Below are 130,198 nucleotides of genomic sequence, written 5' to 3' on the forward strand. Positions count from 1 at the left end.
TGAGCCACCCCTTTGAATACTTCTTTTACCCCTTACGCTAGCAGTAATTGTTCTATCCAAATGAAACATTTTTTGTATTGTTCTGATCTATAAATTAACCAAGTTTCATTTGGATAAAGCAATTACTGCTAGCGTAAGGGGTAAAAGAAGTATTCAAAGGGGTGGCTCACCCTTTAAAAATGAATTTTTTCTAAAAATTCCAAATGCATGTTTCATAATTCTTCATTCCCTACATTTTGACGGTTGTTTCATGAAAATCGGTCGAGTGCTTCTATATGAAACAGCTAACTCACCCCCTTGCACGGTCAACCTTGAAGCCTGATTTCACCCCCTCAAAGTGTTTATCCGCCGATAAAAAAAAATACGGGTCCCTTAGATTTTAGTCCTCTATAACATATTTAAAAATGAACAAAATCGGAGGGCGACACCTCAGGTACCTTCCTTGTTAGAAGATCTCAATTTCAAATTGTTTTCACAACCCGTAATGTGGTATGCTAACTCTTATGACGTCGTCGCAGAGTGGCCACATAAAATTGTAAGGTCATTGAAGCTAGCACCCCCACCATATCCAGAATTTTGAACTTCCGGTCTATATTTGTGAGCTATTTATGAGCTCTCAAAAGGCGACAGAAAAAAATTGTGAACTCTTACCGTTTACGAGAAAATGATTTTTTTTAGGTGGGGGTGTTTTAAAGCTTCCATTGAAGTTAACAGCCCCACCCCTAAAAAAATTGTCAAAATAAAAAATTAAGTATGTCAGATTTATGTGCTATTTATGAGCTCTACAACGAGTCCAAATACAACCCTCTCGCACCACCAGAAAGAGGTAAACCCCCCTCCCGTACTACCGGCACACATATCAATTCATAGAATGCAATTTTTTTCTAGAATATTGCAACGCAGGATTTGAGCTATTTATGAACTCTTCGTAGAGGTTAAACTCAAAAATCTCGCCCCCCCCGGAAGGGGTAAACAATCCCTTCAAAAAGTTCAACATATTGTTATTTCTGTCCGTTGAATGAGATATTTGTTGGGGATAATTATCATTTGTTAACGAATTTAAGTTAGCAAAACACGTGACGACTAAACAACCTGTCGATGAAATTTCCCGGGGGCAAAACGGCGAAACATTATAATTTCCATAAAAAATATCATCTTCCACGGACAGAAATAACAAAATGTTATACTTTCTCTAGAAAATTCCCGATGGAAACGTGCGGTGGCGGCGGCGGGGGGGAGGCAGACACCCCATGGAACTAACCTAACCTCCTCCCATTACTAATCTGGGTGGATATTATTTATAAAAATCGTGGCTTAATTCATATAGAAGGCATTTATTAGAAATTGATTTTCACATTAAAAAATTAATCATTTGATACAGTTTATACGTGGCATTGCTGTATTAATCACGAGGAGTAGCAAGACCAGCTACGAGATGAAGCAAAAAAATAGTGGACTGTTTCTTCTATGAATAGTTAATTAGTAATTATTTCTCATGTGAAGGACTTATTTAATTCTCGCCATTTCGGGAGGTCATGTTGCGGCGATATCATAAGGGTTGGCATACCGCAGTAAGGCTTGTATACAAAATTCGAAATTTGGTCCTCCTAGGAGTAATTAGTTAGCAATAATACCTGCTATGAAGGATCATCATTTACTCGCAATTTTCATGTCTCTATGCTGCTACTAGCACTAAGGGTGGTGGCATACCCACTTGGGGGTGAGTAAAAGAATCGATTTTGGCTTTTCTGTGAGTAATATCTATTAGCAATAAATTCTGGTGTATACGTTAATTATGAACATTTGCTTTATTATTATTCTTACAATGTGGTAATGCTAGCTTTACATAAAGCTGGCATCCTCACTATTTTTTGGAAGAGTATAAGAGCAAACAATTTTTTTCTTGCGCAATAACAAAAATAAATTAGCAATAAATTTTATGTAATTGTGCTGAAGTGACAACGTCAGGTTGGAGAACATAGATATTTATGTTATGTATTTGCACAGTAATAAATAGCAATAAATTGAGCAGCATAGTAAAACTATTAGATTTTCGGTCCCTTCTGTCTCGAGATCCACGGCTGAAGATTGTTTTAGGGTGAAAGGGGTGGGGTTTCGAATCTGGCTTTTGGGTATTCCTAGAGCATTTAAATAGCACCAAAATTCTGCGAGAAGAGTACTTGCAAAATGTTATTATTTCTACCTCTGCTTTCTGGGAGCCTTTACGATTGGGGGTAGTTTTGGGGTGAAAGGAGTGGTGTTTCGGATCTGGCGCTTCGGTATTTCTGGAGCACGAAAATAGCACCAAAATACCGCGTACTCGTTTTTGCGTTAATCTCTTCCTCAGTGAAGTATGCACTGTGGGGATGCTGAGTGAACGTTCACTCAGCACCACCTCCAATTTTCAGTACAAGGGGTGGAGCACTAAAATAGCGGTAAAAAAGCATTAAATTCTCCAATAGGTTTCATTCCATATTTCCGATGTGATGATGCCTACTGTACATACATCATATGTGACGGCTGGGAACGAGTTAAAAACCCGAACACAATTGATTACGAAATTTTAAAATGTATCCTGACAGTACCACGACTACGTGTATACTGTATCCTCTCAAAACACCTTCGGTATACAAACATTTAGCGAAATATATTTATCTTTATTCAATTAATTGCGACAATAGCTCAAATTGCTTCCTTCCCATGAAAAGCTCAAATCAACTATTTTTGCCAAATACAGTAGAACATTCATTCCAATAAAGTCTCAGCTAAAATCGTTTTGCCAAGTGTCAGAGTACATTTGGTTTCACGTATGTTGTATGTACAAGATTTTCTGTTTCCTCAAATCGAAGATAAATATTAAAAACTATATCGAAACAAATAAAAAAAATAGAAACCAAATTTGAAAACAATATTTTATTTGCCGAGCATCCGAAGTATACTCCTAGCATATGATCATTTTGGTGCTCGCCAAATAAAATATTGTTTTCAAATTCAGTTTCTTATTTTTTTTTTATTTATTTCGATATAGTTTTTAATATTTGTCTTCGGTTTGAGGAAGAAAAAATCTTGTACATACAACATACGTGAAACCAAATGTACTGTGACATTTGGCCAAAAGATTTTAACTGAGACGTGCATGGAATGTCTACTATAGTTCTACTATATTTCGCAAAAATAATAGATTTGAGTTTTTTTATGGGAAGGGAGCAATTTGAGCTATTTTTGCAATTAATTGAATAAAGATAATTGTATTTGGCTAAATTTTTGTACACTGAAGGTGTTTTGAGGGGATTTCACTCCTTTTTTTTAAATAATGTTTTTGTGTCTATTATTAATAATAAAATCGGCAAATGTATTTGATACATTCCTATAATATCAAAATATAATTACTACAAACATGTAATTTGATAAGAAGTTACTAAGAATATGTACATTTCGTCTACGCGGTATATATAAATATATTTTTTTTATATTAACACCCTCAACATTTTTAATGGCATCATAATTAATCCGTTAATATGAATTCTGAAATTCTTGTATCAAATTAGGATTTAGCGACAACAAAAACCGTGAGAAACCCAATTTTATAAAACTCCAACTATTTTTACATTTGTATCCGCCATATTAAATTAGCGATTTTCAATTATTAAATTCTGTTTCCAGAATTGGGTTCAGTAATCTCGTAGATGTTGGAAAACCCATTTTTTTAATAAAAAAATGCAACAATCTGGTAATTTCCTGTCCACTATTTTGAATTTCGGAATTTTGTTGGCAGATTTGGATTTAGCAGGCACGACTACCGCGAGAAACTAGTTTTGATAAAAATCCAACCAGTTTTACGTTTTTATCCGTCATATTGGATCCACCATTATAGATTTAAAAATTTTGTTTTCAGATTCAGAGTCAATGACCCTACAGATCTTGAGTAACAAATATTTTCGAACAAAAATTCAACCATTTTTAAATTTTGTATCCGCTATTTTGAGTTTTAAAATTCTGTTACCAGATTTGGATTTAGCGACTTCAAAAAACTGCAAAACTCCTTTTTTCTTATAAAAAATACAACCATTTTGTAATTTCGTGCTCGCCATTTGGAATTGCGAAATTGTGTTGTCAGCTTTGGATTCAGTGGGCACGAATACCGTGAGGAACTTATTTTTGTAAAAATTCAACCATTTAGATATTTTTTATCCGCCATCTGGAATATCAAAATTCTGTTACCAGTTTTGGATTAAGCGGCTATACAAACCACGCTAAATCGTTTTTTTATAATAATCCAATCAATTTTGGAATTATATTATTCGTCATATCCGGTCCACCATTATGAATTTTGAAATTCGCATTCTGCTGTCATATTCGAATTCAGTGATTCCAAGATTCCAGAGAAATCCTTTTTTCTGATAAAAATCAAATCATTATGAAATTTTTGTCCGCCATTTTGAATTTTGAAATTATAGTACCTGACTTGGCTTCAGCAATCTCCAAACATCAAGAAATCTTTTCTCTATAAAAATCCAATAATTTTAAAGCTAGGATGGGTATAGTTCCTTTTCGTTCCGCGCGAGGTGGTGTCGCATGCTGGCTACCCAAAAACTATATGAGAGTCTACCTATCATATCTGTGCAAAAAACTAGTCTGTAACTGGGGCGACGTCGATGATGATAACAGAACCACGATTCTGAGAGTCCTGAAAAATTTTAAGATGCTATATCTTCACGTAGGTACTAGCGATCGGAGCCGGGTAATTTTAAAAAATTTCTAATTTTTTACACGATTTTTTAGCTGATCAGATGTTCATTTCTTTTTCTATAGTAATGGAGAGAGCAGATTCCCATTTCCCCCACTCCTGAAATCTCGATCCTTGGCGTCTCGCTCGAGCTCAAGCGCGCAAGCGCGTATCTCTCACCATGCGACGCTGTGAGTTTCTCGCTCAAAATTGTATTTGGCTCGAAACTCTACCGAGTTTCTTGATTTTCAAAAGAGATATTTTGACATGGGGTGGATCGCAATAATGCAAACCAGAATGCCGTCGAAGCAGCAGATACGGTAACGGGCGACCGTAGCGCAACCGATAATGCACCGATTACTCCGCTCCGTGGAATTCAGACGGCGTCTCAAGGGATAGGATAGCCGGATTCGTGGCCTAATGATCCTGCCCACCTCTCCGACTGCATCCGTGGCGTAGGGGAACTGTCGTCTTCGGTGAACGTGGAAGCAAGCAAACCGTATCGTTGTCACGACGACGAGCAACTAATTCGCTAGAATTTCCGATGAGTTTAGGCTCGTTACTTCCCTGCGTTCTTTCAACACGCGGCCTTGGCGAGGAACCCTGCCCGCTCGCTTAAGTTTCCGCGGATTAACAAGTTAAAAGGAACGTTACGAACGGCTCGTTGAAAATTCCCGAGGCGATACGTTGCAAAGGGGAATCGTTAAGGCAGCTTACCGAGACAAGCGTGAAAGTTTCTCGCAGAGAAGCGTCGGAGATTGTTGCGTGGCTTGTTAATCGTTCTCGAAGAGGCGATTTCTTTGAAACTACAATTATAAAGTCGTTGTATTTCAAGACGGATATGGGTAGAACCCCGGCGCGAAGAATTATTGGATACGTCGCTTCAATAATTTCCGAACGTCGGGACGGATCGAGTCCCGTGGCGTTACTTAATCGGAAAAATGAGAAATCCTGCCTGGGACCGACCGTCCTACATGTTCGCGCAAAAGCCTGGACGTTCAGCTACGTGTTTCTCCGCTGCGTCAGCGGCGCGGTTAGTGTCGCGGTTACCGTCACGGTTACCGTCACGGTTAGTGTCAGCGCATGACGCAGGGACATACGGCTGAATCTCGGGACCCGTAAGCGGATGCAAAGTGGTCAGCCGTACTTTTCTCTCGTTTACCTAGCAAAACGCTCGTGGATTTTTATTCCGGGTAAATGGCGGAACCGCGATACGCGAATTCTTAAAATCATTGCAATTTCAGGACGCCCCGCAGCTTCATCTCGTCCCTTCTTAGGTCGGGGATCGTTTACTCGAGAGCGGCGATAGCGATTACCCGAGGATGTCGCTCGGACCGGGCCTCGTGGGTTTGTTTTTTTTTTTTTGGGGACTCGCTTCCAGATGGTTAAAGCCAGTCAAAGACCTCGTCGAGCAAAGTAACGAAGATACTTTATTTTCGATGCCTCTTGGTTTTACAGGAACGACTCGTAGACTCGGTCAAGTCAAGGGGCCTAGCGTTCGCCGAGAGTTACAGGTGCCTTGCACGCAGGTTACAGAATGGAGACAGTTCAAACTTCAATAGATCAGAGAGCGAGCCCTTCGGAGCGGGCCTTTTTATACTGACCTAGGATGTTCCTAGGCGCGGAGGAGGATGCTTATTGGTGGGTTTTTAAGATCGAGGAGGAAAATGTCTCATTGTGATTGGCTTGGGGACAGGTCGAAGGGGAAACAGGTGGAAAGTGTCTTTTTCTAGAGAATCTGAATGTTTGACGTTTCCCAGGGCTGTCATCTAGTTTGGGGTGCATAAGTACTCGGATAAACAAAGGGGAGATAAGAACAAGGGAGAGCATGTCTCCAGGAGCGTTTCGGAGCGCGAGACGCGTTGCTCAGTCTCTTTCTTAATATTACTTAAAATAAAATGTTAGGTAGGGACCTAACACCCTCTCCTTCGTCGCGAGGTCCTATCGCTTAACTTTTAATCGAATCCAGATATCGACTGAACCGGAATAAATCGCTTTAAGGTGGCGTAACCTTGCTTCCCTTTGACGAGGAGTACGGGCGTAAACGCCGCCCGAAGAATTTATGATTCTCCAGCATGATTTTATAGTGAATATGCAGTTCAGTTTCGGTATTACCTATACATCGCCTCGTCTCGGTGCGTTTTATTGGCCCGAGCTTAACAAAGACAGGGCGACATTCGCGGCACCGTCGTCCATTTCGGAATATTACCCGCAGCCCGTTATCACGCCGATCGCGTATACGATCTCGTCTCGCGATTGTCATCGCGATAGCGACTCCGCGAGGAGCGGGATTCGATCTCCCCGCCGGGCCGCGTCGCGATGCAGCGAGTATGCGCGACGACATTGTCCTAGTCTCGCATCCTTTATTTCGCTCGCGCGCAAATGCGCGCGTCCTGTCACCGTTCGCGTTTCGAGCCTTTCACTCGCTGGAATCTGTGGAATCGCTCGCGCGAGTCGTCTCCTCGCTCGGTATCCGCGACCACATGGGCAGTGCGTCATTCCAGAGCGCGTCAAAATATCAATACGCGAGATTCTCGATCGAACGAATCGACGTTTCTACGTAAGTCCAATTCCTTTGATTTCAAACGACCGTCGACTTTGAGCAAAGCTTTAGCGTTACGATTCAATCTTTTTTATTAATTTTTTAACCAGAAGGGTGGAAAATTAGGTCACTCCGTGTGCCGTGGAAGTCGTTCTCAATGGGGACGTACATTGAAAGGAGATAAAATCGCGGAGTAAAATGGACTCGAGCTTGTGTAGTTTCTCCCTGGGATACCAAATTAATTCCTGGATGCTTTTAGATTGCGGGAATGCTGAATGGCCCCAACGAGCTCGAGGAGTTTCGTTTCGGTAGCGATCGTTCGGTTCTTTTTTTCGTTTATTATCTGCTTATTATATCCACACGTTTTGATTTAAATCGCGGAGACGAGTTCGAAAAGTAGATTATTCGTTATGGTTATTTTCACCGTTTTGTGTCTTTTTAAAGGTGACTCTTTGGTTAACTTTTTTGTTTAATTCACATTCTCGTGCCTCGAGGTTTGATTTAAATGAAACGAAACTATCCCGGGCGTATTCAAAAGTAACAGGACGTTTTTCAACCTTCCCAAACAGCTTTCAACGTTTTATTTACTCGGCTAAAATAAATTACCACTACTGGCCGTCGGTCTTGGATTTCTACGCTGTGCGAGTTTTTCCATTAATTCATTATCGTGTTCCGCAACAAATATAGACTTTTTATAGAGTGCTTTTACCTTCCAGGCAGAGCATTCGGACCATAATTTCAGTTACGATCACGTTTTCTTTGAGCGTCATAGATATCAAAATATTTGGATATATACATGAAAATGTATTACACGGAATTATAGTTTCATTAGATTAATTAATGTCATCAAAAACATTACTATAAATTCCAAAATTATTGGTCAAATGGAGAGAATGTTCGATTTGTTTGTAAAACAGACCCTGGCTAAACAGAGTTTCAAATCGAGAGTCAAACCGATCGAAATAACTTATAGCCAGTAAAGATTAAAATTTTGTATACGCGTTTTGGCTGAAAACAAATCACCGATACCGTTGCGATTTCTGTGGAACGTTTCAGTTTAGTAAATTGCAAGTGCCAAACATTAATAAGTAATGGATTCTCTGTCGAATCGCCTTTGTGTATGTTAGAAGCTGTACCAAGAGGACTTGAAATTGACGTGGATTTTTATTTAAATTTTAAAATCATTGCCCCGGCGTATCTGGTCCAAAGATCCATTTGCCGATGAACGAAGTAACCGTCTAACAGAGCTGCAAGATTTTATAACAATTCGTGTTCTTGTTACCGTTTGTTGAATTGGATGCAATTCCCTAAATCGAAAAAGGACTCCTTTGGTCTAGGCGCTTATTCGTATATCAAAGTTACGGACGATTCTTTCCGCTAATTTCGAGAAATAGGGAGAACCTGTAATGTCAGTCTAGCTTACTAGGTAAAGAGTTACTTTTAGACCGCCTTAAAGCTGGGACAGAAAGGGACTTGAATACGTAGCTTTTGAAAAGCGCGTTAATCACGTTGAGTGTTTTAAACAAAACGTAGTGCACCCTTGTCAGGGCATAACGCCTTCTTTGTTTGTTACGATTTCGCTCAAGACGTCCGATTTACTCGGCGAGCTTTCAACGCTTAAAATGCTTTTCCGTGCTTACGAGAGCTTACCCCAATGTACGTGGCACCAGACTAAGCCCATATAGGAGATATTTAGGCGGTTAAAGCGTTTCAAACATCGAAAGCGGGTTGAGTGTTTTAAGAGGTCTTGAAACAATGTCAGACTTGACGGAAAGTGACGAGACGCTGCCCATATCTTTATTGTTTTACTTTTAACTCCGAAGTGCTCACGGTATTTTCCATTTTAAATGGCGTGTACGTTTATTTGTGTTCTTTGTAGCAGTAATGGAGGGCTAGAAGGGTAGGACGAGCAGAGAAGTAACTCGAGGATAATCGTTTAGCGAATGACGGACAAAGTTTCACGAATTTCGGCGCATTTACCTGCACGCTTCTGGACAATCATGTATACTGTTTATGGAATGAGCCAGCATATGAAAAGCGTATATATCCACTATATTTTCTATTACAATTGCTTCTTTATATGTCCTGCATTGAGAAAAAGTAATCGTGAAATAGGTACCAGTACCTAAAAGAGATATACAACTATAGAAAGAATTATTTTACAAACTGTAGTTATTGTATGCCATATCATTTTAAAAGTCTGGCGTCTATTTCACAGCTCGTGTGGTAATCTTTAATACTATTCTTTCTCAGGGTACGATCAGGATTATCGACATATTTTTTGAAGGTATCACCGAAACCATCGTTCTATTTATTCATCTTTTCCCTTAAAACCCAACTTATTGGTAACGAGTTAAGCCTTATAGTATTTATCATGACTTATTTGAGTACACTTTGGCCAGCGCGCTTCAATATGTCGCAAAACGAAATGGGAGATCTCTCCCAACGGTCGTGCAGCGGCATATCGCGAAATAGGGTGGAATCTCCCAGATCGGTCGGCAATGCAATAAGGATCGAATGCCGTAAGGCGTTCGATTACGGGGACGAGAGGAGCTGCACTTGTGAAAAAGAGTGGAAATAGGATAATTTAGGATACAAGAGGAAGATGTGAATTCACGTATGCCTTAGGTCGATTCTCTTTTAGAATTGATTAGGAAAGAAGTACAGGTAGAGACAAATTGGGTGTCAGTAATGCATATAAGTATTCAAAATTAGTACGCTCCGTCTTTCTCCGGAAGTCCAGGAGCGAGGATACACCTGAATTGCAAACATCATAGCTTAGAGTCCGGAATAGAGGAAAAAGAATAAATCGAGAAAAGAAAGAAGAAAGAAGTAGTGAGCGAAAGAGTAGGAATAGAATAAGGAACCGTTGAAGAGTATTCCACGAAAGGTTAAATTCAACGAAGTAGGACGTGCTCATGTAAATACCTGCGAGGACATTGCCTGATCTTTTCATAAGACTAATGGTATTGCACTTTCATACCTTCTATACGTTTCCTTTTGTTTCTTTTTTTTTTTAATCGGATGAAACGAAAATTACACAAATAGAAGGCAAGGTGCAGTTCTAATCCAACGTTTTAGATTAGAAAAAATTGTATAAAAATTAAAAATCGGTGCGTGGCAACCATGCGCGTTAGAAGGGAAACTTCAAAGTTAACGAGAATGATTACATATTAATAATTAATCTTGATTGCTCTTTCACGAAATGCCGTTAGTCGTTCGATACTAGTCCTTTCGGACATAATTATTCATTGTTTTCATTTATATTAATTTCATTTCACTTCAAAATATGCCAATAAGAGAATAACGCTCTATATTTTTAGGCGATTTTAATGTCAACTTCGCCGAGCCAAAAGTACAGCCACTGGTTAACTTTTTAGACAAATTGAAATTATGTGACACTAACGATAGCGTTTCTGCAAATTGTATTAATATTAAAACAAAGAGATGAATGTGAAATGTAATTATCTATAAAATAAAAGCGTTCCGAAAGGGGCGCTTTTCATAACCTGCGAACTTACACGTGTCACCGTGCCATAAGAAATTTCACCTTACAATACATTGCGACGTGTAGGGACCTCAAGATATTGCTTCTGTCCCTCGACACGTGTGCACCATTCGTGTGATAAAACACATTCGAGGTATCCCTTTACAGTAAAAATATCGCGATGCTCATTTTCCTTTAGTTTGACCTAAAACATAGTCAAAGCGACCATTAATTTCGGGAGTTTAAAGGGTGTTGTGGATTAATTAGCGTCGCGCGGATTTAGGGCGTTAAGACGAGAGCGGCATCGCAAAGCGGTCGAGATTTACCGCGTACTTTTTTCCTTAACGCTAAGCAGAGTGTAAAATACTGCCGAGGAGACGCGTTCTTTGCTAGTGGCGCTCAAGTTGAACGACACAGAGAAACGTACATACGTTTCGAACAAATCCGCGAAGAGGCGCGCAGAAACTCGACTCGGTCGGCTGCTCGCTTCCCGAGAAAAGCCTTCGTTCGAACGGACAATGGCGGCGCGCACTCGCGATTCCGTCGTTCGGGGAAGCGCGATTGTAACGAGCATCGTCATTAAATCATATCATTCCTCCCTGCATTTCGGAGACCAGGTTTTCCCCGAATCATGAATATTCGCGGCGTTGTTCGAATCGCAATCAATACATTACCGCGCTATACCGAATCTGCGATCGACCGACAGCACTTCTATAAATAGGAAACGGGGAAAATTCATTATTTCAAGTCGAGATGTTTGAGCAAAAAAAATACTGATTAGATCGATATAAAACGTCATTTGCAGTCTGGGCTTTTCCCTTTCCTCGTTGTAGACACCCAACTGTGCTTGACGGCACGCGAAAAACTGTTGAAACTTTCATACGTTTCGCGCATCCCAGATGGCCCTCCGACTCGGAAAGAGAAAGAGAGAGAGAGAGAGAGAGAGAGAGAGAGAGAGAGAGAGAGAGAGAGAGAGAGAGAGAGAGAGAGAGAGAGAGAGAGAGAGAGAGAGAGAGAGAGAGAGAGAGAGAGAGAGAGAGAGAGAGAGAGAGAGAGAGAGAGAGAGAGAGAGAGAGAGAGAGAGAGAGAGAGAGAGAGAGAGAGAGAGAGAGAGAGAGAGAGAGAGAGAGAGAGAGAGAGAGAGAGAGNTTTGGGAATGAATTTTTCTTCGTATCTCTGTTTGCCTTCGAATACCGGGACCATGCTGGCGAAACCTGTACGATGCAGTGTATTAAAACACTCGTGCAGATTTCGCAAATTTTGCGGAGAAACCAAAAGTCACCGAATCGAATTCTGATGTGAGAAGGGGTTAAGGGAAAAAGTTAATACAATTTAATGAAATAATTCAGACAAAAGCCTGCACTTTTTCAATGCACGTACATTTCGACATTCAAAATATTTCTAATAAAGTCGTAAACAAAATTAATATCATCACTTTCTATATGCGTCAAGAGATGAACATAAAACAAATATTCCGATTTTGCAACTAGACAAACAAGCAGAAATTTCAAATAACACGATAATCGTTATTGTTCTTATTTCCAAATAACTTAATTATGATCACTTTGAAATTTCATCTCCTTGATATATATCCAAATTGTTCATGGTATTCATTAAAGCACTTTCTATTGCATTTCCAGAATAGGATAATTATGGAAACATTGACGAGATAACGAATCGTTTCATCCAGCTGTGCGAACGAACCGAAACCGGTGAGATTATTATGTAAATTCCAGATTTTAAACAGTCCATTAATTATGCTTTTTTCCGATCAGGACAATCGTATGATATTTCTTGTCGACCGATAGTTGTGAAACATTCATCCTCGAAGAAGGAGCGGGGGTGAAATCGGCTTATCACCTTCGGAAAATATGGGATAATGATTTTTAATTTTTTTTTACTAACAGTTTATAACTAAAAGCACCTACTCTGTTATCGACATCGCCCCACTGATAACACGACGATTCTTTTGTCCGTTTTATTTACGGTAATCTGGAACATGTTTTCATATTATGTGATTTACTGGACAGATCCATCAGGACGCACAAGAAAATTGTACGTGTTTTTAGATGCTTTCCGAAGTAATAGAGAGTGAAGCAAATTCAAAGAGAATGCGTTTACGCAATCGCTTCGCCCTCTGGATTTTGTTTACAAAAAATGTAAACGTTAAGTTAGGTGGACATATTATAAGACCCATTTAATAAATTCTTTTGGATGTCATTGCAATATTTCGCTACTTTCCGCGGGTTGGGAAGAATATGACAACGCATTACGCGCGTGCGTCCCATGTAGCTTGCGAAGCAAAAGAGAAAAATAAATGTAAAGGCCATTAGAGTCAAAGCACCTCCGCGGTAATTATACTTTGTCTCTTCACAGGATGTTCCAACGATATTTACAGCCGGTTGAGGGCCGTCGAAGAATTATGCATTGAAGCGTGGGTGAATCGAGTTTGCCACTTTCGAAGGAAGGCGAACAGTTTCTCACTACTGACAGCGTAGCGTGAGCTACTTAACTATCAATAATAATAATAAGTAATTGGAGTACCGAAGAAGCCGCTTTTAAAATACTTTGGCGATTTAACGAGTAAATTTCTTTTAAGCCGTAAGAATTTTTTTCCTCAACTTCCTTTGTGATTTGGTGAATTAATATTAATAGTTTTTTTGTTCCTTAGATTTATTAAATATATCGTTAAACACGAGCATCGAATTCAAAGGAGATATTGCACGGTGATCATGACGATTCAATTCAAAAGAAGCATTGATAAAATGTTTACAATAAACGGTCTTCGAGGTAATCGACGGGGAAATTCACCAGCCACGAAACGCCACTGCTCCTGAGATATCTCTTCTCAATTCGTCGCGCCCAGGTAGATTACTTAACAGTTTTTATCACGTGGAAGTTTGCAGTGTCCAGGTTTAGAGTTTCTTCTGGAGTCACTCTATAGATTGTTCAATTTGTTACGCGACCGATCAATTGTTTCGTATCTCGAATATCCCTGAATATTTTAAAGAACATTAACACCGTCGAAATTTCTCTAAGGAAATTTTTTAAGCTTTATCGAGAACGCATCGATAGTAGAATATCGAGAAATGCTAAATTAGTCTAACACTTTTGTCGATATTTTAGCGCAGGTCGAGCGAACCCCTTTTCTCAGCGCGTTCATGCATTGTACAGTGAAGATAGAAAGTACACGGTCGCAAATTATACGACCATCGAAGTTAAAACGTGGTTGCCAGGATTATACACGATGGTTAGCAATAACGGTGCATTCGGGGATAAAGTAAGGGAAATCCTTCATGGGAAAAAGACTTGAAATCACAAAATAAAATATCCAGGTACGCATGAATTTTTACGTTTAAGAAATCCAATTTCGACAATAAATCAGATATGCGTGCATTTGATTAATTTCAAGACCTAGCCCAACGTAATAATTTGTATATCCCTTTAGGGCGATTTCATAGACATTCGTCTCAATTAAGTACGAGATCCATTATAAAAAAAAAAAATAAAAAAATAAAAAAAAACCGTGTAACGCTACAAATAAAAATCTTTCGATTTAGGTTTTTGGTCTTACGGGATAAAATGTGAATCAAATACTTGTGAGAGTTTTTTCTCAGGTTTTTTGGGGGACGAAAAAAAAAAAAGAAGGTTAAATTGAGTTAGGCAAATTCATAACCACAATGGCAAATGCCTGTCAAAGCGAACGCGAGAATCGAGACGGCGACTTTTGGAGTGATCCAAAAGACGATCGTTTCTCTCTGTTCTGAAAATGCGATATCTCCTTTCCCAGGATCCCTGTAGAGGCATCGTCCGAGGCCGGAATCACGCGTCTTAGTCCTCTCCGCCGCATACTGCGCGAAGAGACGGCGCGAAATGAACTGGCGTCGACGCGGAGTGCATCCGCAGTAATCCCGGTTGCCACGGAGAGATCGCAATTTCGAAATTACTCGCCGAGGGCAATCATCGCGTCCATCCTTCCGGGCCGTCTACATAGGTCGCGAAATCGGGAATCCTCGGCAGGCATAGTCGAAATCGCGAGTTCCCAGGGGAGATCTCTCTCCGCGACTCGGACAGCGCGTATCATCGAAACCATGGACATTTTCCCGGGCCGAAATCGGGACTTCGATTTCTGCCAAATTTATGCAAACGAACGTCGACGTTGATTTTTTTCGCAAATGAAGATTAGGCCGCTTGTACACGTACCAGCAAAACCGGCGTCGGCACCGACTTTTCCGCCGAAAACAATCTAACTTACATTTATTTACGTTATTACCATCGAAAAAAACCGGCACCATCACCGATTTTGCCGGTCGGGTGCAAACGGCCTTACAGCTTTAATACTCGCGATATTTTCATGAACGAAAATCGAGTACTCGATTGCGCGATATTTATGCATATATTTGGGAATTCGATTGGGCGTAGAGACGAGGGAATTGCAATTCGTCGAAACGGAGATCGGCCCTGGAGAAAGTTGCGGATTTGAGTGCGTTAATTTAATTGAATGGATAAACGTGGATATCGTTGCACTTTATTGTTCATTTGCCTGCAAGTAATACCGTATTCATCCTGGCTCGAAGATTCGAATTCAAACTGTTTGGTGGTAGATTTTAGTTCTTTTAAAATCATCTTTCTGTGTAACCTTCTGGTTCCAGCGATAATTGTGACCGACGCCGCTTATAACGTTTTGACACACGTATCGCTAGAAAGCTCTATCAAGTTTGACATGTGTAAATTTCCGGATGATATGTTCTTGAAAATATTCACGGTCAGCACTTCTTCGTGAACATCTAAATTTAGGACCGTTCAAACTTAAGGTGAAGTGAAACACGTCGAGGAACTTGATCAACGTCGATAAAGAAGATTTTTCTAAATGCCTACGTTGCCGACGTTCGTTTTTATATTGACAGCTGGGTCGAATTATATTGTGTATTGTATCAAATGGCATATTCCACCTGTCGTTTTCGTACAATAATTATAAAGAAATCGTAGTAAAACTCCAGAAATCCTCTGGATTCATGCCTTCTGGGGCCCTAATTGACTGCAGAGGGACTCCCTGCGCCATCTGTGATTTCCAGGTCAATTAAGTCTTCACTCCGAGACCTCGTATTCCCATCGTTTTGGCATACAAGCGCATACAACACTTTTTTTGCCTTTATCTCTTTCAAATACGAATTTATCGATTACCACAGTGTTCTAAATTGTCATAAAATTGTCCTGACCCTTTCGATTCTTATATCAGAGCCTTCGATAATTGTATATTGATCGAAATATGAGAACTCGACGCCATTTTGGTTCTGGTCTGGATTGAATTAAAAAAATTTGTTTGAAAAATCCAAGTTTTCAATGTGTCGGGACAATTCTTAGATGTGGAGTGATGTGTCAAAGTTTCGGACAGTTTGGTCTAATACCCTTAAAAAAAAGTGTTGTATTCGAATCGACTGATTTGAAGGATGTTTCACTTTACCTTAAGGTTTCCTTGATCGAAGGGAATATTCATAAAGGGACAAAGGCAAAATGACCCGAGATCCATTCCAGGGATCACGGGCAAAAAGACGTCGTTGTTGCCTAAACAACTGATAAGGCTGAACTAAGGCTGTCTCTACAACCAGCGGACAGAAAGAACACTTAACCCAGAAGCGAACAGTTGGATCTCTTCGATACGTTTCCTTGAGGCATACGGATATCGTTGTAGCAATAAATAGTTACCTGCGAGATCTACAGAAAATCTAGACTTGTCAATAGTAGAGTCGTCACACTAATTTTGCCTCCAACACGATGTTCGTTCACAACGCGGTAATAGGACGTGGATCGGTAAGCAAAGCCACGAAATTCGCCCGAAGTATTTCCATTCTTGTTTGTTTAACACTGACGGCCGGAAATTTTTTTCATTGACTGTTAGCTTCCGCATGGAATGGCAGGGCAGAACGGAATCACGTTTACGTGATGCCAGCTGGTAATCACTGGTTAGGCGAACTCGTGTATACATGATAGCGGCCATCAAAAGTTAAGTCAAGACCACATAATTACTTTGTGGAAACGTAATTCCTTTGTTGAACGACATAGCGAAATTTAAATCCCGATAAACCGCAAGCCTTATCGCCGACGTCGCAGGCCGCGTCAAAGGAGAGGAACTGATAAGGATCGTTTTTGAAACGATTCCGAATTTCTCTCTTCTTATCAAGGCCAGGCATTTACAGCAGCTCGGAGTTTCAAGAAAATCACGTTTCTTCGTGTCTCTTGTCCCGATCTAAAGTGATCGGGTCATGGTCATCTCTTCGGTTTCACTTCCTGTCTGACAAGGAAAGTATCCCACGTGTACTTCATCGATTTTGTTGGTTCTGACTTATGTTGCAGTACACCAAAAAATAAGACACGTATTTTTTTTTATACGTGCTAATGCGTAAGTTTAAAAGGGAAAGATCACTCCCTAACAAAACTTTGTGACGTTATCTCGAAAAAGGAATAATATTTCTCGACCGGGCCACCTGCAATCTATGGGTGGTTTTTCCTCCTTAAATGCGTGAATTCGAACGTACAAAAAAAGTACGTGTTTCTTATTTTTGGATGTACTTCTATAAATATTAGAAACAATAAAACCGGGTGTTATACCTGGAATATTTTCCTTGCGAGATTATCTTAATTTCACAACGCAGATTTCAAGAAATCATAGCCTACGCTTTTTATTTTCAGCGTTCACCCTGACCGTAGAAGCTACAATGATGTCCCACTACGAATTAATAAAATTCAACGCTAAGAATTGCTATACGCAAGCAAATCACCTTGGCACAGCACAAAAATTTAACCCTTTTCATACAAATGAAAATATATTAAGGGATCTTTTGTTGAAAACGTTTTTTAGATTCAAAATGAAGATAAATGTTTATTAAAAGAAACGATAGACGTCAAAAACTTAATAAAGGGAGCTGTACCCTGTTGAGCTATTCCTGCACGTAGACTAATTTTCATGTATGCTGACAGACGTGAATAATGCCTTTCCATCGTACGCTGGTGACATCAAATCCGCAGAGCAGGCATTCACGTCCGCAATTGTAAGTGCAATGATACTTATGATGTAGTTTGAATTAAAACCTTAAATTAAGAAAAATATAAATCTCTATAAGAATATTATAAGAGTATAGGAATTTCAACCAAAAATGTTTCTTTAAGAAGCCTCGCATGATGAAACAATGTAAACAAAAATAATGATATAAGTGCGCTAAATATTCGGTCGAAGGATTAGTCTGTATTTTTGCGTATGCTTGCTCGTTGTCTCGTAACTGGAAATTCGTTCATACTTTTGTCCGAACCTACGCACGCTTAGGCCAAAAATACAGTTGTCAGAGTCTACACGGAAAAGAAAACGCTGAAAGTGCCGAAACCGTTTTTAATAGCACGGTTAATACGTTATCGCGTGCACCTCAGTAATTCGTGGTTTACCATGTAATAACGAAATGGAAATATCGTCGATAGATGTATTATTGGTGAATAAATGCAATGACAAGGAATTCATTAGTTTTATATATCCGAGTGGTAAAATATTTTCTGGACAAAGGCATCCGTGGTCCGGACAGTCAGTAAATAATTGGTTGTTAGATAATGTACACACCCAATGTGCTATTACTATTTTGTTCCAGGTAGAAATCATTCGCTACATACAGTATCGGAGCATAGGATTGCAAAAGTGGATTATCGATCGATCGTGTCACTTCTCGTAACATGGAATACCGATCTAAAATTTGTAACAACAAATAAGTTTAAAGCGAATGCCGATACATTATTTCTTTGTTTACAGTATTTTACCAGATATGAATAATAATTTGTCCACAGCTGGCAATATTTGCATAATCATTGACCTCCAGAATTAGTCCCAAAAATAAATACTTTTGTGCCCCCAAAATCAATTAAGGCAATGTAAAAGTCAGCAAAAACATCCACACAACCGTGCCATTCGACGAGCACGTCATAACTAGATTTCCAATAGAAAAAAACCAGTCTTTTACCCTACAAAAGCTTTAAATAAATTTTTAAGCCGTAAACTCATTTCACAAATTTAAACGAATCTCGTTTTCTCTACATTGGCATCTAGCAAAATACTTTCACTCAGAATTTTAAAAACAATCATTCCATAGTTGACATATTTTTCAGATGACGGACGTGAAGTCGACGATTATCATTTCATTCAGTCGGCCGATTTTTCACATCGTTCCATCGCTAAACCACCCTAAAAACTTTACCTGGAACGTCCAGAAGAGGCAGTGTTGGTTTCCTGGCAACGACGTCCTGATTATGGAGAACCCGACAGAAGGAATTTTCGGGCGAGCGAGTGGGGGGTCGAGTCGAGCACGCGGATCCGGGACGAGGCAAGCCGAAGGGCACGTCGCCGTCTCCACCAGCTGCGACCGCTCCCTCGGCGGTTCCGACGACGAATGGGGCAGGTCGGTGCGTGGAACTCCGTGGAAACGTCAACGGCGGTACGAATTCAATTTCCAGTCCACGAGTCCGGATAGCCAGTCGGCCAGAAGAGTACCGGGAGGTACCGACGTCCTCGAGTCCACGGAAAGCCCGGGGAGACCGGCGAACTCGTAACGGCGGTTAAACCGGCACGAGTCGAGGAGACGTACCTATCTCGAGCCTAGCGACGTCCCGCGAAAGGACTCCTTCGGTCCGCTCTCGAGCGGGCCTCGCCTGGCGCTTTCGCGTCAACGGTTCACTCGCACCGCGCGACGCCAATTCCCGAGGTCTCGAGCGGCTCGGTCCGCGACTCGGCGACTGGTCGGTGGCTCGCAGAGACGAGAGGCCGCCTCGTCGCCGTGGATTCCATCGACGTACGTCCCTCCGACCGTCTCTGACCCAGTGGCGAGGTGGGACTCGCCGGACTCGCGAGTTGGCACAGGTGCACGTTTACCGCGGCGGTCTTCCGCGTCGCAGTGTGTCTGGATGAGCGCCGATGTGTGTCGCCGCGCGTTCTCTCGCTGATGTCGCCGCCACCGCCGCAGCCGCTCTACGCGCGGCCCTGCGAACGCGCAACTATCTGGGCCACGAACTACGGACGCGCGCTCAGGTGGGGACACCTGTTCGACGAGCGGGGCAACGCTCGACCCGTGTGACCAGCAGTCCGCAGCGTCACCATCGGGCGCAGGCTGAACGAGAGTTGCGACGACGGCCGGTAAAGTAGGTTGTCTTCGACCTCTTTGAAAACCCGCGGGATTGGTGACTAAAGTTCGAAAATATTCGGTAACATAAAATCGGTGAAGGTAACTGTCATACATACCGTAAGTTATCGAGAATATCGAGAATTTACGAGAACGTTTATTTTTTTTATTTATATACTTGACGTTTCTTTATTTAAGTAATATTTCTTTCTAATACCCTTCGAAGTTCAAGTTAAAGAGTAGTAAATATTATAACGAAATATTAATTATAGACTTTTATTTACTTCCAGCTAAAAATATTTACGTGTAACTTCCCGGGAATTCCATGTGATTTGGCCCAGAATAGGCCCGATATTTTATTAATCCGACGGCGTCATTGGACGAAGCAAATGAGAGGTTTTAATTGGTCGCAGCAAACGTACAACGGAAGTTCTCCCACCCCCGTGTTTCTCTGCAATCGATAGGAACTTCTCATTCCCTCCGTCGCAAATATTTAAATTTTCATAATGTCTCGGAAAATAAAGCTTTGGAGAAATTACCGATAGATTCTCAAGAATGTTTCATCGTTCTTGACGTTATTTATAGCGTTTAGAACTATACACGCGCTGTCATTCGCGACAGCGTCGAGAAACCTTTACGGAAAGAAAGAAACATCTTTCGTTTCAAGAATTATGATCTATAGATGAATAAATGACGTGAAATTAATGATCACAATATTCTTGGCGGACGTGTCGAGATAAGGAGCGATGCGTAGTGCGTAGGATATTATTGTAGGGAAGACGGGGAAATGAAAATGATTAAAGTGAGTCTGGTAGATAGCGCTGGTGGAGGAGGTAGTCCAGTTTGCGGAAGTTGCACAAACTCGTGCTTGGACGTTCCGTGGCACGAGTTGTTACGTTCGTTTACCGAGAGATGGCGCCTATTCAAAGCGCGAAAATCATGTACATTTGAACTTGGGTGGACTATTTCTCAACGCAATTGCGAGGTAAGTCTTAAAACGTAAATGTCTTATTTTTTGTCTTCGTAAGAATATTTTTATTCACGTTGTTCCATGTCATCAGTTCCAATGTTGATCAATAGATTCAACCGAGGGACGCGACAGAAATAACTTTCAAAATAATAATTTATTTATAGAGTTGATACATCGTAAATATACACGACGAAAGTACAATTAGTACAGTTCACTAATGTTATCGTAATCAACGCGAATAGGCACTGTGTCGTCCGTGTAAAGACGAACGGCGGTAAATACCGACTGAAATCCCGCTACACGTACGATACAGTTAGTTTATTGATGCAGGGGGATTCCATACTTATGACCGACCGGTTAAAATTCTTTAAGAACATAACGACGAGCGAAGGTCATTTGCGTCAACCGCTGATCGAGGAAGATATACCAGATGACATTGATACAAGTCACCGCTAAGTAAGTTAAAACCTAGAAAGATTACAAACGTACATATAAAAAAGTGAATGATCTTGCTTACATGGAAACATTGACGCTTCATTTTATGCAAATTCCGTGCGTATCACTGAGGTTTGAGAAATTCTTTTTCAATATTTCCAGTCAATACGTCCCTATATAATAACATAATTAACGTTTCCCCGTTTCATGTTGAATGAAATATTATTATATATAATCAACGTAGCTTGTAGACAAAAATCTCCGAACTGAGCAAATTGGCTCATAGATTATTTCCAATTTTAACCATCTCTCATGTACGGACAATATAGCAGTTTGTAAATTTACAGAGTTATCACAAGATTTATACGTACTATTCGTTTGTATGTAAGTTTTCAATGCCATAAAAACTTATTTGATTGAGAAACTTTTTCTCGAATAAATAGAAAAAATATTGTACACAAGTCCAGTACATTAGGATAGAATAAGAATTTGATTCTGGTGCGGAAGAAATAGTTAAGAAATAGATCCACGTTAATGGCGGATAAAGGCAAGATATGCACTGTTTCTTACCGTGATATCAAATAAGCCATACCTCTAAAATGTAGAGATATTTTACATGGTATCGGTAGCATTGTATTGCGAATTAACATTCTATTCGAGTTAAGTGAATTCGAGAGAGTAGTAACTAGTGATATATGTAATGGTCGCAGTAATAAATTGCAGATATAAGAGATTTGCTGAACATAAAAGATATAGCATCAGATATAACAAAAATCATTCAATAGGTTATATTAATGATCACTTTAACCACCAAACCACCCTGTGAAATAAAAAAAAATACGAAAGAAAATTAGAAAGTAAGTTGTTTTCTTTGATAGTTCGATAATAAGAGTTCTTATTTCATATATAAACAAACGAAATTCTGGTTTCGTCTCGCTTGACACCCTGAAAATGATAATTACATGAAACGGGATGAATTTTCAGAAGTTTATTAATCTTGTTTGTCTTGACCACCTCAAATGCAGTTTGAAATATTTAGGGCTACATAACAACGATACTAGCGTACAAATTTCATAGATTTATTTTTCTCACAAATTGTAGGTAAATTGGAGTTTTCTCCAGACAATACGTACGACGTACCTCCAAGATTATGCAAACATGAAAGATATCACAAAGTAGCAACGAGAGTTGTTGATATGGGATTCCAAAATATCATCAAAACATCTGCAGGCCAGGTAAAGAGGGTTATAATTAACTTCCCGACACCGTCTTATCATCAAAAGTTGAAAGGTGCAGCCAATCAACTTTGACGCCTTTGACGCCGGAAACTTGAGCCTTAATTAGACTGCTTATTGGTCCAGCTGTTGGCAGCACCTTGTCTACGGGTCTTTAAAAAGTATATTAATCCAAAATAAACTTGAGGAGTGACGGTAATATTAATTTTGAGTCAGAAGCTCTTAATCACAAGAGACTTTCGTTTACGTATGCATGTAAGGTGAGACATCAAGTAACGGGGTACGTGACATTCGAATGAATAAGGTACACGGCGAATCAAAGGTTGAAGCATCGCGAACGAGTCTCTAAGGGGTCGGGTAACTAATTGCTATAACTTAAGATATACCTCCTACCGCGAAAAACGCATTTAATCGCAATTAATGATAGATGTATGATTATAGGTTGATCCCGTGGTGGCGCAACCATGGGCTGCATTACGACCTAATCATTAATTGCATTCTAACATTGGTACGCGGTGGAGAACGCTTTTGGTCAAATTTGATACCTTCACGGTACGGGAGATTCCGTAAAGGTTTATCCTATCTGGTTTGCCTAATTTTACTCATTGTCATCGTAGTAGCCGCAATCGGTACTTTGTGAGTTATTAAATTTTAGTGATTGTGGTCGCGGGCAAGGCCCGTAAAGATATACGTATATAACAGATACAGGTACACTACAGCCTATAAACGATGCAGTCCCACTGTGTCGACGCCTTGATAAGCGCGATGCACGAACGAGTCTTCTTTTTCTCCGTATATATCTCTAACGATTAAAACGCCCAACATTTTCGAAAGCACGGGTTCGAACGACCAAGCCTTAACGTCTATATACAAAAACAATATACGTACGACGAGTGTGCGTCTTTGTCCGACAAAGAGATAATTGGACGATTGTCTCGTCGCACAACTAGCGACTTATTGCAACCTGTGTTACAATCCATGCATGCATGATTCGCTTCCGTCGCATTTAACGCAACTTCTCATTATGTTACCATTGTATTGTATTCCTAGTGCGATTGCAGTCGTTGCCCAGGGATTAAAAGTGACCGAAGATTTAGACTTTTGGCACGACACGGTTGCTGAATCTGCTTGCGATAATTCGAACTGTTTGGAAACGCAGCGGTAAGTAAATTTGCCCTAGCCCCAACATTTGTAATATATACTCTATTGTTCGTAGAGAAAGGAACACCGTGCGATAGCGATCTCGTATAGGTCCGTAAGTTTCACTTTCATTCTAATTCTCGGTTGTCCAATTTCAGATTCGAATCAACATTGGTACAGTTACGGTATGCAGTTGCAGGAACGATCAAACTTACGGGAAGCTAGTCCAGGAAGAACCACAGGCAAAACTAATTTCGTTTTACTTTGAAATTTCTATCAACGGAATAATATGTAATCAGGAACTTCGCCAGCGATAAAATTCGATTATTACCGGCAGGCCGGTACAATTTGTTTTTGCTTTTGGACTCTTCTCTATATCGTGTTTCAAACGGCCGTAAAGCGAGGCAGTCGCGTTGCAGAGCTGGCCGAAATTGTGCCTGTTTTCTAGAGCACGAAGCTCTTCAACTTTGCGCGCTTATAGTCAAAGTTCGTCTGGAAGTTGTGAACACGTTTATGCATCGGTGTGGTGATGAGAGAGCACTTTGCACTTGTGGCAAAGCGTTTGACGCTTTCCCACCGAGTGAACATTGGCCCTTTTCGCGAATTACGCTACCCTAAAATTACCGACGTGATCGAGGGCCGCGGAAAAACTTGAAAAAACGTTGTATAACGACGCCGGAGACCAGCTCCGAGTACGTATCTCCTATGCCTACGTAAAGAGGTAATAACGAAAGTTCGCACGTTCCTCGATATTTTAATGACGGTCCCACGAATATAAAGGACAGAGAAGGAATCGGTTGGCTGTTCGACGTTTTATAACGAAAAGATGGTACGCAATAAGGAGCAAACAATGTAACGAGGTGAACGAGGATGGGATAACAATGTCCGTGCAAACGCGGACGAATATCAGTCGATACAAGTTTTCCACGACAGACCAGCACCCCCTCTACGGTAACCTTATCGATACATTACGAACCTTAGAACGTGTCCGTTCAATCCGCGTTTTATCTTTACAACTAATTTCTACACGGTCAATACGAATTCGGTTAACCCGTTGAATTCTTTAGTTCCTCCTTCAAGTCAAGTCTTCTTTCTGCATCGCCGATTCAATCGTTACAAACGACTCTCACATCACACTGACGTCGAAGTTTGTTCTCGTTTTCTTCACATAACGAGTAAAACCGCGTTTCAATCACCGTTGAAACCATCCCGGTAATTGTCGTCACGGTGAATTTCAACGAAACTATATACGAGGTTCTGTAATCGCAACCTTCGAATAGATCAGGTTCAGGTACCTGACTCGTCAAAACGAGTTGAATGTTATGGAAGAGAAAGAGCACAGGCTTGCCCGCAGGGAACAGCGATTAAACGCTGGTCGTAATCTGTTCTATTACAGTGATGTCGCGATGACGACCTCGTCGGCCCCTGTAGGCGTCTTGGTGACCGAGGCCCTCGGGGACGCTTTTGCTCGGTCGCAGAGGTGTGTGGAATTGCGGTTGACAAAATTGTTCTCGGCTCCGTAGTCGCTCGGCTTCGCGCTCCTGGAAAGGCTCGTGGTTCACGTCCAATGGAACGTGGAGCGACTGTGATTTGGGCAACCGGGATCTGGGGGGTGGCGGACAAGCACAAGGTGGTGGTACGTGCCCGATGTTGGAAGGCTGCGATCCGATGATCATAGGAGATGTTGGCTGTCGGCCCCATCCGACCAGGAACAGTAGAGCAGCACCGCACAGGGGACTCAAAGTCGACGCATAATAACCGACCCGCGGGCTGCTGGCGTTAATGTAACCTAAACAAAAATTACCTTCGTTACGACGTCTCAATGGAAAAAGTAGGCGATGCTCTCTCTAGAGCTGCTGGCATTCGGCTTCCGGGATTCCGATTCTCCATCCTCGGGCATGACCGAACACCTGAGTCGAAAGAACTGGAAGCGATTACGAGATCTTTTTTCTCATTCACGGTGCTGTAATTTAAATATCGAGAGACCGGGGTCCGTTCGGTAGAAGCCATTGGATTTAAAATATAAACTCTTGGTGAAATCGATAGCGATGCTGTCAAGTTTTAGATCTCTCAAATCCTTTTTCGATATTTGGATGTTCCTTTCTTGGGGATGAGCGAGTACTTAACTCTGAAAAATTGGAAGCGGTTATCTTCTTTGTATGTCAGGTAGTGATATACATGTGTCGATGGACCAATATCGAACATATTAAAGATTATGGAATCGGGATTTGGATCATCGCTGAAGCGAGTATGCATGGATAGAAGCATTACCAATTGTGTTTGATGTGAGTCGTTCATTTTGAAAGTGGTCTAAGTCCACTTGTGGTAAGGTTAACAAATATTATTCACTTAATAATTGCTATTATTTTAATAGGAATTGTAAATTTAACTCTCTTAGATACACTTAAGCAGGGTGACACATTGGTATCTTATACGTATATTTTTAATTTTATTGAAAGGCAAACTTTTAAATATCTCAATTTAAATACAAATGAACTTAGGTCACTTCCAAAATAAACGGCTCACGTAGTTCGATCATGGGAGTACATTCATATATCAGAATGTCTCGTCGTGCACGGAAAGAAATTAGTTTTCTTTGACATCTTTAACACGTTGAATGCCGTGGGGGTCACCGGTGACCGGTAACCGTCTTGCGATGGTACACTCGTTATTTGTTTTGGCATTCAACGTGTCAACAGGTTTTTGTAGCTGGTGGTACATTGGTGGATATGAATTTCTTCGCTTCATACATAGCTGACACCCTATCTGCAGGAGACGCATTTATGTCCGCTAGGGTACACGATCGAATAGGTTTAGGAAAGCAAAGCTACTCGTGAGTGAAAGTAAGAAGTCACTTTTCTACATCTCTGAAGTTTCCCGAAGGTCGAAGAATTGATTGCGTTGAATTTTAATCTAATCATCCGATTAGGCAAAATTCTATAAATACATTTTAACAGGGAATTCAAATGCCGTGTCGCATACTTTCTAGAAGACGAAAATGGAGGGGAATTGAGATTCATTTCTCACACTACTTTCTCCCTGCTTTTTTCCTTTGCTTTGTTCAGTTAGCGTACAGCTTGGTACTTACGGTGAGAGCGCTTAGGCTAGCCCAATTTAACGATTGTCATCGTAATGATCGTAGGAAAGTTGCGAGTCGCGCTACCGTTAAGCACGTCGGAATTAAACTCTGCTCCTTCACGGTACAATGCCTCCGTTTCACGCTTACTGCGAACCGCAGTGAAATTACGATTCGACCAAGTAGTTTCATCAAATACTATGATCAGCGACTACATAATGATGCTCGCCACGTTGCTACGCGAGGAGTCTAAAGATCAGACGTTCAACTGCAAGGAAAGTAACCGCAATGATCCCAAGGTTGACATTTCATAACTCTTCGTCACCTGCTTTCGACCTCACGTTCTCACGAGGCATGCAGGTGTTTGAACTTAAAAGCCGCTTCTAACCCGTAAAACCGTAGGAGAGATCGGGACAAGTTGTCCCACGAGGTAAATTGACCAATGTTTAATGAAGTTTTTGTTTATTACTTAACACCATTCTTAATTTTATCATCCATTCCTAATTGTGTCCCACACTTTTGTCGGTACTCAACATAATTATTTTCAGCATCGCTTAGTTATAAAAAAATAAAACACAAAAACTATGATAGGAAGTAAATTTTTTCATCCCACCGTTTTTTTTCTTTTCTAGTATAATATATTGCTTTTTATCATTTTTAAAATATGGCATATGAAACGAGCATCTATTTAACTTTGCATCGCTGTGTATATATTTTTAAATAAAATTGTTTATCATTTGTCAATATGCTTTTGAATGTTAAAATGACGTTCGGGGCAAATTGATTTACGACAAGTAGGGCAAGCTGACCGACAAACTCTTGACGTCGCGTTGGCTGTTGGTTTTTTTGTCATCATCCGTGCTTAAGGTATATTCCGAATAATTATTTGTTAGTTCATTTAAAATAAAGAGCTAAGTTTGGTGTGCTCTAAACTTATTGCGAAATTTCTTTAATTGATTAGTCGATGTATCGTGTGTTTTCCTTGCGAATAATCGTAACTTAACCTCTTCCAATGACAACCTTCAACGTTTTGAGATTATCCACCAACAACAACGCAAAAAAATACGTCGAAAAAATGTTTACACCCATTATTAAAAATGTACTGTAAAGTAGAAAATAATTTTTACTAATATGNTTAAGGGTTTCAACTCTAGTATTAACGACGCGATAATTCATTGCGAGAAAATAATGTAATATAATTGTGTTTATTATTACTAGTCACCTCCATCATTCTAGCTTAGTCGATATGCAAACCAGGGTAGTATGGTGTACCAACCAGTAAGAGGAACTCCAAGAAGGATGGGCAGGGCCTCGGCAGCCTGCACGAGAGCCCACGACCTCGCGAAATGTTTCGCTCTCAGCCTTTCGAGGGCCAACATCTTCAGGGAATAAAGGGCACCACCGAGAGATGCACCGTAGAGACCAGAAGCTAGCACCAGGCCACGATAATCTTGCACACTGCCAAGGGCCACCTGAGCAATGGCTACAATTGGGGAAAAATATTTCAATTGTAAACGTGTCTTTCAGAGTTATGCACCTGGGGATAAGATTAGAAATATTTTCACAAAAACATTGCTTGTTCTATTATGACAGCTGAAACCGCTTTCCTATTTCTTGTCAAAAATGAAAGAAAGAAGAAGCCGGCTTAGGGGGATTACGCCGATAGAATATTTTACTGAATTCACCATAATTTATTCTGTAAATCGTATTGTAGATAATTTATGAGTATGGTCATGATGTCGCGCAAAACAGAAAGTTTTCTAGGGGGAAGTTTTCAAGCTTATCGTTGAAGGTGGCGAATAGCATAATTCATGAATAATGTAGAATGCGGAGTTCACAAGTTGATCAATTTCGTGGAGTTCTAAGGGTGTGAGTTATTAGCCATGTAATATTTCAAAACGAGGTCACCAACATGGTGACATTGTGAAACCGAAGTTCTATTTGCTACGCAATCTGCTCCACTAAGTTCTCTCCTGTTTTTGCTGTAACGCTTTAACGATTCCCTTTGTACAGATATCTTGACCCCGATTTTGTCTGATGTTACTCCCTAGTCTTTGGGTTACGAGATGTATCCCGTTCCTCCACGGACTCTTTTCATCGAATATTGAAGCTAAATGAAGGTAAAAGTTTATTTTCTCAAATATTTTTTATTTTTATATATTTGGGTCCATTTTTCTCTTACTACCGATGTCCGTGGGCCTTATTACCTACATATGCGGGAAACAAACTCGAGTAGAATTATACCACCCTTTTTTAATTACGTTTTTGTTTAGGATTGTATTTTATTTTAATAGTTTGTGATTGAAATATATATTGTTCACGTACACCTCGCTCATTGTCCCTTCCCAAATACTTTATTTTTTAGCTTTTATAAGTCAGTTATGGTGAACCTTATTACTCTCAGGTTCTTTATTTTTTATAGAGCTTAATCGACAATTGCAAGAGGTGAGCAAGGTCTTATTATATTTCTTTCCTTGAAGAGGAAAGACGATAAGACGGTCTTTTCGTAAAACGAAGCGCATTGCAACTTCAAAGAAACAGCCAAGTGCACCTCAAATACCTCTCGTATTTACAACCGAAAGGAATATGAATGTCTTCATATTTATATTCAGTTTCTTATGTACATTAAGTCAAACCATGTAAGCATGTTAAACATGCACATGTCTCATATTCATGCTCTCATGTGGTAGTAAGTCGAATTAAGTATTTGTATAAACAATGCTCTCTCAATTTATCTTCTTACCGTATAAATTAAAAAAACTAAAATGGATTTTTATATGATTTATGTGAATTTTAATAGCAATTATTATATTTTCTTCGTATTTACGGTTTCATCCTATTCTTTGTACGTACCATAAATTATGCAATTTAATATGACGTATTTTTTCATCGGGGTGATGTGGAACTCGCCCGAACTGCGGAATTTAAGGTAATTTTGAAATGTTAAAGAAATCACAACTTTGACACGATCACGTTAAAATTAACGAATTCCATCTTTCGTTCTTCTATCAGTACATAACAAGGCGTACTTGAGGAAGAAATCCGTCTAGAGCATTAAGCCCCTTAAGCAACACTAATTTAGAAAGTGTGAAAATTAATCCTGAGCAATTTAAGCGAATTCTAATTTATTAGTTCCGGCGTGTTCACATCAAAGTATGTCATTCTGTAAAGTCATTTAAAGGCTGTATCGATCAATAATTTAATGTCTAACTGCGTGCCTTGAGTAAAATTAGTACACCAAAATCTTACGAAAATTCAAATGAGACATGAGTCAGTCCATTGGTTGATGAAAACGTTTAATTATATTTTAACCGATATAATAACGGAAATAAAATGAATTTCCGTGCACAGACTGTGATTAAACAACGCGCATCGATACAAGTTTGAAAACTTTTATCGAGGTTAAATCTGTTAATTTTTGAAAATTGATGATTTTTGTTTATTGCAAGTTTGGATCAATCCATCTGCGGAAAATCAGTGGAATTAAAAACAACGCGTTAAAATTGCACATGTATATTTACAAACGATAGATCGTGGAAAAGTGACGCCCTCGAATTTTCACTGTGTCGCGCTACGCCGGGCTTGCAATAAAAAATGCAATGGCAATTTGAGAAATATCGAAACGAATTTTTTATTCACGTAGAGAGATGAAGTGCGAAGCAATACTTATTCCTCAGCGGGTGTTGGATGCAAAATGATGGTATTTTCACGAATCCGGTGGTAAACTAGTGAGCGAGGAAGCAAGTGTTAGACTTCGAGAGCGTAGCTCACATTTTTCAGCACGGCTTGCACGAAGCCCGTGGACTCTCCTCAACGTTCTCACCTCTTTTGAAGTCGCACTCTTCGAGTGTTACTTGCACATGCTTCGCTTTGCATTTTATGTTACCCTCGGTCGTTCGCGGCACAAAGTATTTCCATTCTACCCCTTTTAGCGAAATGGTCGAATGTCGCGGCTCGCCAACTAAATCGTTAATGTGAGCCGGTCTGGCTAAAGAGACCGCATTTAGACAATCGACCGACACCTACCATTTTGGCACCAATTCGTTGCTCTTTTCCAATTTTAAATTAGGATTATTTGTGACAATCTGAGAGAAATTGATAGCTTCTGTCTCTCAAGACATTTTGTTCGAACCAGTTGTTAATTTCGGGTCGATAACTAGATTTCAATTCAAGTTCAAAGGGAACAAAATTTTGACCATTTAAAAGTTTATGGAAAACGATCTGGTGTACTAGGAATTTCTTGTTAAAATATATCATTATTTAATAGGATTGAAAATTGCTATATTTGTTGTATAAATCGTAACGTTTATTTGTTGTAACATGTATTGTTTATTTGTTATTTATTATAAACATAGAATTGGTATTGTGGTTATTGGTACTGTAGCTTTGGTATTTTGACTTTCCACTATATCTACAAGAATCGTGTGTTTTGTTGCTTTTATCTTTATCAAACAGTTGTTGGCATTGCTTTTAAGTTTCTAGCGACACGCTCGTTGCGTTAATAATAGGATTTTACTTGTTAGATTCACCTGCCATTGACTGCTAATTATTACATGTTTGAGATAAATAACGGTATTCAATTATTATGACGTTCAGTTTACATATTTAATTGGACAATGTTACCCATAATCGTTCACGGATAAAAACATTACGAGCAAGAATGTTAGTTAATTTATTAAATATCATAAAGAAAATATTTACTATACAACAAATATGTAATATTTCCAAAGATAAAAAACTAATGCAACATGTAAATATGTTTACAATCTGCGGTCGAGTGTTATCGACGTGCGCGTTAGGTTAGGTCGAGGACACTGATAACGTGAAATTGGACACCGGGGTCATATATATAGCTAATTAAATTCTGAAGTACCGGGACCTATACCCCGAGCGAATTGAAGTACGGGTGGCTCTGCACCTCCTGTTGCGAAGTCACCTCTTTCGTTGAATATGCATAAAGGCTTCTCCGATATTCATTTTGTAAACATGTAGATCTTTGTTCAATGTTGATATTCAATTATTCACCAATTGCTTCTAGATTAAGTACCTGCTACGTTGCGCCCTGGCTTATTGAATTTTTATTTACGATTTAAAACGATGGCGTCGTTAACTACGGTGGAAAACAGGAGCACTCATTTGTATTTCAGACAGGTTGAAGTTATTTATATAATTCAAAACGAAATGGCGCGGGTAAGTACAAGATTTTGTTGGATTTTGCATCTTAAAGTGCCTGAAATTTTATTCTCTGATCGTTCAGTTTATGTTTGACGAAGGAGGGATTTTTGCGCATTCGAACATCTAATTCCAGATACGATTCACGATCGTCCTCGAAAATAAACGTAGGAGGAATAAAGGCGAACGATAAAGCTCACGTGCGCCCTGCTTCCTAAGCGTTTCTCTCAAGGGAAAGAGCAAGGAACTCTCGGCAATGCTGAAACAAAAGTTGCGAAAAGTCGACAACTCGACGGTTTCGTGACGGCAATTTCATTTTTCAAACCGCGGAGAGTGCCTGTATGGGTTGTCATATTTCGCAGAACTTGAACCAAATTGTTCCCTTAAATTCTTGCCTTCCCGATTTTCAGTATCTCGAGGGTGGAACTTTAAGATCTCTGGCTTGAAGTGTTTCCATCGATCGTGCTTGTTACATTTACCGCATTCCGTGAACGAATCGCTCCATTATCTCTCTAAAGCTATTCCGCACCCTATTCAGAATTAAAAGATACTTATTCAAGAATCATTAGTCAAACTTCCTTCTCACAGTGAACAAACAACAATGCCGATTATCCACAAAGCATTGATCAGTTCCCGATCAATCATAATCCGAGGTATTAATAACTACTTCACTAATTAATCTGCAATGTAACACTTGATAATTCGCACGCCGCGATTACAAAAGCTCCACTCATCAAGCACATATTCATTGCAAGCAAACTGATTTTTCATTGCTTTCGATATCTCGTTTCATTCGCATTATAAAATGTCGTTTCGCGCTCACTCAGGCAACCGATATTCTGATATCTCTTTTATTTATTGATATCTAAATTCTTTATTAATGTGGAATAATAGATGAATAAATTGCAGGCAAATTTGTCGCCGAATTTTGGAACTTCGAATAATCGAGATAGGTCAAGCCTCAAGATCGTTCTTCAAAGTGGATTTCGCGATTCATGAAAAACATGGTAGTATAAATTTCACAGGAAGTCAGACTCATGGTCACCTGCGTAAAGAATCTTTATTGCTCCTCGACGCATCTTCAACGACGCAGCTTCACCCTCTAACTATTCGGAAGGCGTTCGTACAGTTTATGGGAAGTTTTCGGATTCACGCCCGTCCGCCTTCTCGCCCATGGAAGCCAGATCGGAGCGTCCATATCGCGGCATGGGCGAAGAGGCGTTCCGAGGACCAGTTACAACAATGCATACTGACCAACTCCGAGAAGAGCTACTTGGCAGAGGTATTGTCTGGATACCAAACACTGGGCGGATGGTCTGGCGGTAACAACGCCCCAAGCTGCGCACCCGAGAGCCGCTGCCAACCCCAAACAAGTTTGCAACAGCACCAGGGCACTGGCCTCCAAACCATCCTGACTTCCTTGCAGAGCCTGGAAAATACGACCGGGTATTTAGTATTTTCAAATTGCGAGTATTAACAAGAATACCGAATGGTAAGCATATAAAGGTTTGTAAATGCATAGAGGAGTGAAAATATCATGTACGTCTGTTCCAACCAGCAGGACTATAGGGTACCTACATTACGTCTTGTTTTCCGTTTTTTGCCACTTTTTGTTATCGTGATGCGTAAAGGAAGAGATTAGATGAATGGTAAAGTAACTGACATCTTAATTACGTTTATCTACCCTGATGAAGAACATCGTGATCGATCTTTAGAGTTGATACTGACAATGAGAAGTAATTGATTACGGAGCTGAAATCATTGAAGGGTGTTAACGCAAATTATTAGCATGTATTATGAAAGGACACTCGGTGGGTTATATTCCTGTAACATACAAACAGTATGTATCAAATTTAAATTATATTTTAAATTGAATAATAGATTATTGTAATGTAGAAGAAAATTAGTGGATGTAAAGGTATGGAACACTGTGTTGCGAATAATGTACTTTTAAAAAATGTTGCAAACGTGTAATAGAATTTATTTTGGGTTTCAAAGGTCATTTTCAAATTAAGAAAAGTTTCGTTACAGAAATATAGGGCTTATAACAGATTGATGTTGTTTAGATTTTTTTGAAGTCCGCCGTTCATACAATTTTGTACTCAATCCGCGTGCGATATTTCCAGCTGAAAGTTGAAATGGCGTTAAACAATAGAACCTTTAATAGTTTTGAAGAATCTCAGAATTCCTGGCGAGTTTACGTCATAGGTGAATTCGCAATTCTGCGAAATGAGAACGCAGCGTCGGTGCACTAAATTCTGTCTTACTCTCTGTGCTCTTGACATCATTGCGATTATTCCCGTTAAAGGAATTTTCACATTAACGTACTTTCCGGGAAGATAATTGCTAGCGCAGCTTTAAATCTGGACTGCAATCGATTTTAATTGGAACTGATGAGCAGAGATGCGTCTCGGACTTCACGGGAATGGAATAAAGCACTAATTATTGGCTTTGCATCGTTATCCTAATACCGGAATTCTGCCACCTGCCAGTCCCCAACATATTGCGTTGTTTCAATTCATTAATCGATAGTACTGACTAGGCATTCCTTCAATTAGTCAACCAGATTCAAGCCAGCTACATGGGTTTACAAGAATGATGTTTAAATAAATCCCATTAATAAGTTGCCGGTTGTAGGTAATCAGATTTAGTCCAGATTACCAGAAGTAAATCTCTCAGACGTAAACTTAGTTTTTGCCAATATGCAATAACGTCGCGACACTTGTAAGCTATAAACTGTTTCAAGTGCACGGGTGGGAAATTAAAGAGTAATTCTTTGTGTACGGTTTATTTAAATAGGTATACGTGTCAATGAACATAATTGAGTCTCGTTATTGGCAGTGTAGGCGGGTCATTAAATTATTCATAATGGTAATTCCGGATTTACGATAACCCATCGAAGATTCTCTCATTACGTTATTAAGCTTCGACCTGGTTCCATCGGTGTAGGTATCGGTAACAACTTTAAGCTGGGTACAAGCAATTATAAAGGCGACGTTTAATTATTTTAATTTACAGATACCGATTATGTCTATAATCTTGATGCAAATCGCAAAGAAGCCAGAATTTAGAAAGGGAATTGATTCAGATCAAACAGGTAATCCTGATGAGCCAGGGGGTTAAAGGATTCGAGCGGTTATTGTCATTACGCGTAATTGGGGATCGTCCTATCCTTGGATTCACAGTAAGTGGTCTAGACGAGATTATCATAGGTAGGGAAGCTCATTAGGGGGTAAATCAGCTTATTAGCACGATATAACGATGCGGTACATATACATATTTATATACGTATACGCGGTAAACGATTGCAAATATACGTGGATGGAATGGAACAATGATTTTTAATATCTAACCGCCCTGGGGGGGGGGGGGGCGCAGTACACTTAAATGGCACATGTGTTAACAGACGCACACATTCGTCAAAGCCCAAAGCATAATTATCGGTATAGCTTTCGCGGTAATAATACGGAATTCACGGAACTGCGTCGAAGGGATTCGTTAGCTAGTGATACACGGATCTGCTTGATTTGGTGGATGACTGGTAGGTCGGATCCTGGCACGAGGGCTTACAAAAGGGACGTTTAACTAGACTGGTTAACAGATGCCGTTTGCGCCTATAATCCTATCACGACTTGCAAGGGTAGGCAGAACTTAGAAAGGGAATTAATTTGGATTAAATCCGCAGTCCGATCTGTCAGTAGATCAAGGGATTAACGCGATTGCGGCCGATCCGTGACCGCCGGGTTTCTGTGTTCCTATCGGATCGCGTTAATTCATCTAACCGAGATTATCTCCATCGGGGCAAATTCCCGTAGAATGAATTTATTCGTTGTAGAACATGAAAAATGAGTTTATTTCTTCCCCTGCGTTCCTTCTAGCATAAGGATGGTGCAGGGACGTAAGTTTGAAAGATGGTGGAAAATGTTTTTCTTGATTTAATATTTTATAGGCATGACCGGCGCCTCAGAGGTTTTTTTGACATAATGAGGTTCGAGTTCGTTCAATCAGGTTTTCTAATTTGTCGCCTCTGAAATTTGCGAAGGCAAGCGTCGATTAAGCTCGTTTCGCTACGAGGTAGTGTCTGGTCGAGAAGCCCAAAAGAGCTCGATTCAATCAGGCCTTCCCGGGGTTTGCGATCAACCTGAATGCGAGGTGCCGCAACGCTGCCATAATTATTATGCTTACGGCAGAATCGATCGGGCTTGGGTAAACATTCTGCCAAATTACGATAGAGCTGGTGCGTCGAGAACATTTATTTCCTATATTAGAACATAAGCGAATTCAATTTTTTACAGATGGGCAGTTTAGTGATTCTTCATCCGGGTATATATAAGATCTAGTCATTGTAAATGAGTACTCGTGACCAGAAGATTGACTGAGCCGTATTGTTAAAAATCTTTGGAAACCAACAATATTTTTTTTTCACTGACGCGATTAGTGCCACACAGTTGTATTTTCGACACACCGTTTCAACCTTTTAAATGAGGTTTTTAAATTGTTACGTTTCAAATGTTTCAAAAGAAGCGTTGATTCGAGCTCGTTTCGCTATGGTGTAACGTCCAGTCAGAAATACGTAGTGCTCAACCCGATCAAATTTTCCTGTGATTCGCAGCCGGGTGGAATGCGGAGTACCATAATAGTGCTGCAATTATTATGCTCGCGGCAGGATCGATCGAGCGTAAATATCTGTGGAATCACGATACTGTCGACGTGTAGAGAAAATTCAATTCCCGGATAAATTTAAATACACGTCCGTCCTACTTCGGTAATGTTCCATTCGCTTATATATAATCAATGGTTGATACTCGAATACGCGACGTAAATTTCATTTGGTTCCATGGATGAACAGCGAAAACGGTGAAAAATCTTCTAATCACCTTATCGATTCTTTTAAGTTAATCTCGCTGGCGATCTAATTGTTGCTAGGCATTAGTTCCGTTTCACCCCCGAGGGTGTCTAATGGTAAGTATTATTTCAAGATGATTTCCCGACTCGATCAACCGGGGAATGTGAAATATTCGGCCCAATCAGGTTTACTAGGGATTTGCGATCGGGCAGGACGTAAAGGAGCGCAACGGTATCACCATTATGGTACCTATGACGGGATCGATCGGACACGCGTACATATTAACTCACGATATAGAAGGCTGGCGTGTAGAGTCCGAAGCCTGCAGCCCCCGATGCCAGCATGAGCATTCGGACAGGTCGGCTTCCCAGTGGACTCAGATCCAGGAAAGGCTCCTTAGAACTCCTCGAGCTCGACTTCTTCTCCTTGACCTTGTTCCTTTGGTTCTTTAGGTGGACGATGGCTCGGCGTTGAGGATGATAGATGGAGGCATTCCTGTAGATCAGGCCTAGGAAGAACGCCACGCACAGGGCACCCGTTACGCACTGCAGGCCGTATCTCCAGCCAAGTTTCCTGAAACGATGGTTCTATCAAAAACGAAGTGGTAATTCCATACTTCAAAATGATCTCGAGCACATTCCGAGGAGTTCAAGGATGGTCGCGCGACGCCGCAATGTAAACGATAGCTTGGTTTTTTAATCGTTTTTAGAGACTGGTAAAAGAAACTTCGAGGATTTCGTATTTAGGTAAAAGAGACTAATTTTTTGACGACATAGTGCTAACTTTGGTGGAAATTTTAAATCTTATTTAATGACTAAAGTTTATGACGTGTGATTAAGTGTGATATTTTATTGAAATCGTAAAAAATATTGTTGTCGATGTTTCTATGTGAAGTCCACAGAAATGTAAAATCCGAGGTCTTTCACTTTGCGAATGATTTTGAAAACATTTGGATATTTGTATTGAAATGTGTGAAACTGACCGATCTCGGTAATTATTGCAATGGTTTCGATTGAACATTTTAAGCGGAGATCCCTGGGGGATTGGAAGTTACTTAACATTCATCAAGCATGATTATCATATTTGGAACCGTCGATCCTCATTGCGAGGAAAAAATAATCGTAAACCCAAACAGGCTTTTTCGGCGGGCGAGAAGTCAAAAGGAATAAGCAATATTATTCAATGCGGCCATTACCGTCATCGCTCTTCGATACTTTATGGAATATCATTCACAGGGACAAAATTAGAATATTTGAAACAAGTTGATAGAGGCATCATTTGTCGGTCTCTATAATGAAAATGTTCAATTTAACGTATAAAATGAGAAATTCTATTATGTTAAAGGATTTCTCAAGGATTTAAAAACCTGTGTAACATTTTGAAAACATTTATCCCTAAAGAAGGGTGATTTTCGATGTATCTAATCAATAACGGAGATTTTAACGCTTGTAGAACGCAGAATTATTGCAGATTGATACGGGAGAAAGAAGAAACCGGTTGAGTGAAATTTTGTCATGGATTGCAGCTTTTATAAAGAATGGTCTTCATAAAGATACGTCTTCTGTTGGTAAGGCGAACCTCTCCTGTTTTCCCGTGCATTCTGCAGTCGGACATTATATAGAGTCGATCCTTTCAAGCAAGACTTCTATCCGTGGAGCGATTTTCTATCCCATAACCAAGGGGATCACGTTCCATCGGGCGATTCAATTTTTCCGGAGACCACCTACGCACCTTCTGCCAAGAGCTGAAGTAAATAGGACAAGCGTCCGTGCTTGCAAAAATGAACTTTCGTATAAGGCTCCGCTGGAGGTCGCGCACACAAGGTTCATCGCCTTTGCTTCTCATAATATATGTATTTAATTATTTCATCAAGGAACACATGATCATCTTAACAAAATGTATCAGATAAACAAATCGATCTTGTTGAATTTTAACAGCTTTGGGAAGGACATACGAGACACTTTTAACTTACAGAGAATTCTCACCTACTATTGTGTGCAATTTTAAAATCTTATAGGGCGGCCATTTTTATTCATTATATATAAATATATTCCTTCAAAATGAGTATTATTACCGTCTCAAATCAAATGACTAAAACAATATATCACATTTAATAAGAGAACAAGATTATTTTGTCAATAAAACTTCCTTCTATCTAGGTATAGGGATCCCATTTTCACCTTTTGCACAGGGCAACCATCGTTCTTTCGGACATCTTGCTCCGGGTGATCTTTTATCCCGTAACCAACGGATTTCACGTCTAAGACAGTGCAATTTCTCCAGAGACCACCAATGCATCTTCTGTCTACTGATAAAGCAGAGGGGACAATCGTTTGTTCTTTTGAGCTTGAACTTTCGAGCGATTTTTACCTGTAAGCTCGTGTAAGCTCGGTATTCGTGTCGGTGCTTTTCTCGATGTGAGATCAAACCTTTTCTTAGATGCAATTTGGCGTGTGTTAGATCTTACACGTATCTACACCCAAATCGAAGGTGCCCGGTTGAAACGAGCGTGTATGGCGATTCAATTTCGTTCAGCAGCCGGTTACACGGGAAAGAGGTTTCCCAGGTTTCGCCAAAGTCAACGGCTATGTGAGCGTATACACACAAAGATCCGCATCTCGCTGGGGTGAATTTAAAATGTTCCACTTAAGGTTAACGTGGTATTTTTCGCAACGTTTTCCTCGAGATATCAAATAGAGGCTTTTACCCGTTCGCGTTTGCAAGTCTTGGAAGATGCACGTTTCTTATACACGGGGTATTGTTTTACTTCTTTTCGGGTAAAGTCATACACGTGTGGGTAAAGTCACCCTGTAGTGGTAATTCTTAATGTATCTAGATAATAAAGTAATATAGAAATAGAGAGAGATGGAGGGAGAAATAGGGAGGGATGAAGAGAGAGGGAACCAAGAGGCTCAGAGGTGTTCCGTTTACGAGATAGAAGTTGGCTGCTTTTGTCAAAGGCCGTTGCCAGAAATTTGAGGAACTCTATTCCGATCGTGGACGCACGATCTGGCCAGACATTATAACGTTCCTCCTGCAAAGCCTGACGAAGTAATATTAATTGGAGTAAAATCGTCGGATTGCTAAAAAGGCAATCCCTTCTACTGCCGCACTGACGATCCCTCGTACAACTCCAGAAAAATAAGCCTCTCTCTCTCTCTCTAACATTGTTACTTAGTTGATGCGTCTCGTTCTCGTCATATTTGTCTTTGTAATTCGCCTTTCTGTTTATTTATCTTTTTATTCCTGCGTAGCGTTTTATTTTTAAATTAGTTGTTCTTCTATCGTTATCTTTTCCGTTAGCGCGATTATTTTGTTATTTATTCTTTTAAGTTCGTTTCTGTATTGGTCTCGGTCTCTTTTTATTCTATTTATAATTTGCGCAATTTTTTACTTTATTTATTTATTTATTTGTCTATTCTTGTTTGATTAATATAGAGACCTTTTAGACTTCCCCGTTTATTCTCATTGGTTTGTCTCCTAGTTTTTTTAGAAGTCCCTCTCTCAGGGAAATCTCCAACCGTTACAACCCAAATACATCTAGTACGTCAAGTCGCATTTATGTTCTCATAGATAACATTTTCGCTTCCATGATCTTTCCCCTTTTTTCACCGTGAGCAGAATAGACCATTTATTTCATTCTCTGATTCGAACTCAACTCTGATAGATTTTACGAACACGTCTCTATGCGGTTAAGGTTTGTAGGAATGATTCTCAAGTCGGCTTATTTCTTTCTTTTTTTCTTTAGATCGGGAAGGAGAGTACGAGGAAAGATGAATGAACGCAGAGTGAGAGATGGAATTTCGCGAAGGCAAGTTACACATTTTTGCCGCAATGCAGAAAGGGGCTAGGTCCGACGAGAGCGCTATATCGAAATGCTGCTGAAACTTGTAGAGCTGGCTGCGCAACGCGAAATGAAAGCAGTCACATGTTGCTTCGAACTAACGAGACTTTTTGGAATAGGACGCCAGTTTGCGAATTCAACGACCAGCTCGTCTTTCAATATCGAGTAAAAGTCATACGTGGAAACGCAACATCGAATTATAAATTCTAAAAATTGGTACGTTTAACCACAAATTTTTCTTACAGCAGCCAGTCCGGTTCTTGTCAACTTCAATGTTTTTCGTGCGCGGCTCTCAAATTCAGTATTTACTGAATAATGTAAAATATCATGAAAATCGTAAAAAATGTTTCCGTTAACAATAGAAAGAATTATGTTTACTCGTTGTTATTCACACATTTTCTCTTTTTTTGCATGATCCTGTGTCAGAAAATTTGTCTCATATTTGTTTCCGCGTTCCCTGAAGTCTCGCAAAACTCGACAGCGCAATTTCCTTAATTATTCGTGGATAATCTTTAATGAAATTTGCATGAATTTTCGATTGAATTTCTTAATAAATTCCGGTGGCTAATGACTGCTCGGCTTGCCCCTGTTAACTACGGGCCTCCATTCCATACTTTTCTGATAAACCCGGATTTCCCGGCCACGGCCGAGGGTGTCTAGTATCTCATTGTTTTATCATCGACCCTTTCGCTTTCTTTATTTTCGGAACTTAATCCGCACGAATCGCGAAATTTGATTAGATCTAGCAATTGTAATGCTGAGAACAGATTTTTGTCTCATTTCGATACAAGCGAGAATTAGGACTGATATGTTTCATTTTCCTATTTTACTGTTCACCTTTATATTTTTCATCCTTTACCTTGTACCGTCTATTATTTAAGTTGTCCATTTGGGCCCGAAAGTTGCCGATGTTTTATTGAGTTTTTATATTTTCTTTTTTGACATTTCTTTCTTTCAAGTGATATTGTCTAATTTGAATTATTTGGTTAAATTACAATTTTTATTAGATATATTAAGTAATTATTAGTATTGAATATGATCTCTTATTTTCCTATTTTAATTTCTCATTCTGTCTTTTGTAACGGTTTTTGTCTTCCAGTTTTCTTTGTTGTTCTCCGTAGATACTGTTCGATACTTATTACTCTGCACTTTTTTTCAGCTCTTAAACTGTAGTTAATTACTATCGTCCCGCTGCTTTTCCCGTTCTTCTTTTTTGTTGCGCCGAATAATTCAAGCGCTTAATTCAGATACGGAAATTATGTACATCTAATCGTGAGCTGGCTCCAATTTTCCTATGAGTAGGTATTATGGTTCATTTTTATCGCGACGTTGCCGTTATCCTGCTTTTCTTATTGCAGTGAATTTCAGTCAATTCAGCCGATTCAGGTAAATTTGTTATAAAGTCAGTTATGAACTCTACTTTCTTTTGTTATTACCAGTACCGGTATAAGATGTTTATATTTTACGTAAAATTTATTAACTCCATAAATATTGTTATTGCGTTTTCGGCACAAACAAAACATTGTATTTCGGTGAAAATCAACTTTAATTACGATAGAAAAGATTCATAGGTACATTATTTTCTGCACAAGTTAACAAATTAACCTTGGGGTTATCTAGATGTACAAAGTATTTCGTATATTCAAAAATCTACCCGCTGTTAAGGAGACTAGGCATCGGAAAATCTCGAATTTTTTCGTTTTTTTTTGTATTCTGTTACTACAATCGCTTCCACACATTTCGACGCAAAGGAAACTGAAAAATTTACAAAATTGAGCTCAGGAGAGCAATCAAATTCCAATACTCCGCTGAGGGTTCGATTAGTTTGCTGGATGTTATGATGACCAGGTTACGTGACCAGGAGCGCTTGTTAGATGCAGACAAAAGATCGCAAGCATCGACAAAAGAAGCACAGAAAAAGCTGAACTCAAGAAGTCCTTCTACAGCGCCGGCAATTTTTAACGTACGTAAGTTTCAATCTTTTGGCCGTAGTACTGCGCCAGAATTTAAACGCGTTTTTCTATATCTTAATATATATAAATAGCATTTTGTACTAGTTTTGCCGCGATAACACAAGAACAATTGAAGATATCGCCATGATTTTATGTTAAAATGATGATATCAACTTTCTCTACAAAATGAACCGTAAAATATATGAAATCAATTGATTATTATCGATATTACAACAAATAACATCCGTTTTTCGATGTTTTTCACATTTTTGCCGCTATTTCTTTAATTTTTATAGTTTCTCAAAAATTGTAGGTTCAGTCTGTGGAGGAACATCCCCTGAAGAGAATGGTGTTTGGGAATTGCCGAAAACTTCAACCGGTCACTCAGAATCGTGGCAATGAAAGAACAGGGCATGAGATGCATGGTCTTCTTTATCCGCCCATATCTCTTTTAAATATTAATATTTTTGGAACCTCAATCACTGAATTTAGTAGCCAAAACTCCAATAAAAACGTTGTAAAAAAAGAAAATGTATGTATGTTGTTTCGGTTCTTCACAAATGCGATTTGAATTTTATTCCATTTTCGGCATATTTTCACTGCCTGGCCCCCTTAAGCCATATTCATTTTAATTCATCAACCATCTCACTTGGGGGTCAAAAAAGGGCGCATCAACCGACCAAGATTAGTGTACATTTACCTGCAGAATATCTCGGTTTTTCTGGATTTCGTTCTCAGCGCGGGGTAACGTAATGGCTGGACGGAATCCCGAGAATGGATAAATCCGGGATTTCGGAGCGCATGGGATTAAAACGGATGAAAGTCGCGAGAGGCGTTATTACTGCCGCAGGCTTTAAGTCCGTAGGCATCATTAGTCGGCAATTTGCGGAGCTACGAAGCCGATTGTTCTCTCGCATGCCGGAAGGTAAGCTCCATTTCGATATTGGCCGACCACGACGTGCGATTCCCCCCGGCTGCATGCGGAAGTAATACCACGGCTGTCGTCCGGAAACCTCGCCGACGAGTCCCAGAAAATGCCTGCGATTTACGGCAATCGTCTCGGCCTGGTTCGGCTCCTGAATTCCCGGCTCCTCCGGAATATTCCTCCCTTTTTCTTTTCAAGATATTTATGCATCCCCCGCGTTTCACTTTCGTTGCGGTATAGTCAATTAAGCGACCCTTGCGAATATTTTGGCAGCGAGGTACAATATACGAAGCACGGTTGATGGTAATTTAATTTAGCACAGCTGTTATTTAAAAGATTGTGAAACCTGCCGTGGTATTTTTTAAAAGTGCACCGTTCGATAAAAATTCAAAAGATACGTGTTGTGCCACCAGTTTCAAGTTTTTAGCCCAGATATTATTTTTTTCCAGCTTCGATTACATTTCAACTGATTTCGAGTGGTTGACCGAAAGTACCATTTGCGATTTCGCCAAAATACATCCTCATTAATATAAGTCGCTACCTTCAATTTCACCGAGTTTCCTTGAATCTATTCCTTCGAAATCGATATGAAGTTAGTAACACTCAGAAATGCGGAATTATATTGAATAAATGAATTTTAAAGCGACCGTGACCTACCCAGAAATCGATGGTGGTTCTACCTCGGCGTGGCCTTCTTTCCTTCTTTTTAAGAATAAAACGAAGACGTTGATCGAATTGAATTATAGGAGAGAAAGGGCTTTGAGATGTCGGCATCGCAAATGGAGATATTACGGTGTCCGGACCGTTCCATTGGGGGTGAAAACCACCTGTGTACCCCCTCGCGCTGTCTCCCATGGTAGACCTTTATAATATTGGTTTCTGATGGAAAGCTCTTAGCGGATTTTGGTGTTCAACTTTAAGTCCGCTTCCGCGCGTTAATCCTTCCCTTGGGATAAAACATCCTGATACATTTCAAAATGGTCTGCAGGATAAATAAAAAATAGTTTTTATCTGACACGCAAAAATAGGCTGATAAGTAATACTGCACACATTAAAGTCTCACCACTTGGCTGTGGTCCTGACTGCCATAGGTGATACCAAAAAATTAAAATAATACACATCAAATTATATCGTTAACCAGAATAATTTTATTACTGCAAGTTATAAACAGATTCTCTTCCCTCGCTGTATCGAAGGGTAGTTTGCAAGGTTCTCGTTGTTGGATCGGGAATGTTCAATAGGTGTTTCTCATAGAGGGTATCTTAACGACCGCGGTCCCTTCTGGAAGTATCCTGGCAAAAGCCTTTTTATGTTCCGTGTGAGACGTCGCTTCCAGGCACGAGTACATTTTTATTTCTTTCCCTTGCGGCACCTCTGAGTCTTTCTTATGGAATCGTGTAATAGCACGATGAGATTGTGAAGTCTACGCCCCCGAGTTAAGAGTGAGCAAGCACAATCCAGGCTGTGATATAGGTTCGTGAATTCTTTCAAAAGGATATTATACTTAACACTTTACCGACCGGCGAATTTGGAAGTAAATGGCGATCACGGGTATCGCAAAACCGATTAATAGGCTTCCGGTCGGTAAAGTGTGATAGCATCTTTTGAAATCGGTCTAAAATTGTTCACAGTACGGCAATTTTTTTTCCATAACTCGGGAGAAAGAAATGTCTTCGGTAAAAGACTTCCAATTTTTATGGAAAAGAAATAACAACGGAAAACTTAGGTTGGTAAAATTTAAATATTTAGTAGGATAACTTATCTCGTTAATTTATTCATTTTGCCTATTATTTGTAACATTTATTGTAATCAGAGCGCCATTCGAAGCACTCTGTAGGTACACTGTAGAATAAAGCCTCGAGTTGATTTCTTATTGTATTTATTTGATAACGGGAGGCCAATAAAATGAAGAAAGAAGAAAAGAAAGACTGCCTTAATTGTTTGCACTCGCGTTTTATGGTTGACAGGTATGTAACGCGCACATGTTGTCAGCAGTGATTAACCAGAAATGGTTCTCACAGCTTTATGGTAAGACAGACATTTAGGTGCGTAATGAGCAATTTTTTTAGTAGTGATCACCCAAGAGTGGTTCTTACCATGTTTAGTAACCTTTTTATTACGGACCCAGGTACACTTTCCTTAAATTCATCCTGTATAGTATGCTGCGCGGAGATTTATCCGTATCAATCGAGTGAATTTGGTAAGCGTGGATATGAGAAAAATAGTGAGTTATACTGTAGGTGATAAGTACCGTTCTTGATTGGCCTCCGTTGAAAATGTGTTTCGGCTAAATACAGGCAGGTACGCTAACTAAAGAGCATGAACACAATTGAACAGGGCGGCCATATTTTCCCCATCACGCGTAACGAGCACTCCATTGTCAAAAAAATACATTTAGAAATAATGTTCCTTCTCACAATCTTCTTGTTGATTTTCATTTGAAATGTTGGAATATGAAATGTTATGAACTACTACCTAAATATTGAACACGTTGCATTGCGCAGAATAAAAATAGTTACGTCATACGTAGCTTCTATTTAAGATTTATTTTCACGAAGTCTAAGGCGTTCAGACTTCACGCAATTTCATAAATCTGTTTCTTTCGGTTCAATAAAAAACAAAGACTGAAATATCGAAACGCATTACAAGAGCCTTAAAGAGTCTTTCAATTCCTACTTAGAGCCAAGCACTCTAGAAACCACAATCTTGCGTTGCTGGAAATATTTGCATTCCATGAGCAAAATTTGGTTTACAGATTGGAGTTATGATTTGAGAGAATCAACAGATGTAACGGTATCACGAGGAGGAAACGTCGACGGGAGGTGATTTTCTCGATATGACTCGGACCCGTAATTGAACATTCCTATTGGATCCATTGCATGCCTGGGCTCGGTAATAAGTAGTAACTTACCCCACGGCCTCCTGATAGAAGACACTGAAGAGAGCTATTCCCACCCCCGTGCCGGCTTGCACCACCATTTCAACGAACTCCCTCCGTTTCCTGAAGTAATGGCCCAGCACCAGGCCGGCAGTTTCCCGCACCATCCCGGCGGCTGCGCCCAGGACCAGACCGTAGCTGTTGCATTTTGCAAAGGTAAATCACGTGGCCGCGCACACCCGGCTTGGAGAGCTTGCGCTCTTGTTTAAGGGAAAGTAAGGAGACTTCCCCGTCTTCAGCGAGCCAAGTGCACCCACGAGGGTGCACGAGTCCTCTTACGTCGATTCGACCTTCTAACTTTAACCCCCGGGACATTCGGACTCGCGCACGGTCTCCCCTTTCGGGGTTTTCAGATATAGCTTTGACTTGACACGGTGACACGGGTATGTGAGAATTTAAGGTGATGGGAGTGATCCCCCAGGCGTCAAATGATTTATAAAATTATTCTCCGATCCGATTGCACCGAATCGTTTGAAACTACTAACGATTCGGTGCACGGTGAACGTGAATAAGGAAAGTCTTGACATCCAAGATATTTCACTGAAAAAATTTGTATTTTTTTGCAACTAGAACTAAGGTGGGGTTGTCAACACATATTTTTGATATTTTATTCTTTTTCAAAGCTCAGAATAGAAAACGATGACTTTCAGGACCTAGGTATAGCAATTTAGAATACTAGAGTAATCGAGCATTACAGATTCATACGGGAAATGTCCCGAAAAGTTATATACATACTAGGGAAAATTCCGGTTATCCCATTACGAACACGCGTTCTGTAAGAGCTCGAGGACTAAAAATTTAGTTGCCACTGGTTGCAACAGATGGCGCCGTAATGGATTTAAGTATCAAAAATCATAAATTCAGGGGATTTCTTGAGTTTTACTTCGATTTCTGTATAATTATTTTATTGAAACGACACATGGAGTGTGCCATTCCATACGTTACTCAACTTAGTACAACATAGCTGTATATATAAATGTAAATGTCAGGAAAGTGATGCGTTACTTTAAAAATAATTTGGTAGCTAAATTCTTATCGTTGATCGGTTCACATTTTATTTCTTTTTTGAGAGAAAATAAAGAACGACTTCTCGAGTTTCTCGGAGCGAGGAAGAGAAAATTCCTTCAGGATGACTCCGAATCTTCGAACGCGACAAAGAAGTGAGAGATCCAGATACCATACCTTCCTGGTTCTCTGGGAACCTCTGAAGGTCCTTTGCTTAACGAGATATCTCTTCTTGCGACCTCCATCATACTATGGTCTTTCTGGCTCAGAAGTCTAAGAGGGATCCACAAATGAATCACGGGACTCGAACGCGCGAATTCAGTCTTGCATAAAAAAAATGCAAAAATCACATCCATGTATATAGGAAAATCTTGAACCCTTCCCATCAGTTGCGCCATTAAGAATATCTCTTTCCTCTCTCCAGGAAGCTTCTCGTGTTCGTTGTATTTTGACCTTTTTCGGTTTAACGGTACACCTTGAAACTTCGTCTCAGAATAATTTTGAAATAAAAATGATCGTTTTTGTACAGTTTTTCTTTTAAATTAAAGAGAGTAAATTCTTAAACAACTATCTAGTACTTTTGATAATCCAAATATTAATCACCATTACTATCCTGAATTACACAGAATCGCGTTTCTCCGCGCGGTTAAGGATCTCAATATTGATTACTTTAAAAAATAACGTCTGATCGTTTGAACGGAATATTGAAACAAATACCTCAATGATTTGCCCCTAGAGTCCCAGGGCCATTGCTTTGGCGTGCACTCCATTTAACCAAAAACAATTATCCCGAGACTGTAACAGTCAACAGCCAGACATGAATCAAATATTCGGACATCTTTTGCCCTCTCATGAGTGAACATATATACGTGAGTCAATTCGGTTCGCTGAATTTGGGGCGCTCGTTTAGATGTGGTGAATTTATAAACAAGTAAATATTAACCTTTGGGATGAAAAGTGAAACATTGGAAAATGGCTGTTCGTGTCTATATCCTTACATCCTTTTCACGAGGATTGGGTCAATAGGGTCTCCCTTGAGATGCGCAAAGTCCTATAGGTCAGCACGAGTGAATCCAAGGATTGCGGCCTTGACGGAAAACGTGATCGATTCTCGTCCGGAGTAAACGTACCTGAAGACGACCTGGTGCATCTGCACGGAGAAGGAGGTGAAGAGGGATGCGAGTGCCAGAAAGAGGCCACCGAACACGGCGACGAGTCTGGTGCTCGCCAAGTGACACACCCCGACGACGAAGGGAGCCAGCCCACGTGAGACCGCTGCACTTAATGCACCCACCCATGCTGAAACATTAATTTCGTCATTACTTTTGCGACATCCGAGTGACCTCGATTCTCTTCTCGAGAATTCCCGCGACTCTTGAGATTCGGTCGAATCTGCAAGATATTAATCTCGAATTATAAAATAAATGATAAAATAATAACTACATATTTTATGTTGATATATTTTAAAGATATCATTCTCTTAGTACAGATGACCTGGTAATTTTGGTCAGTCAATTTTGCACATGTGTATATTACTAATTTTTTTTTTAATTAATCATTGTTTCAAAAGAAGCAACAGTTACGATATTTTTTTTACATAACTGATAATAGTTTCTTTCAGATTTGACTATACGTACTATTACAAAAAATATTCCCTGTTGAGATTCTAGTCGAAGCGAAATTATTGATTCTTTATTTGGAAATAGAATCATTGTTCATCTCTTTCATAATATTGCTAGGAAAACGAGGGAATAAAACGCGGCAATATTGTGTGCGCGAAGTATGAGTCTATATGGTGTTATAACGTGTTTAAAGGAGGAGTATCGAATTATAGCCTTCTGTATCGAGTATGACGTTTTTGGACCTTCTTATATATAGGCTTCTTTCGATGTTATTCTTTCGTTGAGGATGTTTCTTGTACTATTGTATATATTAATAGGCGTAGTTTATTGAGAAAGCAGATGCTTGCTTAGAAACTATATATTAAAAACCAATTTATTTACCTATGATTATAATCTATGTTTATAATAAATTTTTAGGCGTTCCAAACGATTGTTACACCTTGGATAGGTTCGTTCGCAGATAATACTTAGATTTCCGCGGGCAGTTCACCCTTTGAAGAAGACGCGACAGTCGCGGTACAGAGAGAGGGAGATTAATGGAGAGAGCGTTTAATGTCGACTTTCAAAGCACCAGTGGCATCGCCCGACGGTGCTCTTAATTTCTCAAAGAGTGTATTCGGCGATTGCGAGCGACCTGGAGCTCGCGTCGATCATTTCTGCGAAATTTCCTCGTAGCTCCGAGGAGTTGCGAAGAAAAGATCCGAAAAGCGCCCAAGGCGACGGGGGACGACGAGAGCGCATACGTGACGAGAACGGCTTCGTCCTACCTTTGCAATAAACCAGCTTATAATTATAGTCTACGAGTGGCAGCACCCATACCACGTACTCGAGCGAATACTTGCTGTCGTATGTCCCATACGATTACACGTAGATCAGGCAATCTATTCTTCCGCACATAGCAAAGATTCTTTCGTTCTTCGCCTACGGAATATCGAGAACGAGATAGCACTATTTTTTTAGTAATCCTTCTGAACACAATGATAATGAATCACGTTGTCACCGTTAAGAATGGCTTCGACTATAAGAGACGAAAGGAGAATAAAATACAGGTAAAAATCAACAGGTAAGACTACTGCTAAAGATACAGCGCGGGGGTGGTCACGTCGACTTTCTTCTTTTTTAGTTGCCAAACGGGTAATAAAAAAATCGTTTTTTTTTTGTTACACGTCGGTTAACCCAGAACATTTTTCAAAACCAGCAAAGGGTATTTCTGGTACAGTGGTTGACGCGTCAGGACCCTATCGTTGCTATGCCCTAACCTTGAAAACAAGCGGGAAGTCAAACTGCTGAAGAACTCACCCGACGACGCCAACTTTCCAATCCTCTTAAAAATTCAATCGATATTTTCTGTACAAACACCAATGCGTTAAAGTTAGGATTCGATGACCGTACATTATTGAAATGTACCAATACTGGAACGCTTGTTACAGCTATTCGCCCACAATCAAACTGTAACCAAGAGAGATGGAAAACGATGGCACTCTATTCTTTTTGAATCCGGTTCTATAAGCATATATGTGCTGCAGATAGGGGAAGAAAGCGCTCCGATTCTCTTCCACCACCGGAGAAAATATGGCTGTACTTGTTTAATTGGCACGCACGTATTGCTCCTCCCGTTCGGTGGAATAGTTAATTATTATATATATAATAATTAATAATAATATAACTATCATACGTATTGCCGTACCGAGGTTACTTCTTAACGGGGAAAAAATGTGGAACATGACCGTACATCGAGTGGGAGGGACATCAAGGTTGGCTACTCTGGTAAGTGATCCAGTTTCAATCTTAAACCATATATATGTAGACCTCGCAATGGACCTTCCACTCCCAGATTTTCAGTAAGCAGAATGGCTTTAACTGTGCGGGTCAGTCGTCGGGACACGTGGTACATTCCTTTACCCCTTCCAGTGCAAAGCGGTCTACATAAATGTATGGTCTAAATTCTGATTGGGTCCGAGCGCCGTCGGTACCCAGGGTCCATGTGGTATTCGAGTTTACCCTTTCCATTGCCATGGGAGGTCTAGATATTTATGGTCTAAGGTTTCATTACATTTCGGTGCTGCACGGCAACTTCGAAAACCTCCGGAATGCCAAGCCGCTAGGAGGACCACGTGACATGGCGCCAAGTTTGAAGCCTCTTAAGGAGTCTGCCCGCGTGTCCCGTCTGCGGATGGATGCACGCGTCTCCGCATGCGTGCACGGCCGCTGTTATCGGGAGGCAACGAGGCGGGATTATTGTTATTTTCGTTGGCTGTTCGATTCGGCCGAATTCTCGAGACAGGGTATTATCCGCACGAGATGCGGTAGCGTAAAAGGGGGAGGAGGCAGGAGGGAGGGAAGTTATGCGTGACACGCGGACTGCATTATTCATCGCGAGAGCCGGAGATATTATGCGCGTATATCGGGTAATATATATATCGACCAAGTCCGTCCCGAGCCGTGCGAGATTTAACTGGTCGAGCTCGCGAAAGGGATGGAGATGGGCCGTGCTGGATCGAGCACGCGAGTCACGATAATTCGGCGGTAGGACGTTAAAGGGTGTCTCATATATCTTCATCGGTTTTTCATTAAGGAGCCATCGCTTTAATTTTAAATCCGACCCAGCGTGGCCGCCAACTCCGATTACAGGTCGTGCAAAGGTAAATCGTAACCGCGTTATCGAGTCCGGTACGACCGGCACGATTAAAATTTATGCCGTCTCCTCGTGTGAATGCGAGCGATCGATTTCAAGTAAAGTGTAACGAACGTGTAATGTTTTACTTGTTTTGATTAATTATTTAAACGTTGGAAGGATTTCTTCCACGGTACTCGTGGAAGCGTTGATATCCCTACTCCTCCGCCTCTCCTGGAAAATGGAATAGCGTCTCGCTCGAGCTCAGGTGCGCAGAGCGCGTTTCTGTCATTACATAACACTAGGAGATTCTCTCAAATGTTTTTGTCTCGAAACCTTCACGAGTTTTTTGATATGTAAAAGGGATTTAATCTTCCTTAAGGAAACTCGGACATCTTACCTCCTGCGAAGTTATTTAGGTCGGAATTGATTGAACGGAATGGCGACCGATCCGATCGATCGATGGATCGAATAGCTGAAATAAGTACACGCTCGTTGCAAGAAACGCGACGCCAGACGCCTTGAGCCGACATAAGAAGCTTTCGCAGTCATCAATTTCCTCAATCGGTTTGCGGAAACTCGGTATTTTAAATTTTCACCGTCCTTCCCATATCTTCGACGATAAAACCGCTTAAAAGGTAGGAAACGTGTTACGACTGCGTCCGTTAACGATAACGATTCGATTTTTCAGCTCCGATATTCTCAACAAATTCTGTTAGTTTTATATTCCAATGAGTCGGCTTATACGACTACCTTCCACTGGAAATTATTGAGTTAAATGAAACGATAATTGTCACAAGTATTGAAAGATCAAACTGATATTGGCATTTTTCGCATCGACGAATCTACGCAGACGGTTCCATTTTTTTCGAAAATCTTACAAAATACTGGAATACAATTTTAATAATACCGTTTACACGGTCATTTTGTACATTTCATGCCTGTAAATATTATTGTTCAAAGATATTTCAAGGCATTAAAAAAGTGTAAAAATAATCCCTGGAGAACGCACAGACGTCCACATACAACATAGGTTTGTTCCCATAGTTCAGTTAATTCGACGGCTGGAAACGTTACGTGGGATTTGACCAGTTTCCATCAACGTCCCTCGGCATCGCATCGGTCGGATTTTATTTGCATCTCGATGGATCGTCACAATGGCGCATTGCTCGAAAACGTCGAAACGAACTCTAACGAAGCACCAATTATCCTTACCGTGGATATACTAGACGGAACTAGGCTTATGAAATCAATAGACTTCGTCGCCTGACTCTACTTTTGCGTCTACTTCACACGTACAGGTATACGATAAAAACAATTTGGCGTGTTTGATTGACATCACTCATTGATTGCTGTCGTTTTTCCGCGCGTCAAGAACGCCGATATACGTTGAAATAACCGCGAAATTATTTTTAGAGACGATACACGCGTTTGGAATTGATGCCTGGACGTTTCTATTATACTACAGGAAATATGGCGCCGAGATCGACCAGCGTCCATCGGCATCCTTTGGCATCGTTGAGATTTTATTTGCACTCCGATGGATCGTCACGCTGGCACGTTACTCAAACACGCCGAAACAAACTCTAACGAAGCACCAATTATCACCACCTCGAACGGGCCAGGATGAAATTCACTTTTTTCAAATCGATTACTTCCGGTCCTCTTATTCAGTCACATACGCAGTAAAAATCATTTCTTGCGAGGGTGATTCGCATTTTATAATGACTTACGTTCATTCGTGAGTTAAGAACGTATACTTACGTTAAACAAACTGGTAATATTTTCCGGAGGACAAACGGGAGTCTAGAGCAGATTGCATATTTGGACGTGCATTTCGACGGCAGGAAACTCGGACATTGCGATTGACCAGCTCCTATTAAAGTCCATCAACATTATTCGAATTTTATTCGCATTTCGGTGAATCGTCGTTGGTACGTTATTCGGAATCGCCGGCAGGTGATTTCAAACGAAGAAACAATATCGTTACAACCGACAGGTTGAAATTGACGTTTATGAAATTGCTTATCGCCGATCTAATTGTTTCCTTCATGTGTTTAGTAAACATAATTTGCAGCATGTTTAATTAATACAAATCAATAATCGTGGCTTTATTTTGTGTGCAAAAGCACTTGTTCCGTAGACATCTTTATCAAGGACACTCGTATGCATTAAGGGCGCTCACCACTCTAGCGATTTTGCAGGGCCTCACGGGGACAACGATTCCGAACGTATTTCTAAACCGATCGAGCTTAACGAGTGCTCACATCGAAGATGAAATGTTGACCTGTGTTTATATGGGAACAATTTTCGATAAGTGGTCATTTTCATATAAAAAAGTGCAACGACATAATTTGAATGTCCTTTTACCTAGGAAGGAGGTGCTCGATCGAAAATCGCTCCCACATAAACATACGTCAACATTTTATCTTTGAAACGAGCACTCGTTGAGCTCAATCGGTTGAGAAATACGCTCAAAATCGTTGTCCCCGTGGAGCACCTTTTTCAGGATTTTCGAGTTTCTCGCGAGGAATTTGGGCATTCCTTAGCAACCGTTGCCGACTCTAGGCGGAGCGTCCAACTTGCGTGTGCGTGCGGCCGAGTGTCACACACGTTTCGGCGCCTAGTCCAGAGGCGTCTAGCCGTTGTGTGAGTTGTATACGTGCAAAATACGCACACATTTTTCGCCCGTTGCTAAACACTGCCCATTATGCGTCGCGTCTCCCTCATCCGAGCGAGAAAGTACGTTTTGGTTACCTCCCACCGAATTCGATGCTAATGCCATCTAGCGGTGGAAGTCATCGTCCCCACTTTGGTGGTGAACGCCGTTAAAACAACCTAGATACGATTTTTTATACGATATCTTGTTTGGAGTGGATGTTTGTGTATCGGGATGGCAGGAACCGTGGTGGCGAGACTGACCAGCCTCCATGGACGTCCTTCGGGATCGGTTGGATTTCATTTGCATCCCGATGGTCGCCTCATTGGCGCGCTATTGGAAAACTCCGAGTCGAACTCTAACGAAGCACCAATTACCGTGACGACAGGCGGAGGCCAGGTCGGGGCTGGCGAGGAGACAGTCGCGTGGATTGTAAAAGGCATTGATTGGCAATGCCGCAGGTTGCGAGGACAGCCGGAAGTAGGACGTGTCGAGGGGAGTTTTTACAGGGTTCGAATAAAATGAGGAACGGTCCTTGTCGCGGACGTCGTCCCGGGGATGGATGTCGAAATAAAACCTGCAAAGTGGGATCCCCGTCCTGGACGATGGCTGGATGGTCGCAGTATCTGTTGGTAAATAGAAGGCAAAATGTCCCGGGGGACATGTCTAGCATTTCCAGTACGGACCAACATCGGAACGGTTGGCTTGATGGACGTTTCGGTGTTATTTAAAATTTTCTTTAGTTCCGCCAGCAGCGACTAAGTTGGACGATACGAGTCGTATCGTTGACTGCCCGGATTGTCTTTCACGATGCACCTTTTTATTTTGCCTTTCCGAGGGGCTCTCACAGGAATACAATTGGACGAGGACAAGTCTCATTGATCACTTATGTTTTCTTGCTGAAGGCCGGACAGAGGAAGTTATCATGTTAAGTTTTTAAAATCTTGGTTTCTAAGGAACTGTGGAAATTGATTTAATGACTAGTAATTAAGAAAATAACTCGGTGACGAGAAATAAAATCTTGTAAAATCTCTTTACAGATATGTTTACATTGGTACGTTTAAGGTGATGTGAAACACGTCGAGGAACTTGGTCGACGTCGATAAAGAAGATTTTTCTAAATGCCTACGTTGTCGACGTTCGTTTTTATATTGACAGCTGTGTCGAATTATATTGGGTATTGTACCAAATGGCATACTCCACCTGTCGTTTGCGTACAATAATTATAAAGAAATCGAAGTAAAACTCCAGAAATCCTCTGGATTCGTGCTTTCTGGGGCCCTAATTGACTGCAGAGGGACCTCCTGCGCCATCTGTGATTTTCAGGTCAATTAAATTTTCACTCCGAGACCTCGTATTACCGTCGTTTTGGCATACAAGCGCATACAACATTTTTTTGCCTTTATTCCGTTCAAATGCAAGTTTATCGATTACTAGAGTGTTCTAAATTGTCGTAAAATTGTCCTGACCCTTTCGATTCTCATATCAGAGCCTTCGATAATTGTATATTGATCGAAATATGAAAGCTCGACGCCATTTTGATTCTGGTCTGGGCTGAGTTAAAAAATTGTGTTAAAAAATCCAAATTTTGAATGTGTCAGGACAATTCTTAGATGATCAGGAGTGATGTGTTAAAGTTTTGGACAGTTTGGTCTAATGCCCTTAAAAAAAGTGTTGTATTCGAATCGACTGATTTGAAGGGGGTTTCACTTCACCATAAATCTTGAGAATCGATTAGAATTATACACAAAAAACGCGTAATCATTGATAATGTTGTTAACACGAAGAATAACGTACACGTGATCAAACAATGATACAATACCAGGCAATTTTTTCCCGAGTTTTTTCTCAAGTTGAATGTTGTTTATTGATTTAGTTTTTTAATAATTCTTAATAAAGTTTGGAAAAGCTGGTGATCTTCCGTCGATGTTCCAATTTGACTAATTTTCGGTTGTTAGAGCCTTTCGTTCACGGTAATTTGTGCGTTTAATTACCGAACGTGGTAAGCACGATGAATATATAACGACGCTCAACTCGTCGAGATAGTACATATTATATTTCATCTGGAACGTGGACACGGGAAAATATAATCGATACGTGTTATGATTCGTTCTATAAATGGGCCAAATGCCCGTGAAAGCGGTTTAATTTCGCATTGCCAGTCTGATACGCAATTAAGCCTAATTGAAACTGAATGGATTGATACTTGGACAATTGCAAGTTATGCACATTTTGTTTTAATCTTGTTACTTCTTTTGGCAATGAGAAGAACGAAAATTATCGCGATATATGCGAGATGAAATTGCAGGCTATAAATTGCTCCGATGAAAAGTGAACGTGGTAATCGAATATTATTTGGAAAACAATTATTTCGAAGTCATCAACATTTAAGTTTATGCCGCGCTCAAATATGAGGTGTATCAAAAGTGATTCATTACGTTTCAAGTCTATTACGCATTTCCAGATAGAAATTGTTTAATTCATCATTGATATAATTATTGTATAGCTACTTTAATTTAAATAACTACCGGAATCAGAAATATAAAATATTAATAAAAAACGGGAGCTGAGTTACAACGAAGGGGGTTCTATACTAACATTTCATCAGGTGAGTTTATTCATACCTTAAGGTTTATTTTTCAAAATCTTTTAACAAGCACTTAACTAAAAGAGAGAAGTCAGCTAAATAAGCAAATAAGTAAGTACTTAATCATTAAGTAGAAGAGCAAAACGTTATATCTGTATTCAGGTTATCAGATATATCTTACCGATTGTAATGACGTTTTCTTTTTTTTCTTTTATGCACGAAGAATAACATCTTTATCAAATTGAATTGTTACCATTTTCCAGATTGAACAAATGGACTCTTTTGCTTAGATATTCGCATATTAAAGTTTCACATAAGTCAATACACTGATTTTTAAAAATAAGGAGTTTCTAAAACTTAGGTTACCTAATATAAATTGAAATACTAATGATAATTTGATTTTAAAAAAAAGTATAGAAAATCTTGTTGGGAAGAGCTATCTTTGATAGGTATCATTTCATCGATGGTGCTTTGCGGTATTTGAAATATTTAAATGATTAGCTTCTTGGGAGGGAGGTTGGCGTGCCGGAGGCGAACGGATCGGTTTTGTAATTGATAGTAATTATAAGAAAAGCCATTGTTACGATCGCATCGTAAGACCAGGCTATCCGACAGAGAAGAGCCAGGAGGACGAGAATCGATAAGCAGTAACAGCTGAGATACCATCTCGCCGATCTTCGGAGCTCTTTTAAGATGCGCATGGCGAAGGGAAATTCCTGCGAAGCGATATCGACAAGAAACCATTAATCGGACCTCAGGGGCTTCTTCGATGGAATTACAAATGCCACCTTTCTTTAACGTCCTCCTCCCGTGCGATCCTCGATATCTCCTATACAGGAACATTTTCGTTGATGAACTCATACGAGCAAAATGGAGCTCGCTAATACAGTTCAAGACTAGACTTTTTGAAAATAAAACGGTTACCGAGAACCAGATCTTATGTGAAATGATTTTTTTGGGGTACCGATATTTTATCCATTCCATCTTAATCTCTTATATACATACATATGTATAATATGTACGTAAACATATATTTATATTTATACTTATGCAGCATTGTATAATTACTTATTGTTAGTCCGCTGGTCTTTTGTAGATAGGTATATCCTTCTGAGATATAATGTCACGATGTAGTGATTTACTATTGTATATACAGTTCATGTATTTTTTCCATTTATAACTTTTCAAACGACCATATTTTATTATATTATATTAATCGTCCAAATCTCTAAAAGAATATGTTTTGATAGCAGAGAGATTGACTCTTATAAGAAATCTCTGACAAAAGAAAAAATAAATCAAAAGAATCGGAGTTCTCAATAAATCCACAGTTTCGAGAGAAGTGTACAACTTTGTTATCTGAATTGAATTCGAATTTCGCGCCCCTACCCTCGGCGAATTCGTCCGCGGTGGAATCTTTTCCAAAGTCCTGTCGAGAAGAAAACAGTTCGAGCACGTGTTTGGGATTCACAAGTGGTTCGGAGAAGATCGTCGGGGAATGTTGTTGATGGCGTTGACGATAATTGTTCGTCGGGCGATCAAGATTTGGGCCAGAGCGCGAGATAAGGATCGATGAACGACGGTAGCCGAATGAATATTCATACAGAATCCCCCGCAATCGCGTTTGCCGATCGCGAATCTCGAGGATCCCGGACAGGTCGAGTTCGTTTGAGAAAACCTATCGCGACGAGAGACATGGGACATCCCAGGGATAAGCCGCGATATTTCTATCGCTATTCAGTTTTTTCCAGGAGCTCGAATGCACCCAGGTATTATCCTGTCAGTTAGGGTTTCGACGGGAAATGGAAAACAGAAACAACAGGACGACGATCACGACGTTCGCGCGATCAACGTTATTCGCGGATGCGTACACGAATTCGGTGGAAATTGCCTCGAGTATCTATAGCATGTTACGACGTACTAGTCTACAAGGAAATATGAATTCATATGCGCGAGGGTGTACTGCATGTATGGTGAACCATGCAGGGTGTGTATTCGCTCTGGGAGGAGGGAGGAAAAATAAAATTTTTACCCGGCACGGGTGGTGCCACTCTAGTTACGTTTTTTCATTTTTTTTTTTTTAACTACCTTTGAGATATTCCGTCGAGGTGGTTGTGTTCGTTCGGTGTACTGACATATTTACCTAATTTGTCTATCAACTGGCGTGAAACGTTCAATTTTATGGATAAAAAATGCACACGGAACTACGACAAATGTCAACATTTTTGGTTTTGAAATGTCGTTTTTTTCACCCAATTTGATGTTTAAATTGAAATAATATTGCAAGACTAACTATTGTGGGCGACTAAGGCATAATTTTATTTGTAACGAGGTGTAATTATGGAAATGAAAACATATAATTCGTTGATGCTTAAGAAAAATTGTCTGGACGTCGTGATATTTGTGCTCTGGGCGAGCAGAATTTAGGTAGACTAAATATTGAATTCTGTGAGTGAAGCAAAAAGTATTTTCTTAAATATTAGTAAGTCATTCGCAATGGATTTCGATTATGCTCGAGTTTCTAATATATGTTTAACTCTTAGTTTATAATTAGTCCAAAAATATTTATTAAAAATGGGGTGGAAAGCTGATTCTTACTATACATTTTCAACGATATTGCTTGACAATGGCAGCTTAGATACATTTTATTTGTGTATCTTTTATTAAGTGCCATTATTTCATAATGAATATTACAAAACACAACAATGTGAACATATAATTTTATACGAATGAGCGCTAGCGTTGAAGACACCTATTAAGCGCGATGGATATGCGATACATCGGCCTGTATCTCATCTCGGTTATTGTTAATTAAATGAGAGACCAAAGACCGGTTTCAAATGTACTAGGTAGTTATCGGCACGCGAGGCCGAACACTGTTTCGCGCCATTAATCGAGTAATTTTCTCATTTCCAACAAATTGGACAGTAGCGTGATGCCGCAATGCACGTCATGATGTAGCCTTCTAAATATCGGCTGTCATCGTGCATGCAAAGTGCACTTCGTCCGAAGCATAGTTGTTTTTAAGAGAGAGTCGTGTACTGTAGCCATATTTTTTAATTATCTATATCTCTCTCTCTCTTTTAAATCTATATTTACGGTTCTTTTAGACTGAATCTATACTTCGGTATAATTGGATAATAATATATTTATCTTATAATTAGAATTAATATGAAACAAAACAAAAAATAGGGAGGCGAACAGAAATTTTGGATGTATAAGGTCTAGAAAGCCTAACTTAAACGATAAATGTACATTTTTCTCATAAACTAACAATAATATAGGACAATATTTTAATTCATTTTATTTCAATGAATCGAAACGACAAATCAAAAACTATGTGATGCCCACATTTACCTATACAGATGGCAGATGTTTATTTATGTTTATTTATTATTGATCCAATACAATATTTTATCCGAAATAATTTTCATTAATGTGTTCAGTACTCGAGACTGATTTTTTACATAAAATTCTTTTCGCAAAATCATTTCTAGTTGATAATAACTTGCTATTATTTGGAGAGCAACACTGATGATTCTTAAAAAATCAATCACCTTTCACTTTTACCAATACCATTTTCTGATATCTCATCGGAGTCAACACATTTTTTTGAGCAAAATGTATAGATTGCAGCAGATAATAAATTTCGCCTAGAAAGTAAATTTTTCGCTCAGTGCATGAGAAACGAAAAATGTACACCAGTATAGTTTAGGGCTTCACATAGATATATCTTTTATTGTGTCTTGATGAAACTAGTAAGTATATTGTTAAATTGAACTATATTTATTTTAATGTAGTGCTCTAGTTGTCCATCGAATCATACGTCGAAAATGACGCAGTCGTAGTTGCATTTGAAAAAAAGAATACATTATCCCGAAATCGTGGATTTTCCATTTTCTGTGTTCTCTCTCAAGTAGGAAAGAATACGTTCCAGCTAGATAGAGCAGCGTATTCCATTAAATATTATTACAGTGGCGCGAAGGAAATGACTTCGGTATATCTTTTGCCGTTTTATGTACGAAGAATGAAAACAAACCGTTGAACGTAACGTAGCGTCCCTGCGAGCGTAAATTTCAATATTATGTTACGTAGTTTATAGAGCGATTATTTCGACGATCGTGGAACCGCCTTAGCGGCGTAATGTTCTTTCGTTTTGATTTAGATCTCGCTGTTTCATAAAGCGTCGTTGAGTCTGGCCTTTTCCCTCTCGTGAATTCCTCATAGGGTTGGCTTGCACCGTTTCAGCAAGCAATTCTTGTGCTTTACGAGCACCCTTTCCTCGTCTGGGCTCGCACCTCGTTCCAGAGTAAATTTCGAAATCTGTAAGGCTGGTTTAAATTTCGCGGCACAATCTGCATTCCACTCCTGCAGGAACGGTAAGAACTCCGGAGTACTCGACGTATATACTGCAAATTGTTTTTGACATACGATTTAGATTCTTGATTTTCCGCATAACCGCGTTTTTCGATGTATTTACTGCTATTTTGGTCACCCTGATATTTTTAACGATACGTCCGTTATCTTTCATTATTTTTAATTTCTAAAATTACTTAAGTTAAATCCTAATGTCAGGAAAAATGTGATGCAATGCATTTCAACTCTTATTTTTTATGACTTCTTTTAAGAAGAATTGACGCCATTGAAGTCACTTAGTCGGAATTGATACCTATGTTTAATTCAATGATGGTCGATTACTTATGTCCTATCTTTGCATACAAAAAATTTGTTATTTCAAGGACAAGGACAGAATAATCTGCGACTCCTTGTCCAGCTCTAATTGTAAAAAAGTCCTAGTATCAAGTACTATTATCCCCTCATATCACATATTTTTCCGTCCTGTGTTCTGATGAATTTTTTTGTAAACATATAAAAAGCTAATAACCGCGATACTGTAGGAAAAGTATGATGTTTCGCTTGTAAGGGTAAGGTCGCTTGCACGCCCACCGGCAAAACCAGCGCTGGCACCGGCGTTTTTTTTTGGATGCAATGTAAATAAATGGGAGCTTGCACGCGTAATCCGGTAATCTCTGGCCCGGCTCGATTGCCGGTCCGGTCGTCCAGCGCGCCGGCGTTGAACTTGGCAAGTCGGATGCCGGAACAATGACCGACATGCCGATTCTAATGTAATCTTATGTGAGCACTCCTGTCGAAACTCGCCGCCGTTGGTGAGCTGTTCATTGCTTTTTCGGATACCTAGTTATTCATCGGAGCAAGCGCCAACTCCGATTTTGCCCGTGCATGTAAGAACGATCATGCCCGGTGCCGGTGCCGGGACCGGCTTTGGTTTTGCCGATGCAAGCGGCCTAAGTCCCAAGAACCGTCCTCGATACGTAAAGACAAAATACGAATTCTTGTATCAACTAAAGAGCAAAAACTATATTCACTTGTTCCAGATAATAATGAAATTTTTCATATTTCTATGTCAACCGGTAAAAAACAATTCACCCCTTGGAAAATCCACAAGTAAGGTAAATTTTGATCCCGCCGACATCCATTCACGCTCCGTCCTTGCACTCGTTTCCTCGGGTAGGGCCAAATTGCACGGGAGGTGCGGCGTTCCGAAACGAAGGACGGATCTCTAAAGCTCGGATCAAGCCCAAGGAGACTTCGAGGCCGGACTAAAAGGGGAAAGAGAGCGCTCGTCTTTAAGCGTCCAGGAAGGAGACGAAGGATCGCGGATATTAAGGATAAAAGCGATAACGGGGGCGGAGTAATGAATATCCATTGTCTCGAGGAATTACGGATATCCAAGGACAATGACAAGCCGAAGTCGATTCTCGGGGCGCTTTCGCCTCGCCGTTATCCGAGAAACAAACGAGAGGATCACCGCGTGTGGCCCGACGTTCGGTGGGATTATCGGTAAATTGTCTTTTCCGGTCACGCGGAAAAGGTCCTAGCTCCTTCGAGCCCAGCTTTCCGTTCGATCTTCGCGTCTTCGCGTCTTCGCGTTTTCGCGGCGAGACCCATCGGAGAATTCCGCGCTCCACTGATATCGTTCGTTTATCGGTACACGCACGGATGCACTCGGGCGTGATCTTTCGCATAAATCGAATCTCGATAATTGAGACGCGACGCGCCGCGATCACCCTCGATATCGATCGCATATACAAGCATCGGCGATATCGGTTGATGTATCTGCTCTCCACGCGTTATCCGATGCGACGAAATGATCGCGATCTCATCTCGATCGAGCATATTAACGATGTGCGGAAGAGATGAAATTTCGATCGAATCTTCGGGATCGGCCGTTGATCTTTATCGGTCGCCTTTTCGGCTTCTTCGGCCCTTTGGGGAAACTTGCTCGTTGAATGCCCTGACGAGCGTATATTATTCAATTCCAGTTATTTTAATATGTAATTTTGTCCCTCGTACCTCGTTTTAATAAACGAAGTTACCCTGACATTTTTTACTTTTCTCGGGCCCCGCGGGAAAACTTTCACATCGAACACGTAATACTTGTTGATCGTATGCCGTAGATTTCGAATCATTTTATTATCTTATGATGTGTTTTAATAATGATGTCGCTGTGAATGTAATTTAAACGTGGGGTAAGGCGACGTATAATTTGATATCTACTTCATCTTTCGATAAGTTTTTCGATAGAGAATGAATCTTTACGTATTTTAGCGAAGCGGCCCTTAATTTCTTCTCCCATTGGATAAACTATAGGCATTGATGATCCATGCAATTTCTTATATACAAGATTGTACGTAAATGTACCGTATGTTCAAACGTTTACATTATTAGGTCACGTAGAGGCGAAACGTTTACTGATTTCTGAAACATGAATGGTACACATGCATCAATTATGAATTAATGGAAACGGAAGCATCGTGAACGCGGTTGTGCATATCCGTTACGTACAAGGGAGGACGGAAGGATTTACTCAATGAGTGCCACAATTTCAATGCAATGGACATTGAATAACTGTCAACAACCACTATATTCTCCTGTCATCTCCCTCGATAGCTGCGTTCAGCACGAGAAAAATCTCGAGGACGAATCTGCAACCGCAGCTCTTTCCCGACCGAAACTTTTTGAGATCTTTCCTAGGTGACAAAATGTCGCATTTTGATCAAGTTTTTCGTACCGCTTTGCCTGACCGTTTCACTCTAGGACGATTTACTTGAAATTGAATGAATTACGGCGAAATAAATTTGAAATTTTATTCCACGATATATAAAAATCGTATCGCGTGGAAAAATGTTCCATTACGTTTTTTCGAGAATAACTTGACCTTGAAGTACAGCTCAGGTAATCTTTGAAAATATATCTACTTAAGGTGAAGTGAAACACGTCGAGGAACTTGATCGACGTCGATAAAGAAGATCTTTCTAAATGCCTACGTTGCCGACGTTCGTTTTTATATTGACAGCTGGGTCGAATTATATTGGGTATTGTACCAAATGGCATATTCCACCTGTCGTTTTCGTACAATAATTATAAAGGAATCGAAGTAAAACTCCAGAAATCCTCTGGATTCATGCTTTCTGGGGCCCTAATTGACTGTAGAGGGACCTTCTACGCCATCTGTGATTTCCAGGTCAATTAAATTTTCACTCCGAGACCTCGTATTACCATCGTTTTAGCATAGAAGCGTATACAACACTTTTTTTGCCTTTATCCCGTTCAAATGCGAGTTTATCGATTACCAGAGTGTCCTAAATTGTCGTAAAATTGTCCTGACCCTTTCGATTCTCATATCAGAGCCTTCGATAATTGTATGTCGATCGAAATATGAGGGCTCGACGCCATTTTGTTTCTGGTCTAGGCTGAGTAAAAAAATTTGTTGGAAAAATCCAAATTTTAAATGTGTCAGGATAATTCTTAGATGATCAGGAGTGATGTGTCAAAGTTTCGGACAGTTTGGTCTAATACCCTTAAAAAAAGCGTTGTATTCTAATCGACTGATTTGAAGGGGGTTTCACTTGACCTTAACTCGTTTCATAGACATGTCTGTACCGCAGAGGTAAAGGATAGTAAGTCTGTTCCGTGTGCGACAGTAACGTATTTTAAATTTCTCGTGGCTTTAGAAATATCGAAGACAAATTTCCAGAAAGGGACTTATTGCCTGCTTGGGCCAAAGGAGCCATAAAACAATTTAGCAATGTCCTCACTCCGAAATCTGTTCGTAAATTTTATTTTTTTACGATACGGCTATATTGCCCCGTACGTCCCATCGCGGAGTTTTAAGGTTCCTTAACATTTTCGCGGGTTGACCGTCCCTATTCTTTGTCGTACCTTTTTAACTTTAACACGTGCGTGCAGCATGCACACGTACATACAGCATGTTTTTCCATTTCCACGGCAATCAGAAATTTTCCGTTTTTACCCAACCATATTGGACAGCCGTCGACTAATCACGAGGTCAACTTCTCAATTCGAATCGCCCTTCTAAAATTTAGTCAACCAATCGGTATGCAAGAAATATGCTACCTCCTCCTGAAAAATGTAATGCGACGAGAGGAGGAATCGTATACTTTTTCTGTAAAACAGTCTCTTGTCAGCCTTTACACTCGCTTCTGCTCCGTTACTGGTATTCACGCGAAAAGAACTGACAGAATTCACCAAGTCTCACTTCATTTCGGGTACATTTCTTCTTCCCGTGAGCAGTCGTATGAAGGTCCCATTTTTCAATTCTATTTGCAAGAACAATCGGGATTCATACAACTGCCTGACAAACTAGACGGGCAGAACAAAGTTCATTTTTTAAAACTTTTAGAAAACGTTTATCACATGATCAAATTGAAATCAACCAAGAAATAATAATAACTTCATATTGACAAAAGCTCGATTTAAGACAGATACTGGTAAACATATATACATATCGGTTAATACTCTTAGGTTAAAATTGTCGCTATAATATCTGCGCTAAGAACGTATTGCACCCGATTCGACGAGTGCTCCGTTTGAAAATTCCTGTTTCTTGGGGAAATAATCGAAATGGGGGGTTAGCCAGTGACGGCAACGTCAACGTTTGGATTTGTTGTCAGGAGCCGTGCCGTTAGACTTCCATTAACGTCTAGCTGTGTCAGCTGGGGCGATCCTTCCAAACGATCCTTTAAGGTGAAGTGAAACCCCCTTCAACTCAGTCGATTCGAATGCAACACTTTTTTTTAAGGGTATTAGACCAAATTGTCCGAAACTTTGACACATCTCTCCTGATCATCTAAGAATTGTCCTGACACGTTCAAAATTTGGATTAAAAAAAAAATTTTTTTAACTGAGCCTAGACCAGAACCAAAATGGCGTCGAGCTCTCATATTTCCATCAATATACAATTATCGAAGGCTCTGATATGAGAACCGGAAGGGTCAGGACAATTTTTCGACAATTTAGAACACTCTGGTAGTCGATAAACTCGCCTTTGAACGGGATAAAGGCAAAAAAAGTGTTGTATGCTCTTCTATGCTAAAACGATGGGAATACGAGGTCTCGGAGTGAAAATTTAATTCATCTGGAAATCACAGATGGCGCAGGGGGTCCCTCTGCAGTCAATTAGGGCCCCAGAAAGTACGAATCCAGAGGATTTCTGGAGTTTTACTTCGATTTCTTTATAATTATTGTACGAAAACGACAGGTGGAGTATGACATTTGGTACAGTACCCAATGTAATTCGACCCAGGTGTCAATATAAAAATGAACGTCGGCAACGTAGGCATTTAGAAAAATCTTCTTTATCGACGTCGATCAAGTTCCTAGACGTATTTCACTTCACCTTAACCCGGCGGTTCTTTCCTTCCGGGCCGCCTTTATTACCTGGGAGGTTTTATTTATCAAAGCGTTATTCTAATTGGGCAAACTGCTGCTGCGTAGGCACTAACGTAATCGACTTACTTCCTTTTAATGCGAGTGGCGCACTCGCGCGCAATAAGAGAATATTTAGTGAGTCAAATCTTAAAATAAACTCACTTAGGCTCACTTTCCGAGAATCGTAATGGCACTTTGCACATCCAACCGCTATTCCAACCCTCGAGTGTAATTGCTGACCACTTGAAACTTTTCTGAATATTTTCAGTTTGCTCCCGCGTTAAGCTTCGACGTTTTGGCTCGGTGTTTCATAAAAGAGGTTGGGAATTAACGAGGGGAAACGAAGCTGCGGAATTTCTTGGATTTTCTTCAATTGACCAGACGACACGTTTCGGTAATTAAGCTCTTATTTAGGTTGATTGCTCGATGCCACTTGGATTTATCGAGGACAAATGCTCGAAACGCGATAACGAATAAATTAGCGTAATTATAAAACCGAATGTTACGCGAAGTTTGAAAAGTGGTTGGCCCTGGCGTGGAGGGCAGTCCAGCCGGGCTTGCTCATTGATTAAAACTTTCGTTGTACCCTCTATAATTTATGATCTAAGCTGTCTGTAATTGAACAATCTGCACTTGGCGTTTATGACCGGGATGGCTTTGTGCTCAATGAATGATTGTAGCTAACGATTTGGAACGTTCCTCATGTTTTTCCATTGTGAAATAAACGTCTCTTTTGTACGTAATAACGCGTTATTACTGTCATATCATTTTACCGTATTACTGTCATGCAATTTCAGTTTATACATTATAATTATTTTATTATACGGCAATAAAACGTTAAATTCCGATATTATAGGAAGAAAATCCAATTGATGATTTAAATCTCTAAAAATGAACAGGATACTTTTAATTCCCAGTGAATTACTTACTTCAATGACATACATTACGTTTTCCTTGATGGAAAATTCCAATAATTATTCATCTTGATTTTACTAAGTTCTATTATCGCCAATAAAATGACTCGTAAAACGTAAATTGTGATATTTATCTCGACGACTGAATTACTTTTTCCGTGAAATGGATCGCGTTATCAAATATAAAAAGTTATTCACGCGAGCATTAGCATGAAATAGCCAACCACCAACGTCTTTGCGAAATAAGACAATTTGTCTCAAGGGCAAAATACGAGCAAGGAGTAAATGAAATAACCGAGTTGTGCATTTTCCAGCAAGTTGTACCGAGGATGTTGCAGAAAGAACACCTCTGAGATTTCGATTCCTCTATACCTATATGCGGTATCACTCGTAGAACGTTCATTTCTGGCAAAAGATAAATAACTACTAGCTGAACGTCCCCGGGGGCTTTAAAAAGGCCTAAAAGAAAATCAACGAGCGGGATCCTGTCGGGGATGGGAGAAATTTCGAAGCTCCCAGGAAAATCTCAGCCCCATTCGTGATATTCATCAGCTCGGCTGCTACGTGCCGCTCTCTCGGTGGCGTTTCCGTATAATCGATAAAGCACTTCGGTGCTTCCTTTAAAGACGTGTTCACCTACTTTCATTGAAGCGTGCACTGCCGTCTCAATAAAGTCGACCAACGTGTGCCGATACAACGCCGATGCATTGTTTCGCCTGCAACGTTTCCTTTAAGCGCGAACGCCAAGCGAATTTCCTCTTTTCAAGAGGAAACTAGGTTTCTCTGAGTTATTCCCAAAAGTTAGTCGAACCTGTTGATTTCCAACGATTTCAGTTTTATGTTTATGAAATATGATCCTCTCCGCTTACTTACAACTTGTAATGAATCCTAATTTATTAATTGGCATACTTACAAGAACACCGTTAAAAAGATTTATATACTTTCGGTACATAAGGTTGTAGTGGAGTTATAAATTTGATGTCTTAATAGTGAACGAGTAGACGTTTATTATGACATTCTAAATAAACATAATTTTATAACATCGAGATATAATTTTGCGAAATTGTGTAGGAAAATTATAAATTTTAAATATGATCAAAAACTTTCAATAAAATGTATTTACGGTATACCTTCTGAACAGGACAACATGCCCAGTACACATAAGAAATTTATAAACAGAATGAAACATTAAAGAAATCAGATTGACATTTTCCGTTCAACTTATATATTGGTTACAAGACTGACAAATTTAATATTTATATCTAGATGAATCCTAAATAAATATAGCCGTTGGTGCTTTTATGTATTTATCAAATTATACCTTTTATTTTAAAACATTCAATCATTTTTCCAAATTATTAAGAATCGTTATATTTGCCCCGACAAGTGTTACAGTCACACCATGAATCCTGCACCCTGCACCGATAGCAATTATAACAAATATATTACGAAAAGTATAAGTACGAAAAATCAAATTGTCGACTTTTCGTACATTTTTAAGGCAACAATTCGTAAACCCTCTTTTAGTGCAAGATTCAATTAATATATTTGCCCAGTTTCGATCGCGAAAACTCGTTACAGTCGATTGTATGATCAAAACGAGAAAATTCTTACAATTGACCGCGACCTCCCCTACGTACATTACGTAAAGTGTTAAGGTGAAGTGAAACACGTCAAGGAACTTGGTCGACGTCGATAAAGAAGATTTTTCTAAATGTCTACGTTGCCGACGTTCGTTTTTATATTGACAGCTGTGTCGAATTATATTGGGTATTGTACCAAATGGCATACTCCACCTGTCGTTTGCGTACAATAATTATAAAGAAATCGAAGTAAAACTCCAGAAATCCTCTGGATTCATGCTTTCTGGGGCCCTAATTGACTGCAGTGGTACCTCCTGCGCCATCTGTGATTTTCAGGTCAATTAAATTTTCACTCCGAGACCTCGTATTACCGTCGTTTTGGCATACAAGCGCATACAACATTTTTTTGCCATTATTCCTTTCAAATGCGAGTTTATCGATTACCAGAGTGTTCTAAATTGTCGTAAAATGGTCCTGACCCTTTCGATTCTCATGACAGAACCGTCGATAATTGTATATTGATCGAAATATGAGAGCTCGACACCATTTTGGTTCTGATCTGGGCTGAGTTAACAAATTTTTTTGAAAAATCCAAATTTTTAATGTGTCAGGATAATTCTTAGATGATCAGGAGCGAGGTGTCAAAGTTTCGGACAGTTTGATTTAATACCCTTAAAAAAAGGTGTTGTATTCAAATCGACTGATTTGTAGTGTTTCACTTCACCTTAAGGGCGCTCACCACTCCAGCGATTTTGCAGGGCCTTACCGGGACAACGATTTTGAACGTATTCGAAACCGATCGAGCTCAATGAGTGCTCATATTAAAGATGAAACGTTGACCTGTGTTTATATGGGAGCGATTTTGTGGTCATTTTCATATAAAAAAGTGCTACGACATACCATGAATGCTCTTTTAACTAGGAATGAGTTGCGTTATCGAGAATCGCTCCCATATGAACACACGTGAACGTTTTATCTTTAAAACGAGCACTCGTTGAGCTCGATCGGTTGAGAAATACGCTCAAAATCGTTGTCCTCGTGGAGCACATTTTTCGTGATTTTCGGGTTCCACGCGAGGAATTTGGGCTCTCCTTGACAACCGTTGCCAAATCTAGGCGGAGCATCCAATTGGCGTGTGTGTGCGTCGGGTGACACCCGCGCTTCAACGCCAAGTCAGAGTCGTCCAGCCGTTACGTGAGTCCTCTACGCGTCAGGTATGTACATATTTTTCGATCGTCGCTAAACACCGCCCATGCTGCGTCGCGTTTTACTTATCCGAGCGAGAAAGTACGTTTTGGGTACCTCCCACCGAATACGATGCCAATGCCATCCAGCGGTGGAAGTCATCGTCCCCACTTTGGTGATGAACGCCGTTAAGGTGAAATGAAACCCCCTTCAAATCAGTCGATTCGAATACAACACTTTTCTTTAACGGTATTACACCAAACTGTCCGAAACTTTGACACATCACTCCTGATGATCTAAGAATTGTTCTGACACATTAAAAATTTGGATTTTTCAAAAAAATGTTTTAACTCAGTCCAGACCAGAACCAAAATGGCGTCGAGATCTCATATTTCAATTAATATACAATTATCGAAGGCTCTGATATGAGAATCGAAAGGGTCAGGACAATTTTACGACAATTTAGAACATTCTGGTAATCGATAAACTCGCCTTTGAACGGGATATAGGCAAAAAAAGTGTTGTATGCGCTTCTATGCTAAAACGACGGGAATACGAGGTTTCGAAGTGAAAATTTAATTGACCTGGAAATCACAGATGGCGCAGGGGGTCCCTCTGCAGTCAATTAGGGCCCCAGAAAGCATGAATCCAGAGGATTTCTGGAGTTTTACTTCGATTTCTTTATAATTATTGTACGAAAACGACAGGTGGAATATGCCATTTGGTACAATACCCATTATAATTCGACCCAGCTGTCAATATAAAAACGGACGTCGGCAACGTAGACATTTAGAAAAATCTTTATCGACGTCGACCAAGTTCCTCGACGTGTTTCACTTCATCTTAAGGTGAGTCCAGACGTGGATATTTTTCCGCGACAAGCAGCACAAATGTATACATTTTCTCGTTCTCTGAAAATTGCTCTTCGTACGCAAGCCCTGTTAGTGCGCGCAACAATGCTCATGTCTGGACCCACCTTGACACGGCAGGACGTTACGCGGCATTATGCGACGTTACACAACCTTACGCGACCTTACACGACCTTACACGGTATTACACGCTGTTAGTCGGGAGTCCTTCGCAAATTGGCTTTCACCTTTCGAGCCTTCCGGGGAGGGCAGTGGAGTGCAGCCGATAACGAAACCCGCCTCGGTGGTGCATCCACGTGGCAATGGCAGGTCAGCGTGTGCGTACCCGTGTATAGGATCGAAGGTGCGCGAAAATCCTTGAAGCTCCGACCTTCTTCCTGGAGCTGTATTACAAGCTCCGCAGGAAGTGCAAGCCGCAACAGGTCAAAAGTCAGACCCCGTAGACCGATACTATATCAACGACGGTGAATTACCGGGCTGGGATGACGTTGGCTAAAATAACTGGCGCGACTTCGTCTTAGCGGGGAAAAAGTAGTAAAAGGAAGGCTTCCCTTTTTCGAGAAAACCACGAGGGAGCGGAGACAGGTTCGAGCCTTGCATTCCATTCCGGAACAAAAAGCGATCGTATATATCGTCGAACGCAAGAGAGAAATTCCGGTCGCGATATATCGTGCTTGGCGCTTGAAATGTTCTTTGGCCGAATTTCGAGAAGCTTCCCTTTCCGTTCGGAAGAGTTAGGTGCTCGTTTTGTAACGGAGAGTATTGGGTACTAATATTAATTGCGGTAAAATTTCATGACGAGGATACTGGTATTAACGCTATGCGGCACTACAACATGACAATGACTTTTATTATCCCAGGGAAACATTTCACGGATGCATCGAGAGTTTGGAGTACATTTTTCGCGGTCTAATCTATAAAAGTACCGGGTAAAAAATGCTGAATCGACGATCATATGCCCGATAGGATGTACCTTCAACTTTTCCAAGTACATTTCTCAAATGATTTATTTATTTATTTCCGAACTCGGGAAAACAGCTGCTCAAAATTCCGAGAATGCCATAAAACGCGGAAAGCGCTTCGCATTAATTTCGAATTCCAGTGCCGGACATTCCGTCTGCTCGGTTTCTTTTCCACCGGAAGTTTCCGGATTTTACCGTGCCGTCAAGAAGAACTCGTTCAATTCTAAGCAAGCGGTGAAACTTGGTTCGTTAACGAGACGTTGCGCTTGGATGTACTTTTCAGATTTCCGGAGCAAATCCGGTGGGGCTCCAATCCACGTTGCGATAGGCGAGAAGAAGTGGGTGGACGAACTTTTTCGAAATTCCGATGCGAGGGCAAGATACATCGAGGCCGATCCGCTCGAATGGCGGAGGAACTTGAAAGCTCCGGTTCCGGGAACTTGCGATTCGCCCTGGTCGGGTTCTCTCGCTCGTGCTCTTCGAAGTTCGGTAACGCAAATTAATGGATGGGCCATGGAGGCTGGAAGTAATTCCCGGAAAACCGAAGCCGGACCGCTTTCGCGTCCTTTCTCGGCTCTTTAAACGCGGGGCCCTTCTACGTGATTCCAAGGACGAGGCCCCGCTGTATATCAGGGAGAAGATCCCCAAAGCTTCCGGTCTTCCGGCGTTACCGTTCTTCATGCTTACCGCCCTGTCAACCCGGATGTGGTGCCCCGCCCCGCGGCTTCCCCGAGCGACGTGTACGCTCCCGCGAATTATGTTTTCCTTCCACGAAATGCCCCGGGATATGTAGCTAGCGGTGTAAGGTGCATTAGGCAGGCCGTGTAAAAAATCAGGGATAAACGCGGCTGTCGCTTCTCACCTGCGGATTGGAAAATCTGCTTCCTCGGGCAAGATATTTTGTGGACGAGGACCGAACGCGGAAACGTCTTGGCATCTCCGATTAAATACCGCGCGTTGGTTCCTTTCCCTGATTCCTCACACTTTTATTTACACTTTTTCAACGTTAACGGCGTTCACCACCAAAGTGGGGACGATGACTTCCACCGCTAGATGGCATTGGCATCGAATTCGGTGGGAGGTACCCAAAACGTACTTTTTCGCTCGGATAAGTAAGGCGCGACGCAGCATGGGCGGTGTTTAGCGACTGTCGAAAAATATGTACATGCCTTATGCGTATAGGACTCACGCAATGGCTGGTCGACTCTGACTTGGTGTCGAAGCGGGGGTGTCACCCGGCCGCACGTACACGCCGGTTGGACGCTCCGCCTAGATTTGGCAACGGTTGTCAAGGAGAGCTCAAATTCCTCGCGTGAACCCCGAAAATCACAAAAAAGGTGCTCCACTAGGATGATTTTGAGCATATTTCTCAACCAATCGAGCTCAACGAATGCTCTTTTCAAAGATAAAACGTTCACGTGTGTTTATATGGGAGCGATTCTCGATAACGCAACTCGTCCCTAGTTAAAAGAGCATTCAAAGTATGTCGTAGCACTTTTTTATATGAAAATGACCACAAAATCGCTCCCATATAAACGCAGGTCAACATTTCATCTTTAATATGAGCACTCGTTGAGCTCGATCGGTTTGGAAATACGCTCAAAATCGTTGTCCCGGTAAGGCTCTGCAAAATCACTGGGGTGGTGAGGTACCCTTAACGTTGCTAATTTTAAAATAATTTAAAAAGATTGCACCGTCGATTAGGATATGCAGATTCTCTCCATAGCTATTCCTTGTTTCGTACATATGTACTCTCGTAATTAATGTTGTTCATCCACGAAACATAGTGAAATACGTAGTCGGGAGGGTAAGATGTATCAGATACATGGTACAAAGATAAACAATGAAGATTTTAATTTTTTACCCGAGCGTCGGAGATCTGCTTCTAGGCAGCGATATACCATCGAGAGTGCCCGAACGTCATGTGGTATGCATTGATATCTTCAATTATGCATTTATGGCGTCCGTAAAATACAGGCACCTCTAATTAATAGACTTTCGGCACTAATATTCCTAATATTTCCCACACTGTCAACTTGGATGCGTCACTCCGATGTGACATTATCCGTTCTTGCAACCCAGGAATGTAAGGTCAGTTAAATCGATTATTCTACAAATATTGAAACAAATATCGTAGGTTGGATCATTTAACATTGTAAAATATACATAAATTGTTCGAAGGTTAACTTGTTAGAAAATATAAATGGTAATACGTCTACTTATAAATAATACACCAAATAAATACATACACGTATATACGTATCTGAAATTGCTTTATAGGAAAACAATAAACCGTGCATCTCTCGGGAGTAATCTTCGTTCGCAATATAATCATGATTGTTTTGAATTAGTTCTTCAATAAGCAAGGATTACCTTTCGAGGAATCATCCATATTAGACTCGCAAAAACACTTTGCGTACGACACAATGGCCGTTTTTCAATTACAAGCTTCCCGAGCCGGCCCCGATTAAATGCTATAATTTCGAGATCTTCATCATGGATGGACACGTTTCCAGGCTAGAGACGGTGTACTCGAATGTCCAATGACTCCAGGGTCCAATGACGTTCATTTATGGCGATATCTCTCGTCCCGGGATTCCCCTTTGGGTCCAACGCAATATCACTTTAAGCTACTGCATAATAGACCCGTGGTACACCGGAGACTGCAACGCAGGGTTGCACCTCGCTATGACACTCTCTCGTAAATTTTCTTCTCATTTGTTAAGAGTCAACCGTGTACGTTTGTCCAAATTTATCAGCGAGAAACCATTTTTTCTCAATTCACTAAACAATAATATTAGGCCCCTGAAATCGATGGGATTAAAACATCAAGATGCTATAACAAAAATAGCGAAATTAGTTAACTTTATTTCCTTCGGATACTTGTTTCAGCAATCTGCCCTAGATTTAAAGATTCTTTTATCATACGATTCATTCATTCGTAAGACTCGGAGATTTCGCGGTTTCAGAAGTGAACAACTTTGAATTCAGTTAATAATTGAGTTATGGTCTCCTGGCGACATCGTGGAAGTTGAAGCAAAGTTACCAACAAGTAAGTACACTAATTTGTTGCAAAATGAATATTATCCGTTAGCTATTTCGTTGTACATAGGCAATCGCTGCCGTTCCTGTATTAATATTCAAAGGTGCTTCCTTCCATATCTACACCTCTTCGGATACGTCCCCGTTTGTTTGCGAACTTGGCCATTCCTGTACCACTGCATAACAATAACCGATCGGAATAAATATTCCAGTGCAATACCCATTTAATGTCTGACACTTTCAGCTGTGAGCAGCATTTGGACAGATGAGCTCTCTGTAGAGATACACGAGTGTCATGTTCACGTTGGATTATGTACAATGGACCATCACGTCCGATTGGGGGTACTCTGAGATCAATAAGGGTAATCGAAGCGGCCAGGCATCTTTATATTCAAACCGAGTACGTTCGGACGTATTAATTGAATTTAATGATTTGGATAATTTAGGATCAATTTTCCTTCCCTTGGAAATGAAGAATGTAATGCGCTTTGTGACGCCGGATAGCTATAACTCCTGAGCCGTGCGTTCAACATCGAGTTTCTCTAGAGACTCCTCCACCTCAGACGACCTATAATGGACCGTTAGCTTAGATGTAGAGGTTTACGCTTCGTACTTTGATGCACATTGACCGTTATATGCTTCGTATAATTAACAGCAGGACGTGTCGTTCCTGACATAAAACTCGGCCGCTTGACCAAGTTTGCTCGATGATTAAATTATTATGTGAAATCCTGATATTCCCTCGGCTCGTTACGCAAGTTGCGAGCATCCTATCTCCATTAAAGTTACTTCGTTATACAGCCGGTGTGAGAGAAAAATAGACGAATATCCCGTAATGATGAAAAACGACAGCGGCTAGATCGAGAATTAAATCATCCACAAACTCGGTGGAGCTTCGGCGTCGAGCACGTTTTGTTAAATTCTAAAGCCTTCGATGTCATGTATCTGGGTGTATACTATTAAAAATGATCGGTGTCCCCGAATGAACATTGAAGATACTGGAAAAATTGTCCAACGTCGATTGGTGGATATTCGTTCGGCGGACATTCGATTTTGATCTTTGTTCCCGATATCAACGTAAGGATGTGTGATACTATTAGGTGCATCTATGAGATAATCATTGTTCTTTATTTACTCGTTTATACGATTAAAGGGAACACTTTTTTAATTAGGTCGATAACGAGCGATGTTTATTTTTCGATAAGCTCGTGAATAAGTCTCATTTAGAAGACGTAGTAAAATAGATTTTTATTAGATTCATGACATCAACTTGGAGGCCAGCACTGTCAATATAGTACTACATTAAATGATATTCTTGGAAGCCGTAAATAATTGGAGCTGTCCTTCTATACGACCCATAAAGAACCTACGCCGTTAAGTACCATATAAAGTGTAGAACGATCAGCATCCAACCGCGAATCTTCCTTTAACTTTCCTTCCACTCGAAGTAATTCACAGTGGGTACTACATTTTCTCATGGAACTAAAAGTACTTCAAAGCATTACATTTACACGCAGAACGAGGATTTGCAATGCTTGAGATTAATAGCGTGATAAGAACTCCACCTTTTCTTTACTAGCAACGAGTGGACGAATTTTTTCTCCCTGATACAGGTACATTTCAGTTGGTCTTATAATTACTTTCAACTAATAACAGTAACTATTCTAGAAATGTAAGAAATTATTTCTGTTAAACTGAACTTGCTCTGTATATGTGTTAAGTAGAAGGGCACAGATATCTAAAGGTACTGTAATTTTTACGTATTTACAAGAATTTACTGTGTCGAATACACATTTTAAACGACTGGTTTGGACATCAAAGGCTGAACTTCCGAAAGGATTGAACGTTGTAAAAAGAGGGATTACGGCTTGCAATCTGTCAAGCGAGCAGTTTGCAAAACCAGAAATCGTCGACGTTGTGGTTCGGTAAAATTTCAAAGCATCCCCTGTCAAGCTCTTTGCGCTGCTTTACTCCGATTGACAGAAATATGGAAATACAGAGGAAATGTAACTTTTCCCTCGAAATAATCGTTCAGCGTTACCGACACAAGAAAGGAGCTTTCAGGAAGAATGTCTAGTCCCGAATATGCTGTTCCACTCTCTGAGAAAACTTACTTCCATCGTACCACCTTTCTCCTGGATTTGAGTGTAAAGTTTAGCAGAATCTCTACTTTCATTTCTCTTTATGCTTTTTCACGTACGAAGGCCTCGCAAAATTTTATTCGCGCGTTAGAAACTTGTCAAGTGTTTCTTTCTTCTATTATATGGTCCAGTGCCTTTATCGGTCATTTATTCAAGAGACAAGATAAGTAAACGGTGCGGATATAATTTATACTTGTCAGAATAGTCCAAGGTGTATTTAATTTTTTTAATTGCAACACGAATTTTTGACGATTATTTAATTATAAAAGATCAATCTTTTATTCTCAATGCGCTGAATTAATTGGGACAATAGTTTTTTAAAGAAACTTATTTTGATAACGACTTCATTAACACACAGTAGTACGTGATAATGAACCCTATACTTTTCACAGAACTTTCTCAATTTGAAAAATAATTAAGTAATAAAATTGTGAAAAATATTTACGTATTATGGTTAATCTGGAATGAAATAAAAGATTAATTGACTTCATTTGCTTAGATTGCGTATTACCTGAACTCGGTATGCTAATGCTCATGAATATTTTAGGCCTGAAAAGATTAGGGGAACAATTAGGGATTCTAATTTCCGTAAGTGAACTTAGGGGAATCTTCGGAAATGTTTCATTATTTATGAACCAAATTTTCAACGTTACCATCACCCACATATGCGACTCCTGAATACAATTACTTGTCGGCAAATTCATCATCGTGTCCTACTATTAATTGCGTTAATAAAATATGAGAAAAGTATCCGTCTTATAAAAGTTTGCCCGATAAATGAAGAACTTCGTTTTGTCAAAAATATATTATTAGCATCCCCTCTTCGCGACTTTACTCGCGATACAATTTATTGCAACTTATTGATCAAACATCATAACTTCACTAGTGACAGAGACTCAACTCGTCATCGCCACCAAGCGTATACGCTGCTATTTACAAAACCAGTGTTTGTACAATTAATGATACCAGAAATAATAAGCAAGAAACTTTTAATCTGAAAATTCAACCAGACTTGAGTAATCAGAATTTTCTAGTTGTGCCGATCAGATTTTCTCATCAATCATAACGAGAATTCTTTTAATCAGGCGCATCTAATCATCTTAATCTGAACTTTTTTTGAGTATGCAGCAGTATACCGATTGCAGAGCTCGAAAATTCGTCCTAAAGCCCAAACCGAATAGAATTAAAGGGCAGGCCGCGTTTTAATTTCAGTAAAAAGCTAAATAAGTCGGACGCTTTTGTTCGACGTAAAAGTGCCTCTAGCAGAACTTCGCTAATTGGATGTCGAAGACTCGGCAGGCCATCTTCCTACTCTTCCGCTCTCTCTTTCTTGTCGATAATATAAATTCCTGCTGATATCTCTCCCGAACCTCATTGTCGATCCAAGGAAAATGGATCGAGAGATCAGGTCACGAGACACGAATTCTTCTCTTCGACTCCGTCCCTTCTCTCTTTTCATTTATTTCTTTTTCCTCCACGTTGGTTTCAATAATGCTTCCAATGTAGCACTTAACCAGCTGTTAATATTTAAGCTATCCCTATTATACTAGTATATTATGACGATCCAATATATAAGTTTGAATATTTTTTCTTAAAGCAACCTTTTATATTAAGAGATCATACGAGAAGTTATCACCTTCAATAGAGATTTTTAAATAGAAAGGCGAGAATTGGGATAAAATGATAGAAATGTATCAATATTCCCTCGTCAATTCAATTTCAACATTTTTATACGTTTTTCCACAAGGATAACATTATTATATAATTTTCAGCCCCCAATTTAAGGCATCTCTTTTACCGTGGTATCGTTACCGTAATCATGTTACGTAAAGGTTTATCGAAATCCGTATCGCTGTACTTTGTAGTAATCGTATAAAATATACCGACTCATGCATTGCGTGTATTTTCTGCTCATGGAAATATTGAGTTTTATGTTCGAACACGTACGTGGTAACGTCATGCTGTAACCGAGCGGTGATTCGAAATTCTAATACGTATTCGTTTGTTTTTACTCTATGAACGCTGAGCGAGAACTCGTAAAACTCGGGGAATGTAATTTTCTCGTTCGAAGCATTGTAGTTAAAATATGGTTTATTCGGCAAGGGCAGAATATTCAATAGGCTCGTATCAATACAGAGAATACGGGACGAGCGATAAAGGTATATTCAACGACGTGGATTGGGAAACAGTCCTATTCCGAACCGGAGTTTATAAATTATTGTCGCACGGTCCAGATTGTATTTTAAATAATAATTACATTCCGACCATGAAGTTCTACCTCGGTGTCGATTTGCACCTTTGCATTTAGGGTTGCTGATCGCGGTCACGGGTGTGCTACCCTCCTCGTAGCGAAATACGACAGGAGGCGAAAGAAAAATGTGCACTCAGCAAGAAATATGTGGTCGAAAAGCTGAAACCCGACCTTGCGACTGATCCGAGAACGATGGTGATTCGGTAATCTCGAGAGTAGCAGAGAGAGCTTTCAAGTGCTTGGAAGGAACTTACCGATGTCCATGAGGTGGTGCTTCCCAAGTTGTCGGACTGCATGGACATGAAGGAGGCCAAAAGCGAGCTGCATCCCAGTGGTAAGCAACAGGGCAAGGAAGCCCGCCGCGCAGACCAGCCAACCCCATCCGCCTTCGGGGTAGAAGTGCGTCCTCATGCTCGCAACGTCTATCCCTGCCACCCACACCAGAAATGTCAAAACCCCGCGGAATAAATTCTTAAAGGGGTCCGACCACCTGCCCCAGCACGTCTGTCGTTGCTCTCATGGACCAAATGGAAATCTTTACGAGCTTAAGTAGGCATCGGGTTCCCAAATGATTCGCGTCTCTAAAACTAGGTGGAATTCCATAGCAGCACTTCAAGATAGTGGAGTGATATTTGTCAAATTATTTCTCTTCGATAGCTGATATTATTCCATCCGGTCGCAAAAAATGTACCGAGGAATTGTAAATAAATATGTGAGAGAAATATTAAAAAATTTCTTTAGATTTGAAACTTTTTTGCCCGCTGACTTATATCTTATTTTAATTATGTAGATTCTGAAATCAGTGAATATTAGACCGCAACAAATTTCTCATTTTCAATAGGCATTTTTCGTTTGCGAAAAGAGAGTGTTACGTATTTGAGGAAATTTTAATGAGTTCCAGACTGGTCGCGACGGTCGAAGAGGTGAACGAACAGCGTTTTTCTGTCGGTTTGTATCCATCGGTCTTCTTCAGTCGGTTTTGGGATAAAAATGTTCCGTTACACGTGTGAGGGTGATTTCTCTTAGATAAAATTGTTAATGTTAAAATGTTTGTAACCTTGCACATTTAAGTCTCAAACGAAACACAAGTGGTAACACTTGTAAAATATCTTTATTCAAATATTTCGAAATTGCATCACCATTGCTATCGATTCAATGTAGTTATAATATGACCGTAATTATTATTCATTTGAACATTTGACCAGAAAAATATACAGAATGGATAAATATTAATGATGTTAATAAATAATGTACCCGTTTCTGAAATCAAAAGACTCAAAGCACCGATAGGCTTCCTACCTGAAACGAAAATTATTTTGCGTGAAATTCCATTGAAAATCTCACACTTTTGTTGGTCCGTGATAGCCCTTTGGTCACATTTTATTCTTCGTATGAGAGACGTCAATTTCAATAGCTGAAAATCGTTAACGAGGAGCGTTTCCGGAATTCGGGGAGCCGAAATCTGGCACGCGTGAAGGAACGCACGTGCGAACGTATGTGCGACGTATGTACATACGTGCATATTCTCCGTAAATCGATAACTCGGCCTCGGGGCTTTGGAGAGCAGAAAGGTGAAAAAAGTGCTAATTCAATAGAGCTATCGACGGCGGTGAGTGCGATAATAGCTACAAATTCCGTAAAAACTGCCCCGATAAAGCAAGGCTCACGGGGGGTAACGCGAAAAGAATTCACCGTACGGCTGCTCTCGAGTTCCCGTTCTTCCTTTTTCCTGAATTCCGGAAATTGAAAGAGGCCAGCTTTCCTAGAGGCTTTTCTCATTGGCGCGAGGAGCTCCTCGCTTATGAATTATTGTTACCCTTACGCCTGAGATGCTTCTCTGCTTCGAGAGAAAACTCTGGGGTCTTCGGTTCCCTTTTTCTTCCTTTTCTTTTTTTTATCTGAAATACGGCACAATCACGACTGCTCCGCGCTATTTCTTCCGGCTCTCTCTCTGCATCATGGGTTCATAGCGCATATTTACCACGGCAAAAAGTTAACGCGAGGATCGACAAGAGATGGAATGAAACAAAAATTAGCATAGAACGGCAATTCTTTTCATCGGGGTAACTATTCAAAGCCTTGAGAAGATTTCTTTGTGAAGCTTGCAATAGCTTTTTGCGTGTCTACTTTCAATGGGAAGTATTCTAATTAAAAGCTGTACTAATGAGTGCTCTTATCCTACGTGAGCAGATGTTTAACTTTCTGTTTACAAGAAAAAAATTGTCTTTATGGTTATAGATTTATTGGACCTTTACACCCTGAAAAAGAACCTGCAATAGTTTTCCAGAGGGAAACCAGAAACGGACACCCGTGTCAGAAAAGCAAACTCGAATCAACTGTTGAGGTAAAAATCTTTCTAAATAGGTTTATATATGTGTTAAATACATATATTTATATACATCTTCTGCTGCCTAAGAGTGAGGTTGATATCAGTGTATTTTTACATGCATTTTGAGAAACTTTTTTGTAAAAGTAGTTTCATGTTTTACCTGGTCGACGTAGAGCCGGTACGCAACGATGGAGACTCCTAAGATCTCCCAGGACCCAATTTGTATTTCCAGCTATACTTTCATCCATATCCACATATCGAACTCGAGGATCTGAAACATAATTTCAATACAAACACATCATTTCAGTGTGGAATAGAACTTCACAATTTATGCATTTTATAGAATTCTGCATTTCGAACCTCTGAATAACGGAATGCACCGAGATGGAAATTGTGGAATAACCATGGAGTCTTTTAAAAACATCAAATACGGTTACGTTTAATTTGCTCAAAACCCAATAATAAACGTACTATACAATGAAATTCTCTCAAAACACGTTCGGTGTACAAAAATTTACCCAAATACATTTATCTTTATGTAGGATCAAATTTCAAGTGTCAGGATTAACATGAACGGTTGATTTATTAATAAAAAATTAATATAAAGAAATTGAATACATTGAAGAGTATGTCTTAAAGATCTCAGAAAAAGGGACTTGATTTTCCCTCCGACTTCGCTCGAGGTCTCCTCAGTTAGAACTAACTCTCATTCGATCATTCTCATCCAGCCTCACTCTAATTTCTTTCTCACTCAATTCATATTCCTCACTCTCTCATTCCCACCCTCATCAATACATTTCTTTGTGCGTCAAAATTCTCACTCACTGAGTCATACGGCCGCTCGCACATCACGAACTCCCAACCACGCATAAACAGTATCACCTATCGAGCTGTCATTTAATCTAAATACTTCTCACTTCACCTCACAATCATACAAACATTACATTTCACTCTAACTTCTATTTAATCTTATTCTTAATCTTTATTGCCTTATTGGCGACACAACTGTTCGTATAGCTAAACGCGTTCATCTTTTTTTTTTATTCTATTAACTATATTGGACCGCACAGGGCCCTGACACTACATTTATTCAGATAATTGTAAAAATAGCTCAACTTGGTCCCTTCCCATGAAAAGCTCGAATCATCTATTTTTGCCAAATACAGTAGAATATTCATTCCATTAGTTTCAGCTAAAATCTTTTTGCCAAATGTCACCGTACATTTGGTTCACATATGTTGTATGTACAAGATTTTCTGCTTCTTCAAACCGAAGACAAATATTAAAAACTATATCGAAACAAATAAAAAAATTAGAAATTAAATTTGAAAACAATATTTTATTTGGCGAGCACCCGAGGTATACTGCTAGCATATGATCATTTTGGTGCTCGCCAAATAAAATATTGTTTTCAAATTTAGTTTCTAATTTTTTTATTTGTTTCGATATAGTTTTTAATATTTGTCTTCCATTTCAGGCCGCAGAAAATCTTGTATATACAACATACGGGAAATCACATGTTCAGTGACATTTGGCAAAAAAGATTTTAGCTGAAACTGTAATGGAATGAATGTTTTATTATATTTAGCAAAAACAGATGATTTGAGCTATTTTTGCAATTATTTGAATAAAGATAAATGTATTTAGTTAAATATTTGTACACTGAAGGTGTTTTGAGAGGACTTTACTTCTTTTTTTTAAAAGAAAAATGTTAATGTCTCTATTACTAATAATAAAATCAGCAAATGTAACTGATACCTTCTTGTAATATTAAAATATAATTACTACAAACATATAATTTGATAAAAAGTTACTAAAAATATGTATATTTCGTACACGCAGTATATATAAATATATTTTTTTTATATTAACACCCTCAACATTTTGAATGGCAGCATAATTTATCTGCCAATGTACATTTTGAAATTCTAATATCAAATTTGGATTTAGCGACCACAAAAACCCTGAGAAACCCATTTTTATAAAAATCCAACCATTTTTACATTTTTATCCGCCATATTGAATCTACCATTAAGCATTTTAAAATGTTGTGTACATATTTGAAAGCAATGACCCTAAAGATCTGGAGAAATCATTCTTTCGAACCAAATTTGAACCGTTTAAAATTTGTTTAGCCACCATTTTGCGTTTTAATCTTTTGTTGCCAGATTTGGATTCAGCGATCTCAAAAATTTAATAACCTCTTTTTTTCGTATAAAAATGCTACCATTTTGTAATTTCCTGTTCGCCATTTTGAATTTCGGAATTTTCCTGCTAGATTTGGATTCAGCGGGCACGACTACCATGAGAAACTCATTTTTATAATAATCCAACCATTTTTACATTTTTATCCGCCACATTGGATCAGCCATCTTGAATATCAAAATTCTATTACCAGATTTGGATTAAGCGGTTATAAAAACCACGCTAAACCGTGTTTTATAATAATCCAATCATTTTGAAATTATATTATTCGCCATATTAGGTCTGCCATTTAAATTTTGAAATTATATTATTTGACTTGGCTTCAGCGATCTCAAAAACATCAAGAAACCTTTTTTCTATCAAAATTCAATCATTTTAAAGCTGGGATGGGTATAGTTCCTTTTCGTTCCGCGCGAGGCGCTGTCGCTGTCCAAAAACCATATGACAGTCCACCTATCATGTGAGTGTGAAAATGATAGTCCGTGACTGGAGGGACGTTGATGACGATATGAGAACAACGGTTCTGAGAGTGCCGAAAACTTTACCGTCCCACATCTTTATGTAGATAGCAGCAATCAGAGTCGGGTAAATTTAAAAAAATTCCTGACTTGTTGCTTGACTTGTTTAGTTGATCAGACGTTCATTTCTTTTTCTATAACAACGAAGAGAGTAGATTCCCATTTCCCCCACTCCTGAAATCTCGACCCTTGGCGTATAGAACTCTGTAGCGTCTCGCTTGAGCTCAAGCGCGCAAGGCGCATTTCTCTCAGCACGTGACGTTGTGAGTTTCTCGCTCAAAAATGTATTTGGCTCGAAACTCTGCCGCATTTCTTGATCATTTCTTTGATCACGATGATATATTGTGATTTAATTGGAAGAGTGGATACAGGGGCTTTGCATACCCTTTTTAGTTTTGCCTCAGTTGTTAAATGGAATCTTGTACTTGACGCTTCAGTTAATGGAAAGCACTTTAATGTTTCCGCTAGGCATTCTTCGTAAAAGGCGGAGTAAATTTGCCAAGTAAAACTGTCTCGGTCGTAACACTTGTGAGAAAAGGTTCTTAGCAAAACCATTACGGCTTGTATAAAATACGTTTAACAAAAAATACGTTATTAAATGCAATTGTAATTTACGATGTACGCACTTTATATGCATCAATTAAAACTCAATACCTGCAGATGGCACCTTTCATTAGTACCTATATTAAGGGAATCGATGTTGCATATAGCAATGTTAATAAGAATGATGTTTAATGTTTGTGATAATTCGGAATTGAGTTTAGAGATACACTACATTTTCCATTCACTTTCAATTGCATTTGACCATTATGAACGACATTGTGCAATTTGTAAACTCCGCGTAAAATACCTCACATAAGGATTTCAGGAGTACAAAATGAAAGTACCAAGTTTCCAATATTAATGTATTTTTCTTGTGAGTTGTTATTAAAATCGAATTATACAAAACTGTTGAGGAATCGTGCAAATGAAAGTATTGAGGTAATATTTTTGACGATGCGTCGTTATAAATGTACAGCTACTGAGATTGGAAGTGAAGAAAGTGCGCAATTCGTTATTTCCATCACATGGGATAAAGTTTGACGACTCAATGGGTTTCTCTCTCGAATAGAGTTCCAGAGGAGTTCAATACAAAGTTCAAACGAGACCCGTGCGTAAAGAGAAAACTTGGCTGACTCGGAAATACCTCGTGCAAAGAGCTAGTAGTAAAAGTTTCGCTGTTGGTCAGCCAGTTTGTGTAAGTAATCGAATGTGGACCAAAGTTGGACAATTTGCCTGCCAAATGACGGAACAATTATAAACTTTTAATTCTTGCACTTTGTTGCCTCATTAATTAGATTAAATAGGTACAACCATATTTATATAAACAGTCCATCCGTCCTCTATATTTAATGACATTTCTACCAACAAGCCATCGCTTTCAATAATTACATAATATTCCAAGCGAGTTGTCATACATTTCTAATAGGGACGCAATATTGCTATTTGCCAATACCACGCTTATGCATAAACGATAATATTGCTTAATTTTATCAGGCGTAAATTAGCATCTTCCCTTTGATCTCTCCGACTCAAAGTTTTAACAATATCAATATTACTGAACGTGGATGAAGGAGAACGAATAAGTCTCGAGTACACTATGTTTGAAAATATGGATACCTTATAAAAATGTATCTATACATACTAGATTCCTTATTTCAAATTAATTAAGGAAATTGGAGGATCTACGGAGATTCTCGGAAAAAGAATCCCCTTTCTGTGGGATTCATTTTACAAGTGGAGTAGGTCGGGCAAATTGTGGCAGGTCCAGGCAGAAGACAAAGGCGTTGAAAAGCTGACAAGGTTCCTCCAAAAACGTCTTTCAAATATCTATACCAAATCACGTCAGATTTTTGCAGACAGGGTCATTGAACGCCGAAAGGTAGGGTTTCGTCTGTAACGCGGCTATTAGACATTTGTCTTGACAGTGATAGGTGAATCTCGGCTTAAACTGTTCATTTCTGCTAATAGTGAATAATTTTTAATATGGGCAACTAAAGTGCGTGCAGCAATTAGGTATCGTGAGAGAGTATGGCTTGTTATTAATATTATTTGCAACCTTAAAATGATTAAAAATCATTTTTATTTATATCAATACCAGATTATACTAATAACTCATAATCCTTTACCGATGCCAAATAGGCTTAACATCGACAGCTTTAGTTTGGTTCTTAATTAATATCGTCCATTTAAACTGAAACTTTTCTTAAATTTCTCTTAGTGTAAAGTAAAATTAACATTTTTTTTTTTTTAGAATAACCTATTTACAACCTATTTTGACTCGCAGAATCATGACGGGGATGGTACTCCGATAATTGCGCTCCGATTGGTCGCGAGTCATCCTATGGTTATCTAAATAGAACATATTAGTAGGATTCAATGTAGTGTCAGTGTCCTGTGCGATCCAATAAAGTTAATAGAATAGAAAAAAATAAAAGCGTTTAGCTATACGAATAGTTGTGTCGCCAATAAGGCAATAAAGATTAAGAATTAGACTAAATAGAAGTTAGAGTGAAATGTAATGTTTGTATGATTGTGGGGTGAAGTGAGAAGTATTTAGATTAAATGACAGCTCGATAGGCGATACCGTTTAAGCGTGGTTGAGAGTTCGTGAAGTGCGAGCGGCCGTATGACTCAGTGAGTGAGAATTTTGACTGATGAGGGTGGGAATGAGAGAGTGAGGAATATGAATTGAGTGAGAAAGAAATTAGAGTGAGGCTGGATGAGAATGATCGAATGAGAGTTAGTTCTAACTGAGGAGAGCTCGAGCGAAGTCGGAAGGAAAGTCAAGTCCCTTTTTCTGAGATCTTTAAGACGTACTCTTCAATGTATTCGATTTCTTTATATTAATTTTTTTTATTAAAAAACCAACCGTTCATGTTAATCCTGACACTTGAAATTTGATCCTACACCAATGACAGGGGGATGGGTTTACCAACGAACCCCCTTCTCACCTAGCAACCTATGTTAGAGAGAAAATTTACGCACTACAGCTACCAACTTCAAATGCGTTCTGGGTATGAAGGGAAATCTTGTCCACTCACTGGTTGACAAAACACGACATACCCGCCTGAACTGCCTCTTCTCTGTAACCGACCATTGATGAGCGTGCAATGACACTAACAATAAGGGAAATAACGCACGAAGTGTCCGCCCCAAACACTGGTCTCATGTTTGTGGGTGCGGAAGGGAAATCTTGTCCACCCACTGGTGGACAATTCACGGTCGCAGTTCACCTGGTACTCAAGGGGCCAGGTGAACTGGAAGGTCATGACCCTTCCCAGTCAAGATTCTATAGAGCTCAATATATAAAAATTGTACGTACGAAACACAAGCTGTATCTTATAATCCTTCTTCTAGGCACGCCACTCAGATTCGTCACACAATCAACTCACTCGTCGCAATTAAAATGCAAAACTCAACTAAACTCTTTCTTGGACTTCTTTATGAAACGGTCATGTTCCAAAGAGGGGGAAGTGACCCCCGCAGACCTTAAGCTCTCAATTGAGCCCCCTCCAAAGGATCCCCGGCCAATCATCACCGTGAAATGTCTCACACTAGATTATATGAATAATTCATATTTTTCTATCGGTAGATTCAAGCAGGACGCAAATACATAAATGGACGATGAAAACGTATGTTTTCCTTTACCGATGCTTTTAAGATTTCCATTCCTCATAATTCGAGAAACTAAAAATTATGTTCCTCCATCGTTAAAACATATTGGCAGGAGTGAAAAATCATTATTTTGTTGGTTACTTATCAAGAGCCCGGATCCACCGGCGCAGAAGGATAGAACCCGAGATTCGCGATAGGTTCGAACCAAGGATGAAGAATGCGGCGAGGGCTGGGGGGTCCAGACAGACCGAGAGATTCTCTTCAAAACGGAGCTGGACGACTCGGGGGATGAGGCCTGGTCCAGAGAAAAGCGGTCTCAGACTTCAGGCTCTTTGAAAAGAATGCCAAATAATACAGAGAAAAGACAACTACGAAAATGAGAGATCGAAGTATCGATAGATACCTACTTTTCGACGAAATCCGAAACCAAGACCCGCGAGGTTGCGTCCTTGGATCGGAAACTTAAGATACGATGCCCGGGTCGAATGGCGGACCGGCCACGCTCCGATTAAACGGAACTGCGGTTAATTCAAGACAGACGATCCGCCCGACACGATACCCTGGAACTTCGGTTCGCTCGACTTTCCATTGAGTCCCTTAAAGAGGATACCGAATTTCGGAATCCCAGTTCGAGTCCCGAGCTGCGCCTGCCGTGGATTAATTCCGGGTTCGGGCCGAACCGGGAGTACCGGAGAAGAGCATTGTAAAAGCCCCAACAAACGACCGAGTCCCGGGGGAGAAAACAGGGAGTGAAAAGCCCGTAAAGGGAAGGAAAAGGGCAGCGGGCCACGAGGGCGAGCCTCGACGAAACTCTTCTCCCGAGGGAGACGGACTTGGCCCTCGGAGGACGTGAAAAGGGATCGATGATCGTAAAACGGGGGTGCGACCGCGTTCGCTCGCGGGAATCACGAGTTTCATTGAAATTTAAAACGTCGTAAAGCGATCCCTGATTGCCGGCCGTGGAAACGCACCGAGGGTCACCCCCGTTCCCAGGATGCCGGCTAATGGAGCACCTAGCCGGCGCACTCGCCGTAATTAGACCTCGTGTGTGATCCAGAGCGGCGTAACGCACCTCTAGGTGCGTCCTCTTTCATCGACCGAACGAGACTCTCGGGCGTACTCCTCGCGAATGCGAGAACAAACACAACCGAGCAACAAGTATGTCTCGCAGGGAAATGTATAAAGCCGATATTACTATACACCCTCTGCTGCAATTATACCTGATTCAATATTTATGGGAATATTATGGACTCCGTTGCGGAAAATGCAGGGTTCAAGGCACCGAGTCCACTTGCCACGGGATTAAGGTGAAGTGAAACCCCCTTCAAATTAGTCGATTCGAATACAACACTTTTTTTTAAGGGTATTAGACCAAACTGTCTGAAACTTTGACACGTTACTCCTGATCATCTAAAAAGTGTCCTGACATATTCAAAATTTGGATTTTTGGAAAAAATTTTTAACTTACCCCAGACCAGAACCAAAATGGCGTCGAGGTCTCATATTTCAGTCAGTATACAATTATCGAAGGCTCTGATATCAGAAACGAAAGGGTCAGGACAATTTTACGACAATTTAGAACACTCTGGTAATCGATACACTCGCATTTCAACGGGATAAAGGCAAAAAGTGTTGTATGTGCTTCTGTGCTAAAACGATGGGAATACGAGGTCTCGGAGTGAAAATTTAATTGACCTGGAGATCACAGATGGCGCAGGGTGTCCCTCTGCAGTGAATTAGGGCCCCAGAAAGCATGAATTCAGAGGATTTCTGGACATTTCCTTCGATTTCTTGATATTTATTGTACGAAAACTACAGGTGGAGTATGCCATTTGGTACAATATCCAATATAATTCGATACAGCTGTCAATATAAAAACGAACGTCGGCAACGTTGGCATTTAGAAAGATCTTCTTTATCGACGTCGACCAAGTTCCTCGATGTGTTTCACTTCACCTTAAGGGGTTGTGAATGTGGCATCAAAGAGGCTTTGTTTATGAAACTTTTCTCCGAACTAGGTTCACCAAATCGTTTTTAACTTTACAATGTGAATATGGAAACTACAATGCAGGTCCTGACATTCATGAAATATCAATTTTTTTTAAATTTGTTTATAGGTATTTTTTAAATGTCGTGTAAGAAATAACATTTCATTAGTGTCAGAACCTTCTTTACAAACTCCATATTCACGTTATAAAATTTGAAACGATCGGTACACCCAGTTCAGCGAAAAGTTTCATGAATGATCGACTCCTCTGTTGCCACTTTCACATCCGCGTAGTGGCGACAATAGGGACAGCGATGGAGTTCATGCTATAAATCTACTGTAGTAGATTCGATGCAACGACTTTTGTACTTAGAATACTAAATTGAGAAAAGGATATTAGAACTATTTTTTAAATTTTCTACACATTCACCGTGGTTTCTTGCGCGGTGAATCTTGTGCCAATAAAGTAAGTCGGGTTGGTCTCAAAATCATGATTCTTAAAATGTTCTAATTCATATTAAGTGGCTTACCGATTTTCCAGACAATCAGGTAAGGATGTATGAAAATATTCAAGCTGATTTGATAATGAATAAATCTGTTGTAGTGTGATGTTATTGTGAGAAGTGCTTTTACAAAGTGGTGATTTTCGGTAAAAATGGACTAACGGTTTAACGTTGCGCCATATTCCGTACGTTCATGGTCTCGAATAACTGGAGTTACATTATCTCGAGCAGAATGACGCAACGTACCTCCACGATTGCGAGATTTTAAGACGCTCGGTCTGACGCGAATGAAAGAAAGGGCGAAACAAAGCAATCGGCCTATTTTCAGCTTTAAAGAAACTCACGCGCGGCAGGAAATATATCGACGACGTAGAAATAATACGTGCGTGGCTAAAGACTGTACTGAAACTAACAAAGAAGGTACCTGAGGTGTCCCCTTCCGATTTTGTTCATTTTTAAATATGTTATAGAGGACTAAAATCTAAGGGACCCGTGTTTTTTTTTTTATCGGCGGATAAACACTTTTAGAGGGTGAAATCAGGCTTCAAAGTTGGCCGTGAACGGGGGTGAGTTTGCTATTTCATATAGAAGCACTCGACCGATTTTCATGGACCAACCGTCAAAATGTAGGGAATGGAGAATTATGAAACATACATTTGGAATTTATCAAAAAAATTCATTTTTAAGGGGTGAGCCATCCCTTTGAATAATTCTTTTACCCCTTACGCGAGTCGTAATTGCTCTATTCAAATGAAATTTGGTTAATTTATAGACCAGACCAATACAAAAAACATATTTTGGTTTTTTTCGTAAAACGAATTTTAAGGGTTGTAACAACCCTTTAATAAAATGATGTATAATCTCGTTTTAAAACCAGCTTTATACGACTTTCTTGGACTTAAAGGACTTTAACGATTAAAATGAATAAAAGAATACGATCAGGTACCATCCGATACATTCGAAGGGTAAATTACTCCTTGGGTTCAAAGGAACGTAATTCGTAGAATATAAGACAGTGGAGTTAGCTGTCCTCGCAACTAGTGCGTAGCCGAGTGGTAACGCCGCGCAAGCGAGCAGTATGCAGTACCAGGTTTTCAAACACTATATGTAAGTAATATTTCGGTTTGTTCAGTTTCGTTCGTTATGTTCGGTTTCCATTATCAGTCTACTTGATATGAAAGAACGATTGTTATCAAATATTACTGTGAAGGAAAAATCGAAAGTGAATCATATGTCTAGACGAATCGTGTAGACGTATTACATTGTTTTATATTTAGATTGTATTAATATATCCCTTAGATTTTAGTCCTCTATAACATATTTAAAAATGAACAAAATCGGAGGGGGACACCTCAGGTACCTTCCTTGTAAGTATAATTAGTTATATTCTTAACCCTTTCCTAGCGAAGTTAAACCTTTAAAATATCGATATAAAATGATCTACATTATTTCTAGTACGTAGTGATCTGTCATAGAAAATGATATATATCGTTTCTATTTCTGATAGGTACGTTTGTAAACATCACCGAGAGCACCGGTGCTTCCCGTCGGTGATGCATCGATCCAACGGAATACTCCAGCTAATTCCACGTTACATTAGACCGCTACTTCGATGCTCCACCTCATGGGCCAGGTGGTACAACATCTCGGAATAACCAATATTTACGCAGAGTGCTGCGCCCCAGGTGCCCTCGCCGATTTTCGAGATTCTAGTCACGAACTATGCAAAGCACAGAGGGTCGAAGAGGCATCGCGACGACCCGTGGAATAGCCTCAGATGAAGCGATATTAAATCACAAAATCATATTACTCGGGGTCCACTTGATTTCAATGGATTCCCCAATGAGGAAGAAGACGGATGGCGGGTTATTGATTTTGAACGCAATCATCGCTGGTTGATCCGTTTGAGAGTTTTGACGTGCGTGGTTTCCAGATTTTCTCGGACGCAAGCCTCGATGTTTCAATGTTTAATCTAATAAAATGCACAAATAACGTTAACCGATTATTTATAAGAACAATTAGAAATAAAAACCTATATTTTCGTAACTATCGGAGTTGATATAGGGGTGAAAGGAAAAAAACAAGCTTTAATAATTAGAAAAGAACTACCAGTTAATTGGAATACAACTGTAGAGATTCTGGAGAAAAATTGAAGGTATCCATAATTGATTTTATTATACGAAAGGAATAGTAGTTGATATAGTATGACAATTACATTGTCGATTATATTTGAGATTGGAATGTATTGACGAAAAGTACGTCAGAGCCATACATCAATTCTGGATGCAAGTGGAATAACGCTCGTTACGCGGCTGCCCAAAAAACGTTGCATAATTTGCGATGGTAGGTACCGATAGGCGGAAACTGCTTAAAAATCCACCTTAGGGCCAACATTTGAAATTCAAACGAAGCTCCCCTCTAGAAACCGCTCGGATTAATGAGAATCGCAGAGGGTGACATTAAATCTCGTCCATAATCTTTCCCGCTCTCTATCCTCCGACCAGAAGTACGCGGGGACAAAGTTAATCGAGCCTGACTCAAGGCATCCACAGAACGTATTTGTCGAAGAGATAAAGAGTATCCCCCACTATCTATTTAGCACTGCTGCAGATTGTGCAGGAAGAAAAAGTAATTTTGTGCAGAACAAAAAAGCATACTAAGTGATAAGAAATAACACCCTCCAATACAAAGTATCAAAAATGTTTAATGCCAAGTAGGTTTTCAATTATTTCGACCACTTTTAACTGAGATATGGAAATAATTGCAGTTCCGTTCCATGCGCCTTTAGTTAAAAACGAAAAAAGACACGGGTCCTTTTAACGATTTAGACGAAACTCGCACCAGAAATACGTATACCTACTTCTCTGCAATTTGTTTCCGTAGAATTTTCTGTTGACTATATTTCAAGACGATTAAGAAAATAGTGGTCCACGGATTAACGATCATGGCAAGGGTTCGAAAAGCGCGAGTCCCTCAGGAAAAGGAACGGGAAACCTCGATTCTCACGGCAAACTACCCTCAAGACAAACGACAACCCTGCTGGAGAAGAAACGCAATATTCTTAATTACTAGGAGTAACGAGGGGGGCGAAAACACGAGCCCAAGGGGGAAAGGAGGGAGGAAGGAACTAAGGGATGAGTCAAGAAACGAAAATGAAAAGCATGAAAATGGCCGGCCCCCGTGAAACTGCCGCGACGAGAAATATTGCCGCGGTCGGATGCGCTCGGGACCCCCGTGGCGGCCTTTAAGTCGTGAATGAAAAAAGTTAGCGGTTAATAAATAATTCCCGTAATAAATGAAGATCACACGAGGGCCCCAAGAGCACGCGCAACGGTTCGCCTATTTTTCTTGCGAGCTCGAGATTAAATCCTCGACACTCCGAGGAATGCCTTGCACGGGACCGGCTGATTGCGAGCAAAGTCACTTTATTTAACGTAAACTAGGAGAAGAGAAGTTACAATGAAAGCGGCAGCGATGGTATCGCGAATAAAATATCCTCTCCTTTTTTTGGATAGGACGAAGAAGAAAGACTTACCGAGCGGAATTGTTCTCGAGAACAATGTACTTATCACAGTGGCAACCATCTTCGTGGCGCCTTGAAAAAAATCTCCACGTAAAATAAACCGTTCTTAACCTCGCTATCGGAGCTATTCGTCAATTCGTATCATACTTGAACCTTTTCGTTACTACGAACGTTTGTAATCCCTCTCTACGAGAAATAGTTTGCACATCGGATGGACATTCACGGACAAATATTAAAAAGTATGAACTTGATTACAAATAGCTATTCTTATAAATTTTAATTCCGAATAGTTATTCAAAATAGCAGTAAATAATCATCGACGACTCAGTGCGGCAAAAGGTCGGCTTCTAAGCAGTCTAAGATAAGTTAGGGGTACTTCGCTTCTAGGACAGTTTCTGGATTTGGATCTCGCGACGGTCGACAAGCGGAGGTAGAACGAAAATCTGGCGAGCGTTTGAAGACGGGCATCGGAACGGAATCAAGAACCGGAAATGCAATTCCAAGGCAATCACTTTGTCCCCCTCCGCCACTCCGGCCGCGAATTCGCGTTTGAAAAATCTTCCTCGGCGTTTCGATAAAGGGGATCCAAAATTCCCGACGGCAAATCCTGTTGTCCGAGATTGCGTAAACTCCGTAACACCGGGGCAAGAAGGGGATGAACGAGGGAGGAGGATGTTACAAGCGGCGGAACTCCGCTTCCGTTGGCTATTTCTACCGTAGATTACTCCAAAATAGAATGCACAGCACGGTCGCTGCTTACTAACACCTTCGAAGTTGGCTTAACACTTCAGCCTCTTGCAACTTCCTCTTTCCCTCTTGCTGGCGCAGCGGGAGAAGCGAGTACAGTTGTACCACTTCTCATGGGTGCATTTACTTTGCGCGGAACCTGCTGCAATTCGGGAAAGTTCTTACGAAATAATCTACACGCGGATCTATGGAAATAATCGAATGACGGCTTCTGTTGCGCGATATTGAGTGATTTAACAATTATTATTAACCATGACCACTTGACTTATACGTCCGGAATGAAGTAAATTCGAAAAAGTTTATCCGAAAAATGCACCCCTTTCGGAGATAATCAAACGGAATTACATTCACCCGCATCTAAACATTGGACGAAGTCAAACTGTTTGCAGCTCTATTAAAATCAGGGGAAAAAGCGAGAAACAATTTTGAAAGATATCGCTGTTTTCAAAGGGCTGCCGAGGCACTCGGAGTATCCACGCGATCGGAGCCTTTCGTCTTCTCTCGTTTCCTAGAAAACGATTTGGGACACATCGGTTCGTATGGGGGATGTCCAAGTCGGTACCTCAAACGGTCGGGGGAAAGATTTGTGGTACTCCAAGGAAAGGAGGAAATCAGATTGTCCTTCCATGGGAGTTTTTCTTGGTTAACTCTCTGGCGCAGCTGTCCCCTCGAATTCGCGTTCCGGGCTGGACTCGGTCCATGCCTTTCTTCCCTGACGATGTGATTCACGTTCCGTTTCTTGAAAAAAGGTAAGTGTGTCTTTCTCGGAGGCGTGTCCCCCCTCCAGACCTTCGGTTCATTCGTCAGGGCGTCGACTGATACAAATCCACCCTTTTGACGGGACCAGGACGATATGGAACGTCTCTATTTACTTTTTCCTTTACTGTAGTTTTCCGATTTTCACCTATTCACTTCCATGTACCGAAGCTGGATGATATAATGAAACATGATTTTGAGTATCTTTCGTTTTGAATAACAAAGAATATTGAAAAAGAAAAATACCAATGGGATCCTTTGCCTAACAACATGAGATCTAGTCTTTGTGATACGTTTTTACTTATCGGTTGGTCTTTGATATCGAAAGATTGTACCAAGTCATCCTTATCGTTGGGTGAATCTCCCCTGATAGGAGCACAGTTCAGCTCTCAGGATAACTTAGCAAAGTGAAACATTCGGAAGTCCATAAAAATAACTAGTATTCATTAAAATAAATCTCCTGAGGTTTGTTTTAGAATCTGAGGTAAATGCGGGGTTTAGGGAATCCACCTTCGATAACCTTGACCTTAACATATGTTGTCAAGTCACCCTCTTGAGTGACCTCCACAAGGTTTTAGCCGTCTCTCGTTGCTTGTTAAAAAGTTATTAATAAAATAATTTTTATGCGTTGAACGTATGTTTCCGACACCGGGGGTACATTTAAAGACTCAGAACCTGGTATATACGCGTTGTATGCAAATATTCATACACTCACTATTCCGTTTTGACTGTTCCTGTTGAGATTTTGTCATTTCTCATGGTCAATTCGTCGTGTAATGAGACAGTTATGCGCGCAATTCCAGACAAAGAGTTCTTTGAAATTGCAAAATGCGTTTGCACGATAACGGAATGAAGCTATGATAAGTAAACATCATTAAGTGAATTAGAATCTGATGTATGGTCGTAGTCCAAAAATGGCCGGATTCTGTCAACTAATCTAACCTAAACCCAAATCAACTCAAATTAATTCGTTCTACACATGTTGAAAATATTAATGTATGTAACTTTATATATCGTATTTTTAATATTTGGAATGATTAATGTGAGTTAATGTGGGTTTAGGCTAGGTTAACAGTTAGAATCCGGCCGACTACCAGTGACTTGCAGTAATACACGAGTCTTTGGATGTATATTTAGCAACGAGAACAAACAAACGAACAATGGGCAACGACGAAAAACTCGTGCAGGGTACTCAAGAGAGTGACCTTGTCAATATATGTCAAGGTCAAGGTTAAATGTAAACCTAGGGTCGAAAACGTACGTTCAATTCATCCAAATTATTTAGTTAATACCTTTTTAACAAGCAAGAAGCGACGGCTAAAGCCCTGTCGAGGTCACTCAGAAAGGTAACCTTGACAACATATGTCAAGGTCAAGGTCATCGGAAGTGGGTCCCCTAAACCTCACATTTACGAAATCTGAAAGAATTTGTAGAAAAAGAAAAGCAATGAAAGCTAAAACAATTTTCACATGTTCTTTATGCGTCGGTGAAACGATCACGTTCTACTTGATATCCGTAAATGAATAATTAATGATTACAAAATTCAATCGATCCCGTACTCTTGTAATGATATTGTCATTTGTGGCCAGAACAAATGTTCCCACCCTGAAAGTATGTAAGAGTATAATTAAACCGCAAAGCTGAATTGTCAAAAAATCCTTCCCTTTTATCGCTCTAATCTCGTCCCCTATTTCAGGGTGACACAACAGAGAGATCTTTTCCCTTGTTGCTCCTCTTGTCAAGTTTCGCTGGTCTACGCATCACCGATCCTGGCATCACCGATCCGGGTATCACAACGTCCGCGGTTTGCGACGTTCTGGAAACGCACCCGCCCCGCAGGGTGTAACATCTCGTGGAACGCGCCGACAATGCGAAGAAAAGACAACAACGTTCTCGGCACTTCTCTGAAGTGTTTAATGGGGTGAGGTCCTACCGGGGCAACCGCGGAAAAAGGAACGCTCGGCAAACGGTCGAGCAAGGACCGCACAAACGGGGATGATGAATATAAATTGTTGCGTAATTCTTTTTCATCCGTGCCGACTGTCGCTCATCGTTAGAGAAGAGGAAGGGGAGCAAAACATGAGAAAAGGAGAAAAACGAAAAGAGAAGCGCCTCTCGGCATTATACGAGGCTTTACGGAGCCGTGGCGAAGCACAGTAGCCTCTCGAAAGCCTTTGCGCGAGGAAAACCGCGAAACTCGGACTCCTCGTTTCAGGAGAAAACCTGCAGAACTTTTCCAAAGCGTGAACGGCACTCGCCCTTTCGACTGACACCGCGGGGCTGCGGCGAAACGGACACCCTTTGAGCCTGGGTAATTCCACTGCGAATATATAATCACGAACTCGATTCGATTCGATTCATCCTCAATGGCATGCAATTCACATCGAGACGCACTCGAGGTTTCGAAAAGGAGCCAGGTCTTTAGAAACCTACCGACCTCAAGTTTTCACACTCTGTAGACGTGGGTTTACTCCCTGTACCTGTCTTGCGCGGTCAAGCGTGGGGAGAAATTACACCCTCCGCAACACGACACCGAAGCTTTTCAAAGTAGGAAGAGTTGTTTTCTTTGTAACTTCTTTTACCGTGCGTTGACAGAAGGTAATGTCAGTTATTATGTATAGACGTTTGCCGGTTTCGATCGATTTTTTTCTGGTGTAGATGGTAATATCTATGGGACGGGGGATTGATTTGTTCCTTCATCATAATTCCAGGGGACGCGTTTAGTCGCTTTTGAAGTCGACGGTATTTATTCCGTAATTTATGGTGAATTATTAGTTACGTTCGTTGCCCGTGATAAATGATCATTGAAGAATTAATACGAAAATACTTTTGTGGTTTGTACTTAGTAATAATAAACTATAAGTCGAGGATTCTATCCATATCGAAGTCGAAACTCGAAAGAGGTGATAAATGAGTAACCAATTAAGCGACTTCGAATAAAACAAATAAAGTGAGAACGGCAATAACGCGTTTCCATTAATTTGATCGAAAAACCATCATCCTCTCTCTCTGAATAAAAGACGTATTTGTCCAGCAGTTATTGGTTGATATTAATTTCTGTCAAAGCGACACCGTTTATATTGATAAAAAGAATCAAGTCGGATATTTTCCCTTTTTTTAGTCCTATTAGCATCGCTACCCATTGATCGCATCGGACAAACGAAAGTACGGCGACCACTTATCGAGTGAAACTAAAAAAATAAAAGATCTAGGAAATAAATAAATAAAAGCTTTAGGACACAAAGAAATAAAAGGTCTAGGAAACGTATCGGCACTCGAGCGAACCATACGTATCCAGATGACTGTCATCGAGTATCGGTATCGATGGTCGAACTCGTTCGATAATAACCCGGAAGGTAATTAAAAGTTGCCGGTATTACTCAAGGGCCACCGAAGCGAGATAAATCGAAATTAACTTCCCTTTATCACGAAATTCCGAGCCCCATCGAAGCCCGTGTATTTAGGAGCTAAAAGCATCGACGCTGCAGGAGAACCGGTCCAGCTCTAATTTCATTTAGCCTCTGCAGCTCTAATTTCATCCGGCCATCTGCAGGCAGCGATGCGCGGTTTTATCCAAAAAACGGAACTCGCGGCGTAGCGCGTGTTCCAAAGCTTTCATTAATTCCATGTCGTTCTTCCGCTTTGACCTATTGTTGCGCTCACCTGCTGGCACGGACCGACAAAAAGGCTGTGTCGTGCATTTTTGCATACTTTGACCCGGGTGGCGAGCTGCATGGACAACAAGGTGGGTTTTTAAAAAAGGGAAACTCGTGTACTCGTTGATCTCGTAATTTCTGCTTGAATCGGTCTCAAAGAAGGCATTACAATAATCTGAAAAGCGTCTCAGTAATTAAAAAATACTCCTCCATTTTATGGCGCTTTCAACGCATTGAAGTTGAGAAATGTATTTGATGGATTATTTTTATTTTAATTTCTAAGCATTGGAAACCTGTCTGGCCTGTCTGCCATTAATACCGCGAAATTTCGTGTAATTGAATATTCGCAACTTTTGCAAACGCATTAGAGATTCCTTCAATATGGCATAAGAACCACCGAGTAATGAAGAACGAAGTACAAACCGCATTGCAAACGTCGGAGGGAAATTGAAGACTTTTTACGCTTCGGTTTTAAAAATAACGCAAGTAAAAATTGCCAAGCGTTCTTGACTTCGGTTCTCGGGAAGATAGGAAAACGACACCTTCAGAAGGAATCGCTAATCCGATGGTGAATCTTTTGCGCGAATGCTCTTAGGCGCGCAAATTGCCACTTATACGTGCCTTCCAAGAGACACGAAGATTGAACTCTTCGTATTTATGGGTTTAAAAATTCATAAGTTATCTCTCCGTAAACCATTTTTCTCTCAAGCCAAGAAAAAGCTCCAAATTCCCAAATATTAATCTTCCGAAATCAACTAATAGCTGGTTCGTAAATTTCCAATTTTTGCGAATTTGTAAAAATTATCACGTTGACAAATGTACAATTTATAAAGAAATTCTTCGATTGAAGAGGAGTGGCACGTTGATCAGGCGCTACGTTGAGTTTACCCGGAACGATCGGATGAAAGTTGAAAAATATCGACATACCCGTATGCGACCGTGGAGTTACAGAAGGTTAACGATCCACTGTAACGCCAGGACACGTCGCACAGCTTCTCATCAATGGAGTCCAACAAGTATCGGCATACATTTTAATACGTCCCGCGTGGGGGAAGAAGCAGCCTCCGAAAAGGTCCGTGAATGTCCATTTCCAACCCTCGGCCGTGATACGAGAGTCTATCGCATATGCAGATTAACGCGGTCTTGTCGAGCCGCGGGTGCAAAGTAAACGCGCGCGGGGCGCGCATGTAAATTGGCAATACGCGGAAGGAGGCAATGTCACCCTTTCCGGCCCCCACAGGGGGGGGTGAGCCCCGTTTCCGAGTCAGCGAGATTCGCGCACCCGCGCACCGAGCACTTCGGGACAAGGTCAACGACGCGGAGTGCAGCGGGCTCGGTGATTATGCTAATTAACGGGTGCGCGCGCAAGCTACTTACCCCCGTGGTAGGAGCTGCCCCGGTGAGGGGTGTAGCTGCCGTTCCGGCCGTCCATGCAGTGACTCGGCGTGTAGAACTGCATGGGATGCTGCATGTAACTGCTGGGGGTGGACACGTGAACCGGGTGGCAGTGCAGGCATCTTTGGGGTGTCTCCGGGTGCGGCTGGAAAGAAACGCTCGTTAGCCCCGGTTAACACGCCGAGGGGAGCGTAACTCGCCGTGACATTAAAGCGAGGCGCAGATTGGAGAGAAGAGGAGCACTTAAAGTCCACCCCGAATATTCCCAGCGCGGAAAAGTGTCATCTCCTAAATGTAATTTTAAGAAAGGCAAGTTAGCTCGCGATTAATTAACGAAGGGATTACACATTTTAACCCTTTCACTGTCGAATCTAGCCAATGCGTTGAAAGTATACCGTATCGAAGGAGTTACAACATAAGTCCTGCGCTGTGTTACACAAATTCGAGACTAATGCCCGGTTCTACCAACCTCGTTTAAATCATTGATTACTTAACCGTAAGTTAAAGCTAACATCCAAGGTAATCATGGATTAAAACGTTTGTGCAGTTTGTAGGTTGAAGTTCGATTAACCGAGGCTAAACGATCGAATTTGGTTGAACGATCCAAGCGGCGGTTAATGAAAGTTAACCAGCCGTTAACATGTGGTCGAACGTCTAGCTCATTGTAACCAAGGATTAATTTTTTGACCGCGGTTGGGGGAACCGGGCATAATTCGTGTTTACTTCACGTTTCATTGCGTCAAGAGTAACTCTAGAAATCCTTGGTCTCGTGTACACAGAAGTCTGGAGCGCGACACCGAAAATCCTGAACCCGTTCGTAGGGTTTGGACCAGGCTCGACAAAATTTTAACGCCAGGGGTAAAAGAATGGAATTCCAAAGAGATGATGTAAATTCGGTTCTACACGGGAACACGGGAACACGGAAACACGGAGCTTTCGCGGAGAAAGAAGCATTATGTCCTTAAGCCCCGCCCCCGGCGTTCAGGATCCATTGAACCTTTCATCTCGACGCGAAGGATGAAAGCCGGGGTGGAGGTAGGGGCAGAGTTCCCGAAGATGAGCAGAAGTTCTCCGTTCTCACCTGAATGGAATGTTGCGACCTGAGGGACCGTAAGGACCCAGCCGGATGTAGGGAGGGCACGCTACCCCCGAAGCTCATCGAGGAATTCCTGCATCCCCCCGGGGTGGACCAACCCCCTCGAACCCCTGCGGTCCACCCGATGCCGCTTCCGCATTCGTCCACCAACATCTTCGATCCGGCTTAAGCGTCCAGGGCCTTCATTATTTTTCACGACCACGTCTCCACCCCCTTTCGCCGCCGGGAAAATGAACTCGAGCTCTGGAACCCCTTTTCCGAAATGGGGTGGCCTGGAAAACCGGGCTTCTTCGACTGCGGCCTATTTCTTCAGTGGCCCACCATTGTCACCTGGAAAAACAAGCAGGTCGAGCGTCCCCGTTAAATTGGAACATTAACGGCGTTCACCACCAAAGTGGGGACGATGACTTCCACCGCTAGATGGCATTAACATCAAATTCGGTGGGAGATAACCAAAACGTACTTTCTCGTTCGTAAAGTAAGACGCGACACAACATGGGCGGTGTTTAGCGACGATCGAAAAATATGTATATGCTTTACGCGTATAGGACTCACGCAGCGGCTGAACGACTCTTACTTGGCATCGAAGCGGGGGTGTCACTCGGACGCACGCACACGCCAGTTGGACGCTCCGCCTAGATTTGGCACCGGTTGTCAAGGAGAGCTCAAATTCCTAGCGTGGAACCCGAAAATCACGAAAAAGATACTCCACGAGGACAACGATCTTGAACGTATTTCTCAACCGATTGATTTCAACGAGTCCTCGTTTTAAAGATAAAACGTTCACGGATGTTCATATGGGAGCGATTCTCGATAACGCAACTCGTTCCTAGTTAAAAGAGCATTCAAAGTATATCAAAGAATATTGAGCCGCACAATGGACAAAACGGTCTAGGTACAACGGTCGAGGGGATGACTACCTGCCGCACCCCAACGCCCCGCAGCCTTTAAGGTGAACTGAAACATGTCGAGGAACTTGATCAACGTTGATAAAGAAGATTTTTCTAAATGCCTACGTTGCCGACGTTCGTTTTTATATTGACAGCAGCGTCGAATTATATTGGGTATTGTATCAAACGGCATACCTGTCGTTTTCGTACAATAGTTATAAAGAAATCGAAGTAGAACTCCAGAAGTCCTCTGGAGTAATGCTTTCTGAGGCCCTATTGACTGCAGAGGGACCCCCTGCGCCATCCGTGATATCCAGGTGGATTAAATTTTCACTCCGAGACCTCGTATTATCATCGTTTTAGCATAGAAGCGCATACAATACTTTTTTTGCCCTTATCTTGTTCAAGTGCGAGTTTAACGATTACCAGAGTGTTCTACATTGTCGTAAAATTGTCCTGACTCTTACGACTCTCATATCAGAGCCTTCGATAATTGTATATTGATCGAAATATGAGAGCTCGACGCCATTTTGGTTCTAGTCTGGGCTAAGTTAAAAAATATAAAAAAAATCCAAATTTTGAATGTGTCAGGACAATTCTTAGTTGATCAGGAGTGATGTGTCAAAGTTTCGGACAGTTTGATCTAATACCCTTAAAGAAAAGTGTTGTATTCGAATCGACTGATTTGAAGGGGGTTTCACTTCACCGTAACCCCTTAACGCACAGATTTTTTGAAAAACACCGGCAAAAAAAAATCATTTTTTTTATGTAAAAAAAATACGAGAACATTGTCTTGGCAAAAAAATAAAATTCTCGATTTTATTCGAGGGTGAAAAATTATAGTAGCATAAAATACAACGCCGTTCGAATTATCTCGAGTGTATACAGTTTGGTCTGTTTAGCTCGAATTAACTCGAGTGCACAAGTTAAGGGGTTAAGCCACTGTAACTATGGGAGTTCTACGAATTTCAAATTAATATTATCGAGACACATTCTCAGAACTCCAAACTATAAGAAAATGCAAAAAAAATCGAATTTTTGAAGTTTCTAAACGATAATACCCCCTTAAAGGTATAGGGAGAAAGAGGGAGAAGGGGTGCCCACTCGTGAATACATTCATGACGTATTTCATTGAATTTCGTCTTTCGGGAGTCCGTGGTATGTTCCACAAACGCTATTTAAAGGGAAGAAAATATCTAGTCAGAGGAAGTAGAGGAATGGTGACTATACGAGGAACGTTCAACATCCGGCTTCAAAATGTACGTGGTCTAATTGTATCGATCGAGTGATATTTGGAGATACGGTGAGATCTGTAGGTTGGTTTTAATATCTGCCATTTAACTGTATTTCTTCATTATGCCTGGTTCTATATCTTACTAGTTGAGTTGAGGTGAGCGAATATACAAAAATATAATTTATATTTCGATTTAATGTAAAAGCAACGATGGGATTACCTTATAAATTTCATTGCATATAAAATAGTCGTATCTTCGTCTGAGAAACACGCTTCATTTTACCTTTTTTTAGAATCAAGAAAGAATATCCTTGGAAAAGGTCGAGAAACTCCGGAGATGGAATATCGAGCTCACGCCTTCTTTTGTTACGGTATTGTCACGATTTGCGTCGTCACAAAGGGTATCTTAAATTTGTTAAAATTTCGAATATATGCGCATAAAGCACTAGCCAACTCCGGGTTGTGTGCTTCGTGTCTGTCATCGGTTCAGGAAGAGAGCTATGCATATTCCGTTTAATTAACAATTCGTAAAATCCCATTGCGGCGTGTTTCATCGGATTAACCTTAACTGCATATCACGTAAGACAGCTTCCGCGGGCGTTAAATAACTCTCGACCGAACAGGCGGTAAACAATATACCAAGGGATGATGGACATCGCATCCTAACTATATCGAAACACCTGCGGCTCATCTGGAAATTGATAAAACCGATATCCGCAGTTCAAAAAGCCACGTTGTTTCAAAACTCTCGCCTTCTCTCCTTATTAACGAGTAATTGAAACAGTCGGGCAGAAATAAAAATATGCGAGAAAATATATTACAAACGAGAGACAACTTTGTGACGCCTATCAAGCGTACAGTTCTAATTACTAGTAACGACGCTTTCCTCGTTACATGGTTATTCGTCTTTTGGGGCACACCAAAAATCGGAGAACGTTTTGATACACTTTTTGGGGTTGGAACGAAGCCAGAAAGTATTTTCCTCTTTGTTACGATTACATTTACTGGGATCCTTTTTGGAAGATTTCAAAATGTTTGAACCAAGGGAATGCTGCATATTTCTGAACAATTGTTACGTTCATCTTCATTCATTCGGTAAGTAGGTCCTCGTTATATCCTGGTTCTCCAAAGGATCAACGTCTTCTCTTGTTCTGAAACTTGCTCAATTGCTTGTATAAAGTTCCTCGCATAGAGCAAGAGCATATCGTACGGATGCTTAACGACGTTCCTAGTGGTTTCCATTATGACTTCGAGGGCAACTTGCCGATCAATTATCTTCAAGTGCGGCTCATCGTAAGCCTTGGTTACTGCCGGCTCTTTCTACCTAAAGTGTCTCTTCGGAAAATTTACCCCTTGCGATTATGACCTCTTCTCATTTAATAATCGAAAGAAATTCTCGTTATAAAACGTACCTATCCTGATCGTCTTTTAGTGAGAGATTCACAGAAATTATTCGCTAATATAAAATAAAATATGATATGACTGGGACAGTACGATAAGTGTTTTTATGGCAAAAGTAATTCCAGAAACTGAATTGCAGGAACTGTAAATTTTCTTGATTCGACTTCTTTTGGATTAAAGGAGTAGCATTATTAACTGACAATTGCTGTCAAGCCGGTGACTTTGGATAAATGAATAAAACTTAAATATTGTTTTCGCTGTTACGGAGATATTTTTAGTCATGCAGATTACTTCAGAATATTTCTTATAGTACAACCTTTTTTTCAGAATGAAATGTAAATTAAATACATTCCGTCCTATTAACTCTGGAACAACCGATGGATTTTTTTGCCATTGATGAGACATCTGAATTCCTAAATATTTTTGAATGCTTGGCTGAATAAGAACGTAATATTTTAAAAAAACTTCAAAAGATGAATGATGTGACAAAATAGAAGGTTCAAACTGCGTCCTCGTTGGTGCACATTTGGAACTCCCTCCTTCCACGATTCTTTGTCTGGCTATGGTAGCAAAAATGTTTTTTCGTCCTTTATTCGCCTTTTTTTAATCACGGATCTCGATTTCCTCTTTCACAGTCAGCAAAAATTACGCTTCCGTTGGTGTACGGCATTAAAAGAATCAATTGCATCTAGGGCAGTTTAAGCATTAATTGCATTTATGGCACCAACACCCTGTTCGAGGTGCCCTCTTCAGAAGCATATAATAACATAATTCCATAATCCCATGTATACACAACGTGGCAAAACCTCGACACACTCACGAGGCGACACCTCCTTCCACGCAACAAACGATAATTGGAATATTCAATTCCCTAACTAGATTCTTTTGTAATTATCGCGAGAGTGCTGATTGCAACTGTGAAATGGACGAGAGCACAAAGGAAAGGCGGTCAGGTCGCGGTCAGACTTTTAATTAAAACGGAAAACGTCACCAAACGGACACCCAGTGGATTTTGTAGAGAGTTCATATCCGCTGCGGCCTTCGTTTCCTTAACTATTGGAAGTCAGAATTGTCCTCTAAAACGGTGAGGTACAATCGCGGTCCCCTTTAATTCATTTATCGATAGCAGCTTACATTCTGAAGGGAAACATTTTATTGTAAATAATAAAGCGTCCAAACTGCGTGAAACGGACATAGTAGAAATATTTTATGACTGCTCGGACTGCCTAATAGAGTCAAATCTTCCGCATTGCAATTTTCAAAATCAAACGACCTTGAACTCATTGCTCCTATTTTCGCTAATTATAGCACACGAATATGTTTAAGCAATTTCGAACATAAAACTTCACATAAAAAAGATTCAAAGCAAAGTGCTTCACCGGAATGGAACGTCTCGCTTCAACAATGCCGATACAGAGAAATTCAGGATAAAAGGACGATGTCTATTTTCGTATCCTTTTTGTCGCCTTTGTACTTTGTAGGCCCATAGTAAGGCGACCTTGAACAGGTTTTATTTTTTTTTACATGTGACGGAATCGCTGATCGCAGTTTTAGACACCGCAACCAATTTGTGTTTGATGCGACAGAGATTCAAACGGAGATTCGTACATTCTTCCCTCCGAGTTCGATCGGCCCGTAAAGGAAATGAGCGGGCAATGCGAATCCGCAAAGGCAATACGTCTCTTTAGTGGAAGGAAAATACGACGGAGATTTTTCGACTCGCTCCCAGAAAGGCGACTGGAGAAGCGGATATTTCGATTTCCGTGGAAATTCAGGGGTTCTCGGGTGTTGCCTCACCCCCTGTTGGCTCGACAACCTGGATTGCAACTGCAACAGCAACAGCGGCAGCATCGATCATCCTAAGAGCATTGTTGGAAGAGGCGATTTCGTCTTCCATCCTGGAGGGAATCTTGGAAATTTAAAACTCTCTTGAGTGCTTTTAGAAAAAAACTGGACCGTCCGAGTTCCAAAACCTCGGGTAATGTGGGTAATTCTCTGGACCACTTTGTCTTCCTGCCATCGGCAGAAACCCGACTTCCTTTTTGCGCCCTGCCGAGTTTGCATCTGCTTTTGCACCCACGCTAAATCTGCATTTACGTGGAACACCGGATTACTCGGCCGAGCTCGCTTAGTTCCTGTTCCGATGATTAGTCGCGGTACGGATGCTCCGTGAGGGAATGGTATCACGCGTACTAGGCGTTTCGCAGTGAAGCATTACTCCGGGCCTCGATAAAGAGCTTCATAAAGCTCTCAAAGCCACTTGCTGAAATATGCCCGCAAAACTCAAGCTTTTATTTCTAAGATAAAAGAACTTACGAGCAATCCGAGTGCGTGGGAACTTGAATATTAGAGCCAACCACGAATCGATCCGTTTCGGCATCTTGATTCCTGATATGAGAAAATTTCACGTAAAAATACAGAGGTATGAAATCGACGACTGTTGAATGATTTCATTTAGAGAAATGTTAATCCCTTGCAATTTCACGGAAGTTTATCTTATCGGTAGGAGATAAAAGCATTCTAATTTCAGATGCAACAAGTCACAATAATTTAAAGAATCGTATCTTCGACGTCCAAAAATGCCGAAGGCTTTTTTTTGTATAATTTTATTTTTTTTTTTCTAAAATTCCTTTACTTTATTAAATGCAAAGCACAGCTTTGCAGATGCGATCGCTTGGAGAGACTCGTACAAAAGTGACGTTTCGATACCTTGCCCAAAGCCAAGCACGAAATCTAGGGAGTTTCTGCACGATCGATGTAACTGGCGAAGTCTGGGGGATATTCTGTCCACTTTGGCCCTATCCTTTCAGGTCGACGGAGTTTCCGGCAGCGAATACGTGCTTGTATTCGGCTTCTCCATTTTGACACGGTTTACATGCTCCTCGAGTATTAAGTCAGCTTCTGCGGCGGGTCGGGAAAGGATGCTCGCTCCAAGACGACGTACACGCCCAGAAGCGGAAGAAGACGAAGACATCGGAGTCGAGGGAGTTCTCGAGTAATCCTTCTAGATTGAATCCCTCCCGAACTCAGACTGCGATCGGGAGTTCCCCGAGGAGACTTCCCCCAAGATTCCCCGGAAACATCATGCAAATTTCCTGCGCGGTCCAAACAAACGCACGTGACACATATATTGAGTGTTTCGATTAACGTGGACATTTCAAATGGATCCTTCATCGTATGGATTTTTGTTATCGTGAATAAAAAGTCAAAACAATTCGATTTCGTCTAAAGAAACCAATATTATGGTCGATAAATTACTTTTTCTAAATTGATATATATTTTTTTAATTTTATTTTTAACTTGTCGAAGGAAGAGAAAACCTGCTTCGCAAAAGTCCAAAGCAGTTTCAACGAAGTAGTCTAACTGGCGTATTCGAAAACGTTGATATCTATGTGGAATGTGGAATTAAATTTGAATTAATTTTCGTTGATAAAAGGACTCTGAATTCCTTCCTGACAAAGACTACTTATTATTCTTGAAATGGAAAACATTAAGAATTGCCTAAAAACTTAGTTGGAGGACACCTAGGTAATTCTAATCGTTTACACTGTACATTTAAAAATATAGTAACTATTGACGTGATCCATTCAACGCTTTTTACAATTCCTATGAATTTACTAACAATATGTTCAACCATATTATAGGTTATTTCAATTTTCGTAACTTGTACTAATTTTCCTAACAATGGCTTAACTAGTGATTGAAAGAACGTGAAAAATTCAATGCAATGTCCGTGTGTTGGGCGACAGGAATTTAATGAATTTAGTAGATCTGCAATTCACTCTCACAAAACCATTTCGTCTCTCGAGGAACAAAGCTCTCGGTTCCGGATGAAAGTTTCACAAACTAGGCACAACACGAAATCGCATTGGAGCGAGCATGAGCGTGAAGATGAATCATTACGAACAAGGGACAATGTTTGGAAATTGCTCGGCCTTTGTTCTAAATTGGTTCCATTGCCTAAGTGGCTCATCCATTTGCTGAATGACAAATTTACAAGAAAGTAAAAATTCACTTCATTGTCTGACCATCCTGACCAGTGTCCCAGTTTTTCAACAGCATTCCTGAACTCAGTGTCCTACTTCTACGAGCTCAATTGCTTTCTTTTAATTCAATTCGATTAGATCTTAATTCCGTTCTAAAGTAGCGATATTCAGACTTGGAAAAAATAATTTCCCGAATATGGTCACAACCCGTGGCAAATACCATTTTCGCAAAAACAAACAGAAACGCGTATCTTCTATTATGCCTGATAAAGTCCGTTGTAAAATGCGTATTCGAAAGGAAAAATTTTCTTTACATTTCTATGCATCTAGAAAATGTTATCTGGCGCCTGAAGAGTCGGGAAGAACGTCAAAACCTTTCTTGTATAATCTTGGGTCTTTTTCTTTATTGTGATGTATCAAATTAATATTATCTGATGGAATTGGATCAATATAATTATTAATCGGAAATATGTAACGTCGAAAATAGAAATGGATCGATGATGATGAATGGATTCTTAACAATTTCAAACTGCATCGAAAATGCTTTCCGTGAAGACCATCCGTACTTCGTGATATTTGTGCCAAGAGTGTCGATTACTGTAAGCGGAGTAAAAACTGTGCTTTAAAATGCTCTGGAATCGTTCTATAATGTACTTTGACGGAAATGGATAGTAAAGTGCAATAAATGAACGCTTCGAGTGGTCGAGCATTGGTTGGAAGATTTCTATCTTTGAACATTTGTCCACGGTAAAAAAGTCCTGACATGTCTGCAACGTTCTTTTTGATAAAGCTAGACTGCTAACTAATTTTGAGAACGATCAAATTAATCGGGAAATAAAATAAGTTTTTCTATCCCATACTATTATTACGTCCCACGTAACTCCACCCCTCCAATTACATATATTATATAAATTAAGCGTCATAATTACTATTTCATCAAATACTATGTTACTTCGATATTAATATCGTGTTATATCGTCTTCGCTCGTCTCTCTATTTTCTATCGAACATGCTTTAGTAACGTCTTCAAAATAGGTAACCGTCATCAAGTGAAAAGTGAAAAGAACGAGAGTCCCTTGTTCTTAAGGGCGCTCACTGTCCCCGTGAGGCCCTGCAAAATCGCTAGAATGGTGAGCGCCCTTAACACTAGAACTACCAAGACCAGTCAAAATGACTGGCTTCAAATAGCCCATCCTATACAAGAAAAATCCGCCGGTAGTTCTAGTGTTAATCTTCTAGGACAACGATGATCCGGGCCAGTGGTGGCTCCAAGTACAGATTGTTAGTACACGTAAGAAAACTCGATAAAAGTGGACAATGTTAAGTTGAGGGCAGTGTCCTTTCTCTACCAAAATTTTGAGACGATGCACCTCAAGAATAGTATAAAAAGGGACGCACCTACGCTCCCAGGTCAGCAGTTTTTTCTTGAAAATCCATCAACGACGAGCGATTCCTTAAAAGTACGAGCGGGCAAGAAGACCAGTCTCTTCTTTTCCCTTTTCAACGACGTTGTTTAAAGTACCAATTTTTCTATGTCCCAATAAATCAACCATTCACACTTAAAAGAACTTTTCCTTTTCTTTCCTCTTTTCTATTTGAAAGGAGAAACAATTACATCCCTAAACTTCTACTATTCCTTTCATGTAAGAGGGCGCGGGGCTTGGTCTAGTTTCCCCTCTATATCTAACTCCTACTATCCCTTTGATTTAAGAGGGTGCGGGGCTTGGTCTAACTTCCCTTCTATATTCGAATCCTACCATTCGTCTGATATAAAAGGGCAGCGGACCTTGGTCTAGTTCTCCTCTAAACTTAAATACTAAAACCATATTAGAATTAAGCTCACATGTTATTTATGGATTATTAAACAGGCAGATGGTTAGGCGGTCTGGGAGAAAATTCGCTCTCCTAGTAACTTTCGCCCAAGCAGAGGGTAGACCTAAATATACGACCCGTAGGCGACCGCACAGAGGAACAAGGAGAAGAGCCCAGGATCAACGCCCGAAAGCGTCCCCCTCTTCTCCAGAAAGGGTTACATTTATCCCCCCGAAGCGTCTTGAAGCTATCAAGGCGCTCGTCAAAGCTTCCGCTCCAAGGACAACTCCTCGACCCGTCCTTCACCGCCTCACGGGTGTCGAGATCCGCACCCCCAATTGGGAAATTATCCCAATTGATATTGCCGATATTGATATTGATATTGATATTGACGACGATAACGCCCAGGCATTGGCACCAAGGGACTCCAGATTCCCCAAGCCAGTAATTATAACTATCGAATAAAATAAAACCACGTTTATCAATTTCGCAAAGATAACTTAATTCTTCCCACTCAGACGTAACGCTATCACCATATACCCACGTAATTGTCTTACACAATTTTTTCATGAATGTCTAAAAATATCAGGAAAAGAAATTCTAAATGTATCACCTCTTGGAGATTTCACATATGTATGAATTCAAACTTGAACTCCATTTCCGAAGGGTACCAATTCTGTTTTTCTAAATACATATTAACATTTGTGACAAAGCGAATAACACAACGCACATTTACACCGACAATTTTTACAATAGCAAAAAGTTATGGCTGCACGATAGTACGCTCGGAGAAATCTTTTCCGGTAGGTGGTCCATAATGCCTCGAAATTCACGGAAAGAAGTTTGCGTCTCAATTGCAGCGGTTCTCTAGAGATCGGTCGATAGGTTGGACGCGTATTACCGCAAGAAAATAACGAGATCCCCTAAGGCGAGGGTGTTTCCAGTTTGGAAAAATCGCGACATTATCACCGAGCTCGATTCCTGCGCGGAATTCGGCTCGCTTCAGCGATTTTCCGACGATTTATCCTCCGAAACGTTTTGGCCCCCAAGTCCATGAATAATGTAATCTCTTTCAAAGCGGTCGTGAACTTACGCAGAGTGACCATACGTCGGCGCTTCGTAAAAGGGTCGATACGGCGAGAAAAACTGAAAGCAAAAGGAAGCTGAAACGACTATCGCACTTCTTCGACTATATGACAAAAGACCCGTCAGTTTCGTTGAAAATGAATAAATTCAATTTTGGTAAGAAAAGAACATATGCAGAAAACTTACTTCCTCAAATTTGACACAGTTCCTCTTACCAATATAATATTAAAAACATTATTCGTTGTGACTTCATAGTCAAACTAGACTCGAAACGAACGAAGTCAATTCCGTGAATAAGGATTATTTTTGGAAATTAAATAAATACATGTTTTCAATATTTGATTAAGTCCATTCCTTTTTGATATTTATTTTTTAGCTTACTATGGTATACTGATGCTTTTTCCCTTCGCGCAGCAGTTAACCTTGGAAATTTTGTACAAGGTAATTACCATTCATCAAACGCTCTTCTGTCTTCCGCCTCAGAGTCTTACAAACAGCAGCAAAACCGTTTCCGTGAGTCCCTTTTTGTGAAACTCATTACTCAGTACGTTGCAGAAGGAGCAGCTGAACCAACTATTCACTCAAAGCGCAGCTTTATCGCCATTTTTTTCATGCGAACCGGAGGGAGCTTACCATCTCGTTACAAGTTAAGCAGTTTGATAGTACATGCGCTCTAAGCCCTAATAGCTACATTTCTATTCCTGCTCTTTAATGTGGTATTAGCTGTCATTTCCAACACATTTTCATGGAATCGTAGTTTCGCAGAGAAGCTTACCTTGCGCATATTACAAATAGGCATCACTTCTAAATAAATAAAAATTCTATGAGCGAGTCCATTTAATGGTACACATTATCGTTTATACGTTTCTAGACAACGACGTAGACTCTAATTATACATAGTTATAATAACAAAAAAATGATATTATAGGAACGACTTTAGACTAACAAGTCGTTCATGGGTCAAAATGTATAAATCCACTTTTAGAACTTTTTTGTATTTCAGTTTCAAAGTCCTTGATCGATGCTTAGTTTTTTATATTTATTCATTCTCTCCATTTCCTCTTTAGTAGAGTTCCTCGGTTCGGCCAAACGGTGGCTCAAATGTATAATTATCAAATTAGTACCGCGTTATATAAGAATAAGTATCATTTACATGTAACAATTTTAACGATACGCGCGTTTTCAAATGTTTTTCGGATTTCCGTTACGTTTTCCTCATTTTTAGGAGTCAAGCAATTTGGACGAATGTTTCTCCAATATTGGTACCAATCATCGATCACGGTAATTTTCACCGGCAGGGTGTCCATATCCAAAGTTGGAATGAACCGTAGCGGATAACGTAGACGTAACGTTAGGAAGGGAAGTTGCAGGCCACGTAGGTACGCACCGCCTGCGCCGGCTGGTAACTACTGTTGCTTCTCCCGTCCGCGATCGCGCCGGGAAACCTCAAAACGGTACACATGTATACGGTTCCGGCTCAGCCCCGAGTGTTTCCCGGACTGTAGCTGCGGCGAGAGACATCGGTGGCGAATTCGAGCGTACTACCGCAGCTCGGAGAAGAGAGAAGTACGGCGTTACGCTTTCCCGAGTGCGTCCCGACGTCAAAGGACTCCTCGAGTGCCCACCGTTCATCTTCGGCGCTTACCTTCACTTAGAGGGACGCGATCCTCGACACGGAGGAATTCGCGAAGCGTCCCGGAAATGAACTCGGAATCTAAGAACGAATGCCGGAATTACGACAGGATGGAGCTTGCCATAACGAATGGCATGCATAATAACCCGGAACGGAGTCCGTGAAACAAAAAACAGAGACAGACACGCATCGTTAAGGTGAAGTGAAAGACGTCGAGGAACTTGGTCGACGTAGATAAAGAAAATTTTTCTAAATGCCTACGTTGCCGACGTTCGTTTTTATATTGACAGCTGGGTCAAATTATATTGGGTATTGTACCAAATGGCATAGTCCACCTGTCGTTTTAGTACAATAATTATAAAGAAATCTAAGTAAAACTCCAGAAATCCTCTGGATTCATGCTTTCTGGGGCCCTAATTGACTGCAGAGGGACCCCCTGCGCCATCTGTGATTTCCAGAACAATTAAATTTTCACTCCGAGACCTCGTATTCCCATCGTTTTGGCATAGAAGCGCATACGACACTTTTTTTGTCTTTATCCGGTTGAAATGCGAGTTTATCGACTACCAGAGTGTTCGAAATTGTCGTAAAATTGTCCTGACCCTTCCGATTCTCATATCAGAGCCTTCGATAATTGTATATTGATCGAAATATGAGAGCTCGACGCCATTTTGGTTCTGGTCTGGGCTGTGTTAAATAATTTTGTTTAAAAATCCAAATCTTGAATGTGCCAGGACAATTCTTAGACGATCAGGAAGGATGTGTCAAAGTTTCGGACAGTTTGGTCTAATACCCTTAAAAAAAGTGTTGTATTCGAATCGACTGATTTGAAGGGGGTTCACCTTAAGCCAGCTGCCGAGGACTCTCTCAATAACGAAGTACAATTGCACACCGAATACAGAACATTCTGCACCCACTCTGGAATGCTTTACATGGTGTATAACGTAGTTGTATTCGCACGAGTGCCAGTTCGTTTTGTCTAAATAGAATAATCTAAAAATGGCTACCCCCCTTTTCAGAATCAGAACACGTGTCTAGGTTATGTTTCAAACACATTCGTTAGGTATTATAAAAATTGTAAATGATTTTGAATTCGTGACAACTGACGTTTCGACGCAGGAAGGGTCGATGGTTGGGAAATTTTATTGGATTATCACCATGTGGCAAATCATTTTTCTTAATCATTTTAAGTCAATCTGTTCAGCAACGTGTCTAGAACTCCGTTAATCTCCCGCAGGAGTAGGAAACATAACGTCGCAAGGAAAAGAGGGATATTTGGAAGCATGAAAATGTAATACGAAAGCTCTTACTTGTAACGGACTTCTGGGGGACTTTTATCGAATTTCGAAGGAAGTCTTAATAGATTTCCATTATTATTGAGAAATATACGATGAATTATAGTAGAGGCGGATATTGCTTGCATTGGCTAGTGTCGGGGAATTCAGGTTCCCGTTTCTCGGGACGTTGTAATCAGAGCTCTCTCGTTATTTAAAGCCCAGGAAAATTCGGAACGATCGAACGATACGAAGTCAGAGTTTCCTCGTTATCCCAAGACTAAGGAAATTCAACTCGAATAACGGGAACTTTGATACATGAACACCCTCGCGAGCGGAGGATAAGAAGCGTACACGAAAAATCGATAGAGGAGCCTATGGGTGAACCATGATATTTAAATAACATTTCGACACGATCGACGCAAACGAGGCAAAAGTTCGAGGTATTATGACCGCGTTTATGCCTTATTGAGTATCGATAAAATAACACCAGTCCAGGATGAGCGGTGGGCAAGACTTCTGCAAAAAGTACGTGTCAGCGATCAGTGTATGATAAAACAGGTACTGCAACGAAATAAACTACAATACGTACTTCCATAATTTCTATGCATATTTAATTGTTGTCAAAAGCATTGCTCGTACTATCTGTTTGTAAATTATCAAGCTACATATTAATTTATATTTTTTAAATACGAAAAATATTCTAGTGACGCCTCGACTTTAAAAACTACATAGGTGAGGAAAGAAGCGCGTTGTTACTTTCGACCCGTGTTATTTTAGACCCCGTTATCCCCTACTTGATGGGATAAATCAAAAACCGAAAACCATAGTTACGGTTTTTTTAGACTTGCCCTCCATTTCCCTATCCATCATTTCCCACTAATCACGAAAAAGTGTCACCAACTTATTCCAAAATCGAATTTTTTAATGAATGGGAAGGGTACTTTTTAATGGAATAAACTTTACGATGGATTGATTTTGAAATGGCTGAAGAAGGAATCGTAAAATGCAATGGGATGTGAGAGATGAATTTTAATATTCATAAAATACGATTTATACTGCGCGTTTCACTTGGCACTCGATAAATATGTTAGGTTCTTTCACATGTTCACATAAATTGCCTATAACACCGAAAAAGATGTAACTGTTAGGTAATGATGGTAGCTATTGCTAACCTTTACGAATCTACTCGAGGGTCACCGCGATGATTCGGGTTAAACAAAGCTTGTCAGGATGGACCTGAATACGATAAAGCGCGAGAAAAAAAAAATTACACGTCTCGTTTGGACTTCCGGGCCTCGGGACAAGTCGAGAAAATGGCCTCGAAGACATTTTTGCATACAGAACGAGACTACCCTGTTATGACGCCGAAGGCCATTAAAAGGAATCTTCGTGAAGTTTATGTTTCTTCGGAACGCGGGAAAGTTAGCACGTATTTTAAGCCCTTCGCTCCTCGTAGGCAAAGACGCAGACGGCGGCCACTGTTAACAAGCAAATTGGTTTTGCGATAAACAAGAAGCCCACTTTGCAAACCCATCTAATAGCAAAGTAGGAGCAGCTCGATGTTATCACTGGAACCACACCAAGGAAGTTCCGGCCATGATGGTGTTCCAGCACGTACCGGATCTACTAAATGATACGCAGATCCGTGCCCTGGCCAATTTGCACAAAGTGCCTGCAAGAATGCCGAGGTGATATTGCAGAATTTTTTTAAAGGGATATTAAACATTCAATTTAATCCAATACGTGGCAAGAGGTGGCTTATAAATGTCGTTTCTCGGTGCTACCTGGGCGAATAAAAATTTTAAAAGCAAAACGTACATGCTAGGAGATTTGTTATTTGGAACCTATATATACATGCACAATGTAATGTGCACGATAGATTTCTGTAGCACATAAATGATAACCTAGTTCTCCGAAATGTAAACGAATCGTCTTGAAACCAAAACATACTTGATTTATTTACGAGTTTTAAGTAATTGAACGTTTGGAGATCGAAAATGCTCAAGCAATACAGTTGCATCCGGAACGACTTAGATTGACAAACAAATATTTTCAGTCGTGGCTTGATAAATTTACTGTTATCACATTCAATTCTTGGTGTAATTTCGGAATGATAGTTGTCACTTTCTATGGATTTATAAGATGGTAATTCTTATTAGAATAACAAATGTTTAAATCACTTCTTGGTTCCATCAAGAGGGAATTCTTGCAAACATTCCCTTGTATGTGTCTAACATTATGTCTGTATGTATTAGCCAATCTTTTTTCAACCTTCACGAAACGCTCGAGATGGATCAACCATTAGAAGGGGGCAATATTCAGTGGGCAGAAATAGCCTATACTCCAGGGACTTTCCCCAGCACTTTCTGAAGTCTGATGAAATCGAAACTGGAGTTAGTTAACTGTCAGCCAAGTGGAGCGCAAACGCGTTGAAGCCGCAGGGAACTCGATTTACCTCAATTAGCAAATTATCAGTTTCCCTCACGCCCCTTACTTCTCTCTCTTCCTCTCTCCATAAATGTAATCTTTGAAATGTCGTTACTATAACGAATTACACTGTATGTAATCGAGATATAAGTAACTATAAATATATCTTAAGAAAATGAAACTTAATCACAAACTTAAATAATGTCAGATGTACATCGTTTTAAGGTGAAGTGAAACATCCTTCAAATCAGTCGATTCGAATACAACACTTTTTTTTAAGGGTATTAGACCAAACTGTCCGAAACTTTGACACATCACTCCTGATCATCTAAGAATTGTCCTGACACATTCAAAATCATCAAACAATTATCGAAGGCTCTAATATGGGAAACGAAAGGGTCAGGACAATTTTACGACAATTCAGAACACTCTGGTAATCGATAAACTCGCATTTGAACGGGATAAAGGCAAAAAAAGGTGTTGTATGCGCTTCTTTGTCAAAATGATGGGAATATGAGGTCTCGGAGTGAAAATTTAATTGTCCTGGAAATCACAGATGGCGCAGGGGGTCCCTCCGCAGTCAATTAGGGCCCCAGAAGGCATGAATCCAGAGGATTTCTGGAGTTTTACTTCGATTTCTTTATAATTATTGTACGAAAACGACAGGTGGAATATGCCATTTGGTACAATACACAATATAATTCGACCCAGCTGTCAATGTAAAAACAAACATCGGCAACGTAGGCATTTAGAAAAATCTTCTTTATCGACGTTGATCAAATTCCTCGACGTGTTTCACTTCACCTTAACCCTTTTAATGCCGGCTGAAGTCGTTAGCACTTATAAAACGACGATATATCGTTGCCAAAACTGTAAGGGTTAACTACGTATACGTAGATCAATGATATAATAAAGTAACGATAAGAAATTATCTTCATTCGAGCATCTATCATGTTTTAGACTCACGTCCTAACGAGTAATGACCACCGAGATATCGAGATCGATCGTTAATATCGAAACGCCAAAATCCAGGGAGCGCCCCAATCCCGGCTCTGTAATATGCCAATTAGGGTAGAAGGTAATTGGTTAAGCCTCTGAAATTCTCTCAGAGTTTCCACGGGAAACGCTCAAACGTGCAAAATTATTTAAAGAGGAAAAACTGAAGGACATAATCCAGTTTGATTTCATTCTACGTTTATAGAAATCAATTAAGAATCTCTCCAAAGAGAGAAAATTCGAAGAATTCAAACTTTGCCGGTGGTAAAAAAACGAATAACATATTTCAATTTTGAACAATATAAATATATGCCTGCAGAAAATACTTTTGGTGTGCAAGAATTTCAGGAAATACATGTTCGTTTTTTCCCTCAATTACAAAAATAATTTAAATCGGTTCCTTTCCACAAGAAGTTTGAATTAACTATTTTTTCCAAATAAGATTGTACATTCTCATCATTAATAACTCAAATCAGATACCGTTGTCATGTTTCATAGTATATTTTGTTCCACAAAATGTATAAGTACATCTATTTAGAAATTCTGTCTCTCCATTAAAATCTTAAATCGAATAATTTTGTGAAATATTCCGCGGAACATACAAGTGCATCTGTTAAAAAAATTATAGGTCCGTTAAAAATTATATATTTGTGGAAACCAGTAGTTTTTTACTACTTCAAACCGATGGTAAATGATTAGAGAGCAAGTTAAATATTTTTTATTTTATATATCCAGAGAGATGTAGAGATTTATTTCAACCATTTTTCCCAAATTCCGTATTTGAGTTGAGAATTTCTTTCCCTATGGTAGTAACAATACGCGCCCGAAACATTCATTGTTTGAGCGGATGCAACAACTGCAGTGTCAAGAACACGAATTCAGCGACTCGACGGAACGACTAGGCGATGCACGACACGAATTTACGAATGTGGAAACTTGCCGAGTTTGTTACAGACAGGATTGTTTAATTTGTGAGCAGCTAGTACTAACTTGCCGTCTGCCAGTAAATATTTAATAGGTAGGTAAATATTTAATAGCAGTTGCGGCCTCGTCTTGCCGAAGGGGGTCCATGCCGGTCGAAATGCTCCTTACTTATGAACAAAGACACTGCATAGAAACGACTATTCGTACGTTTACAAACATTCTATTGTCTTCCTAATATGCTTCGTTTCTTCTCTGGAAAGGAGAGCAAACAATATTTTCACGAGCAAACCCGATCATTCGATTAAAAATTTATTCCGTTCAGTTATACTAAATTTTAGACGTCTTTTAGATTCACAATTTTGAAGTAGACTTTTGTAGAAAGTCTACAAATAAAGAACATTTTCGCTGCTTTAACGTCACCATAAAATTCGAGATCGATGTGAAAATAAATTGTAGTTAAGTGAACGCGGAGTGCTTTTTAAGCCACCTAGTTGTGAATTTATGGTAATGTTCTGTTCATCCTCGGTTACATCACGACGGGATTATCCACGTAACTGCAACCGCGATACCTCATCGTTCAGGGATTAGTCTGACTTAACATGCCGAACTAATATTTCACAGAAACCTTACAAGGAATCGGACTAAAACCAATTCACATCCTACTTTCTATATCCAAAATCGATAAAATACTCTACACGTCGACTCAAAAATTTGCGTTAAAAATAACACACGTTTTCTATCACTTTGACATGTATCCAGTTAAATCAATACGGATTAATTTTATAATCTCACGGAAACAAATATCACATCCAACACGGATTTGTGCTTAAAATCGTGCAAGATTTATGTTCACGACGCGTCAAAAAACAAGTGTTGTACGTATTTGAGCCCATAATTATGAAAGTGGTCTAAGCCAAAATAAAAAAAAAATGAGTTTATCAGTTATTTCACCCCATATTATTTTAAACCAAATTAATTCAATGTAATTTTTTCGATATTGTCAAAAATGAACCATTAGATAGTGATTGTAATTTCAATATTATATGGAATTCATTTACTGTTAATTATGAAAGTGGTCTAAGTCAAAAATTTAAAGAAATGATATAAACATAACTTTAAAATAGCACGTGGCCCTCCTTGGCGCGTTTTTGAATTACAGAATAAGCCAACAAATGACAATCAAACAATAACAGAAACGACAATACTTTCCGGTCTACCTAACAANTATTATTAGTTGTTAGCATTTTATTATTAGTTGAAACGTTTTGAATCTTTCACCTAAAAGAGGAAGACCAAAAATATACGGAAATATTAAATAACTTTCACTATGCACCACTACTAGACCAGTAACGGAAGAAAAACAAACATATTATGTGTTTATGACCATACATCTCTCCAGTTTTTCAGGAACATTTTAAAAATCTTAAAAACCCATAATGATAAAAGCCTAAAATGATAAAAATGGATTACTTTTTAAAAATAATTAATAAAGGTTCATGAATTATTTTATCAAAATTATTGTTTCTAATATAACTCGTAGTTCTTTATTGCTTTAAGTCATTCATAGGACATTCAGTTAATTTTGAAAATGGTCCAAGTCAATTCACACTTTAAAAACGACATTTTGGTATGAAATTCACACAAAATTTCATATTCATAATAAATTTCCATTAATCAAGAGTAATAAAATTCTAAATTAAAATGTTGCATAATATAAAAATATTTTTTAATTTATTCAAATGCAATGCATTAAATATCTCGAAACAAGAAATATATGACTTAGACCACTTTCATAATTATGGGCACATTTGAGCACTCAAGTTCAGTGCTCGGGTGCTTGTAAAAAACGTAAACGTTATTAACAATAAGTAATAACGGAGAACATGGAGGTTGAAATGCGTTCCGAGTGGATGTTCGACAGAGACTAAAAATTTGTGTCCGGTCCGTTCGGAAAATCCCATTGGAGAAAAACCGTTGGAAATTGTACGATAGTGGGAGAAATCCGGCACCGGATGGTTCGGCACCAGGGTGGACACGTGCGCGCGGAAAAGTCCAAGTGGACGCGTACCTGGGGTGACCTGAGAAACATAAATGGTAATATCTTGTACCGAGGACGGTTCTTCCCCAGTGCAGTTAGGGATGGTTTTAAAAACTTCACATTCGACAAGTAAAGGGTCTTTATGGTCGGACTTGCGCGACGTGTCGACGAATATTCTTGACCCTTCTTTACGGTTCTCAGGTGGTCACCAAATGCGACTCGAAGTCCTAGTCGGACATCTTAAAAAGCGGTAAACGAATCGGTATATTGAATTAATTGTTCCTCAGGAGGAAACAGTACGGTTATAGAATGAAATCAACTTTCAGAGAATCTATATACTCGTATACAATAATGAAACAAAATATAGACATATGTACATCATAGAATAAAACGATAAAAAAAATTAAGTACCCCGAATGTCGTCGCATGAAATCGTTCCCAGATAAACATATATCTTCATACTAAAACCACGTTAACAAAATAATTGAAAGGAAACAGAGTCTATCTCGCCGTTAACGGCAGATACAACTCAATCCGCTTAATCGGATAGATGATTTTTATTTCCCAACCTCTCGTATCTTACGGTAGTTTGAACCGCTGTGCGTATCGTAACCGCACATTACGATCCCCAGAACCGAACTATTTATCCGTGTCAGCATAATGCATTACGCGTGCTGTGACAGAGATGAACCGATGCACCAAGCTACACGGGAGCGTATATACTCGGCAATGTACGTGCACAAGTGGCATTGACTCGGTGTTACGCGGTTGCGTTACTCCGACGCGAATCGAAGATTCCATCGAGGTTGGACGCGCCGCTGTAACGCGAATCAAGTTCCATTCCGTGGCTTCGGACAAGATCCGAAGGGCCGTTGATCGACTAGCAGCTGCAACCCTCCACGGCTCGCAGCTTCGGATTTCGGAGCGCTCGAGACTACTCAAGAGCCAGAAGCACGGCCGAGCGACGATTCAACCATCCGGACACCACTCCGAGACCTTGATTACGCCAACTTGCTCGGTCCGGGGCAATTGCAGCTGCAGCTGCAACTCGCGAACCCCGTGAACCCATTTCCACGGACGGTCATTTGCGTCCGCCGTCTCCGATGGAAAAGCCCTCGATGAACATTGATTAAACCGCGGCCGAACTATTCGGCGCTTCGAGTGCGACATTCGGTTGCACTTGCGCGCAATGAAAGCGTCATTGCCGGTATTCCGAACAGCCGGAGCGCCGGCTCAAATAATCGCCCAACTGCCTCGACTCGGAAAAACAACACCGGCCGATTGACCTGCATTCGAGGCGTTGAAAAAACACGGTTTCCTCTGCGTTTACTGGAAATACAGACTGATGCAGGGTACACCCTGTGTACCGCCATCTAACCGAGAGTTTGCGATCACGGTCTCTCGTTCAATTGTTATCCCGATAATTACGCGTTGCTGCCCGCAAAAGTAATGGACCCCTAAAATGTTCACTTCCTAATGTATTTATGGTTTTCCAGGTTCTTTGTTAAGGTGAAGTGAAACACGTCGAGCAACTTGATCGACGTCGATAAAGATTTTTCTAAATGCCTAGGTTGCCGACGTTCGTTTTTATATTGACAACTGTGTCGAATTATATTGGGTATCGTACCAAATGGCATACTCCACCTGTCGTTTGCGTACAATAAATATCAAGAAATCGAAGTAAAACTCCAGAAATCCTGTGGATTCATGCTTTCTGGGGCCCTAATTGACTGCAGAGGGACCCCCTGCGCCATCTGTGATTTCCAGGTCAATTAAATTTTCACTCCGAGACCTTGTATTCCTATCGTTTTAGCATAGAAGCGCATTCAACACTTTTTTTGCCTTTATCCCGTTCAAATGCGAGTTTATCGATTACCAGAGTGTTCTAAATTGTCGTAAAATTGTCCTGACCCTTTCGTTTCCCATATTAGAGCCTTCGATAATTGTATATTGATCGAAATATGAGAGCTCGAGGCCACTTTGGTTCTGGTCTGAACTAAGTTCAAAAATTGTTTCCAAAAATCCAAATTTTCAATGTGTTAGGACAATTTTTAGATGATCATGAGTGATGTGTCAAAGTTTCGGACAGTTTGGTCTAATACCCTTAAAAAAAAGCGTTGTATTTGAATCGACTTATTTGAAGGGTGCTTGTTTCACTTCACCTTAAGTGGATATAGGAAATTTGGGGAAATTCCACTTCGGGGTATTATAATTTATTAAAATGTGTGAGGCCTAAATCGGGCTTTCCTTTTTGTACAAGATTTTATCAAAATCTGACGAAGTCGTCCAGTACTCGTGTCACACGTTAGCTTTGAATGTAATCACAAATGTGAGAGCGTGATTGTGATTTCACAATTAATAAGGTAAGAAGCAGATTCGCGAATCCATTACGCTTATTGGTGCCGTCAGGACACTTACTTATTAATTATAATCCCCTGAGAGCAAACGAGTTTATTTCACTTGTGGTAAACTAGTCACAGACGAAACGTAATTAAACCGTGGGCAAACTATGCACCGCTGGGAATATGACATCGAGGTGCACTTCCAAGTGTTGAAAGCTCTTTCATAAGTCATTTGGATTGGCCCTGGCAAAGACAAATAGTGGCTATGCCAAATAGTTGGTGATTTTGTCAAGTGTTCTAAATTTCTTATTAACTGCTTTGAAGCATTTTTTTACGAAAGTTGATTCTTTTTCAACGTACGGAATGCACAAAATACGAGAGCCTGCTAAAGGTATGTAACGAAGTGGTCGGATAAAACATAAAAATAATGTACCGTAGATATTTTGTACAAATAAAAAACATGTGTAAAGTTTCGTGGAAAATTCAACGAAACTGAGTAAACGTATAATAAGCGCTTTATTAATCATAAAACGTGGATGTAAAAATATTAAATAGGTTATGCTATCTTTTTCCTCGTCGTAGCGTATTCACTTCAATTTGAGAGATGAGGGATTTTATTAAATATTTCGTGTCGCCGCGTTTCTCTGTTGTTTCTGCATAAAATTGTAGTTCAATGTTTTAATTTAATCGACTTTGCAATCTAAAATTACCTTTAAGGTCGAACTTGAAAAATAGCATAAACGGATAAAATTAATATCCACTCGAGATGTTAACTGCTATCGGATGCTATAGCAAATTCATTATATATAATGAAGTCGTACCTTAGCAAATCGCATATATGTATTCGTTACAAGTATTTTCTTTGAAACCCTATTTCTTATCTGCGTTCGTTTCATCTAAACTTTGACAGAATTCAAGGTAATTACATTCGAAACTCACGAAGTTACGGGTTGTTGCCTGTGACAAGCAAACTGTCGGTGAACTGTGATTAAACCGCAGCAAAACTATACATACGTGAACGTATGAGTGTCAGTTGCACTTGTGAACGGTAAAAAAGTTATGGTGATTGTTTTAACTAGTTTGAGGTTTGTACAGCTAAATGATCATCAAACTGGGACCGGAAACTGGGAAATTTATCAAGTAGCTTTAATTTTGAAAATATTGAACTCGTACTGTACCGTTTTGCAAAATCGATCAATACGGTTTACAATTTATGATCAGTGAATTCATATTTCTAGTGTACTCATTTTTAATTGCAACGACAAAAACTTTAGCGTTGCGTACTCTTTTTCTAAATAAAGGTAGAACGACACTTTAAAGTCATGACAAAACAATTTTTCTTATTGCCATGATTCGGCGGGGTCATTAGGTAAATGAAATTAATTTTTTTTCGTCTGAAAAATGTCAAAATGTAAAATAATCTACGACAGTTTGATTTAAAATGATTCTGAAATGGAAGAGAAAAAATAATGTCCTCGTCCATATTTAAGTATTAAATGTTATAAGCTTTCCCTTTTAATCAAACCATGTTCTCTTGGATAAAAAATATTCAGTTGTACGTTTTTTAATCATCCTATTACGAGACTCTTTTACTTGGATGGAAAAAAAAACATTTATTCTTCCTATTCGAGGTGCAAAGGCAAATTATACGACTGACTTTTGTTTAAAATGTCGCGATGACGTTACAGCTCAGACTTTGTAGCGAATAAAGCGAACTACCACCTGGAACAAACGTTTCAATGGCTTGGATACGCACAAACGCGCGTACATATCCACGGGAACATGATCGGCCTCGTTATATGGAAGTACATGTCGCCCGTTTAATGGACAATTCGCCCAGGGCAGTTGTCGATGGCAATACTGAAATGTTCTCCAGCGATTGGACTCACTCGCGACTACGTCTGGTTTTACGTCGGAAATTTACATCGAATTTCTCTCCGCATCAAACCTATAAAAGTGAGAAGAGATTCCTTGAAGACCGGCCGCCTTCCCCGGTGAAGAGGAATGGCCATCGAAATTCGGGTTGTTTCAGGAATTCAATTACTTATTACACTAAAGTAATTGTCCATATCGAAGTTCATCGAGTTAACATGACACGGCATTAGAGAAACTATAAATAAACATAATCTCTTGTCCGAAAGAGTACACGAAAGGTCTACAAATTTTAAGTATAAAATTGTATGATAGAAACGATAAAGAATCAGAACGGTATTGTGGGATTTAGACGCGTGTAGCATTGAAATGGCCATTTTTATGCAATTGCTCATGTTTGAGCATGTGAAGTGTATTTGGGGTTTTAAAAAAATGCGAAAAAAATACATTTACATGGATAATAAATTATACAATACTAAGTGAAACTGCAAGAAATGGTAAACTACTTATATTGTCTTTTGAAAAGGAAGTACATTAAATATAGATTTTCAAATATTTTTTTTTTTCTAAATAATATGTGTGATATCATCAAACCAGATGTAAGTAAACCTAATATGAAACGTGAATCGAAGTTTATACAATGATGCATAGTTATGCAACGAATATAACCATATATATTTTTTCCAAGTACCTGATCAAATTCCGGTTGGCTTGCGATCAAGTTTCTGTCATATAATTAGTCAAAATTAACGGGGTCAAATGATTTTGCTTTATTTTCAATTTGACTAATTTCCTCATCCTGATATTACAGCTGCATTGCAGAAATTGATTTACATGCGAAATGGACTTTGCTTCGAGGTTTCTGTAAATCAATGTAAAGTTCTCATTTGCATTACAAGTCGTAAAAGCATTTCGGGCGGAGTCCGCATGTGAGGATCGCTTGAAATTCATGGAAATTCGTAAAACTAATTGTCTCCGGTCGCTCCCGTTCGAGGTTTGCGTTGCGTCTAAAAAGGGGGGGTTTAAGGTGTCGATACGAGGGCACCAAACATTTCCGGGCTGACGGGAGACGAGGATCTCGTAAAAGTAGCGTCCGCCCATGTCGCCGGAGGAATTTATCGCCCGATTCAACGAACGAGCCGAAAGTCGTAACTGAAAAATCTCGACGGCTCCGTGATCAATTCGAATTGGGAAAAGAGCGTTTAGCTTTTAACCTTACTTAACGGCAAGAGGGTGTGCTCATGGGTTTTATGGTTTTTTAGCCGTTAGGCGGGGCTCCACTTTGTCATTTCGGGTCCATTTAGCAAATGGCATCAGTATAGAGAAATATCTATCCCATTTTCCTCTTTTGACTCGAAGATTATTTACACGTTCGTTGCTTAAAGGATGTCGCTTTAACAATATTTTTCTTGGTAAAAATGCGACATCTGTTTATCTTGAAAACGACTTCTTAATTTTTTACGGAATAGACTTAATTAACCTGCTGCTATTTTTATAATTGTTGTTAGCATTTTATTATTAGTTGAACTTAGAATTATTTGAATAAATAAATTAGTTGAACTTGAATGATTTTATTATTAGTTGTTAGCATTTTATTATTAGTTGAACATTAAGGATACCTCCGAATATCCGAAGGGCTACCAAATCTTTTCTTCCTACGTTCCAAAACCGTGAATTCAAGGAAATACCTATCTACGAGGAGAACTAACGGACACTTTTTCTTCCCGCCAATCCCCGTCGAGGTTCATCGTCCCCGTGTGGTGCTTACGCCCGCAAGTGACGTTTAACAAAGGGTTTTCTCTAAGATTACTCCTCCTTGGCCCGCGGAAAGCCAACTAAAGGCCATTTTACGAGGTGGTAGAACTTTGCTGTAAAGCTCGACCCGAGTTGGCCGACAAGACTTCGACCTGTAGAGCGTAAAAATAATAGAAGGTATCCGGAAGAGAACCGGAGCAAAATTCACGCCGAAATTTCACACCCTCGGTGGACCATTCGTGGAGTCTCCACGGGATATCTCTGATGCATGTACCATTCGCCACGCGAAGGTGACCGTCCTCCCACTGAAACGCTGCGAAACAACCGCCACCCCTGTATTTTCGACGTGACGTCCCTTCCATATTTTATTCCCAAATACAACATAAACCGAAACCGACGAGGATGCGCCAGGTACAGTTCATCGGTTGTTTTATTGGATCCGTGTAGACAGGGCCATTCTAACGAGAAGGTAATTTGCGCTATAAGACCACCTCAGAGCGATACATCCGAGAGATGGGGAGAAATCCCCACACCGTGCTGCAGCCAGGGAAATTATTTAAATAAACACATCTCCCGGACTTGATTAACCCTTTCCGGCCCTCCATCGGAACTCCCCCGTTGACGGGACTTTCCGTTTCCGCCTTGACGTCGGAAAAAAACTAGTAACATCTCCCGGACGTTCCAAGCGTCGGGACGTTGTAATTTCCCCCTGTTCTCGTTGTTTCGGTTACATCTGTTTCCGTATGCCTTCGCCGGGATTCGAAGTTCTGTTAATTTATTATTTTTATTTACAGCCGGTATATATTTACGATTTGGGTATCACTCAAATCAGCGGTATCAAAATTCAAGATAGTTCTTGCTCGATTTTTGAAAAATAATGGTGCTCTTAAATTTACATGAAAATCAGTTTTAATTCCCTTTAAGAGAGCATCGTCCTGAGTCAGTGAATCTTGCGATAGATTAGCAATACATTGGAAACGGCATCTACCTGATTCTCCAAAAATGAACTTCTTGAAATTAACATTAAAAAAAATGTATGTTATTAAAATCATTATATTATTGAAACAGACTGCCCGGAATATAAAATGCGTTGCAATTAATTTATTGATTAAATATTAATCTAGTTTAGCCTCGTGGAAGGCGATTCGTAACCTAGGAAAACGTCGACATCGGTTGAGCAGCGAACGATATTTTCCCAAAGTAATCGAATTAGCGGATCGCCGTATCTACTCTTTGAAATTTTATTTCCGACATGCTCGGAAGCAACGATCCGCTGGTAACGGCGTTAGCTGTGCCGACCGGGACGGCTAGCACTTCGCGAAGTACCGGATCCTCGCGTGAAGTACACTCGTCGAAGCGTTGTCGGTTCGATTGAATTATCCGCGATGTGCGCGTCACTCGTGCGCAATTCGCTACGTTCCCCGTTTTCAGCTCCACCTATTTCCATTTTTCATGCCCTATTACCGTATCTCCCCTTACCCTGCTCTACCCTCTACATATATCTTTCTTAATTACGTCTACATTAACTTATCTATGAAATATTACATGAAATCGGACATGTCGTAAATAACCCAAACGCTTGGTCTAGTCGCACCTCCTTTATTTCTGAATAATTTAATCAATATTTAAACAGTTAATCACGTGATTTTCAAAGTCGAATCAGGGGGCTTCTTCCATATGAACATAATTAAAGGTTTGAACTCGTTAGAAGGACACGTCTGATTCGGTTTTAATATTGTTCTTATTAGCAACTCCCGAGTTGAAAGTTTAATCCTATTTAGAATTCCTTATTGTAGGCCTTAAATAGGTTTTCAGATAATATAAAGAGGGGTAGTCGATACAATTAAGGCCCCATTTTAGACCTTAAAAGTTGCAAATACTTCAATTTCTTCTACTTATGGCCCTAAAGTAGTACTCAATTCGTATTAAATATGACGCATAAGATCGAATGTAAGATATAAAGAGTGAAATAGGACCAAACGAAGTCTTACTTAGGTTACGCAGATTAAAAGCAGGCCTAAAATTTTGACTTGGGTGTTGACGGCGAGTCTCGCATAGAAATTGTTCGATTTTGCGATTCGTGTCTTCCAACCGAGGAATTAGTTCATCATGACGAATAGCTTCTGAGGAAAAATGATCGTAAAGATGGTCACCATGTTCTGAAGTTGGTGGAAGGGAAGTAGTCGTTATGGTTTCCGGGGGAAGCGTGGGGATCGATGTATTATGCAAAGTCGGTACTCTGGTATTCCCATCTCTATACATCTTGAAATCAGAACCCAAAGACGGTTCCGGAATGTTAAAGTTACCAAGTTATTTTATATTTAAGGTAGGTCCCTGGAACCGTGCGTGCAGCTCATATCGATTAGGTAATTTCCCGTGATCCTCAATTGACTGGACAAATACTCAATTATTGTTGCAGACAAATCGGAAATTAGGTAGAATTTTTAGTAATACATAAGCGTGAAAAACTCGTAACCTCAAACGTCGAGAGAAACAGGTGCGTCAAGCTAGCACGGCAACATCCCA

The 130,198-nt window shown here is 40.2% G+C and overlaps 1 protein-coding gene and 1 long non-coding RNA gene across 2 annotated transcripts; one reads left to right on the top strand and one right to left on the bottom strand.

Moving 5' to 3' along the window:
- Positions 1-11,913: 11,913 nt before the first annotated feature.
- LOC111674347 lies at positions 11,914-14,385 on the top strand. The gene is made up of 2 exons (XR_002762385.1): positions 11,914-13,356; positions 13,427-14,385. It is a non-coding gene; the product is annotated as an uncharacterized LOC111674347 (long non-coding RNA).
- A 9,793-nt stretch (positions 14,386-24,178) lies between these two features.
- Positions 24,179-102,152, bottom strand: LOC105698890 (monocarboxylate transporter 2). Its single transcript, XM_012423511.2, has 10 exons — positions 101,985-102,152; positions 100,886-101,048; positions 82,117-82,227; positions 79,882-80,055; positions 48,576-48,744; positions 46,414-46,578; positions 37,072-37,354; positions 33,190-33,364; positions 28,040-28,246; positions 24,179-25,476 (listed from the first exon to the last, which is right to left on the bottom strand). Exons 1-10 carry the CDS (start codon positions 102,150-102,152, stop codon positions 25,052-25,054), a joined length of 2,040 nt encoding a protein of 679 aa, XP_012278934.1. The 3' UTR covers positions 24,179-25,051.
- Between the last annotated feature and the right edge of the window lie 28,046 nt (positions 102,153-130,198).

Source organism: Orussus abietinus, unplaced genomic scaffold, assembly GCF_000612105.2.
Source record: "Orussus abietinus isolate OABI.00-Male unplaced genomic scaffold, Oabi_2.0 scaffold268, whole genome shotgun sequence".
Taxonomy (NCBI): domain Eukaryota; kingdom Metazoa; phylum Arthropoda; class Insecta; order Hymenoptera; family Orussidae; genus Orussus; species Orussus abietinus.

What these genes read in the sequence shown, in the direction of transcription:
- LOC105698890 (XM_012423511.2), bottom strand. Translation starts at nt 102,152, where the DNA reads ATGTTGGTGGACGAATGCGGAAGCGGCATCGGGTGGACCGCAGGGGTT. An exon ending in GGTCGCAACATTCCATTCAG is followed by an intron (nt 101,049 to 101,984) that starts GTGAGAACGGAG and finishes GTTTCTTTCCAG; the next exon opens with CCGCACCCGGAGACACCCCA. An exon ending in ACCGGCTCTACGTCGACCAG is followed by an intron (nt 80,056 to 82,116) that starts GTAAAACATGAA and finishes TGTGGGTGGCAG; the next exon opens with GGATAGACGTTGCGAGCATG.